Here is a 106527-nt window from a genome sequence, read left to right on the forward strand (position 1 = left end):
TGTAGGGCAACTTAGCTGCATTTTCTATGCTGCAGCAAACTTGCATTGTAAATAATCTCAAATTTCTTGGCTGTAGCCTTACTGCTCTGGATTATAAATTTGAATGGACAAAGTACCGGTTGACATTACAGCACCATTGTCTGACAGGTTCACAATTGTCTTTTTTTGCTCAAAAATAGACTTTTGTATTATGCATTAGCACGTAGTGTTTACCCCAGCCTCAAATGACTTACAGTACTACAACTGCACTCTACTGCTATGTAGTGTTGCTTGAGAGGAAAGGATGGAATTTCCTGCCTCATCTCAGACCATCATCATCAGTCTTTACCACTTCTGGCAGCTATGACCTTTGGAATTTAGATAATTGCAATGAAGTGGTGTCAAATTACTTCAATCAAAGGTGAGGTTGTTGTTTCAGCAAGTCTCTCTCCACTGATTCTCTCTTTCATCTATCATCACTCTCCTATGAGAGAGACGTCTGAGCCATATCACATTTTGGTATCCGATCAGCAGTCTACAGAATGCTGCAAGAGGTTTGTTTTGTTCTGCTGAAGTTCAGTCCAATGTGCAAAGTGACTCAGGAAGAATAGCTGGCAGGAGGACTGCAGTTTGTACTGACTTCTGCCATCTTTAGCAGGAGGCCAAGCAAAGGCTGAGTTGTTCTTTCTTTGTCTTCACCACCCATAGGAAAAGAATCTGTTTCCTCTTTGTAGAACTGAGTGACTCCAAGGAATGTTAAACCTTAAACTTTATTTAATAGAGAGGAAAGGCTTCCAGATATGGATAATTTGCTTTGGAAGCATGAAAGCTTAAGCTGATACTTCAAACTCATGTGAGAAAGTGCAGTATTTACAATATCTGCATCACATGATGTAATGTGTAAATCAATCTCTAATGTGGAAACAGCATAAAAGCAGTGCAGTTAGAGGAAGTAGCCATTATTTTATATTTTAAAAGAGAAGATACTACCTTCTCAAATTCAAAGTCTAGGATGAGAGAGCTTTAGTTCTGCAATGCCTGAATGTATTTGTACCTTGCCTGACAAACCCTGTGGTCAGGCACGGTGACGCGCTGTTTTCAAGGTAAAATGTGCATGTATAATATTGCTGCTTGGGGTTTTAGCAGTTCAAAAAACATTCTTGGAGGGTAACAAGATTTTCTGGAAGTGAGCCACTTTTGAATGCTATTGCCAGCACGTCTGCCTACTCTGGGTAGCATCAGAAACTCTGCTGAAAAATTAAACAAACATAGTTCTTGGCATCTAAACAGATGGGAAAGGACATGTTGACTCCCAAGTCTTTAGCTGAGGAGGTAGTCTGTTTCTCATTGTTACCACTGTGCAGTGAGGAATTGCAAAACACCCACACAGATTTTCAGACCTGCTAGCTGCACTTAACCTTTAATCCTGCAAGTACTCAGCCATAAGCATATAATTTTAAATGTCTGAGTAGTCCAACTAACTCCAATGGGAATACGTGCTGAATGAAGTTAAACATTTGCATAAATGTTTTCAGGATCAGGATCTTTCACTACAAACAGAATTCTAGCACTACAAACACATACTGGGTTTGGGCTGAGTCAAGCTTTCAAGATATTAGTAGACCTATTCTCTACAGATGTGCTTTAAATTTCATGTTAATGTGTGATTTCTGTGTTGTAAACCACCCTACATTAGGCTAATAAGTAATCTTCCTCACGAGAGAGGAGAAATTATTTACTTTGTGACATAACTTCATAGGTTTGAAAGAATATAATATGAACTGGATCACCTACATTTTAGCTTCCATGTGTCAAAGAGGTTGAGACATCTTGATTTTTTTGCCTTTTAAAGTCTTTTAAACCTATTTTCTGTGGATCTGGTCTGAAAAATCCCCTTCCTGTTTTTGCAAGGGCAAGATTGCTAGCATGAGTAACAGACTGACTCACTTATTCCTGAAGGTGAGGACTGCTTTCAATTCATACTGCAGAAGGATTTGTTCACCTTAGACTAGATTGTAAAACTCCAGAAAAGGATGAGCAACTTTTGTGTTGTCTAAATGAGTCTGGTCGTGGTTGGGACTGGTTTTGTACCCTCTCTCATATGAGTTCAGTGATGTCCCCTCTGGTTTACATCCTAGCTAACTAGATCAGAATTTTGTCCCTCACATCTAGGTGTCTGCGCTGCAGATCAAAGGCAAAGTTTTGATGATTCCTTCTTCAAATTTCACTCCCATTTGTACTCTCACATGCTTGATCTCTCTTTTGTTTAAAGGGCTGTGCTTGATACAGAAACATTTATATTCTGTGAATCATTCTAGCAATGCTGCTTTTAAAATATGCTAATATTGTCTTTTGAAATGCACTGGAAAAATAATTTTAAAATATCTTACATTTTTCTTTAATTCCTTCCTTTAATTGAAGTGCATTTTTTTCAGTTTTTCTTTGCTGACTAAACACGTTAGGACTTTTGAGGTAAAGAGATATCTGTATGCAAATGCATTGTAGTAGAGCAGGCGGCTTTTCCTAGAGTTAAATCAACGCAACATTTTCCATTCTAAACCTCTGTGTTTTCTGTGGTCTCTGAAATATAAATGATTCAGGATGAAATCTGCTGGATTGGGACTTTGTCCAAACGTGAATAATTTGGAAAGACTTGAACAAAACTGGTTCAGCCAGTTCAGAATATCAGGAGAGTGGGAAAAAAAAGATAAAAATTCTTGATCTGAATAGACTCTTACAACATTTTTTGAGCATTTTTGTAACTTTATCAGCAGAAGGCTGAAAAATGAACTCTGACATGGAAATTGCCTTCCTTGAAGTAGGCATGTATTTGCTTGTTTGAGAAGAAATTCGTTTTGATTTGACTGAGTTATAAACTTTTGAGAACTGTGATTGAGCCTGTGCACTGGATTACTTCGATAAGCTTGTGAGGTGTGCAGCTATGGAAGAATTTTCTGTACATGCATGGCTGGCTAATTTTGCCAGAAAGGGAAAAATCTATCTAAACACATTGCTAAAGTCAGTGAAAATACCTGAGGCTGCAGGGAGACCTTTGAAGGCCATTCCAAGATATTTAAGACTATGAAAAGGACAAGAAAAGTTCCTGTAGGATTTGAAAGCTGTTAAAAAACTAAGTGTCTGCAGATTTTGTAAAGTTAAATGGGATTATGTCTTCACTTAGCACACATAAGTGTATGATATTTTCTGTGGTCACATATGCCATGGAAAGCACCCTTTCCCTCAGCACGTCTACCCAGTGAAGGAATGTAGAGCTCAATAGGCAGGAGTTTATCAGGATGTTCCCAAGCTTGGGTGTCTGACTGCTCTGATTTATATAGAGAACCTTCCCAATGGAAATTCAGCTTTGGAGTGAGGTGTGTGTATGTGTGTATGTGTGTGCATGAGTCTTTTTAGATGCAGACACGATCTGTGATTTTGCAGGAACTGGTCTCACTTGCATCAAACACATTCTGGATAAATCAAAAACTCTCATCTAGAACATCTGTGTGTCTCCTGGCAGCCCATACTCTCCAGTGTACATCACTTCAAATAGATGCTAGCTATTTGATTCCAAACCTTGTACTTTGCCCAAACCGGGTGTCTGTCTTCAGCTCCCTCCAAAACTAGATTCATAATGCTCAGTTTATTCAAATAGCTTCATTTGCTCTGAAGAAATCTATCTCTTTGTTTTACACTCCATGAATGGATGCTTATTTGGGATTCCTTGCTTTGTCTTTTTACCCATGCTATCTCTCCAGCAGTGCTCTGGCAGGTGGGAAGGTATGCAGTTATCCTCTGGAATCCCTGCATGCCAGACTACTGCCCAGGCAGTGCCAACACTGATGCCATTCACTTTCCTTGATAACACTGTCAGTGGAGTGACTGTGCTGGTGAGCAGGTGAGTTTTTGATGCCATTTCTTCCAGCTGCTGGATCTTTTCCTGCTTATGCAACAGAATTTATGCCAGATCTCTGGCCACATCCTGGCCCAGCTTGGTGAACAGTCTGCTACAAAGGCTTTGTAGCCACTGATGTGGCTGGACTGGTAGAGGCCTGACATTGGTACAGAGACAAGGAGAAATGTGGGACACAGTCAGAACACATGGGAGTAGAACAGTCTATTGATAAAACAGTGAGATGACAGATAAGAAAGCAAAAAGCATTTCAAAACCAGGAATGTTCTCCTTTGTGCGGATATTATGCCTCTGAAATAGAGGTGCTCTTTAATTGTTAGAGAATGTATCTCTTGGTAGTTTTGTGTTCTCATTTCTTCATGTCTCACAGTAGGATGAGATAGTAGCAAATGCTGGACAACAGGAAACTCATCGGCATGGAATAACAGCAGCATGAGCTGTGCACATGAGAGTCAGTGAACTAGCAACACTGTAGTGTCTGTCCTGGGGTGTTCAGGGATGAACTGGATAAGTAGAAAGAAAGATAGTTTTACCAGGCAAGGACCACATACCCACAGAGCAGCCTCTAAGGCAGAATCTCCCAGACATCCCTTTAGGCCTGCATTAGTAGTGCCCATGTTTCCAGACTGCTGTAGTGGTGACTTCAGAAGTGCGAGCAGAGCAGGTACGTGACCTCAGTGGCAGGATGGGCTGTTAGGTCCTCGATGTGTCCCACAGGGCCATGGAAAAATCTCTTCAATAATGTCATGCAGAGGGCAGTGGGCATGCACTGACATGACTTTGCTTTCTGACCTTTGAGGCATAATGAAGACCTGCCTCACTACCTACCTCAAGTGACTTCAGGGACAACACCTTCATAAAACACATTTTCCGTTCTGAAAACAGACAGAGGCACAACTTGTGGTGTGGTCAGTCTGAAATTTCTGGGGGCCTGGGAGCCTCTGTGTGATCATCCAATATGAGTGGGGATCATGACAACTCCAGAGAGGTGAGACCCACACACCAACGCTGTATTAGGGCCCTCGGAGGATGCAGTGAACAAGGGTGCAGCCAGTCCGCCCGGAGCACCCACATGCCCGAGGTGCCGCTGCGGCACTGCCCATACCCCGCGCCGCAGGGACCCCTCGGGCCAAAGGAGCGCGGCACGGACACTTGGGCAGGGGGCGCGGACCGGGGCCACTCTGGAGTTTTTGTGGCACCAAGAGACTCTGAAACCGGCCAGGATGAGCGGAGAGGGACTGGGAGACTCCGAGGAGCTGCCCGAGGAGGTCCCGCGGTGCCGCGCCGCCTCAGGGCGGGAGCGGCCTGTCCCCCGCCGCCCGCCCGCTGTCCGCGAGGCGCGGCTCCCGCCCCTCGGGCCGGCTCCGGCAGCGCCCGCGGAGACCCGCGGCGGGCGGGGGGCCGGGGGTGCGCGGCGGCGGGAGGGTCGGGCGGTGCCGGTCCGGGCGGTGCCGGTCAGGGCAGTGCCGGTGCCCGCCCTGCGGGGGGCGCGCAGCCCCCGGGCCGCGGGCGCGGCGGAGGCGGCGGCCCGGCGTGCTGCAACCATGGCGACGGCGGCGGAGCCGGCCCGCCCCCCGCGGGGCCGGGCGGCGCGGGATTGGTCGGGGGGCGGGCGCTCGCCCTCTGCCCCCTGACCCTGCGCGGCGGCGGCGGCGGCGGCAGCCGGAGCAGGAGCGGAGGCGGCGGCTGCTGGCGGCCGTTTCCTGGTGGCCTGGCGGCGGCGCGGGAGGGAGGATGCGGCGCAGGTCTCGGCTGCTGCTCTGCTTCGCCTTCCTCTGGGTGCTGGGCATCGCCTACTACATGTACTCGGGCGGCAGCGCCGCGCTGGCCGGCGGAGGCGGCAGGAGGAAGGTGAGAGCCCAGCCCGGGGAAGGTGCTCCCGCTGCCTGCCCCCCGGGGACGGGCTGGGCGCAGCGCTGCGCGGCCCTCGGGCTGGGAGCAGGGCCGGCGGGCGGGCGGGGGGATCTCTTCACCGCCGCTCGCTTCCAGGCGGCGTGAAACTGACCCGGGCTGCTCCTTCCCCCTTCCCGCCCGCCCTTCTCCAGCCCGCTTCCCGGAGGCAGATGGCTTCTTTGTGGACTTCAGACCGATTTCAGCCCCGTCGCGTCGCTCCTTATCCAACTGCGGCCGGCCACGTCCCGGGCCGGGGGAAGCTGGTGTGGGAAGGGAGGGTGGGGAGGGCCAGGGCTGCGCTCCGGGCGGGGGCCCGGCCGGCTCCGCTCCGCTGCCGGCGCTGCGCTGCCCCTCCTGCCTTCCCCGCCCGCAGCGGAGTCCTGCGCGCTCGCCGTCCCCCAGGAACGCGCGGGGATCCCAGCTGCTGCTGCATTCTCCCTTCGGATGCACTGCACTTTCTGCTTAGCGCTGTGCCTGAAGGATACCGTTTTCCGACCGGTTTTGCAATATTCCAGGAAACTGCCCGATTTGTCATGTTTTGTGTCTGTGGCGTGGAAGGTCTGTCTCTTCCTTCTCATAACAGCTCGTGTTACAAGTGTTACTAATGTTCGAGAACTTCCCTGCGGACAATACATGAGTAATTTTTCAGTATTCTGGCCATCGAGTTACTAAATAGATTTTTCAAAGTGTTGTAGTAATTAATCGATCCGGAGCACAGCTGGAAGTTAAGCACATCACAGTTCACGTTTGTGTCAATCAGAACGGGTTTTTGTGGCGTGATGTGGGAAGTGGCAACTTTGCCCACTATCTCTGCATAGAAAAATTAAGTGGTTTTTCTTTTGTGGTGTTTTCCCCACAATAAACATTAGCAAAATCAAGAGCTTTTAGAAACTGTTGTTTAAGCTTTTTATTTTGAAATAGGAAAGGTGTAAAGCATCTCATAATTGCATAATTTTTTGCAAAAAAGCCCCAGAATAGAGCAGGAGGGCAATTGAATGAAGTACACTACGCTTGAACGGTGTTGTTTGCTCATAACTGCTGCTTCCTGTTGAATGAAAAGTAGTGTTTTGTTGGTCTATATATGTAAAAAGAGGAATATTTTTATGTTTCTTTGATGCAATTTGGTTCATTAGTGTATGTATTCCCTGTAAAAAAGTGCTGATGACTCGTTGCTGTGTCAGGTTGTGGAAGCAAGAACTTGGATGGCTACTTATATGAGCAAGGATCTAGAGAATGAGTCTCTGCTTGCTGATAGTTGCCTGTCTGTCCTGTTTTTTATTCTCCCTGTACCTTAGGAATGTGTTCAACAGAGCTTTTGATGTAACATATTAAAATAATTGTAACTATGTATTGCCATGCCAAGTGCAAGCTCCTGGTCCTTCAAAGTAGATACAGTAGCAGAAATAGATCAAGCATGTGATAGAAAATAAGGCAGTAGCCTAAAGCCTTTCTTCGAGAACCACCAGAGTGTATTTAGAAAGTCAGAGCAATCTTACACTGCTGCTGTATAATGGGATAAAGAAAAGCTATCAAGGCAAATGTATCTGCAGATAGGGAAATATATTTTTAACTCTTATGGTGTGTTACATTTGGAATTTCCAGACAGATTTGCAATTCTGTTCAATTAATTTTTACTTCTGGGGAAACTGCAGTGTGGGGATAGTGATTTGCCCAAGGTCACCTAGAAGACTTGGTGGGAATAAAGTAGGAAAAAAACCAGTATTTCTGAGTAAGAGTCTTTGATCTGCTAGAACCTGTTGCTGTTTATTATTGATATTAGTAGCAGTTTTTATTATGGTTTTAATAGATGCTACTTTCTTTGGTAGCATAATTTGGTATAATTCTGCAAAAAATTTAGTAGACTTTACTGGTCTGGGTAATTGGGAAAGTTTAGTAAGGAGAAGTTAGAGAAAATGAGACATTTCATAGACCTGAGCTGAAACCTATTGCTGTGTTTAAAGTAATGCCATGGTAAGAAAGAAAGTAGGTACTGTGACCACAAGAAACAAGTGAGGAAATTAACTATTATATGTGGATTGGTGATTTAGGATTCTATTTTCTGTCAGTGAAGCATAAAATTTAATCCCGGGCTTCAGCGTAGGTTAGCAAATGTAAGTAGAGGAAGATGTGTGTAGTGTAATAGCTTTTGAATCTCAATAAAAGGCTTATTAACTTAGTGTCAGACACTGGTGTAAAGCAAAAAACCACAAACTGTCTAAACTTATGGGCAAAAGCCCTGACGTAGTAAATTTCTTGACAGTATGACTTCATATAGTCGTTGTTACTTGTCCACTATTTCAATATAATGGAAACAGAGTTGCTTAGAGGAGAACACAGTTTATAATAAATAACAGTCTCTGCCATTTTCAGTCTATAAAATTACAAAAACCAGGAGGGGATAGTTCTTAATTTGTGTAAGTAATTTGCATGTTAATTACAGATCTGGTTGTGTAAACAGAATGTGTTTTTCCATAAGGATTATATTTTTCTTTTTTTTCCCCATATGCAGACCTAATGTGTTATTCAGACCTAGTGGACTTGTTTGATATGGCATCCAGTCCTGTGAGGTGTTGAACAGCACCAATTCTCTTTCTCTTCAGTAGAATTGAAGGTGTTTGCCCTCTGCCAGGATTGCACCTGAGTAAGAGAAAAGAGTGATTTTTTTTTTCTTTTTCTAATTTACTTTTCCTATTAGAGTAGTGTCAGAGTTAATCTAAGCTCCTGCTCATTTTGGTTCTTCATTTACAACCTTTCTAATAAGACCTGTGAAGCTGTTTGGATGTTGCAGTGTATGGCAGAGCCTTGATAAAGTTTTTGGCCTCTCTCAGCAGTGGTGCAATCCACAGCTCTGTGTGCAGTATATTGGCCTGCTAAGGTCTGAGCAGGCATGAAAGAGTCTAAAGCACACAAAGCACAAGATGTCTCACTGGTAAATGTGTAAATAATAATAATAAAAGGAGGGTGCAATGCTTCTCAGTCTGGACCTAGGCATAAAAACTGTAGTAGAAAGAAATGATCTATTTCACATCTGGAATTTAGTGTGGGACAACTTTTTTTTTTTAATATCTGCATGAAAAGAATCAAAGGGTAGAATCAAAGCCTTTCATTCAAGATGTGCTTGAAGGGGACAAATGTTTTGGAGTTTTTTTTCTCCTTCTTCCCTCCAGTGAATCCCCAATCAAAATTTTTGTGAACATGAGAGAACCATGTTCACTTCACTCCTTTTCCAGCTGGATCACTGAATTGTAGATTGGAAAGAGTGAGTCTGATTCAGGTGTCTAAAGGTTAGGGAAATGGTTCCCACACAGAGGCTGTGACAGTGAAGAGAGCAAGTTGCAAGCCTAACAACTGTGAGACTGAAATGAAAAATGTGGTCTAGTTTTATGTTCACTAAATGTGTTTTATATTAAAAAGCCTTTGGAGTGGAGACTGGAAGTTCCCTTCTTTTCATGGATAAATTTTTTAACCCAGAGCAAAAGCAGTTAATGCTCTCTGTCTCAGATTTGCATAAAAATGGAGCAGTTTCTGCACGATGGTTAGAAAGCCAAAGTCATCCTGATGTGATTCCTTCCTAAGACTGGTGTGAATTTGTATATTTGTCACACAGATTTTAAGTTCTTGAACCACTAAGCTCTTACACAATAGAGGGACTGGACTGAAGTCAAAAAGAAATTTAAAAACTCAATACAACAAAACCCCACGTCAAAACCAGCCAAAAACTCCAGCTGATTTCTAAAGAACTTGCTCTTCTAGGCATTAAGAAAGTAGCCCCATGTAATTGAGCCCTTCAGGCTGGACAGAAGAAGGTCTGTGTCTTGTTGAAAGTGCCAAATGCTTTGCTACTGCCAAGAGTGAAATCCTCAGAGGCATCCCCAGAAGGGGATCTGTGGGCAGAATGGTGACAGCTAAGGCATCCAGAGAAGCCTGCAAGGTTAAACCACAGCTGAAACAAGGCTTGGAGCCTTCTGGATTTAGGTGCCAGGGTGCTGACAAGCTTTTGGATTTGTAGCCATGTAAAGAATCTCAATTGTTTTTAAGTGAAACCTCTGTCATCTTTCACCTTATCTAGAAGAGAAGGCTAAAAGCAATATTTCAGCAAGGAGTGATGGATCACTTTCACAGGGAGTTCCTAAATTTAGAAATATTTTTCTTTTTCATCAACTCCACCCTCTCAAACCACAACCAAACTGCCTTGAACTAGAAGGCTGTTACTCTCTTGCCTTACCAGATTTACTGGCTGTAGTGGAATGAATTGGTGAAATCTAATTTAGGGCTAGTTGGGCCACAAGGAGGCAGGCTTTTCCTGTGGAATTGGTTATTTTGTACACAGTGCTAGTTTTCCCTTCCCTTTTGTTTGTTTTGATATTTTTCTTTATTATGGAGCAAACTTTAGATAGGTGACTGTACTGGAGCTAGCTGAGATGAAATAAAGCTCAAGGTAAAAGGTGATGCCTCATACAGAGTATGTGACTGATTAAAAATGTCTCAATCACTGGGTAAAGCAGGGGAAAAAGAAGCAAGCCTTGTAAGTTCTTGTTCTGCATGGATAAAGCTTTAAAATAACTCTCTTCATCATACACATAGCTTTCTTTTCCTGGTTTGTGTTGTATTTGCTTTTTTTTTTTAACCCCTCTACTATTTCAGTTACTGTTAAAGAAGGCTTTTATTGGCATTGTACATAATGACACATACAGCAGTCTTGCTCTCTTTCTGCATAAACTACAGATGTAGTGTACCTAAGTTTTTTTTTTTTTTTTTGATGACTTAAGTGAGGACAAAAGGAAATGTGTATTAAATTAAGTTCATTAATCTGTTTATGTGCAGCTTGAGTGTTTCTCTTTAGGTCTGTGAAACCAGGGAGTTAAAAGTACCCACTTCTACTCTTTTGGTTTCTTTCACAGGAAGGCATTGCCTGCTTTAATTTGTAAATGCTGTTTGCTTTGCTACATAATTTTTAATGTAACTTTAGTCCCTTATGTGTTGTGACAATGAATGTGATTTCTGATACTTTGATCTTGAGACAAGACACCAGAGGTTAAAAAAGTCAAATTGTCAGATGTCCTTTTCTGTATCATTCACTTCCTAGAAGGTCTAAGGAGCTAGAGAATGATGTTCCTTTCTGTAACAGGTAACAGTTTCTGCTTTCTTTTATATGATTCTGTAATAAATGGGCAAGAGATTGAATGCCCAGGCACTTCAATAATAAATCTGTCCTCTCACTAGAACGTAAATGTCATACATGTATATTTTCTTAATCTAGCATATGTCAATTGACAAAATTACTGTCTTGGCAATTCAGGTACTTATTTTTATGGATTACTTCATAAAACTTAACTTTGGGTGCAGTGAAAAGGTAGTCTATTGCAAATTCTGTGCAGTCTCTTTAGGTCTGTAGCTGTATTGGGCTATTATCTTTTCCTCTTCTTTTTTTAAATGCTTCAATTTTTTTGCTTGTTAACATTGAGAAATTAGTTATTTGCAAGAAGACTTGTGTTGTCCTCTGCAACCTGCTAGGTGAGAAACTGATGGCTGATACAGATGCTGTGGCTCTTGTATTACTGTTAGCTGCATGTTTCATAAATGCAGAAGTAGAGAAGGGGTTGGAGAAACAGTAATGACTTTGTTGGTAGTTTAATACCAAATGGGGTAGTCAACCACCTTTCCCCATTATTTTCCCCTTTCATGTGGGTATTGTAGTAATTTGCTGTGCTTGTGTGTTATTCCATTGCTGCTGTGGTTTGCTGCTTTCTGGGGTCTCTATGTACCAAGGTTGTAAGTTGTGATGATGCCCTTTGACAGATACAGTTTAAAAATCAGGTAGTCTACTAACTAATTGTGCGTGTGTCTTACCTGTTTTTGTCCCATCAGTCTTGTGATTTGAGGTGTATTGCAAATAAATGCCAGTCATTTCTTACTGTGTGTTCTAGACATTTCCAAAAACACAACATGAAAAGTGATATAATAGCACTTTTTTTCTAATTTAGAAAAGGCACAATCACTTTATGTGAAATTAAAAAAAATTATGAGATTCATCTCAATGATGCTACCTCACTTATTCATAAGACCAACCTAGAATAAAAAATATCACCCATGTAAATAAATCTTAGCAAACTTAATTCTCAGCCTTCAAAATTACATGAGCATTCTGCATTTTTTCCTTGGAAATACTATTGTTTTTTCCTCTTTTATCTTGCCTGTCCTTTTCAGTTTTTCAATGTGATGTGTTATCTAAGTGCTTGTGTAAAACTAATACTGTTTGGTTAAAACTATGATATGTCAGATGAGAGAAGTAGTATTGCCTACTAGAAAGCTGCTTTGCAATGATCCTCTACTAGAGAATAGAAGAGACATCTTTGTAATAGTACTGTGTGTCCCAACAGAGTCACCCTTGTTGCATGCCTAGGAGCTGTTTAAAAATAATTCCACCAAGCAGCCTAAAAAATGGGTTTGCTTGGCCTTCGGTAGCTACATATAATTTATAATTTAATATACAGTACTTTTGGTTAAGCTAAATCAGTTTGAAAACAAAACATTCTAATACAGTTGGTCCTGTGAAGCTCAGGTGATAAATGATAACTGCTCAAATTAAGTCAATGCAAATGATTGAAGTGGATTTGGTCCACTTTTCTTAAATAACCTACTTTTGACAGTAGTTAAGTTGTAGTGGTACAAAGCAATTTATAGCCAGGTGGTGTACAAACAGTTTTTACCTCCCTGCCCTACAGTAAAATTGTTACTAAATGTGATTTTTATTAGGACTTGAGAGAAGATGTGTATTGCTAATATGCTGGCAATGCCATGTGTTGGCAAATCATTTGAATTCTAAAAATGAACCTGCAGGAAGCAGTGAGGCATTTGCAATTTTTTCAGGAATATGGGACTGAATGTCATTGCCCGAATATATCAGGATATTGTGGAAATGGAATATCAGTGTGGGTGTTACAGAAGGAAACGCTAAGCAGGTTGTTAAAATTACATATTGCCATCATGTAATGCAAAGTGGTGTATATAAATTTTAAAACCTGGATGCTTTCTTTCACGCCATTTGTTTTGGAATAAATAAGGTGCCCCCTTCTCTTCTTCTTTTCCCTTTCATTTTAGCTTTCAAAGGCATAACGGATGGATTGAGGAGGGAAGATGGGGGGAAAAAGTGTCCACATCAAAATGTTTGGTTTTTGCATTTGGGATTTTGAAGACAAGGCATAAGAGAATCTAGCTAACACTACAATTTGAACCATTTTATGTTCCCTTTAAGTCCATAAAGTTCTTTCACATGAACCTTTGTATGGTAGACCTTTCCTGATAAGTGAGGGTGGAGATATTTTAATGTCTGATACTTTTTCCTTTTCCTCCATTCCTTGGAGAATGATTTTTTTTTTTTTTTTTAATTTTTTTTTTTTAAGCCTGTATCTTGCTGACAGACTCAGAGCGCGTGTTTACCTGTCATTCTCCTAAGAGTTCATTTGCCATGTACTCTTACCATGAATTAAGCAGGCCTGCTCTATTTATTGTGAAGTCAATATGAAGTCAATAATGATCAAGAAAGTGAAACAAATCTGCATCTATTTTCTTTTCTAGGAACTGAATTCCCTGTTGGAATGTAGCATATTTTAAGCTTATATTTGGCTTACAGATAGGATTTTTTTATTGTTTGTTTGAGTGTTTTTCTTGGATCTGTCACCTTGAATGTTAAAAGCTGTTTTTCTTCTGCCAAATCAAGGTAACTTGTTAATATGACTGGCTTCCAGTGTAGCCTGCTAAAATTACTGTCAAGACTTTTTTTTTCCTGGTTCACTTGTCACATGTTTAAACTGTTGTATTTTTTCCAGCTATCCCTTTTTTGTACACTGATTTTGTTAATTGACCAGGGTACCTGTATTATCATTTAAACAAGTTAAAATATGCTAGTTCAAATAGCTCCATCAACTGACAGGAGCACATTTGTGTAAAGGGACTGTGCAGACAGATGTGGGTTTTGAGCTTTGCTTATCAAATTCAAATGGGAAAAGAACAGGATAGTAAAAGAACAGCAAGTTTGAATTTTAGAGCATTCCATATATCTATGAAATTGCTATGTAGTGCTAAATCAAAGGCAATAATTTGGATTTCTCTTTTGTAACTGTGGTCTTGTATGGGAAAAAAAGAACCTATTGAAAAGGTTGCAAGTTCAGTTGTTAATAACTTTCCTGAAGTTGTAAAATTGTCATAAAACCTGGATGTTTTATTAGGGAAAGCAGAGAATAACTAGAGATTCTGCTGAGTTCAAGCGTTATCAAAGTGCAATAGACTGCCTGCACTGAGTCACAGATCTGCTCGAACAAAAGAACTTTGGCCAAGGAAAGACTATGCAAAGAATTGGCACCCAGCTAATGCTATTGTGCATGAATTATCAAAGGGCTATGACTTGATGAACAGAAAATGTTTTCTCCTTGTATTGAGTTCCAAATGTTTAGCCACCCTGGAGATACAAGCACAGCAGAAACTTGTTACTAAAATAAATTTTTTTCTATCTGGCCTGTTGATTTACAGATGGTCAATAAAAACAAGTGTGTGTATATAATGGATATATGCTTCAGTGAGATGAAGGTTTTTAAATTGCTTGGTTTTTCTTTTCTTGCCTCTCTTATGTGAAAAGTCTGTTCACTTAAGTACACTTTGACTCTCTTGGGACCTTGGTAAGGAAAAGGAAAGTTTTCTCCTCATGAAGTACTTCCTTTGGTAGCAAACTGCTCCCCACTAATGGTGGAGGAGCCTAGAGATGACATTTTCCCAGTATTGGGAAACATCCCTATGGCAAAACTGCTGCTATGATAGGTGTGCCTACCAAGGGTGTGGGGGCGATGGAATGGCAGTATCTCTCTGCTGGAACATGTCAGTGTGTCACCAAATTAGGTCTGCAGATGTTGTCCAGTCAGTGTAATAAGTTATTGTTATGGGTGGTGGTATGGCTCCTGCTACAGTGGAATACCAGAGTCTTTTGGTTACTGTGGCAGACCATCCATCAACTGCAGCCTTGGCATTATCTGAGTGGAGCAAACAGGCACTGGTCTTTAGTCCTCTGACGTGTTCTCACAATGCAGTGTGTTGCTTTGCCAGCAGCCACTGAAATCAAGATGTTCTGTGTCATTTAGCCTCAACAGACATCAAATTGGCTGTTCCACCACGTGGAATAGTTACAACACATATACACTGTGTTAGTGGCTACTTTTTGAAGTTTTAATTAAGGACGTGTTCTTTTTTGTCCCACTGACACAGTATATACCTTTCTTTTGGTGTACTCTGGATGTGCTGTGGGTGAACAGTAATTGTAGCAAGTGCTGTAAGGAGCTGGTGAGCAAGTTGGAGTTTGGTTCCTAAAAGAGCAGAGTCTCGTGCATAAAACCTCTTAAACAGATAGATGTCTATCAAAGACAATGCCCCAGCCACATATGCTAAGCTACATGTGTTCTGTTAAGAGGTACATCTTTAGAATTTACAGATCTTGACAGTTAAATTAAAAGGCATTTGGAGTCTGAAAGAGGTATTTAAATGAAAAGTAGTGGGCAGTGGGCTAGCAAATATAGTACTTCTTTATATTCTTAGTTTTCATGCTTATGTTCAAAATGTGATTGAGAGACTTGACTTATTTGTACAGCAAAAAGTGTGTCTGAAGGCACTTTTTTTGAGCAAACTTTTCTTCTCTGGAGAGATATAAGTGCCAAGTGTAAGTTTAGCCTGGTAGGTTCTTAAGGGAAAGATTGAACTGAGTGACAGATTGTTGATACCACCCTTGAGTTACCACAAGACTTAGGAATATGTTAAGGCACTGTGTACACTGATCAGAGAATAAAACAATTTTTTTGAAAGACTATTCTGCAGTCTTGTCTGTCAGGTTTGGTAGGTGAAAAGCTTGGAAAAAATGCAGTATTTCTTGTTGAGGTACAATTTCTCAGTTATTCCCAATACTTTCTGAATATTCTCTAGTTAAAAATAAGCAAGAGATTGATTTTGATGTTCACGTTAGCCTAGACTTAAAATATTGTCTTTATACAAAGGGAAAGCTACTTGCTTAAAAATCCATTTTGGTTACCTACTGAGATAACTAATGCCTCTTGCATCCTGGGAACAATAGTGAGAAAATCGAGGTGTTAAAATCAGCCTGCAATCATTTAATGTTCTATCTCATGTGCTTGCAATTCTAAGAGCCAGAAACCTGTTTTTTTTATATATATGGATTATGATGGTGTGTGACTTCTCAATTTTTTTTTGTTTGTTTTCATTATTCCCTAATGATTGCAAATGTTGGTCATTGTTTTTTTTGTTTTTTTTTTAGTTAAGCATGTAAAAATTATTTTTGACAGTTTCAGAGTACATTTGCTGGTTGTCTAAGTAGTCCTTTTCTTGATAAACTTGGGTGTTGTAAACATTGTTCAACCGAATTGGAAAACTGGTGAAAAGATACCACTGCTTGCTCAGGACACTTTTGAATGTTGTTTGTGTTGCAGCACTGTTTAGAGTCCTGGTTCTATTGTGCAGAAGATTGAATGTTCTTAACAAGTTATTTCTACACCATGAACTTAGAAAAGGCCTTTTTCCCAGCAGGGTTTAGATACCTGAGTGTGGATGTTAGCTGTGGTCATATGGTAGAAATTCTGATGTAGTTATCTTTTGCTGTCCTCTTTTGCTCAAAACCAGACTCTTTTGGTAGTCAGCAAACTATATTAGATAATTGGCTTTTATGGATTAAGTCTCAGTAAGTGAATGGGTTTAAAGAAATTATAATGTCCCAGATTACATGCTATGTGGAAAAGAGGGCTCAAGCTTTTCAGTCTCCAGCATTGAAGTACAAGGGACCTCATGCTTCTTGCTGAGGTTACTAGAGTGTGGATCTGGAGCTGGTATAGTAGTCAGGCTAAATAGGGAACCATATCTAGTGTCTCATCTTAGTGTGGTTGATGCTGACCACTTCTGAAACCCTTGGTTCACACATGCTCCGTTTGATTTAGAATTGTGATATTGTAATATTTATTTCCAAGTGCAGCTTATAGCTAAGAGGCAGGCAACAGTTTGGAAATGTCATGGCATTTGTTCAAATTAATTGTAAGTGATGTTGTTAGCCCAGTTTCTGAGATAAATTTCCAGTGCAGAAGTATGGAAGAAAATTGATGTAAAAACTGATTGCTTTCTCAGCTGTGCTTTGAAGTTTTTGGTTGTTTTTTTTTTTTTTTTCCCTTGTATTTTTTTTTTTTGGAAACTTTTACTTGAGTGATTTGGTAAAATCTTGTAGAGATTTTTAAAGCTATGTTAAGAAGCATTGATTTTAGTACACGAGTTTGTGATGAAAGGCAATTTGTAATGTTGAATAACCAAGGTGTTGGGTGCTGGTGGGTATGGGTACTTGATAGTTTTCTATGACATTGTCTTATTTTAAAATAAGATGTGACTAGTAGAGCTTAGAGAGAGTGCTACTGTACTTAAGATGACAATTTCTTATAAAATATTTCACAGAAACTGACATTACCTGAATTTAAGACTCTAAGCACTTGTTTACATATGCACTAAAAATGTCTGTAGTTGGCTTTGATTATTAATACTTTTTTTTTTTTGTGTCTGAGTCTTTTATACCATTTTACTTTGAATTTATCTCTAGCTATATATTTATATAGTTTATCCCCTTAGTGACTGTATCACTTTCCTCTTGTAGTGTCATAATGCTTTGTCAGAACTTTGTGGCACATAGTGTGTATTTTTTTAAAGCATAATTAGTTAAGATGGGTTTTTAGGTAGACAGTCTATTTTATTATACAAATAAAGATAGATGTAGAACTTTGGCAAAATGTGTGTGACTTTTGTTCTCGGTGTTTTGGGTTTTTTTTGTTTAAAACTAAAGATGGTGGCCTTCTTGTTGATACTGATAATTTGTTTGCTGCTGTTTCTCATACAATGCTAAGCATATTTCTCATGCAGTATTCTTGCTTGGATGTATGAAAATTGCAGTTGCACAGCTTGATATCTGCAGTTTCTAGTGAGTTGAAGATATTTGTCTGCATTTGTGTTCTGTAGGTTAAAGTAATGCTTCCCTATCCTGGAAGAAGGTCATGGGGGAGCATTAAATGATCAGTCTGGAAAACCTGGTTTCACATAAGCATCTTATCAGAATAATTAAAAAGCCTTTTGTGATCAGCTATGGCTTGTGGATATCAGATTTCTAGCACCAAATTCTTTTGTCAGCTGGAGGAAGAAGAGTCTCCGATGGGAGAGTTTTTTTGGAAGTTTGTCAGTTGCTGTTCTGGCAACTGCAGGATGTTTTCATTTAGACTGTTCTCATGCTCTTGCTGGCAGTAGGCTGTAGCAGCTGGGATGGCAGCATGTTTGCTTTCTTGTGACATGGTTTAGGGTTCTTTTTCAGGCTTATCAGTTTAGGACAATGCTAATGTAGGAATTTTCCCCCCGTTTTTGAATGGCTTTTTGCCATTATGCAAACAACCAAGAAAATGGCAGGGGAATGATGGGAAGTGCTAGTTCTGGCTTCCTTTCTGGTTTTGGAAGTCAGAGTTGTTGTTGCATGCCTGAATGCTATGATTTGCCCCAGTACAATGATCAAGCACTTGATTATTTTCTTCCACAGAATCACAGAATATCATGAATTGGAAGGGAGAAAACAAAGGTTTCTCAGGTCTGCCAATGAACAGCAGTACTTTCCAGTTACTGCAGTGATATTAGAATGGATAGAACTACTGGTGAGATGGGACTTGTTCCAAGTGCACTCTGAATAGAAGCAAAATATGGTATATGGCCTGCATTCCTCCTGTTTGTTCGAGTGCCAGCATGCAAAAATGTGTGGTTTTCATTTGTCCATGTTAACCTGAAGATTAATCCTCTCAATACTTTAGGCTAGTATAGTCTATCTCACATGCTGTATTGTGTAGTTTTCAACTGTTAACTTAATTCTGCCAGTTTTTCTGAAATTGCAGTTCTGCCTCTTATGCCCACTCAAATAAGAGAGGTGACTTTACCATACCCTGCCCTCTTACTCCCTTGAGGACTGAATATGTACAGCAGAAATTGTGTTGGTTCTATTTGCCCAGTTTCTGTGCTGTGCTCCTGGGTTTGTATTTGAATCTCTAGCATTCAAATCTTTGCCTTTCATATCACAGTTGAAAATTAAGTACTGTGCAAATAAATTGCTTGTTCCTTTTCTGTTCAAGAGTGGAAAGCTACTGATACTGGCATGGCATATTCCTGCCATGCAATAAAGAATATAGTGTAAGAAGTATTCTTGGGAAATCTACCATCTAACCAAGAGCTTAAAAAGACAAAGTTAGATGGACCCTTGATTATTTTCCACTATCTAGAACTCTTATGATCTTAGATTTAAGAATCAAGTGATTGCATACTGGGAGAATATAAAAAAAAATCTCAGTATTTCAGTAAGTAACTTAAATTAGTAACTGGATGCTTCTGTTTTTGATGCCCAAACCCAGTGTTTCTGTGAAGGAAAGGTTGCAGGACTCTAGTCATTTTAATGGTATCTGGCACACACTGACATTTTACTTGTGTTCTGCAACAGAAAAGGGAGAGATAATTATGCAGGCTGCTACTTTGTTTTAAAGGCTTAGTAGCTGCTGTACATAATTTTCATCAGTTGCCAACAATGCATCCGGTATAGTGAAGGAAGAAATGTGTTGAAGATAAGCTACAGGTCATAAAAAAAGAGAGACAAAATGGATCTAAAAGGCTACAAATCTTTAAAATACCTATCTCAGAAAATCATCACAAGCTCTAAGAGAACAAATGCGTTTTCACTAATCTTACTGTTAGTATAAAATCATGCCTGTATTTTCTGCACACTGCATGAAAGTCAAATCCAGTTGAACTGAAGAAAATCTGTGGAGAATGCCATGCTGCAGAGTTTTTGTTCCCCTTTGGTTGATGTTCATTTGTACTAATGACAGCAATATATATAGTTAATTATTCTATTAAGTTCTCTTAACTTTGGGTTTTACAAAATGATAAATACTCTCTGTGCTAAGAATAGCAAAACAGTTTCAGACTGAGCTGTTCAGCATACCTATTTACCAAGGTTGCTTGCAGACAAAAGCAATTATTTTCTATTCAGACCAAACATGGGTAGAAAGCTGTTCTCTTCACATTTGTTTGGTTGTTTGGGCTCTTGAACCCTCTGCTTGGCCATTCAGTCACTTTTTGACAACACAACTGATTTAGTTGTCTTTCGGTCACATTTGGATTTTAATGATGACAATTAGGCTTTCTCAGACTGTCAGCTGCCTTCAGATTTGCATTAGCAGAGAAGGAGGCTTCTAGAAATGGAAACCACTTCTGTCATGGTACTATGGTATCTTGTCAGATCTGAAGTATGGCATGTATCAAGAGAAATTCAGTATGTTGGGTATGGGTGTTCAGATCTAAGCCAAGATACAATAGTCATGGTTTATGATCTTAGGACACCAGGTCATTTTGATTGTACCTACTTTTGATGGATACATTTCCAAAAAAACTTTCAAATCACAGTATCTGTAAAAATGTGGATTTTGTGTAGCCAGAAATCATGTTACAAAGACTGTTGGAAATACTCATCTGAGTGGGAGAGCTCACAAATGAAGTTGCAGCTTAAGCTGGCAAAGCTAAGGTATTGAAAATGTCTTAAGGGTCAGTTTACTTTGTAACCATCACTATGGCTCCAGCTATTGAAATTCTGGGTTTAGGTTATCTTTAAAGCTAGAGAATGTGTCCCTTTTTGGCATTGCTGGCTCTTAGAGAACTCACAGTAACTTTTGGCTGTCAGTACATCAGATTCTGGAGCATGGATTGCCTGTGGCCTCCACTGCATCCAGTGTCTTTGTGGTACAAACCAGTTGGCACTGGACTTGTTTTTTGTCTTCCTTTCTGTTTGGGCCATCACTCCTGCTGGTAATAGGCACTGGCTCTAGGATTGTCAATGCCTATCTTAATGTTGCACTTCAGCTTATTTCCAAAGAGATCAGAAGGTGCTTTGAGGGATGATGTGCAATTATGAAAGGGAAGTTCAATTGACAATCTAGTTTTTTTGCTGGCATTGGATACCTACAAATTTTAACTTGTTTGCTATTTTTGCAATGTGGTTTTTCAAACTCTACTTCAGTGGTGTGCTTGGACTGTTCATTGAGAGAAGCAGTTTATTTCAGTGTTTATCTGCCAAGGCTCTATTTTGCAGCTGCCTTTTTAGAGATTCACTGATTTTGAATGTGTTGCATGTTCAGCATCCCTCTCTGTCCACCTTTGTTTCCTAAATCAAAACCTGTCCTGTCAGGTTACTGTAGAAGAAATTGGAATGGAGTTTTCTGCTATTGCAACAAGAAATAACAGACCCTATTTTTCCAAAATATTTTTGCCATTTGATGTAAGCATGCTATTTTACTTTATAAACTGTCTGCTTGAGTGAAAATGGAAAGTATTATATCTTATAAATAAAGGCTAATTTAATCTGCTTGTGATATCTTGCCATTGTACTGTTTACAATTTAAGACTTCCTAGATATGCTTGTTTCTTTCTGGGAATAGCAAAATATCTCATTGCTTTTTTAAAATCACCATTTACTCTGAGCTACAGTTTGAAGCAAAAGTACTGTTGGAGCCTTCAAATCTCTGCATAAGGCTGTAAACCAACACCTTGTTTTCTTCAGCTCTGATGATTAGGCAGTTGTAGTTGAACATGTGTTTCAAACCAGAGAAATGTTGATATGAAATGTCACAGGGATAAGACTTTGTAATAATTTCCTCTGTAAAGGACTGAGGAGATAGAATAAAATCTATATGTACAAGTCATTTGTGTTTTATTTTTGTCTGTTGGAGGAAATGCACTGTTGCTGAACTATCTCATGGCATAATACCATTACCATATGGTGATGATTAATGCATAAGTGGACTTAATTAAAAATGTGACAGTCCTTTCTTTTTTTGTTCCCCCTTTTTGCTCTCCTCGGTTTGCAGTGCTAACTAAGAAGAATGAAATCTTAATATACATAATTCTTTTCCTTGACAGCTAAAGAAAGTGATTACCTGTGGGAGATCAAGTGGCTCCTGGTAGCTCTTTATGGAGCATGTTGTTCTTTATAACAAATTCTATCCTCTGCAGAGCCTGAACAGCATCTTCCACATACAGCTGTCACTATAAACGAATTACAATGTGTAGCCAAATTCTTGAAATGCAAGTAGGGTTTAGTAGGCTTTCTTTGAATCACTATACAGAAGTTGTGTTTTTAAATTGTTGTAAATTTAAAATGAATGCTTATTTTCAACACAATACTGAAAAGCATTCAGTTCTGTGTTGAGATTATTAGTTTGTTCCTGTACCAAGCTGCATCATCAGCTCTGTTCCCGGAAGGGAGCTTTGATTAGGTTTAAAAAGATTGCCAAGTGGATTTTCCTCCTATGCTGATTGGCTTTCTTTGCATCAGGTAACTGTGTTGTTCCTTTGACTTCTGTTTTCTCCTTTCCTCCTCATATTAGACTGCTTCAACTAAGCAGTTGCTGTAGTTCCCTTTCTTGCCTTTTGATGTTTCTGGCCCCTAGTGCAGACTAGTATCCTTTGAGGATGGAGTTAAAAAAACATTGTAATAAAACAAGAATAATTTTGACCCCCTGTTGTTTCTAGTGTATCCTCAAATCAGTGTGAGAGGGGGAAGTTCAGGAACAAAAGGAAAATAACATGATTATTTTCCTGCTGGTGAGAAGGTGTAGCACAATGCTATGCTGATGGTAACCAGAACCCAAGGAACAAAATGGTCTTTAAACCCCCCAATTATTCTGTGTGAGAATGTGTGTGTTGGGTGGCAGAAGGGTGGATGACAGTGCTTCAGTTTGCATTCAGGTAATTTGATGTCTCCGGCTGATCCTGGGTATGAATTTTTTTCAAAGATTTGAATGAAGGTTAACTTAAAGATAGCTTCACAAAGGCATATTGAAAAGAGTTTCTGCCAGATCTGAATCTGTTTTCATTGTGGGTTTTCTTTTTCCAAAGAAATCTGCTGCAGCAGCAATCTTGGAGTCTGTGTGTTTGTGTGGCATGGCATATCTCCAAAGGCTTGGGGATTTGTTTTTGAAGAGTGGTGATGTAGCTATTTTTTATTTTAGTTGCATTCAAAATCAACCATCTTTGTTCAGTGCATTCTAAGATATTTGTTCCATGAAATAGATATAACTCTCAATATTTTTCTTTGAGAATTCTCTTTCCTTAGTGACACTGTTTGTTGCTTGGCTTGAAGGACTGACTTTCAAACCCATGAATTTGTATTTACTGAGAGGGATATGAAAATTAACATTTCTGTGTTTCACATCTGAGATTTGCCCATATTGATGGCTATTGATGACGAGGGTACAATATATGAGCTGCAGGGAAATAGGCTTTACTGGTGCAAATTATCAGCACATATGTGTGGGTAGAAATTGCAACAATACAGAAACCCCCTCAAACTCAGCTTTTGAAGTTTCATGCCAACAGCTAGATTCAGAAGTTGAAACATTGTCCAGAGTGGTTTCTGGAATTTAAAATCTGACTTTAACGTTTTTGAATGTAAGCTATACATTATTGTATTTTGGCAATGCCAATGTAAGTATTTTTCTGATATAAGAACAAAGCAATCCATTCAGTGGCTTTTTTTTTTATTATTTTTTTTTTTATTTTTTTAAACAGCAACACACAGGAATTCTTGCCTGCCATTGCTCCCTCTGACCACATGAACATGACTGCCCTTAAGGGTTTTTTGTTACTCTAACCATGTGACTGCTTGTAAGGGGTTCTTTTGTCAATTTAGTGTGGTTTTCCAGTGAAAAGGTTAAATTTTTCATGCAGTCTTTCTTTCCCATTGCCCTAATATTAGTATTGCCATATTCTTGAGTAGCTTGTTTTCTGATCAGAAAGCAAGTCTTATGAAGTACTGCATGGGCACTTTCCTGTTGAATGGGTGAATAAGTGGTCTCAATTTGTGCAGAAAGCAAGAAAACTGGCATTATTATTGTGTTAAGAGACATTTCAGTTATGCTTGATTCCCTGTAATTGCTGATTGGCTATTTCAGTAATTGACCACTTCTGTGCACATTGTGCATCTGGTAGCTTCAGAACAGTGGAATGATCCTTCCCTTTAAGTTTTGGGAAATGGAATACTGAATTGTCAAGCTGGCACCAACTCCAAAAGCAGTTTTCCTAGAACTTGTTTCAAGACCCAGAGCTTTCTAATTCTGCACAAACTTTCATGGAAGTTGTTTATAAAGGAGAAAAAGCAGATTTTCCTTTTCGTGTTTCAGGAATTTCATTTCTCAGGAAGAACATGTGTTGAGGGGAATGGAATTCTTGTGTTGAACACAGGTGTTCCTATGTTTAATAAATGAATGATTTTGCTAGTTTTAATTATTGTTTTTTTTTAAAGATTGTCCTTAGGAGAGCTGTTTTGATTGAATTTATTTTTAACAGATTTTTATCTATAAATCTTTTTGGCCCTTCTTGTGGAGAAGGGGGAACATAAAGATAAGAGTCTGAAGAGGGGTGTTACTGAGTTAAAAAGGAAGCCTGAGTTAAAAAGGAAGCTCTTAGGTACTAATATTCCTGGTATATTCCTAGTATTGCTCAGACAGCTGTGCATGACAGAGTGTGTTTATACAGCAGCTATGAATATCTCTAAGGGGTGAGAGAGGCTGCGTGGTTGTATGTACCTTTACTAGCACAATAGTATTTAAGGGTCTTTGTAAAATCCAAGTAGTAAATTTTGAAATTGAAAGGCTGAACCTGTCAGCTAATAGTGAAGGTATTTTGGTACTTCCTTGCTAGGCAATCTAGGCTTCCATCTCCTCCCTGCTTTTGGGGTACACAGTGTGATAGGTAGCCTCTCATAGTTAATCTGTGTAGTCAGACTCCAGAGAACAAGCCTATGGACAACTTGATAAACTTTGTGATTCTTTTTTAATTTGGAAGCTCCTTTGCATTGCATCTAAAAGGCAAGTGAAAAAGAAAGCCTCACAGCCAGGCATGCAAATACCCTTTCTTCTTTGGTTTTGCTGTATTCTACAGTAATAAGCATAGCCTATAAAAATCATTATTTTCTTAGGGCTTACTTTTTGTGAAGCTACTTTTTCTTGTAATGTGGCAGTTCTTGATTCTTGTATGTATGCTGGAATATTGATAGACTGTGAACTCATAGCTACAAACATCCTAGTGAGTGCCATTGAAAAAGACTGCTGTAGATGGAAGTAAGTCAAAATAATTGCTGTTTGCATGTTGGGCTATGCTGTCTGTGAGGTTTTTTTTTTTTTTTTTTTTTTTTGTTTTTTTTGTTTTTTTTGTTTTTTTTGTCAAAAGGACTGTGGGGTGGATTCATAACTGCAATAGAGTGCAAGCCCATGGAATTGCTGCAGCTGGAATAGCTAGCACCTTGGAAACACAGCAGTGTGTCTGTGTTGCAATGGAGATTAGACCTGCTCTTACTGCTTATGAATGACCATGTATTGTCAGCCTGGGCTCTTGAAGTGAGTAGGATATGCTTTTCACTTCTCCACCACGTTAGAACAGATTACAATATGGTTTTGTGCATGTGGCTTACACTGTCAGGAAGATTTTACTCTCTAGCCATGATAAGACTGCATTTGTATGACAGTATTTAGTATTTACATTTGTATGACTTTTAAACCACAGGTTAGAAGGGAGATTCTGGAAGCACCAAGAATGTTTGATGGCTATTTATTTTCAAGTCACGTGTATGACTGTAGCACCTCATTCGGCTGCTCTGTGTGGTGGGTTAACTTAATTGGCCACAAGGTGCCTACCAAGCTGCTCTATCACTCCCCATCTTCATCAGGATGTGAGAAAACAGAGTGTAAAGTTGGTGGGTTAAGATAAGGACAGGAAGATCACTGAACAATTGCTAACATTGGCAAAACAAACTCAACTTAAGGAAATTGATTTATTGCCTGATAACAGGTTAAGATAGTGAGAATTGAGAACAAAAACTAAAACCACCTTTCCCCACCCTTCCCTTCTTTTCAGGCTCAGCTCTTCTCTTGACTCTCCCTTTTATCATGTAACTACTGTAAAAGGCAGTTGTTTTTTAATTTTCTGCTTGTCCAGCTCTTTAAGTGAGTATAAATTAATGGCATTACTTAAAACTGGAAAGATAGTAAAGCAAGATAGTAGTCAACAAATCTAGTGTACAGTTCATAGGCACATTTACATTGTAGTAAAATGTGCCAGCTCGTCTTAAACATGGGAACTGTGACTGGGGAAAAAGGGATTCTGTATCATTAATAGCGTGACCAGGAGCTCTAACAGCCTGATACTATCTGCAGTTAAAATGTATGAGCAGTGTTAGAAACTGTAGGTTATCACTGTAGTTTCATTCAGCAATTATGGCACTGTGTGTGTGTAAAATCTAAACAGATGTGTTCACCCTCATGTTTTGAGGAAATAGAAGTGCACAATGTAGTACCATTGATATGAAACAGTTCCTAGTCTTGGTAGGGTCCAGTAAATGTGTGTCAGGCCTTTTGTGTAATAACTGGGTTATTAGACAACATGCTAGAGAAGTGGCCATGTCTTCTCTGACTCACTGTTTAAGTTTGGTTGCCTTTCAATATGTGTCACTAAGCCTTAGGTGGTTTTCTAAGAGTTTTAAGCCAGTGCCCTTTATTTTGGTCTGGTAAGACAGTGCATCATTTGGAAGCAAAGCAGTAATGATAAGGAAACAATTATATGTTACCTTGTGAATGTCAGTCTAACTTACAGCAGTATAGCTCAGGTGTGAGTCTGGGCTTTTGCAGTAACCCTCTTTTAAGCATTTTATTAACATTAATTGGTTTATGTGATCTCAATTACTGTGTATCAGTACTTAGCAGCAGATAATTTACTGGGAAGTACTGCTGAGTACTTTGCTAGAGAGTTTGCTCTAGACTTAGCTGTTCTGCAGCCCATAAAGCAAAGAGGTAGGAAAGCAGAATTGGCATAGGGAGAGGAAAGAAGCTAAAAGAACCCCAAAACAAAACAGTAAGGGTTAAAGAAGGACAGAAGAAAAAAATATGTAAGGATGTGTACCAAAGCCTACCAACACAGCGCAGTAGGAATAGTCGCTCTGCTTTAGGAGAAAAGAGTTGGCAGAGCACAGGGAGTGGGCACTGTAGAGCTGTAGGAGCAGATGGGTCTTAGCAAAAAGAGGGTAGATTGTAGACTGAATTTAAGCAGATTATTTTAGATCTTGTGCCTTTAAAGTGACAGTGGGTAGACCAAACACCTGTTCTTTATCATCACTTTTTAGGAAATGTAAATAAGCCAAAATGTTAATTTGCTTCTAAAACTTCACCTCAGCTTACTTCTAAACTATTTGCTGGTGTGTTTGTTCCCTTTGGTATGCTGAATTACTATTGTAAATGCAGCTGATGTGAGCCACATCTCTTACCTCATTGCTATTATTTTCAATGAGCTGTAATATGAATGCTAGATTTCACAGAATCACAGTATTACTTAGGTTGGAAAAGACCTTCAAGATTGAGTTGAACCCTTAACACCCCTGCCAAGTCTGCCACTAAACCATGCCCTAGGCACTACAACTCCGTATCTTTAAAATACCTCAGTGACTAACAAATTCCCTCAGTGTAACCCTTGTGTGTTGTCTGTGATGTTTTTTCATCAACCATCAGGGCATACAGGAGTGTGACCCTAACAAATTTACGTGGAGAAACAAGCATGGCCTACTGTATTTCATGTTTGTTTGTGTCTTCAGAAAGTCCTAGCACTAAATTGTAGTGCTAAATTGTATGAAATTGCAACCCTGAGATTTCTCCAAGGTAGTGCCAATATTAGCCTGCACAACTTGAAGTTGCAATTTCTCTAATCATTCTTGATTGCATCTTCATTTCTTGCGTCCCAGGGATAATTAAATGTTGACTAATTGTAGTGCTTTAGATTTTTGCTGACAAAAACCTGCTCTAGAAAGTGCAAATTTGTGTTCTAGTTAGAGTTGTCTTCTTCCAGCCTATATTTTAAGACACAAAGAGATCACTTGGAGGCTGCCTAAGCAAAAGTGACAACAATCTGAATCACAGTGTGATTGGCCTCCTTGAACTTCAGGAGCTGTAGAATTGGCTGACTTGGAATGGTGATACTTACTGGGCACATCTTCCTGTACAGTGGCTGTTATGCCTGCCAGCCACTTCCACACTTTTGCTGAAGTCCAGGATAGTCAAGAGTTGTGTTTTCTGCTGGGTCTTTACTAACTGAATTCAGGTAATAGAAAGTTCAGTTACACTTCACAAAGCACCATACAATACTCAGATGTAGAACATCTGCAAATGAGATCTCTAGTTGTCTAGCAAGATAATAATATTGTAGTTAGTTCTAGAAAGCAACTATCTATGGAAATTGCAGGAAACTGAAATACAGTTTCCTGAAACACTAACTATAAATCTAGAAAGGATGAAATTATGGTGATGGTCTTCAGCATTTTAGAGTGTAAGACTTGCTTTTTGGTGTGCCAGCTGGCATAACTGGTTTTATATCTGAAGTGAGTCCCTAGAGGTGTAGAGGGTAAAAATGGATACCACTCTTGTCAGTACACTTTTGTGATGCTCAATTTGTCAGCTTGGCATGGATTTTCAAGAATTAAGGTATAAATTGTTGAAGATGCCCCTCCCAGTTCTCCTGAACTCCAAGAATGTTTTATAGAGATTTAATCATCAGTATTTTATGCGCAGTATGGTGAGTTACCATACTAGAATATTTTTTACAAGAAGTACAAACTCAATATCCCATAGCATTTCTGTAACAATTTTTTTAAAAGTATCACATATAGCCTTGCAGATTTGAAATACTTCTTCACTTACTGTGAATATATAGGGTTATAATTTAGATAAGGCAAAATATTCTTGGCACTTCTTGTGATAATACTTCTTTAGTTGACTCAGAAAATGGAGAGATTAGAGTGACTTCATGGCAGAGTGACCACAGAAAAATTATTCTTAGTACTGAAGCAGACCTTAGTTCTGGCTTTTTGGTTTTGCTATAAAGCAAAATATTCACAGGCAATTGTGAAAAAAAACTTTAGTTATCTAACCTGCCTGGTGTGTTAGAGGAATATTGATTGTTCTTGAAATTGATTTAGAGATGCAGCTTGCTGTGTGCCTCTGTGATGACTAAATGAAATCGGTATGCGTGTTCTAAATGTGGGTTTTTTTAGTGTTTCATTATAAAGAGCCTCCTGACTGTGCAATTGGCACTGCGGTGTGTGCTGCCCAGGAAACAGGCACTGCCAGTGTGCCCTCTGAAGCTTGGCTACAACCCCCATACCCCTGTGCAACTTTTAATGGCCCTGTGTTAGACGTGGAAAACATCTTGCTGGAAGGATGAATATGTCTAATGTTCCTTAATGGCTTTCTTTTGAAATCATATCAATAACATTTTTTTGTTTAATGTACTAGGCAGGTTGGTTTTGCATGAGAGGTTGTATCTTGTTTCTGCAGTTTCAGAACTGCACTTCTTTGTCATCAGTGAACAATCACTGGAGCCAGTCATGTACAGATCTGCCACATTCTCAAAATGGTTTTGATGATTAAAATGTGATTTTTCAGTGAAGTCATATATGTGTTTTCCCCCCACACTAGTCTCACTTGAATGATGAATTTTGAAACTTGGCTGTCAATTAAAACAAGAGTTGGAGCCTGACAATCTGGGTGGAACATGCAGCTGAGGTATTTTGGATGGGACCTCTGAACTTGATGATTTCTGGTGGAAGGTTACAGTTGCTGCAGTGTATTGCAATTTCTTTACATTATTATTCCAACTATTTCCATTTGACTGTCTTGTCTTCCATATCTTAGCTTATCTCTTTAGCCACTTTATCTGCTCTGTTCTTTTGCAGCAGGCAAAAAGTCTGGTAAATAGATGTAGAGCGCTCTTCCCTTGATTGGTAGATTGTGTTGCATAGCACACTGAGTGTAGAGTAGAGTCATCTGTGTTCAATCAGTTTCCTGATCACTCCTTTCCCAACTCCAGTGAGTTCTTAATGTTTTTAAAAGTCTCTTAGTAATCACAGTACTAAACAAAGGTTTAGTGGTTCTGATCCTGAACTGTGGTTCTGGGAAAAAATGGGCTTTATTGTTGCCTTCTCCCTGCTGGGGCTACAAAAGGTTTCCCAGGCAGTCTAGTTTCCCTAGCCTTTGGTAGCAGGTGTAGCATTCATCTAAGCTTCAACTTGATCTGAACAGTGGAAGTAATTTTGGGGTGCTGCAAAAAGGACCCTAATCTAAAACTGTCACTTGTTTTTATGGCCAGACTTTCGTAGGTTGTAGAGTTTCTCAGGTAAGTATTAATGACATCCTTCAAATAATTAAGTTTGCATTTCTGTACTGTTTAGGAAGGTTTTGAACAAGAATATTGGGACTGCAACAGGGATGTTTCACTGTACATTTGCTTTCTATTAACTCCTGCAAAACTTTCTTTAAGGGAGGATTAATATAATGTCTGACAGTCATGAAGGAAGTTGAAAGACGTCACTGCTGTCATTTGATCTGATACTCCTGTTACTAGTGATTTGCTACTATTTTAGAAAGAAGTTGAGAGGAGATGCCATCTGATCTGGACAGTATCCCTAGCTGAAAATTACTCTAAAATAGAGATAGACTTACCTCTTTAAATGCATGTTGCTAAAGGCTTGTTCTGTACTTTCTAAATTTCTTTGAAGACTAAGGTCTGTAGGAAATAAATTTCTAGAGTAATTTGAAATTTTTTTATAATAATAGAGGGAGAAAAATGGGCAACAATGCAAATTAATATGAAAAATCAACAGAAATTGATTTTTTTTTTTATGTGTGATCATTGCTTTGGCTAAAATTCAAGTTTGTCATCTTTTGTGTGTCCTTAGTTTATCTGAGTACTTGAAAATTGTCACAAATTATATATCAAAAAAGATTAAATATCAAAATGTGTATTCTCATTATACTTGGTCTTCCTTGTGTTGGTTCCCTATGTTGTTGCCCTTTCATACTTTATTTCCCACATATTATATGAAGGTCTTTGTGATCACAGCTTGGTGTAAACATCCTTTTTTTGAACCAGCATGGATGCCAGTTCAGTGATGCTCCAAGGAAGTTAGAGCCATTTTTAAGATTGCTAACTGCAGAATTAGGGTTTTTAAAGTGGATTTGGATAGGGTGAACATGGAAGATGTGATTTCTCATGAACATCAAATTACCTGGATGGAAAAAAGCCTTTTGCAATTGAATGTGTGAGAAACTTGAGTGTATTCCTACTGTGTAAGTAGTGTTCAAGGCTAAGCAGACCCTGGATATTCAACACAGAGCTTGACAGTTCAAGTTATCAGAGATAGAGGCACACAGGCTATCAGTTCAGTGAGGGGGAAATTACATCTTGCTTTACAGTTGAGTGAAGAAAAATGTTTCCTGTCCTTAATGTGAAGGTGCTCTTTTTTTAATAGTTTGGTTTTTTTCTTTACTTCACCTATGCCTTCTACTAAAGTGTGGCAATTAAAAGTTGATGTCCTTTGATAAATCTGAGACTGAAAGAATTTGGTGTTGTACCCTTTGTTCTCTCATTTAAAAACAAAATTTAGGAATAACTTTGAGGGCACAGAGCAATCTTGAACCAGTCCTTTTCTTTTTGGGTTGACTTTTTAAGACTCAGTCAAGCAAGATTTCACTTGGAAAAAAACATTGTAAGGTGTTAGGTGAAGGACATCTTTTGGAGTTTGTATCTTCCAAAGCTGTGAAATCTGCAGTGATTTGGATTTCTGTTTATGAAAACATTTGTTCAGAGCATGACTGATCAATTAAGACAAGGCTTCCTTCCTTAGTTCAAACAGGAAAGGAGCATGGTTGCTTTTGAAGACTCAGGGGGATGAGTGTAGACTGTTTCTCTGGGAATTCTAGTTAGCTTCTTGCAAAGATGTTTCCTGAAATGCAGGTAGAAAGGAAATTGCCTTTCACTTGTAACTTTCTTCACTTGTGCCTGCAAGACAAAAAAAAAGTTGTATTTTTGAGCTTATTTTTGATCTATACTGAAACCTATGGCAAGGACTGTAATACTCCAGTGGCTCTTGAGAGTTTCTTTGTAGAAGCATGGTAATGATACATCTAAGATATTTTGTACCTTTTTAGAAGCTGGATGCTTTAAATGTCTTTCTGGAGTTAAAACATTCTATGACACTACTCAGCATTTCTGGGCTGGAGATCTGTCTCTCACATCAATATGCATGCTTATAAGTATTCATAGTTAATTTTCACAGTATTTTTACTGAGACTGCCTTCCAAGAATCTATGGCATTGTCTTATTTTTTTTTAAATTTTTTTTTTTTTTTATTTCTTCTGTTTTTCGTAGCCATGAGGATTTTGAATTACCCTGAAGGCACCACAGAGAAATCAGATTTTCCCCAAAGCATCTCTGTAGAACTGAAAGTTGTTAGAAATGTCATAGTGCTAATCTCCAGTATTGCTTTAGCAATTAGGTGGCTCTTAAGTTCTCAAAATCCCTTTACCAATTAATGATGACAGACTTCTAACTACATGCATCTTTGAAACAAGTTTTATGTGAAAGATCTGCTTTTACATGATAAATGTAAATCAAATCTGCTTGCAGAGTAGGGTTTGAAATGCCTTTATGTAAAAGTTTTAAGACAGAACTTAAACGAAATAGTCCTAATAAATGGTGTATTTGAGAGATTTTTCTGTTTTTTCCTTTCTCTAAATGTCAAGATATCTTTTTTTGGTATTGATGAAGACAATTTGCTGGTATTTGTGGTTTTGGTTTTGTTTGGTTTTTTTTTTTTGGTTTTTTTTGGTTTTTTTTGTTTTTTATTTTTTTTTATTTTTTTTTGATTCCCCCCCCTTCCAATTATTTTCAGTATCAGCTTATTGTTTTAAAGTGGAAGAATTGTTAGAGCTCTAACTTTATGGCTTCCTGCTTCCTGAATGACTTCTCTTCCTCAAGAGCCTGGATGTAGGACATTCCTTAAGCTTTATTATTTTCATAAAATTCCTCTCCCTTAATTTTTTTTTCTATGATAAAGCAAGGCAGATGAAGCCAGTTGATCTTTTCAGGCTTCACTGAAGCTTCTTCACTGAATCTCAAACAAAAAAGTTTGATTAAGGCTCAGTTTTGTCCAGATAAACTGTTGGTGGGGAGGGAAGGAAGGTAGAGGTTTGGGCAAGATTGCTTTTGTAAGATAAGGTGGAAATGTCTCAATTGAATTCTGGTTAACTTTTTTGTTTCCACATGTGTAATATTGAAGAGATTCTTAACTGACTTGGGAATTTTTTCTTTCTCTTATCTGAGGACCTGCCTACTATCTTGACTGGTATCTGGGTTCTCTTTTCTTGAAATTACTGTCTTTACAAGAAATGCTGTGGCTTTGAATCAAGTTACCTAAAAATGAGGCTAACCCTTTCCATGTCCTTAAATTATTAGTTATTGCAGAGAACTAATAATCACATGAAACAGTGACTTATGTTTTCTAAAAGTACTTTACAGCTGTTCAAGTAGTAAATGAATTATTGTAATGCAAATTTTATCTTTCCAGTACCTTTCTCTACATTTCCACAATCTTAATTCTGTGAACTTTTGGTCTAATAAAGGTAGGCTTCCAAAAGCTGGCCTTAGAGTAACTGGGTTGTCAGCATGATCTAATTATATCACATTGCTTGACTTTTAGCACTTGCTAAGTGAAATCAAATTAAATCACACATCTATTTGTTTCCAAAATAATAATTTTGGATGTTTGACAAATGGCCTTGCCTTTGTTATCACACATTCATTCTGGGATAGTTTCTCCATTTGAAATGAAAATAAGGCCATCTATGAATCTAACCAGAAGATTAATGAGGTAGCTTTGTATTTGAAGGAGATAGGGCCTAATTATGTCCTTAGGTGCTTAGACTCAAGTAATGCACAGTAAGAGAAATTGAATATTTCTTCTTTTGCTGTGACATGTTTTTTTTGAAGTAAGAAGCCATGCTGTACAGTGTGTGATGGATGGCAAAACTGGCTGTTAGTCTCTTCTGCTTTTTATGCCATTTAGTTAGATCCTCACTTGTGTGCCAAAAAGTGAGCCATTCCTCAGGCCATGTGATGCAGTGTAAGCCATCACCATGAAAGTGAAGAGTTGCCTGGTTTTCAGGCATATTTGTCAATTCCATTTATTGCAGTTAGGAAGTGTGTTTTATTACATGTTATTGATGTGGCTGAGCTGATCAGAGATGAGGCTCAAGCTGTGTTTGCCATGAGTGGCCTCACAACAAGGGGACTGGATGCACAGCAAGCATGTCCAGGCATTTAGGTTTTTTAACAGTTAAATGTCATCAAAACCACACATAATTGATTTGAGCCTGCTAAGTGTAGCAGTGAAGCAAAACCAATGCTCTTTGTGACCGCAGTAAATTAATGGTGGGAAATGTCTGGAGAAGAGTGATGAAGTCTAGTGTGCTTGGTGCTTTTAAAGTTGTTTTTAAGGAATAATTGATTATCAGTTGCTCCTTCCCCCAGACTTTCCTGAATCCACAGAATAATGGCTTTCTGGCAGAGAGCATGGCTCAGCTGGCAGCTCTGAGCAGGCAAGTGGTGCCAACTTGTGCATGGTGCAGGGGATGGCCCAGGGCCAAGCAGTGAGCCATGAACTCTGGGTGTAGTTCTGCAGGTCATTGTCAAGGCACTGAAGTGAATTCTGCCCTTAACACAGCCTTTTGAATTAAAAGGAGAACTTGCATTTACTCAGGTTCTTACTTGTGCTGGCAGATTGGCCAAACAATTTAATTCAGCTCTTTCTTCTGCTAATGCTTAAAAAAGGTATGAATCACATTGCAGCACGTGGCTGTTGTAGCTTCATTCTGGAAGGCTTAAAACTCTTACAAACAAATGATGGTAGGAATAGCTGTTGTTCATTTTAAAAAAGAATCAGGGAAAACTCTGAATATAATACTAAAGTGTGTGTGTAGACTTAGTGTTGGAAACATTTCATAAAGAAAAGCTTAAATTCTTGATTTAAGCAGGGCTGAGAAAGTGAATGGGCCATAATATGTTAACTGCATGGAAAAGCTAGCTTTAGATGCTCCTGAATATTTGACTCTTCTGTAATGTTCTATTAACTGTCTTTTAGATAGCTGGAGTAATGTCCAAATATATATTCGTCCAAGGGTTTAAAAACAGCAGTTGAAAATCCTTTTCTTTACAGTCACGTTCTCAAGATGGGAAGGGAATGTTACTAGGTAATATTTTAAAGCATTAAATTATAGAATTCTGACAGATTTGCCAGATTATTCTTCAGTCATTTGAAAGCAGAGTTTGTAGTAAACAATACTTTAATTGTAGACCAAGAGATATATCTTGATATATCTTAGTGTACTCTTAATAAATCTTTATTGTTCTTAATACTTAAGTATTACTCAGAACAGGACTCTATCAACCTACAGATAAGCATTCACACAGAAACTTTCAGGCTAGCATGTTTTTTTTGCATTTTCCCTATCTGATTTTGATAAAGTCCTTTTTCTTCTTGTTTGCTTCTATATAAATATTATCAGGGTAATTTCATTAAAAACTATTTAAAAGATGAAAATTTGTTTGCTTGTCTGTGAGTCATTGGAAGACTAATGCAAGAACTTGATAAGATCATGAGTAGGAGGAAGGAGAAAGCCAGACTTGGTTTTCTTGCACTGCAAAGAAATTGGCAGCCTGAGGATTCAAGAATTTAATTTCTTTATTAATACATTTTTCACGATGGATGACATGCAGTATGTTTTTCTAGGATAAGAGAAGTTTTGACTGCCAGAACAGCTGTTTAATTTTCTGTTCTCTTCCTTGTAGCTCTCCTCCCTATGAAAGGAATATGTTTTTGTATAGTTTGCTGGTCGTGCAACAAAAAAATCTATTCTTCCAATAAGATATTTATTGGGGATATTTTTGTGCTTCTGCTATGGTATTTGGTTGCACCAAAGTACCATGAGGGACCAGTTGAAAAGGAGAATTATCTTTTTTGTCATATTGGTCCATGTTGCTGTGTGAGGTGCTGTAAAACAATTAAGAACAACTTCTCATAGCCTGTATTAGCTTCTGAAAAGGTAGGCTTCTGAGATGAAATCTGTTTTTACTTTTACACAGAGATCATATGATGGAAATCTAGTTTGTTGCTAGCAGATTCTTGTTTTGTTACTGAAGTTTACACCTTACTTCTCTTGCAAGTAAGACCTGTTTGAAAGTTTGTAAGAATCATGGAGTCATAAAATAGTTTGGGTTGGAAGGGTGCTTAAAGATCATCTAGTTTCAGGTTCCCTGCTGTGAGCAGGGACACCTCCTACTAGACCAGGCTGCTCAAAGCCCCATCCAGCCTGGCCAGGAGCAATTCCAGAGATGGGACATCCACAGCTTTTCTGGGCAAGCTGAGCCAGTGCCTCTTCTGCTCAAAGGAAAGAATGTTGTCTTAGTATTGCTTTCCAGTTTAAAATCACTTCCATATCACTGCATGCCCTTAAGCATTAGGCACCTGGAAAATGAATAGAACAAGTGACATGTTTCAAAGGTTTCAAAGTTTTGTACCTTTTGTAAGTGTCAAATATGTGTTGTGGTTTGTTTGCTCATCCCTTCAGTTTCCCTTTTTCTTGTGTGTGTGAAAGGTTTCAGAGAAGGTGTGGGGTTTTTTTCCTTTTTGCTTTTGTTCGGGAGCTTTGTTTTTTTTTTAAATGAAATTATATAAATTATGTTCAGGGCAATTTTGGTGTAGAAGTTTACATTGTTGAGAAAATACATCCTTTCTTTGGGGTCAGCAGAGATCACAAAATTGCAAGTAAATTTACTACCAGAAAATTGAGTTTTATTTTATACTTTCTAACATGTCTTGCGCGTTTTTTTCAGGTCAGCCTGGTAGATCAGATTTAGTAGATCTTCCACTGTCTGGGAAGAAAAAGAGCAAAACCTTTCAGGGCACGGAGTCCTTTAGTTCTAAGGTTTCTGAGCAGTCAAGGTGGCTGTTCTCATGACCAGATTCTCCTTTTGATGGCTCAACTCTGCTTGCTGCTTTGGCTGGACCATGCCCTCCCAGTACATTATCTTGTTATTTTTCTGTTGTGTGTCCTCAGCTTTGCTAGCTCTACCACATGAAGAGGATTAGTGTAATTGGTCTAGCAGAGCACCTTTTGAGCATCTGGGTTCACATATCAGTGTTTGCATGCTCTTGAGCTTCACAATTTCTGCCTGGGTCATAGCTAACATAGCTGCATGCCTTGGATTCCAAACTCTAATGTAATGATTGCTTGGAAATCCTTTAAAGTGTCTTCAGTGGAAAATGAAACCAAAAGCTGAAAAGTGGTGCTCTTTTGGCACTCAGTAAGAGATTAATAGATATCTTGATAGAAGGATGAGAAGCTTATCTTCAAAGTATTCTCTAATTGTTTTGAGTCACAACTAGAAGAGCTCTGTCAAAGCAGAGCTCTCCTTTATCCTCTGTTCTGTAGATCCTTGATGAAGAGCATCTGGACAGACATGATCTGTGTCCACCAGCTCTGCTCCTTGGCCTTTTTCCTGTGTGTCTGTAGTTCTTGCTGGCTGAGTTAATTGCTATGGAAAAGGCTGATTTTTTGGTGGCATTGTGCATGCGAAAAAACTGGGTTTATTTTTCTGTGTATTCAGAATTAGATGTATAGAACTCATTAAGCTTTAGGGTTTAGAACTAAATAAGCTTTAGGGTTTTTGGAACAGTTCTTCAGCTGTAACTAAACATATTGCCAATGTGCACATGTAAGAATATCCTTCTGTGTGCTGAACTGGTGTAGAAAGTGGATTAAGAATGCAAACTGCAGAAAGTCTGATATGAGAGCAGGGAAAACTAATTTAAATCTAGTCCTTTATTGAGGAGCAGACATGTCTAGTTTATTGATAGCATGAAGGAGAAAGATGGTATTTTTCTTCCAGTAGATCTCTCAATTTTGTTTCCTGAGCCATATTACATACTTCTGTACTAATTGTATTTCATTTCCTGCTTCATACACTGTATTTTTTTTTACCTTAGCTACAGAAATTAGTGCTAGTGTTTAACTGGCAATGAAGCCACCTTATCAAAAGGGTACAAAATTTCAGTTTTTAAAAAGCTGGGAGGTCTTAGGGTCATACTGAACTTTGCCAAGAAAATGCTTTGTCATCAGGAATGCAGTCCTGCTTTTAAGGGGATGAAAATGTGAGAACTAAGCTAAGTAAAAATAACCAATCTTTTATTTCATCTCCAAAGGAATGATGTTAAGAGAACTAATATATACTTTCTCTTCTGGACTATGTATTATTCATACTGTTATATAGCTTGTAGATATTAATGATTCAAATTCATTTTGGACTTCAGAGCAGATTTATTTTTTTCTTGATCCTGCTGGTGCAAAGCTTCAGGTTTCTTTTCATTTGGACAACCATTCCTTATGATCTCTACTGCCTTCCAGGAAGTTGTGGTAGAAGTAGTCCCAAGATGCTTTTCTATTCCATCATTAAACCCAAGTACACAGCTTTTTTTTTTCTCTCTTAGATTCATGTGTTTAGGTTTTGTGAGTAAACAGTATATTGTATTCTCTTCTCCCATTTCCATGAGAGTTCCAGATGAGCTCCTTTCTTCTGAAAAGTCTCTTTACTCTGCTTTTGTTAGTTGTGCATGTTCTGCATATTTTCCCTCAAATTTATTGTTGTCCTGGCTACAAAGTTTTCTGTAATTTATTGATTAAAAAGGAGAAGCATTGTATTTTGCTCAGAAGAGAGTCCATTTAAAATGACACCTAAGGACTGATAGCTTATATTCTCCATATGACCTTTTGTATTGATTTCTTTGCTCCATATATTCCCCCTACTTGATATGGTTGAGATCCTACTGGTTGTGGAGGTAGGTGGTCCACAAAATTATTCCTAAGAATTGCAATCAAATATGTAAACTGCTTGAGAAATATTGTGATTTTTTTGTTGGGAAGGCAGGCAAGGAAGAAACAGCATATCTAGTGAAATAAGAACTACTGCGGGGACAGTCTTCCTCTTTTATCTTAAATAATTCTTTATAGAGAAGTGGATTTAAAAAAAATCAATAAACTGTTTTAATCCAGACACCCAGTGGAATGCAACATGATAAGAAAAATCTATTAATGTGTAGGAAAACTGGGCTAAGAAATATAAATTAAACAGGATAGGAAAAATGTACTAGTTAAACATTTTCAAGGTGAAAGTGAGAAGATGCATGCGTAGATTCATCCCTGTATAAAGGGACACTAAGAAATAAAAGATGCTGCTTGCAATCCACAAAGCTGAAAGTGTGGTTACCAGTGTACTGTTTCCAAATATTGTATTCAATCTTGAATAATTGTTGATAAAACTTTGTATCCTAGGCTTAAAAAGTCTGCTCTGCTTTTTGCTTGCAGTGGTGTCAAGGGTATCTCATTATTCCATTAATCCAATTTTATTATTAGTTAAAATACTTCTGAAAAGCAATGTGAAGTAATATTTGAAAATCTAAAAGTTGAATTGTGTTATTTCTCTTCAGTGAGGCTAGCAGCAGTGGTTTGTAGTCAGTGGAATGAACTGATGGTTAAGACAGAGTCAATATCTTCCTTTCAAGTGTGGTGTAAACTTCAGTGTATGAGTTTCGCTGTAAGTTTATCTTTGCCTCCAGCAGGTTGATTTCATAAATGCAAGATCTTCCTGTGTCCAAAAATAATCAATAAAACTGTCTGTGTGCACTGCTTCAGGCTTACTTTAACCAAGAATTGAACCAAGTTCATTCTCCAAGTTGTTGTTTGTAGCTGTGCATTTAATAAGATATTCCTATTACTGTATCTGAATAGAATTTAAACCAATAGCCTGATTAACAAGCAATTTACTTAAAATGGTTTTCATTAAGAGAAAAGCTATGGCTCCCATCTTGCGTTGTGGATTTTAACAAATGCTCTTTATTATTGGTTTTCACCCACTTAAAAATGATTCTAAAATAAGTTCCCGCTTATGGCTGACAATTCACCTCTTTCATCTTTAGCAATGGGCCAGTCATTTTCACTAACTCAACCAGAAAATAGAATTCTCTTGGTAGTAATGAAAGCAGGTGATACAAAAATAAACACAATAATTTTGTACTACAAGTCTTACAAACCAATTTATTACATTTGTTTACCTATGAAGGGAAACTCTTGGCCATTGACTTTAATCAGGGGCATTTTTCTGTGTGTAAGAAAGCTTAGATGCTGTCTCTACAAAATCTCAACATTATTTATAAATATGTCCCATTGCAATGAATGGTCAGCACTGGTTATATAGCTGATAATGGGCTTTTGAATGTTTTACCCTCAGTGCTGATGGTAAAGGGGTCACAAGTATGAGAGATTGTAAAATTGGTAATTTCTGTGTGTGGCTCTGAAACAATAGCAGAAAATAGGCAAACAGTGTTTAATAGTGTTTTAAAACCAAATACCACCACCTGGAATTATAATATAGATTTTTCAGCTCATGCTCATGGTAAGCAACTTTTCTTTTTTTTTTAATAATGCCAGCAGTTAAAAATGTTTCATGAGAGGGCAAGGGACAAGATTGGAACAGGTTGTGATGTTAGGTTGAGGAAATTGAGTTAGTGACTTTCCAAAGCAATATCAGAAACAATTGCTGTTACCTATTCCTGTTTGTATTACAGCTTGGTTTGGTGGCACCTGATCAGTTTGAGCAACAAGGAATTCTACTCTGGTTTTAAGGACTGATGAATCATTTTAGACAGAAGGACTGTGAGTGCATGAGTGGAAAGAAAGGAAGAAGTCTGGGGACATCAAGCAATATTGCTTGGGGCTGGTAAAAAGGTATCAGACACTTGGCTTTTGGAAAGCAGCATTCAGTGACTGGAGGAGTTAAGGTGTATCTTACCTTTCTTAAATTGTTTTAAAATGTTCCTATATGTGTTTGTGTAAATTTAGGGAATTTTCTCTTTCAGGATTTTCTTTAGCACTTCTTTTTTTCAACTTTAATCTCAAACATATGGATATTATCTATCAACAGAATAGCACACTCTATGAGAGCAAGTGATCTAATCTATGTCTCTGTCTTTATCTGTGCTGTTCTGTAAGTGAAAAATAAATGAGTTTTCCGGGGATCTCTGTGTTTAATAATAAAACCTTTTAAAGCTGCTGTTATCTGAAACATATGTATCTAGTAGCAAGAATTAAGTGTCAAAGAGACTTTGAAATTGTTACTTGGGGTTCTGAAGTTTTTCTTCATTTTCTCTAGGAAGTTTGGGGTTTTTTTTCTGGTTTTGCATGTATGTGTCAGGCTTTTTTTTTAGGCCTTCTTCCTGTCCCAGAAAACTCTTTTGATGGACTATCCTGTTCTTTTCTTTCTTATTAGTTCTGCTCCTCGTTCTGCTTTTGAATCTGTTGCTCAAAATTCAAAATAGACTTCAGTGTGTCATCTTTGACAAGCTGTTAAGGGCAGATCAGATTGTGACTTCCCTGAAGGAAAGGCTGTAACATGAATTTAAATACTGTATGTCTTTGTGGGTTAAGATTAGAAAGCCTCATTTCTCATGGCCTTAGTTTATAAATGCTTCTGCTTGCTTAAGACTACCTGTTGTAGTCTTAATTGAAATAATAATTTATGTTAAAGGTGTATCTAGGTTGTAATTCAACTATTAATCTGGATATGTGATTCAAAATACAAGGAATTTTGTCAGATCATATTTACTCATTAGTCTAGAAATAGCTTTTGAGTTAGTCTCTGTGAGAAATGTGCTACACACTGCTTCTCTAAAGCTCAGTTTGTGAAGCTCAACTTTTGTGTGATGGCTCACTATTTTGGTGCTTTTTTCCCAAAATAGAAGCAAAATGGGGTAAGGCATTTTTTTAGTGTGTAAGGCACATTAGAGTGATGTGTGGAGTTCTAAAACCTTGTGGCTCTAATTTTTTTGACAGTGTGACTGGTCTAAAAAGTCAAGCCAGTTGACTGTACTCGCTTTATTTATCCACACTATTCAAAGCAAGTAATTGAAAAGATAGGACATTCTGACTCATGTAGTTTGAATTCCTCCAAGTTTGATGAACAACTTTTTTCTTATTCTCTAAGTATTTTAGGATCTCTTTTATTTTTAAGGACTTTTCTATCCCTATGACTATTCTACCACCTAAAATCAAGACTCTACTGTGGCTTGGGTTCAAGATGGCTATTGCTGTTATTTTTCTTAAGTTTTGTGAATTCTTGTTGCTCCTTAGGTTTTGTTTCAGTTGTTGTTGTCTTTTCATCTTTGTGGTAGTGTATCTCTTCATTTTGTTATTTGCTCTTGTGCTGTGATTGTGATTTCAACTCTTCCCTCTTACCAGAGACCAATTAATTCTATTATCTAGTAGGAATTTAAATTACTTAATAGGATTTTGTTGTACTCTCAAAAGTGTACTTGGTCTCATACCCTGTGCCTTTTATTTTCTTGCCCACTTTGGGATGACTTAAATGTCAGTATATGGTCATATATAGTGAGAAGAGGCGGAGAGCTCTGTGTTAAAAATAGTGGGGTAGTATGTGTTGTGGAAACACTAGATGATGGGAGTGACATTTGCTCTTGTCTGTTATATACCATTCATGTCTTCCAAACTAGGTGATAGCTTTCACCTCATCTTTGGCATTTTTTATGACCTTAAGGTTGATATTCCATGTATTTGAAGGTATTCTAGAGAATGGTTGATTATAAAATTCTGCAGAATGGTTTAAATTTTGACTGGGAGGTTTTTAATTATTTGAGTTAGGCAGCCTGAAAGTGGAGTCTGGGTTGCAGTAATTTTTCCTTTTGGAGTCTTTTGAGTCGTTAAATGTCAAGATTTCCCCCTATTTTGGTAGGTTTGAGAGCAGCAGAAAAGCTTTCTGCACTGCCCTCGGCTTAGCCGTCATGCTTGGATCAGGCTTTAATTCTTCTTACGTCAGTTTCTATGATAAGGGCTCTTTGTGGAGGCTGTGAGACCATCACTAAGGGTGCACAGTTGGTGACCTCTCCTCTGAGACACTGCAGTTGAATGGGCCATAACTTCAGCAGACTTGAGCCCCCAGCCTTTTCTTATCAGGACTCAGCATCCGGGAGGAGGTTTTCCTTTCCATGTCTCTTTAGAAGGAGATTAACTCCAGTGTGCCTGCTGGAAATCACCTTGCTGCTTGCAAGGATGAAGAATTCCATGAGTGCCTCAGTAATTGCCCAATGTTTCTCAACTTGTTTTCCCTCTTTTTTTTTTTTTTTTTTTTCCATGAATGAGTTTGTGTATTGTTAACTTTATGTGCTCCCAGGTCCGATAGATGTGTTGGATACACAGTGGGAATATTGAATATTTTGCACACAGGAGCTAAGTTATATCTGAAGGGCTCAGTTTATACTTTTGGTATGAAATTTGCTTAAAATTACTGTTCCCCTCTGTGCCTTTACAATCTGCCTTTGCTCAGGGCTGAACTAGCAATATCCCAGCTTGAAGGACTACTTTTTCTGAGAGTACAGACTGACTAATGCAGCACAGATTGGAGGAAAGGCAGTGCTGTGTGTGAGAAGCAGCAAAGCAAAATGCCTGATTTTCTGCCTTGAAGCTCTGGGTCTGTGTGTGGTCAAAATTTTATTAATATAGTGCTCTAGCATTGGTCTCCTGTAATAGTATTAGTTTGAGTGTTACCCTCAGTAGACAAAAAACCCTCTAATCTTTTTCTTTTCCACTTGGTACCTTGTTGAAGAATGATATCTTGAAAGGAATAATGTTAAGCAGTTTTGTTGTGTTGAGCAGAGATACAAAGCAGAGATACATTGCCTGCTTCAGGTAGAAATCTTAGTACTAAAGTTTGGCAGAAAAAAATTGAGGTATAGATATCCATTATTTCAGTAGTGATTAGTATTTCTTCCTTCTAATGTAGGGGTCTGTCTTCCACAGTTCTTGTCTTGCTTATAGTAGGCATTTGTTTCATTATGGGATTGAGTTTTGATTTAGTAGTCCAGACTTTTGCAGATGAATGATGCTCTTTGGGTCTGGCAAAATCAAAGATGTTATTGGAAATCATCTGTGTGAATTTTGTAGTATGGAGCCTTTATTGTTTAATGCATTAATAGATATAATTGTCTGTCAGAATTTTTGAACTAGATTCAAACTTTACACTAACTGTGGACAATTTTTTTTAATTTTAATAAAAGTCTGCAGTTAAACACAGATGCTGGAAAGTGATACTATGTGTGCTGTGTCATGTGCCCAGAGCTGCAGAGATCTGATCATAAATCCTAGTGTTGGGACAGAGGGAAAATATGCAGACAGTTATTGAAGGCAGAAGTCATCTGTCAAGCACTAGCTTTCTCAAGGTTATTTAATTAGAGGAGTTACTAAGTATTTTTTCAGACTCCTGGGATTTATTCCATTTCTTTATGTTCAATGATGATCTCCTTGAAAGAAGTATAAGGAAATGGCTTCCTTGTTTTTCAGTGCCTTGATTTCTGAATCTGAAGATTAACGTTTTTCCATTAAAAAAGGTCAAGATTTTAAAATCAATCTTGCTTTTTTTTCCCTATTGTTTTCTTAAAGACCAGCACAATGCTCTTGTATTCTACAGAAAAATTCCAATACACAGTGATTTAAATTTCTTTGTCTGTCTATCTTCACTTTCCTTATGTCTGTGGTAACCTTCCATTATGGCTGAGAAAATGTGGTGTGATGTTGTGTTGTTTTATTGCTTTGTAGCCCTACAGATCTCATCTAACAAAACATTCAATCTGGTAACTGCATCTTCTTTTTTTTTCTCCTTTCTTTTTCCTTAATGCAAGATAGTTTTTTTGGTTTAACAATTTTTGTGTTGTTTTGGTATAATAGTCATCTTTCCCCTTTGCTAACAAACTGCAGACATGACTGCCACAGCAGTTTTGATTTTAGATGTAGTTGCATTTCTGATATCCTTTTGATCTCAGTTATACTTGCAGGTTTAAATATTTGTAAAATAAGCGAAAGAGGTTTTGTTCCAGTTGCTTTCCATTTCTGCTCTGTGCTTCAAGATGCGTGTAAAAGTTATGGGGGATTTTTTTCTTCCATTCTTCATTTCTGCTGCATCTGGTTCTTGTATTGCTGGTGAGCTATTTTCTTATTATTTCATTCAGATATATATAGGTGGAGATCTGCAAATGCCTGTGTTATTTGGAATACTTCAGTATACTTAAATTTTTGATGCATTGATGTTGAGTTCTGCTTATTTATTCAGTACTTCACTTTTATTTCAATTAGTTAAATTTCAATTAGTTAACTTCAGTTCCCTGGACTTCAAAATATATGACACTTTCTCATATAAGTAAATGTTAAATCAAAATTTTGCTTTCTATGCTTTCCCCTTTGTTCCTGTGCACGAGCTTTTTTTTTTTTTCTTTTTTTTTCTTTTTTTTTTTTTTTTTTTTTTTTTTTTCTTAGAGAGTCATTCTTTAGAGAGCTAAGAGCAAGCAGTGATGAGTTGTTTGAATTCTAAGAGGATTAGGGGGTAGGACTTTGAAATACAGACTAATTCATCAGACACTTCTGATATTGTAGAATTAACAAGAGGTGGCATTAAATCATGCCTGAGCATTTGCTGAGTAATTGCCTTCTTTCAAGAAGGAAAATTTGTAGTGGTTTTGAGTGATGGGTTGTTTAATGTCGTAACTAAACTTGTAATCCTTTACTTGTAATGGGAACACCCCTTTCAGCACTTTTTTTCCCTTCTACCCTAGCTGGGAATGCTTCTTTTGCTTCCAGTATCTCAGAAAATTTAGGAGTTGTTCTTGAGATTTAAAGAAATCCTACCCAGTAAAATGATAGATCCATACCCCTCCCCAGCTCACTGTCAAGTCAGCCAAATGAGTTGGATCAGCTGATGTGCCACACCAGTGTCTGTCTGTAAGGGGAGCAGTGGGGTCAGTCCAGCAGTTTGGGATGGAGATGTGGTGAGGTGTGAACAGTCCCTGTCAGCAGCTGCTGGTCTGTACAGCAGCTGCCTTGTCGGTGTAAGCAGCACCAGCTCCACCCTTGCTTTGCAAAGCATTGCAGCAGTTTAGGATGATGATGTCCTCCTGCTTTCCTCCTCTTGCTGGACTAGTTGTTCCATGGGATCTTTCTCTGCTCTAAGTAGAATCAACTGGGATTGTTAAACAGGAGTTTAGTCTAATCTCATTAATTTTTTTTAATGGCATGGCTTCTGTATCCCTTGGATCTGAATTGAGGCCTGTGTACTTGTATTAAGCTACTTGAATGTTCAGGTTTCAGATCTGGGAAAGCACTCGAGTGAGAAAATGAATGTGCACAGTAATTCTAAAACAAGAGCTATGGGTTTTGGAAGAAACACAGTGGGCAGGTATTGTTTGTGTATCCAGCCATGTCCTGTTTGGAAGCTCTTGTTATTGTTTCTTCCTTTCCCCATTCCAGAAACTGATCAATTGAAACAAAACAACAACAAAAGATAAATATTACTTGCAAACATTACAAGTTTTGGGATAGGCATGCTAAAATTATTCCTGCTGCCTACGTATGTGTTTCAAAACACCTTTTAACTCACATCAGACATGATGACAAAATATTAAAATGTTCCTTGGAGGTGAATATACCAGTAAGATGTTTTTAACAAGTTGCAAATATTAAAGTTTTGTTTCTAAACTCTTCTTTTGTGCTGTTGAAGTTTTAGGGTTCTTTTTGCTTTCATATCTCTAACAGATCAGATCAATCTGGTCCTTTTGATTGATGATTGATGATTAACATATTCTTGGGGTTTTTTTCCCAATCTAGCACAACTAAAAGAGCAACTTAGATACTATTGCTGCTGAGTGTGCACTTATTGTATAAATCTTATAATGCTGTCACCACTGACAAATAGAAGGCTGTTTTCAACATTATTTTAAAAACACCATGGATTAACTTTTCAAAGAAGTGTCTTTTCATCACATCAATCTTTTTCCTTTTAGAAACTAAAATTGAATGATGATACCCTTTGATGTTGTCCTTAATTTAAATAATCACTGCAAATGTTCTGTGATGTTTTATTTTCATAGCTTGTGACAGGTAGTACAGACAAGTGAGGTTTTTTGAGACATGATAAATTTAATGGGAAATCCTGTTTGAGACCTGCTGCTATTTTTAGAGGTGCTTATTCCTTGCTTTCAAAGCTACTGGTATGCTTGAGATTGTCCTTCTATCCATCCCAGGACACTTATATGGTTGTCCTACTCTTCTTCCCTCCCCTCTGTTCTTGCCATCTCTCCTTGTACATTTATGCAGCTTCATGAATCATGAGGATTGAGTGATCTTAGAAAAAACAGTGAAGCCTTTTCATGGTTGCTCTGTGGTGTTTTTGTCCATTTGTGTTCTGTCTTGTGTACAAGACCTTCCCCTCACTTCTGCTTCTGTGGAGAGGTGACAATCAGCCTGAGATCCATTTTGCCTTCTGCTGCTTGGGCACTTCACCAAGCAGGTGCTGGTTCTGCTTCTGTCTGTGGTGGCCTCTGTGGAGATCTTTGGTTGGCAGGGCTTATTTTTGCATGGAAGACTTAGAAGTAGTCTCTAGCAAGAAGATTGTTCTTACCCACACTTTACCTGTGTGGTGGTGTGTCATTGTGTGTGTCGTTGCATTGTCTTGACTGTCAGTCTGACAATCACTTCAGCTCTGTTTTTTTCACTGTGGAGCTGAAAGAAATGCAAGGGGTGTTGCAGTTTGTGAGGTTTTTGGGTTTTTTGTTTCTTCTTTCTGGTGCTGTATTAAATTGTCAGTTTTGTAAGGCAAAAAAAGAATGTTTAATTCTCTGCATTTCTGGTAGATAATAAGGTTGTCCCACTTAGTTTTTTGACATTTATCACTAGAGTGGATGAAGTCTCTAGGCAAAAGGGAACATGGTTTATTAGATGTCACCTGGAGCTGGGTACCTGAATTCTCACCAAGCTGTAAAAGTGTTGCAAGTGTGGGGATTTTTTAAAATTTATTGATGGGTACTTTTTTTTTTTTTTTTTTTTCCCCTTGTAAAATGCTGAAATGGAATCAAACTGTATAGCATTTGTGGGCTAATTGGTTAATCCAGTATGTGTTATACCAATGTGGGTATTTGGGAGATAAGTCATGCTATTATTTTTAGGGAACTAATGAAAATTTGAAGATAATGTAAAATGCATTTGTGTGCAAATCTTCGTGTTTAATAGCTTAGCTATATGTACTTCTGGAACAGCCTGACCTGCCCTACCTGGGGTTTTCTGTTGTTCTTGGCTTTTGTCAGTTGAGTGGGTCTGTTGTGCCCAGAAATGAAGTTGAACCAGAACTTCCAGTTGATCCCAGTTGCTGTGCAAATAAGTCTTCAACTGCAAAGTTGGATCTGACCTTCCTCAGAGAATATGTGTACTTGTTTTCCAGAAACTTCAGGTAAAGCACTATATTTGTTTAATCCATTCTAGGTTTAGAAAATGTCATGCTTTATAGTTGTTTTAGTACTTCAGGTAGTGCCTGTAAGCTACAAAATAAGTACTTTGCACTAAGTAAAGGTAACATTTACAGAGATGTTAGGACACTAAGGCATTTAATTTTGTCTAGAGAGTACAGCTTATAGCAATTGCCATTTTCAAAATGTTTTGACTTTTTTTACTGAGAGTATATCTAAACACATTTCCTATATATGAAGCCATCAAGGTATAATCTTGATGCTTTTCCCTGTTGTTTTTTTTTTATTTTCTTTTTTGAGGATATAAAATTGTCTTCTTATGAGGGCTGTGTGTGTTCCTCCTGCTGGAAGCTTCTATTTTTGTTCTGAGTACTCAAATATATGAATGTGCCTTTGACAGCAATTTATTTACACTGAGTAAAGGAGTAAGAATGAAAATTAAATCATCTTTGCTGTAATAATTTTAGACACTAACAGTGATAATCAGATATTGCAAAGTATATAGTTTTTCAGTGTGTTTTTTTTTCTATTTATTTATGCTTCACTTGGTGTGCTTGGAAATGTCTACTTTAGTATGCTAAGCAAGTTTGCAGTCAGAGGAAGTTAGCATTTGTTTATGGGATATTTCATGCTTGTCTTTTCTGTAAGAAGCAGCATTCCAGGCATTTTCAGAGGATACTTTATCTCTGTTTTGTGCAAAGCTCTTTTGCTAAGAAGGGAAGAAGTGTGTGCCCCACAATGTAATTAGATTAAATTGCTAGAGTGCTTGCCTGGCACACAGGAAATCTGGATTCATTTACTTACTGCAGCGAGAGAGACTGGGGTTATGTTTCTGGAGACTCTTTAGGGAGGCAGTGAGTGTGTGCTGGGGTAGAAAGCAAGCTGAGCTGGACAGTGGACTCTGCTGAAGGTTCTCCTGTGCTGGAAGGAGCTGGTGCTTCAGAGCTTGCTTAGCTGTGATGGGTGATTAAAGGATTGTAAACCGAATTGGGGTGGGGGGAAGGGGCACATATTGAATACAGAGGGAGATACTAGTAGCAAAGAAGCTTGGGCTTAGGCTTTGTCAGTCAGCTGTCTGTTTCTCCCTGGCTTTTCTTAGGAGGAGCCTTTATGCTTGGTTTAGGGATGTAAACTTCAGCAAGCATTACACTGTTGCAATGCCAAGTGCTGCTCCTCAGAAGGCTGAAGTGATTTTGTGTCTCTGGTCCCAAGTATATGGTCAGAACAGAGGTGTATGAAGTCCTGAGAGGAGTCATCTTGCAGTGAGAGCAACCCCTTCCAAAACCATTAATTGGTTTGACTGATCTGTACTGCTGGATGCAGCACAGCCTCGTACTAGGTCAGCTGGATCAAATGATTCTCTTTGAAGGTGCTGCCAGCATCACTTTTCTCTTAGAAAATCACCAGTAGAAGAAAATCTGTCTACAGTAGCACTCGCATAAAACCAAGTTCTGAAACAGATATTAAGCCTTAAAATGTATTTTGTCCAACAAAGATATGTTTCTCAAATATTTTCCGAGTCGCTACCTGTCCAGGTAGCACATAATTCCCAGCCATCTCTTGTGCCCAAATACTGCTCAGCATCATGTTGCCTGTCTGAGGAACGACTGATATTGGGAGCACAGTCAGCTCCCACTTGAGATATTTCCAACCTCAAGAGCTTTTCAGAGTTCTGTGTTGAGCTGCTACTTGTAAGTCTGTGTGATATCTTAATGCATCTACGGATGTTTCATGTTGTTAAGTTGTCCTCTTGATAGAAAGCCACTGTGGGGTTGAAATCTCTGCTATAATGAGATCTATTTTGTAGCAGTTAAATGTCAAATCCGTGATGCTTGAAACTATAATTAAAAGGGAAAAAGCAAGTATTGTGAGACAAAAATAAGAAAAACAGTAGTAGCGCAAAGTGTGGTTTTAATTTTTTTTTAATATGGAAGCAATACCTAGGGACTTAGGAAGTTTAAAATTGGTTTTGGTGCCAAATAAAATAACAATTGATGAAAAATTCTTTACAATGCTTGTAAGGAACATAATATTCAATGCATACAAGTATTCCAAAACTAAAGGGAAATGGTCTAGAAAGTTTAAATAATGGTAATGAAATTATCCACTAATGTACATCTGTGTATAATTGCAGCTTTCTAAATTCAAATGGAGCCCTCTTAAATTTCTCATGGAATACAATCATGTCTTGTGTATATGTGTAGAAATACTATAAAAAAAAGTTTGAATCCTGCTTTGAATTTCAACTACCTTTGAATTGCCTTTCCCTGCAGCAGAGCAGCTGCAAATGTGTAACTAATCATTTCCTGAAACAATTTTTTGAGTCTGGCTCTCAAAAGTAGAGCTTGATGTTGCATCTTCACCATATCTCAAATTCTGTCTTCCAGCTAGTCTTAATGGAGTGAGTGAGTTGAGCAGGAAAAGTCAGCTGTGACAGCAAGGTTTGTCAGTATATGTGGGCTTTCTGAGGCATGGAGAGCTTACAGTATCCTGAAAGAAAGTTGCTGCAACTCAGTGATTAATCAGCCTAAAAAAACATCCACCCCACCTTCAGTTCAGTCAATTTACCATAACGAATTGCACAAGGTTATTGCTGCAAGGAATGTTTTAATGAAATGTTAAGTAAATGTACATCCCTCCGTTTCAGAACATTGGGAATAGCGGAGGTATTTAGAAAATTGAATTTAAAAATTATGTTTAATGTGCACTTAAATTAAAAATATTACTGTGGTATCATTGTAATATTTCTCACCAAATGAAATAGAATGATTGCAGTTTACTTTCTTTGCATTTCTTCTAGTACTGAATCAGAAATTAGTGGGAGGCAGTGACATGATGTGTAAATTGAAATATACCAAATCCTTGGAACACTTGCATTATAGCTGGTGTCCACTTATTTTATTGTCGATGTGTCCTGGCCTAAGAAAATAACTGCATGAACAAGGACTAGAAAAGTTTTATTCTAGTGGTATTCTGTGTACATCAAATATGTGGTTAATGCCTCTGCTAGTTGACAGCTACCTTTTTACTTTTCAATAAATTCAAAATGGTTGTTCGTGTGCATTTACATACTAACATGCCAGCTTTTTTTTTTTTTTTTTAAGTGAAGGAAAATATTATTTTAAAGTATTAGTAGTACTCTAATGTAGAATAATATAATAGCCTTTTATTTTTAATTTTTATTAATTAAATCTCCCTCTTGTGCTGTCATGATTAAAGAGCTGTGTCTCCTCTTAAGCAGTTTAAGTTGCTTTCAATCTTCCCTTAGCTTAACTTTCTATATGAATGAGTTTTGTCAGTGCATTGTTGTCTTCTACCAAGAAGATTACTCTTCAAAAGCAAGTGGCTTTTTAAGATCACATTGAAAGTTGGGATTTTGTTTCACTCGAGGCAAGCTGAAAAAGCAACTGTCTGTGGAGATGGCAACATGATAATGCCATTCAACCATGTGATTGATTCCTGTATAGCACCAAATGACCATGCTGAAGCAATTTGCAATCAAAGATATAAAGAAACTGGTTGTGTTTGTGTATGCTTTCAGTAACTGCTTTTATCTCTGTTTGTGCTCTCAAGTTCTTGCTAAAGGATATAATGTATTATTTGCACCTATAAGGTAGTGGTTTCCCACACGTACTTCCAAATTCTTAATTGGATGGAAATTGGTGCTTACAACAGAGTATCAGTTTTAGCTAAGTTGCTGATTTTAGAGGCACAAAGTTCAAGATTAACATCCCTTAATGCCCCACACTCTCCCACCACAATACTATTTTATAAGGAATCCTAGGAGGCAAGCTGAACATCAAGCAATATGCAGTAGCAACTTCTATCCTGGCAGCTTGGCTCACCTTAAAATGTTTGAAGACTGTACCAAGTACTTTCCCGAAAGGGTCAAATTTATTATAAGAATTCAAAATGGCATTTAACCATAAGATTTCTGAATCTAACTGTCTTTGGTAGTTTGTCTGTTTTGTGAAAAAACAAAACAGCAACAAAATCCAAAGTGGAAGAACTTGATAGATAATTATTCTCAATGGCACATGTACCTCAGCTAGAAGGATTAATGGGAAGGGAAAGTTTTACCTCAAAGACTTAAAGGGAGAGGGACAATGAGGAAGCACTCAATAGTTTGTTTTGTTTAGTTACAGGATAAACCCTTGCATTATTGTTTTGATTGTTTAGTAGATGCTTTGTGTTCATTTTTCAACTTACACGTTTTTTAGACTCATTGCAGTCATCTAGAACAGTAAAGACCTTTGTTGAATTTTGTCACTACTTGATACAGCTTCATTGATATTTGGACTGCAGTGTTTCTGTAGTGTCTTTAAAATGCACAAAACCAAATAACGAGTGAAATACAACTTTATTAAAACACAGAAAGCATGTGTTTCACTGTGCTGGTGGGATTCAGTGCACAGTGACATATAATTTCTCTCCTCAGTGTGAGTCATAAACATTTTCTTGAAATGTGTTGTGTGGTTTTGAGAGCGTGTTTTTGTGTTGGTGTGGGTATTCATTGTTATTTTTATTGTTGCTGTCCTAAATCTTTCTTTAAGCAGAGGTATCAATTGTCCTCCACAAGGCCCAGTATCCCAAAGCATGTACAAACATGGTGATATGTAGTATAGTAATCTGTTAAAATTCCTTATTTCTGGGATCCTTGATGCATGATGCAATGAAAAACATGCATTAGTAGTGCTCAATGTTTAACTGATTTAGCTTTATTTCTTGAGGGAGGGGGGTAGTCTGTTTTAGTTTTTAATTTCAGTATTGGAACCCTGGAAATGGAGAATTATAGACTTTCTGAGACTTTTAGACAGGCACTGACACCCAAGAAAGCACTGCTTTAGACCTAAGGCCTTGGAGAAGGCTTCCAAAATTGAATGATAGAACTAGAATCAGAGGTGTGTAGTTTGAATAGAAGCATGTAATATCACATAGTGGAAAACTTGGAGTTTGAGGTTTTAGAATATAGTAATATATAGAAAGCAAGATGGAGGTTTTAGGGCTGAAGTCTCTTCTTCACCTTCTTCATGGGTTTGGGTGATTTTACGTAATTGGATAGAAAAATCTGCATTGCGGGTCACGGGTGATTGGTTATCAGACTAAAAGTGAAAATAATGTAGGTGTCCTTTCTTAATTGGACAGATTGGCCCTTAAAAGGCCTTGTAGAGAGAGAGAGATGTTGCATTTTTTAGCTTGTTAGCTCGAAGTGCTGTAGAATTCACTGTAATATAGTTAAGAATTAATAAACATCTGAGTCTGAACATGAAATACTGTCTCTCGAGCTTTTAATCCCAATTCTGGCAAGAAAAAGAAGATAAAGTGTGATGTTTCAGTATTTTAGAAATCTGTTGCCTTTTTTCAACATATTCCTGAATATTAGTGCCAACTTAGCACTTAGACACTTAAGCTGAATTTACATTGGAAAGTTCTGAGATGCCTGGGGACAAGCTGAAATGGTATCATTTGTGGTTGAAATGTTCCCCAGCATAATTTTGGCCTGTTCCAACTACTTACTGTTCCATCAAAGAATTCCCAGATGTGGTTTAGGAGCTGGGACAGCAGAGACATTTTCCAATATGTGCTTCATACACCATCACCCTGCTCTGGAGACTCTGGCAGATTCCTCTAAGAGATGGGAACTGTTCTGCACTGCTTGGCTTCAGTACACTCAGTGTTTATATAGGCATAGTGTTGTATCTTCTTGCATGCTCTAGTAAAGGTCTTGTCTTTAACAGGACAGTGCCAGTACAACTGGTTTTAAAGATGGGGCTCTGGCACAGATTTGTAAAAGGAAATAGAATTTCTTTTGGCAAGTGTGCAAGAGCAACAGAAACTGATGGCACTAAAATCAGTTGGCTAAATGTAGTGTGCAAATTGGCACACAATCCATGCAGTTGTTAGGGTTTTTTTTTCTTGTTTTAAAGTTAGCCTCTTCTCCACTTCTTCCAAATGCATAATGGGGTAATTCCAGCTTCATATTTTGTATTTTTGTGGTAATAAGAATGCAAAAGTGGTAGTTGGGGTTTTTTCTTTCCCTGATGAAATGAAAATGACATTTACAAGTTCAGAATAAATGCTGGAAAATTGGAGGAGGGCATTGGTGAAACTATTTGCCCCATCACCCCTATCTAAATCATCACTATCTCTGAAGTCACAAATCTGGCAGAGTTGCCTGTGAAGCCCAGAATAAGCCCCAATAAAATTAACACATGAAAATATTATGCAAGTATTTCTCCAATAATAAGGCTACCATTCTGGATTTAATTGCTAGATAACCTGATTTCTCTTTTCAAATAACTTTCTATTTAGGCTATTCCTTGTGAGAGCAGGGCTTTCTTCAGCTCTTGCTTAACCTTTTTGCCCATGTAACTCCTTGGAACATTACTGATTAAAAAAAATAATTCCATCTTTCCTAACAATTTTTTTTTTCCCAAAGAACAATTTTTGCATAAATTAACTGCAAAAGTCTAACTCAGTTTTTGTTCAGTTTTTCAAGTGATGGAGAAAATAATCATTGTTTCTCTTAAAATCCTTGTTTTCTTGGCCCATTCTAAATTTCAAATCTGGAAAACCTAGTTTGCTTTGAAGACATAAAACTAAATCAAGATTATTTTAAAGATTATGTACTTTTTTTTCAGGAGGACCCAAATGATATTGACCCCAAAAGGAAAGAAGTGCGTGGCAGTGATGGAGAGGACAAGGTACAAAGTGTGGAGACACTACCTCCAGGTATTGCAGTAAGATTTGTTATGCAAGATCCATAGCCATAAAATATTTATCACTGAAAGCCATAAAACACTGCAGTTGTTCTGATTCTAATAATTTTTGCAGTTTGTAAGTACTAGGATTATTGTAGCAACATGTGCTTCTCTGTTCTTGTAGCTTCAGCATCCTTGAATCTTAGCTGCTTCACTGCTACTTTGAGTTTAAAACAATACTGTGGTTCTTTGCTAGTATGTTTGTATTGTCCTTCAACAGATGTGAGATTCTGTAAAAGCCTCTGGTACAAAAGTAGTCCATTTCTCTTGCTGGATGATTCTGGCAGGCAACAGATAAGTCACTTGGGACTATTATTTTGACTGAAGATTCAGCCAAGGTTCATACTTTTATGAGTTTTTTTCCCTAGCTTTTGATTTGGCAGATTTTCCTGACTGTGCTGAGGGTGTACTTTATTTTTTCTCATGCTTGCTCAGTACTTGTCACATGCTGGAAAATAACAGAGCAATGTGATTTTTGTTTGAATGAAATCCTCATGCCTTGAGGATGAGTTAGGAAAATTAAGTGTTAAGGAATCTTCATTTCATGTGAATGCTTCCATAGACTTCTTTTGCTGCTAAACTGTTTCACATCAATGAGAGTGCATTATAGCATATATCGCTATAGTTGACATACTAAAGCATACAAAAAAAATGGAATTAAAATATTTTTACACAAATGAAAAAGTTTAACCTGTGACAAGGACAACTACTGATCAGATAGCATCACAGGTTTTGCTTCTCTTCTATTAATCCTCATGTTTTGCTTACGAATTTGTGTTGGCTAAACATTTGAAATACTGTGAGTTCTTGCAGAACTAAGCAAGGCAAGCTTTATTTTAAGCAGCTAGGGGCTTCCATCTCCAGGAACATGTGAGGTTTAATTTTTCTTTTCCAGTCTTAGGCTCTCCAGGTGAAGTACTAACTCTTTGCTACTGATGCCTTTTTTTTTTTTTTATCCATTGGCCTACCTTAGGTACTGTTTGGAGAAGGGAAATAAGACTGATTGTATATGTATACCTTTTTGGCAAAGCCTTTACTTTGTGTATGTATTGAGACATAAATCCCCAAAAGCTTAAGAGCAAGGCTTATTTTACTTGGTTTCTGGCAGACCTTTTCAGGTATTTGTTCTGCTTAACAGATCTGTCTACGAATTTTGCTTCTGGTGTTAGATTAGCCAATTTTGCACCTTCCAGCTGTTCTTATTTCATCTTTGCGAATGTTTATGTATTCTGGACCAAACTTCATACTTCCCTAGTGGCATTAAGTAGCCTGTTTGAGTATTAAAGGAAGTGGGAAATGTCACAGGTTGAAAGGGAGAGGTATCAGAAGCTGGAAGGGTTGAAACTGGAAGTAAGATTAAGTGTAAAGTAGAGCAGGTCATGGCTTTTTTCATTTCATATGTTGATTAGTGGTCTCTTATGGCCTGATGTAACAGACAGAATTATTACTGCAAAATGGTATCTGAGTCTGGAATCAAGCATCAAAGGTGTCACAGACAGAGCTATACACCCTTAAATCACTATTTTCTTTATTTTCAGTTAATATAGCAAACTTCTGAGTCCTTATGACAGTGACGCTTGGTATTCATGTTTCTGCAAATTCTTTCCATTGTTTTAAACATTTGATACTAATTTTCAGGATAGTCTAAACAAATTTAATGTGCAGAAGTAAATTTTGATGTTACACTGTTAACAGTACGCTTGAAGTTTAATTACTTAATTCCATATCTCATCAATTGTGTTTGGATTACTGAATGTGTTCCTTAAATCACTAGCATTAAACTGGATATTTCCTGTTTTCCTGCTGTAGGAAAAGTTAGGTGGCAAGACTTTGATCAAGACGCTTATGTTGGTGCTACCGTGGTGCGGTCCGGCCAGGATCCCTATGCAAGGAACAAGTTCAATCAGGTGGAAAGCGACAAACTGCGGATGGACCGAAGCATTCCTGACACTAGGCATGACCAGTAAGTGCCAAACAGTGGCTTGGATTAACCTTTCTGTGTTTATTGCTTTTGAGCTGCTTTTTCTGAAGGAGGAGTTCTCCAGTTTTAGAAAGGACAGTAACAGTAAACTCCCTGATCCTTGAACAGTGGGTTGAAGAACAATAAATCTTATTCAAGTTTTTCTGTTTCCATGACTTCTGTCAGTGTGTATTATATAACCAAACTGGTGCTGCATTTCAGTCTCTCTTTGTTCCTGTTTATCTGGTGTTTATTTCTTGGGTTTTGCATTTATAAGTCTCTTTCACAGTGAGGATGATGTAACAGTGGAGCAGGTTGCCCAGAGAGGGTGTGAAGTCTCCAGGCTTAGGGATATTCAAAGCTCAATGCAGAGCCTGCTGTAACAGGCGCTGATTTGAGGGAATTTGAACTCGGAGATCTCCAGGACCACTTTAGATTTCAGTCACTATGTGATTCTGTTTGCATGTGATTGCCAACTCTAAACCTAAAGCAATCAATTTATTCACAGCCTGATAAACATAGGATGGAATTATACTTCAGGCTGCTTTAGGTACAGTTTCAGGAAACAACACCCTTCACAATAAGGATAGATATGATTAACTACTGGTTAGACAAGACCTTAATTTTAAAAAGGATTTATTAACTGGCAGGAGTCTTGCTTAAAAAAAGTTTCTCGTTAGGACTTCATAAAACCAGGTTTGGTTTGAACAACTAGGCAAGTCAGTCTCAAAACATAAAATTAGCTAACCATATGTAGCTGATTTGCCTAACTTATTCTGTAGTTACATGTATGTATGAATGTACTTACAATTCACAGATTTGTAAGTAGAAGAAGCTGAGAAAGACAGCAATAGAGGAGAGAGGAAAGGAAGGTTCCTGTTTTTCTCCCATAAAGCTCTTTAATCAGAAATGGCCTGGAGAATAAAATTTGTGTAGAAACTCAGTAATTTTTGAAATCCTTTGTATAATTGCGTGGGTTTAGGTTTCTTTACGCTAAGTATTTGTAGCTGGAGTAAAGCAAGTAATTAGTTGTTAATTGAATGTCAAAGTAGGAAGAATCTGGTGTTTTGCTTGTTGCCAAGAAAAGCACGATGCCCGTGGTGTTGTACTGAGGAGTTTAAATTACTTTTGAGTTTTCTTCGTAGCATATGCGTTTTTTACACACAAGAAATGTGTTCTGACTTTTTAGATCAAGTATTATTTTCCATGAGATCAAACTCAACTACCAACTTTCAGACATTTCTGTCATTCAGATATGTTGAATTTGGAATTTTTGAGATGCCCCCCTCCCTCCCCAAGGTTATTAGGTGTGTGTCTAACAGACTAAGGCTGTCCTTTGAGAATAGCTTAAATATAGAGATGTCCAGAGGTAAATTATATTACAATGGCCATGTTTCTTTTAACTGTTAGTCTTGTGATTATATGCTGACTTGCTTAAGTGTTTCCATTAAACAGAACTGGAAAAAAACCCAGAGGGAGATGTTACTGAGGAAAGGCTGTATCTGAGCTGGGATTGTTACTTAGACTTTGCCATGAAGTAGATTTAAGTGCCCATCGATCTGTGAATAGTCATCTTTTAAAGAAAAAAACAACCAAACAGAAAAACAAAACTGAAGCAATCATTCTTACAAGCTGTCCCTAAGGAGTTCCCTGCCATGTTGCATTTAATTTTCCTTCTATTTTGGGAAGAACTTTCACTGCAAAAGCTGAAAAAGCTGCGTGAAATATTTGTTTGGGAACTCTGCAATGGAAAGAACAAGAGCAATAGCCATAGGAAGAAGAATATCTGACCATGTGACACTTTGAAGCATGATAGCTTCTAATAAAATTGAAGGCAGCTGGGTTGAGATTAAGATCTCTTGTGGAGCTGTTGCAATCTCCTTTAAGGAAGGAAACCTGGATGTGGAAATACTTTTTTTCTGCTTAAGTAACTTGCTATTAACTTTACTAGTGTGTTTGAGGCTCTTCAACTTAAAAAAAATGTATAGCAATATTTTTTAATTGCTGAAATTCTCTAGACTGTTTAGAAGCAGTTTATCAGGATTCTGTATTAGATATGTAGATGTGAGTCTAACTGTATCTCTTAATAACATATTAAATCTTTTTCTTTCTTTATTTTTTTTTTTAAACATCATGCCAACTTTTACTAGCAGGAATTCAAAAGATTTCCTCATACTTTTTGTGAAAGCTTGCCAGCTGTACCAGATGGCACTTTTGGTTCACTTGTTGTAGCTGCTTGCATTTGTTATAAGCAAAAAGAAGAAGGGAGAAACAGGCAGATATGAGGATATGAAACAGGAAGCAGAGAGAACTCTGAGCAGGAACATGATCCTCACTCCAGCTGATTGTCACAACTACTATTTCCAACAACTCTGAGAAAACTCTGGGCTTCCTTTTTTTCCATGGTAGATTTTGATGATGCAGGAAGTGACAAGAGGGTGTCACAGTTGTAATAGGAAACTCTTCCTGTCAGCATAAAACAGTGGGATGAAGGATGAAATACTCCATGGTTTTTTGTGGACCAATGTTTCCCATGTATACTTTGGACTAGTGATTTCTGATCACATCTTATGGTTTGTGTTGTGATGATTTTTAGGACTTAGTCAAGTACAATAGCTGCACTAAGCTGTGGTTTGTTGTTTTTTTTTTTGTCATTTGACACTTGTTAAAAACTTCTGACATCACACTCAAATTTTATTCTTAAGTAGAGACGAAACAAACTTTCCTGTGTCTTTAGTATCAGTTGAAGTGAATGTTCTCTTTGCACTAATTAAAATGTATATTTCTGTCAAAAAGTGCTTTCAAACAAATCACAGAGGTCTTGGAAAAAATTGTTAGTTAAATGAATTAGTCCAATCTCTGGGGGAAAGAATGTGCTTTTCATGTTTTAACTGATTTTACTGACCTATGCTAAACATTGAAGGTCTCAATTGAAGTTTTCAGTTCAAGTTCTATCTTAACTCAATGTATTTTTTATTCTGCATGTAAAATTGAAGTGCTGCAGCTTGAGGAGACAATGTATAATCTTTGTGCCAAATATAATGATATTGTTTCTTTGGTTTGAATTTTAACTGTGGCCCTGTTGACACAGCAGAATAGGAGGAAGACTGATACTGAGTCAGTTAAAGCAGGGATTTATGAAGAGCTAAAACAGTAATACTTTGTGAAATATTCCTCCAGGTTTTTTGAAGTCTAGAAATCTTATTTCTCACTCAGAAATGCACAGTAGTGCTCTTGTCTTGAGTTTTCTTAAAATTGAGAGGCTTCATTGCCTTGAGTAATTCCCCCTAATGTATGATCTGGCTCAAGTGCACTCTTCGGCAAAGAGATCAATATAAGTTTAATGTGACTTTTTAATTATTCTAATGCAAATACTTCATGTGATAACTGTGTGAACAGTAGCTCTGTCCTCTGTGGGTAATTTGAAAGCTAGCAGAATAAAGAATATCTTCTTTGGCACCCCAGACTTTGGAGTATAATAATTGCATGTCTTTTAGCTGTCGTGATGAATTGCCAGAAGCTCGCACTAGAGGAGCTGCTCTTTATTTGTCAGGAATGCATAGGCTTTTGAGATTTACTCACTCCACGCTGGGCACTAGTGACAAAGCCATCTTGTACGCCCACCACAAAGCCAGAGATGGGCCTGCTGATCTGACACAGCAGTTGTAGGCTTGGCATAGACTCTGTTTTTGTTCAGAGCCAAGTGAGGTCACTGCAGCATGATAATGTTTTGTTTCATGCAGGCACTAATGTGTGTGACACTATGCTTGTGTTGCATCAAAAATATCACAGGCTTTTTGGTGTTTGTAGGATGGACCAGGGCAAGAAGCACATTGCTGCTTGCTCTCTGATTACAAGAAGTTGGAGGTTGCATTGTTTATGGTGTGCTGTAGATGTTTAATCAGATGTGGAGTGGGTATTTATGCAGGCAGAGGCCTAGTTTTAGAAATGTGGGTGGCAAACTTCTCTTAAAAACTGGTCTGAATAATACTACACAGAGTACAGAAATTGAATTGCTGAAATAAGTGCTGAAATCAACTGCTGAATTTACTGCAGGTGTATGCTAGTTGGGTTTATTCTTTCTCAAGACAACTAGACCTGTTAACTCTACCCTTAATTAAAGGATATGGAAGAAATACATCACTGGCATGTGTCACTGCACAAATAGAAATTGGTAGCATGACTTGTCACATTGTAATGCTATTGGCATTAACTCAATATTCATTGTTTCCTAGTACTGTTGGTTTCTAATACTATGAGCATAGTATCTTTTTTAGGTTTATTTTGTTGGATTAAATAGCTTAATTGTATGTAATCTTGAAGGGATCATTTTGGTATTTGCTTCTTTTTACTTATTACATTAATTTCAGGTTTCTAGAGGTGAAGAAAAATGAGTTGACATAGATGGAATATTTAATTATCTTTATGGTTAGGAAGGATATGGTTCTGTGTTTAGTTGGCTCAGCATTGTCACAGCTTCTTTGGTTTTCAGATTCTGAATGTTATGAACCTTACAAGTTCTCATTAGAAAACTACTTTCATCTATGAGTGAGGTCAGGATGTTACAGGAGCTTTAAAAATAAAGGGAGAAGTGGACACATGGCATTCTAAAGAAGAAACCAGTGGTAGCCTGTGAACCTGTGTTGAAAATATGCTTATTTCCTTAGATGTAAAGAATGCTTTTAATGTAAAAGAAGGTCTCTGGTTTCATACCCAACTGCACTAAAGACTTTTGACATAGTGCAATGATGATGGTCTGGTGACTTTTCTGAACCTCTCCATATCTGCCACTGGCTTTTTAATTTTTTGTATACTAAAACAGCTACCAAAAGTGTTAAAAGACAGATTGATTATAATCTCACTTGAAAACAAGCTGTTTCATTCTTCTTAGGCAGTGTATCTATGAGTTCATTAGATAAATACTTTGCATTAAAGGCTGCCAAGCCTGGGAAGAATGACGTTGGAATGACAAGTTATTGTTTCTCTCAGGTGTCAGCGGAAACAGTGGCGGATAGACTTGCCAGCCACCAGCGTGGTGATCACCTTTCATAACGAGGCAAGGTCTGCTTTGCTTCGAACTGTTGTCAGGTATGCATAAGAGAGCCTAATTTTTCTTCAAGGCCATTCATTTCTATCAACTTATGACAAGAAAGGGAAGTAACAACCCATTATGTTCTTCTGAACTATTTGCAGAGGAAAACATGTCTTGATTTCATTGATGTCTTCAGTTCTTACATCCTGAAATAGTGATGTTAAACGTCCACAAAATAGTGATGCTCACCTTAACTAAAATGCATGAAAGCATGGGACTGATTACCAGATGATGTTTGGAAGCTGGCTAAGAAAAAGTCAGGGTAGATGCATTCCCAGGTGATATTTTACTCAGAGATATCTGCAAAAGTTCATGTAGGCTGTTGTGTAATGCACTCATTTCTGGAGGCTGGAATAGTGGGGGTTGGGGAGATAGGGAGTCAGGGAGGAGGAGCACACAGAATTATACATGTGCCTCTTTTCGTGCTTTCTGTAAGAACGGGCCAACAGCTGTTGTTAAAAGTAACATCCTGGATTAGGTTCTACTGCATCTTAACAAATTACTTGCTTTTATGACATTATTATGTAAAATTAATCCTGCTGGAATTTTTCTTTTTGTTGTTGTTTTGGTCTGTTACAGTGTCCTTAAAAAAAGTCCATCACATCTTATTAAGGAAATCATACTGGTGGATGACTACAGTAATGATCGTAAGTACTTTTACAGGGTCCTACCTTACTGTGCTTATTCTGGTAAGATTTCCTGTAGATGCTGATAGGTGACTCAATTGAGAATAGGACACATGAATAGGAGTTTGTGGAGACTTGGCCAAAACCAGGTCTTAACTCTTCCATGTCTGTCATTGTGGAAATGTGAAGTCTCTATAAAGATTTCTGGTATATCTTGTCCTTCAGCTAACATGAAATAATAATAGCTTATCTTAAAAAAAAACCTTTTCATAGTATGTTAAGTACAAATAAAACTTGTGGTGCTTGCAACAAATATTTTTGTAGTGCTGTTTTAAATGAGTGCCTGTCTCCATCAGTCTCTCAGAAAAAAATCTTACTGAATCTTCAGTGTCAGTGTCTTGTACGTACTAGGGTATCATGATAGCAGTTTCAGCAATTGAAATAGACCTCAGAGTAATATTTCTTAGAAGAAACTAATGTTTATATTTGCATTAATACTTTTACTAATTCTAGTTTAGGTCAGGTTTGTCTTAATGTTGGTTAGAAACTGAATTTTCTTATAGACAAAGAAAACAGTTTATTTAATCCTATGAAAGATTTTTCTCTCTGTGCAATGTAGAAACTGACTAAAGTAAACAAAGAAAATAGTTAAATTTATTTCAAGACTGTAAAATTAAGCTAGCTTTAAGTAACATGATGAAGGTAGTAATTTCTTTATTTCTTGTGCGATGAGTAACTAATTATGACCGCAAACATTTTCACCTACAAAGCTTTTGTTTTTCTTTGAAGATGGCCACTCTTCTGGTATACAATGTTGGTTCTCATCACTTGAGTTTTTTGTTTTTTGGTTTTTTTTTAAGCTGATGATGGGGCTCTCTTGGGAAAAATTGAAAAAGTACGGGTTCTTCGAAATGATCGTCGAGAAGGTAGGCTTAATTTTAAGGAAGTAAGATACAAATTCCACTGTGCTGCCTTACATGTTACTTTTCATCAAGTCTTTTAAAGGAGCATTCTGCTTTACATTCTTCATTGGAAGAGCGATCTTCAATTTATAAACTTATTAGTAGAAGGAACAAAGAAAATATTTGTGCAGGTGAAAACAGTAATTGTGATTGTTTCCATATTGTTCTGTGCACAATTGCCCATTGTTGGCTTTTACAGTGAGAGCTTCCTTCAGGAATTGCATTTAATCTTCAACCTTTCCTTTCTCTTACTGCACCGAATCCTTAGTTAATCTGCTTCCATTGTATGCAAGGTCTCACTGTAAAATGTATCTGTGTTTGAAATGATGCTACTTAAAAATAGCCCTCTTTTTGTTTGCTGGTTCCCTTATTAGATATCATTTTATGGATTTAGTTGATGGACAGCCAGACAATTTGCTTTTACTTAAGAGGGTTTGAGTAGCCAGGCTGGCTGGGACCAAGTATTCTGATTTTACCGAAGCCAGTGTAACAAATTTGTCTTATATTTGTGTTTTCTTCCATGTTGCTTTGTAAATTGTGGTTTCACATCACTGAGCCCTTCAGTCAGCAGTTCACTGACAGTGAGGTTGAAGGTATTAAATACAGGCAACTGTTATTCTACAGCTGTTTGAAATAACTGAGATTTGACAGTTCAAATAGCTGACTGAATTAGCAGATATGGGCATGCTAATTTTTATAAGCTGTATCTTCTAGACTGCCAGCCTGGCCTGGGCAAGAGCTGGAATCATTAGATTATCAGGAACTGGAAATGGCATGCACAAAACCTGTGTTGTCCCTTAATTAATGTTATTGCAATAACTGATGGGTTCTTAGTGTTTAAATATTCTGTTTGGAATATACTTGTGAACAAAGGCTTATTAGGAAAGGAGGTTTTTTATAACTTGCCATGGTTTCCAGGTTCTGAGTAAGTTGATGTCATTTTTCACTGTATCACTTGAACATGGAGAGGAAAGCAGTAGAGGAAAAAATAGAATGAAGTAACACATTTGTGATGTTTGTTTATTTTAGTAATTTTAAATATCAATTTACAATGCATATACAAATACATGATTGAGTGTTCATCAGTATATCTGAAAATTAAATATAATTTGACAAATCTATTATGTCAGAAAAGAACAACTGTTTGCAGATGGAAGAGTATTAGTTTACTTACTATCTTTGTGAGCTACAAATGAAAATTGAAGGGAATTGGTGAAATTAACCGATGTGTAGTATGCTAAGAATAGCTCAATAGTATGAGCAATAGAGGACAGCAGTGTGTTTTAAAACAAAAGTTGAAGTGAAAAGATAGTGGAAGGGATGACATTAATTGCCTTTCTTTCAGAAATAAATATTAGTAGCTTTTAATCTCATCTGTAGTACCAGAGAAAGTGTGTTTGAGGGTGTGGTAGTCTACAGAATAAATGTCCAATGGAGCATTTTTAGCTCTATTGTGTGATTGTGGAGGACTCAATGACCAAAGTGCTCACCTCCATTTTTTTGCCACTAACTCTGAAATTAGAAACACTATTGTGTGTTTTCTATAGAATTAGAATAAGAAATAGATTCTATAACAATGTTATCTAAAAATAATAAGCTCTGGGGTGAGGAATTGAGAAGTTAAAAAAAAAAAAATATAGCCATAGTACTTGAGGAATAGTTTGATGTGGAAAAACTGAACAGAACACATTCAAAGGCTGAAATTAAGGCAACAACACTAAGTCTGTGAGGTACAATTAGATGTCAGTGTACCACAGATAAAATATAAAATGTTGGAGAGCTATAGCACATTGCATATCTGGAGCTGTGCTCACACAAAACAAGAGATAGGAAAAGGATCTTGATGGGGCTGTTACTGAATGTTGGTTAGAACAAGCAAGCTTTTCCTCTTAAGCATCTTGTATTCTGCTGGCATAGTCATATTTTGTATATTTATTTTGTAAAGGGTGCAGTAAGTAACAGGCTCAACTCTTGCAGGTTTTCAGTTGTGGGGGGAATGCCCAAACAAACCAGAACAGATGTAGTGGGAAACAATGAAGAAGGAAAAAACGAAACAAACTGGACTTAACTTTGGTCTCATGTGACAAAAAAAGTAGAAAAAAGTAGATAGGAAATTTGCAAAGGAATGGGAGGAAGCTTGCTGCTATGTGTGTACAGCAAGGGACTTTAAGGAATGGTCAGGTCATCCAGTGAACAAATAGTAAAAGGGAAGGAAGGAAAGGAGCAGGGTAAATCTGTGAGGGTATCTGTGTGATTGAGACACAGAGAAGAACCTTCTGGTTTTGCCAGAAGTTTCTGCCTAAAGATGCCTATTCAAAACAGACAAAGCCCAAGCAGACTGCAAAACAAGAGAATTGCTCTGATCACAGAGGAAAGACAAATTGGTTGGAGTATATCTCTCAGATTGTAATTAATGAAGCAAGGTTATTTCTTGAAGAAGTTCATAGAAGAATGTACAGACTCTGGTAAGGACTAAGATGGGACTGGCAGAATGGGATGGGGAAGATGAGTTAATGCTGGTGCTTTCCTCAGTTGCATAGCAGAACTCAAGAGGCAATCTTGCTTTCAGGTCCAGTCTTAGTATTTATCAGTATAAATACCTCCTAGAGTAATGCAGACCCATCTGTACTCATGCATCACTTGTTTTGAAAAGGTACTTTGCTTCTTCTGCTAAATCAGATGGAAACCTGTAGAGTGCAGTACGTTGGGTACTTGCAGGCTGGTTGGTGTGAAGTCATTTCACTGAGTTTTTAACTAGCATCTGATTTTGATTTGCCCTGTCTGAGTAATCTAACTAATTACTAACTTGGAATGCAATAGTTTCTCACTGCTGTTTTCCCCAGGAAGTACTTAAAACTTTTTATCTTTACTTCTCAGGCCTGATGCGCTCCCGTGTCAGAGGGGCAGATGCAGCACAAGCCAAAGTGTTGACTTTCCTGGACAGCCACTGTGAGTGCAATGAACACTGGCTGGAACCACTTTTGGAAAGAGTAGCTGAGGTTAGTAAAGAGTTGTAAAGTAATTTCCTGAAGAAGCAGCTTTTAAATTTTAAAGCCATCTGGTTTATACTAGATTAATTTTATTCATTTTCCTAAGGAAGCTTTTTCGCTGATTTAAGGTGATGGAGATGATTAGAGTGTTCTGTGATTAAAACATACTTTTGTTCATTTAGTCTGTGAACACAGGAACATAAAATCTGAATATTTATTATTATCTTTGCAAGCAATTCAAATATATGCTTCCTTGGTTCTTTGGGGACTGCCTCAGCTGAAAATCTTTAGAGCAAAGTATGATTCTCCTGTACCGGTATCATCTTGGTGTGATTCAGTTTACCTGAATCTTTATGCCTCATTAAGATTCAGTGTGATAATAGGAGAGAGGATATCTTGTGAAACAAAATTCTCATGGAAACTAGCAGGAACTAGAGGCTCTCAGCATTTATGAAATTAATGCTTAGTCTGTGTCCTGGAAAAGCAATTGAGAAGATTGAGAGTGAAACTGTACTGTTTTCTCCAGGGGTTGGTTATATTTGTTAACTTGCTCTGGAAGAACTCAGTTGAAGTGGAAATTGAATGAAGTGTGATTCTATAAAAGCACTGAGGACCACTCAAGACAACAGGGTTTTTATTCTTTCTTAATTGCATTCCCTTTCTGGAAAACTAGTCTTCCAGAAAAGGTTTGGTTCCAAATGCTTCTGATCAAAGTGGTAAGCTACGCTGCTTGGTTAATGACCAGTTCTTCATTTATCCATATTATGCTTTCCTTTGCATTCCCCAAAAACAGAAAGAGGGAGAAAGAAGGAAGTGAAGCCTGAATACTCAGTATGCCAATGACAAAGCTATCAATTGATGACTGACTTTCTTTATTCTGTTTGGTTCCATGATGCTTTTAGAATCATAAAATCATATAGGTTAGAAATGACATTTAAGATCATTGAGTCCAACTGTTACCCAAGCACCTGCCAAGCCCAATATTAAACCATGTCCCTGAAGTGCCACATCTACACTTCTTTTAAATACCTCCAGGGATGGTGACCCCTCCGCTTCCCTGGGCAGTCTGTTCCAATGCTTGGCTACTCTTTCAGTGAAGAAATTTTTCCTAATACCCAATCTAAACTTCTGTGATGTAACTTGAGGCTGTTTCCTCTTTCCTGTGCTTGTTACTTGTAAGAAAAGGCTGATCCCCACCTTGCTACAACCTTGCTACAGATTCATAAGCTTTCCCCTGAGCCTCCTTCCTCCAGGCTAAACAGCCTCAGCCCCTTCTCAAAAGACTTGTGCTCCAGACCCTTCATAACTCATTGTTACTCTTCTCTGGACACACTCCAGCACCTCAATGTCTTTCTTGGAGTGAGGAGCCCAGAACTGCACATAGGTTTCAGGATGTGGCACCAGTGGTGCTGAATACAAAGGGATTCACTGCCCTGGTCCTGCTGGCCCCACTGTTGCTGATCCAGGCCAGGATGCCATTGACCTTCTTGGTCATCTGGGTGCATGCTGGGTCATGTTCAGCTGCTGTCAATCAGCAACCCCAAACCATCACATGAGATTGTGACCTGAGTGCAGAACTTACTGAATCTCATACAATTGGCCATAGTCTGTTATATTTATTGAGTGTTTGAGAAATCCTGCAAGTTGCCCGAGACAAATCAACAGTTGCAGTCATGTTTTGGAATAGAAATAACTAATCAGCTCAAACCTGAACACTGTTAAAGTACCTAGAACCTACAAAGCCCTTGAGCATGACTACCATAGCACTTCCTCCTATTTTTGTAGCTATCTAAAGTGTTACAGCCTCAGAAGAGTTGGAGGAATTTCTTTTTAATTATTAACTAGGAAAATAAACTTGAAGGCATTAAATATATCTCTAAAAGAAGTGGAGAATGCTTGCAGCCAAAGCACTATAGAATCTAGGATATGGGAATGTTTTCAGGCCTTTTGTGCAAACTGTTTGAAGCATGTATTCAGTCAAGAAATAAGAAGAGAAGTGGTGGTTTTGGTCAGCAAAACCTGCATTTGGTAAGACAGTTACTTAGTCATGTTTCTGTTTCTTTTCTGTATGACTTTTTGCAGGGCGTACTTATTTATCTTTCTGAAACTGATATGGAATCTGAAAAAGTGTTACCTTTTCATTGTAGCAGAATGCAAAACCTCTTATTAAATTGCTGGCAATTTTGTGACGATCCAGCACTGCACAGGGTGTATCAGGTTGGAGAAGCTGGTGCATACCTTGCTTTTTTTTGCAGCATGCATTTTATACATATTTATTAGAGCTTTCAAAACTTGCTCCTTCCAATTGTCACCATAATGCACACTAATTGTGTGCCACTGAATAGTTTCCTGCTGTATGAATATGTTTCTTTATTCTTAAAAGATTTATGTACTGTTAAATAAATAATGAATATAGAATTCCATTTAACTGCAATTGCAAATATTCCCAGCCAACAGGTATGGGGTTTGAAAAAGCAGCTTTTAAGCTTCCTGGTTGTTCAAATAATTAAGGCTGGGTTAGTGTTTATATATTGTACATGACAGCTCTTTGTTATTTTAAATGGATTAATTAAAATAGGGCAGACAGCATATGTTAGTTGATGTTAATTGGCAGCATTTTTTGATAGTCTCAATGACAAGAAACTGAATAGATGTCAACCCTTTTCTGCTCTGGCCTCGCTGGTAACTTTTTGCAGGTCAGGGCTCCTGTTCATTAATACTGTGTCTTCTGATATGTGTCTGCATCTATTATGTATCTAGTAGAAAGTGTGTTTTTGTTCTTCATTTTTTTCTTTCTGTTCCAGAATTACCTATTTGGCATTTATTTCTGTCGAGTTTTAGGAGATTAGTTGTGTGTGTTACAATATGAGAATTTACAGCTTCCAAGAGACAGTCTGAACCAAGTCAGTTCTGCAGTACTCTGATGTGCTATAACCACTTTAAAAAGCTGTGCCTCTGACACCTGAGATACCAAGCTGAATTGAAGCATGATCCATCCCACAGTTTTCTTCTATAAGCTGTTTCTTGGTTAGAATATCTTCCTTTTTTCAGCAGCCATGTTTGCTCAGCATTGTTGGAGGGGGTCTGACTCTGCTGGGGACTTTTCTACAGCAATTTGAGCTGAAACTTAATGCAGAAGCAACATACAAAGTGACACTAAAGAGTTCAGAATGTGTACAGATACTGGTGTAACCTGGAGTTGGTATATCTTCTTTGCTCCTTGGAGAGTAGTTTTCTGCTTGATTCTTAAGGCTATCTTTTATGCCCTCTAGGTTTTTTTGTGTGTGTGTATGTGATTAAATGAGGAGACAGTGGAAGCTAACCCCCAAAAATGTCAGCATAGTAACAAGTATACACAGTCCTGAAAATGTCTATAACTACTAGTCATTTCATGGACACTCATCTGCTTGGCTTCTTCAATTTAAAATTTCTAAATATTTTGACATTCTGTTCTTAGAATTCAGCAATTATATGAAAAAAATAAATTTAAAGATTCTGATGCAGAACTGAACTAATCTGTTTTCATAGCAAAGCAATAAATCCTCTATCACATTTAGGAAGGTGTGCTTAAACAAATAAGATCTTAAAAGGAAAAAATAACTAAGATTAAGAAGGGAGATGTGGTTTGCTTTTTCATGTTTGTCTCGGATATTTTTGACTTTGAGTGAGTCTACTTTTAACTGACGCTGCTAAAAGGAAAATATTTCTATTTTCTCTTAAGAGTGTTGCAAGTTTAATCTTTGAGGTGCCTTGAGACTTTTAGAAGGAAGAAGCAATGCATGCAGAATCTTGAAGATAATTTCTCATGGTTTATGATAATAATATATAAGGTCTGACTTTCTAGAGTATTCATAACTTCCTTATAAATTGTCAAGATGAAATAGTTTGCTACATATTTCCAGGTGCTAGAGACTTGCAGTGTTCACAGCCTATTTCTTTTCATTATCTTCACCAAGAAGTTCATGGCTTTCCAGTCGTGCCTTACATTAGAAGGCGAAAGATTTTCTATGTTAAATTATCCTAAAGCAAGGTACTTATTTATCCATGGTGTCATTAAAAAACAGCTCTCCCTTTAGTCTTTTAAATGAGCCAACTTTGTAATTTGGAGACCCACAAGCTCTTTTTCAGCAGTCTCTGCATTAACAACTTTCTAATGCTCTGCAAAGCATCACCTTAAGAATGTAAAAAGGTTATTATCTCCTTTGCTACTGAGCAAAGTCAACAATGTGGGGTTTATACATCAGACTGAATGCACGTGGCCTGGGTATTTGGCTGTCAGAGAAACAACTGGGTGCCGTTTAAATATGTTAGGTGTAGCAAGTGGCATTAGTGTAGTATTTCACTGATATTGATAGAAATAATTAGACTAGCAGTAAAAGCCTGAGGAAATCCTGGATCTATAGAGACAACATGCTACCTGCTTGTGCAGCTCAGTGGAGATAAGCTGAAGCCTAAATGAAGCTCTGCCTAATATGGCACCTGATAATTTGGGCAGCTTTTACCACCAGGTGCAACCTAGCTAAGTAGAACCATTTGAAAAAAACCAAATCATCTTAAAAATGCTTTTAGAGAGGGGCATAGATGTATAAGCTGTCTTAATTTCAGCTAAGGAATAAATAAGAAACAAAAGGAAGGCTGTTTTCATTTTTGTATTTTTTTGCTCATAGGTGTACTGTGAATAACTGGACAGGCTCAATACCTTCTGTCTCGTCAGCCTTTACTTAGGGAGTTTCCTAATTCTATCACTGCATATAGAATGCCTAAAATAAGGGCGTGGGTACATCTAAAGCATTTCAGTGATGTAGGAAGGTGTACACACACACTCTCACACAGGAAGTGCAGTGAAGGTGCAGTAAATTGCAATTGCCTCCCAAGTACAACACAGTTAGCAAAACTGTGCCTTGCTCGCCATTGCAAACATGGGCTTGAGGCTACCTCTAGCAGAAACAGGAGCTAAAGATGTGATGGATGAGAGAATATGACAGGTTGGACTTTTTTTGTATTTCTAGTTTGCTTTAGACCACGCTATTTATTTCTTAGTAGCAGACCAGATTAGATGTTACATTACATCTCTCATAAAAGCAGGTTTTTGGCCTGGGTGGCATAGTTGCAGTGATAGTAAAGGGAATGTAAAAAGCAATATGCCTCCAGCTTTGTGCTTAGTCTTCAGCTTGAATTCTATTGGGTTTACTTGAGTTCTTTTGGATGATACAGAAATTCATGACCTTTTGTTCACCTGGGCAGAATGACCTAGTAAATGCCATTTACGTAATTAGGGCTTATTAAAAATCAGCAGAGATTGAATAGTTGAGATACAATAAAAGAAAATGGATGTTAAAGGTTCTTATTGGACCATACAAAGCATTTGTCTGAATTGCTTTTAAGTCTCTTCCTATGGGCTCAAGTTATTCTCATACTGATTTGGTTCCAATTTGTTCTGTATCATACTGATTAGCAAGGCAGATACATTGCTTGAACCACTGTTTAGAATATATGTGTTGTTGTTTCAAGACATAAAATAAATTCCTAAAATGGAGATGTTTAGGTTGTATTTTTTTAACCGTGAGAACAGTTTGTCTATAATAGGAGTTACCAAAGTATCTCCTGTTTGTTCAAAACATTTTTTTATGTTCACAGATTTGATGATATGCTGTTCTGAAGTTATCTGTTCTCTGAATGATGTTAATTGTTCAGCTCAAAACTTTTATTTTGTATTCAAGCAAAGCATGGAGACAAACTGGCTTAACCATGATACTGCATTTCTAACATTAGATGAGTCTTATTTTAGAACACTGAGGTCTTGTGATACTACTGGATGATGCATGTGGAGTTGTTGGAAAGATTTTTGTTCTTAAACTGTTTTGGCAAAAACATCAGCTAAAATAATTAACATTGCTCAGAATAGTATACAAGACCATGGCTGGACAGAAGACTGTGGTTATCTGTACCACTGGAATCTTGGCTGCTGGAGATTAATAGCATTTGTGAGTTTGAGGTGCTTTTTAGGTTCTCTCTCCTATCTGAGTATCTGTTTTTAAAGTGTGATTCTTCAAGTGTGAAATGGATTGGCATTAAGCTAAGACTTTTCTGATTGCAGAAAGGCCTAAGTGTCCCATAAAGGTTGAAATAATAAGACTGTAGTCCACTGCACGGCTGGAGACTTGCTGTGGAAAATATGAATTGCATGGATGCTTTTCTTTGCATTGGGTTTAAAAGTAAGAATGGAAGGGCTGTTTGCTTGACTGCCTTTAGAACCACAAGTTTGCTGCCTTCTTCAAGAGCAAGTCAGAAGAGGGGGATTACTGACTAAAAGTACCCTAGAATAGGAAGAGGATTTCCAGACATATCCTATGGTTTCTGCTCTCTGAAGCAGTGCTGAGCAGTGCTATTCACAGCACAGGCTCTTCAGAGCTGTCAGTGGAAATAGGGGGAGAGCTGGGGAGACATGCTAATGAAATCCTGCTGAACTGTTCAACATCACATCCTGCCTGAATCTTTATCTATTGATTTCATTATTTCAATATTACTTTCTAACATTTATTTTAGGACAAGACCAGAGTTGTGTCTCCTATTATTGATGTAATTAATATGGACAACTTCCAGTACGTGGGGGCGTCAGCTGATTTAAAAGGCGGTATGTACCTGTACTGGAATACAGACTGTCAAAAAACCCATCGAGAATCAAAGCTCATAATCACTGCAGTTGTGGAATGGGCAATTAACATACTGTTCTTCCCTGTCATAGATCTAGTTTCAAGTTCTGTAGGTCACTTGCTTCTTGGCTTGGATTTTAATTGGCCTTATTCTCTGCTTTAAAAGTTCATCTTTATTATACTAATTCTTATGAGTTTATGCTGCCTTTTACCGATATGCAAGACTTGCTGCAAGGTTTGTAGGGTTGTGTAAATGTGTCAGAAAAAGCTAATAGCCAGAGCTTATGGTTCTCTTTTTAGATAACATAGACTTTAATTGCTCACTAGTTTAGAAGCCCATCAACAATGCAGTGTCTATGAGTTTTTTTTTCAAGATGCTGGTTTGCTTAAAAAATTAAACCCTTCTGAATAAGCAGAAGGCTTTGGAATGTGTTTAAAAAATAAATGTTTGTTAGCCATGATCTGTAATTGTGAAAACACTCACATGTGACCATGAAAATTTGTAATGTTTATATCTTTGCCATTGAGAAAATCCCCTGTTAAATTGAGAAGTACTGCAATATGTCTAGGTAATGTATAGTATTGATGGCAAATAGTAAAAAGACTTTTGAAGCCCTAAATAAGAATAAATAAAAAATTCTTCTCATTTTCTTTCTCAAAAAGGGAGAGGGCAACTAAATGTTAAACTCCTTACTTATTACAGATTTTTAAAACTTATTTCAGTCCTAACTAGAATCCAGTACTTAAAACGGCTGTTCTGTACCTACTTATCCCCTTTTTAAACTACTATTTGTAAATAATTGTTCACACAACCCTGGAAACCAAACTGTCTGCTTAAAAGGTGTAAGATGAGCCACAATATAAAATTTGCAGTGCTGTTCTCACAGTGTCCCATCTTTTATGAATGGACTTTCTTGAGTTAGGAAGGAAAAAAGCAGTTTCTAATCTATTCTTTCAGGTTCTAGTCTCTAACTGGTCACTCATCTTGTTGCAGTGAACTAAACTAAAAGCAATATTTACATAATGTTGCATATTATGCAAATAGAATGTCACAAGTTCACCAGTGATCTGGAGGTGAGAGGGCTCTATATCCTTTTAATTAATGTTTTGAAATGACACCTAGTATGCATATATTCATAGTGTGCTAATGTATAGTTTTGTGCTATTGTGTATGCCAGCATTATTAAACCTTAAGGCCTTTATCCAATCTATTCATTAAATAATAACTACATAAATCCCTATAAATCCCTATACCATTATGTGGCTTTTATTGTTGTCTGCAGGATGAAGAGGAATTCTTTCTTTTAAACCTTACACTGGTTGCTGCTGAGTTCATGCTAAATTCTTCTTAGTGGAGTGGGGAACAATGGAGAGATTTTCACTTGATACTGCCCTTCATGCTTTATCTTTGAATCTACATTTCCCAATTCATTCATTTATCTATTACTTTTTAGTGTTCACTTTTTCCCTTTGTACACAATCAGAGATTCATTTTTTAAGGTGCATGAAGCCTGTGTATTTCTGATTGAGAATTGAGAAACTGTCTTTTTTTTTTTTTAAGGTTAAAAGAATTTTGCACAGAGTAGTGCATACTTGCACATACTAGTGTGCCAAACTATTTGAGGGTCAGTTGAAATATAAATATAATATTTCTTGTCAGCTCCCAAAAGACAGATTGCCGTGTTAGAGGCACTACAGCATTGGCACCACAGGAGACTTTCTCTGGAAACCAAAATATGCTTTCAACTTTAGGTACAGTGTCTGTGTGGCTGAAGCATGGAGGGTTGAAACAAATGGGACAGCAATTGTGGCTGGTCTGTCTTGAAGGAACTTAATCACCCAAGATAAGCAACCTAGCAAGTGGCACACACTTGTTTTTTTCCTAAGTGGACGTGTTTGAAGTAATTCCCAAGTCTGGCCAAAATTAAATCCATGCACCTCATGTTACAGGTTTTTTGTGGGTTTTTTTATTTGGTTGGTTTTTTTGAGGGGAGGGCGTGGTGTCCAAAATATTTATGCCACCCTGAGAAACACACTAATTACTGGAACAAGCTGTGGTTAATTGAGATCTAATAATTTAGAGTATGCCTGGGATGCAGTTTACACTGGATGGTTTCATATTGGATATGCACTGTGTTTAAAAATACTCCTTTTATAGAGCTACTGATACTATCTCATTGAGTGCAGTTTTTTCCCAGAGTCTGTGAAAATGGAGACGGAAAACCGGTTTTGAATGGGTAGAGATTTTCTGCACTTGTTCAGTTTGTGAGAGTGCAAAAGAGACCCCTTGTGTTCACTGGAGTACACAGTAACTCTCACTGCTGCTGCTGGAGAACAGTAGGTTTTTCGACTTCTCCCAGATGCAAGTAATTTTTCTGGCTAACTGGGATGAAATGCAGCTTTTTAACTGCATGGAAATATTGGAACTCATTTTACTCTTCAGGCTGGAGGCTGGAGTACTGTGGGTTGTAGCCATTTTTCAGTTTTGCTGCTTGCAGTTTTGGAGTAGTGTGAGTGTCTTTCATTTTTACAGTGCAATGCTTCATGAAATACTCAGACATGGAGAGAAGGAGCTGCCATGCATGCTGTAAAGACTGTTAAGGGTAATTTCTGTATTGTGTGTGATAAGTGTCTCGTGAGTTAAAATGAAAACTGCTGAGTTTTTAACTTCCTACATCAGTCATTGCTGTGCACCTTTACAGATGCAGACAGGCACTTTGTAGGGCTGTAATTGGTTTCTGTTTACATTAGCTTGTTTTCTCCACTGAACTCTCCAAGTAATTGCTTTATCTTTATACTGGAGAATGAAAACTATTGACATCTGTGCACCAGAAATCTGGAAATCATTCATTACATTACCTCATAGGATCTAAATGTGTTTGGCAGCAGGCAGAGTGTACAAGGCTGATTTCCTAGGTGTACTGGGAGAGGGCTATGAGAATTGTGCAGTTTTTAAATAGATGTTCATGATTATGAGCATAACCCAACACAAAAACTTATGAAAGTGTTTCCTATAGGAAGTTTGTCCTATACCAGCTCTGCATCATTGCCTAAAAGAGGCAATTTAATGTTTCTAATGTAGGAAGCTGCTGTAGGTGACCTATTGATCTTGTCTATTCTAGTGATCTTTGTGCTTCTGTGCTTAACTCATGACAGGCCCAGACCAGTTGTTACTGTGTGTTCACACTTACATATATATGCATAAGGCAAGTAAGATTTTGGTGCTCTAGCACTTTCCTCAGGTTTAAACAATGGTGCACTTAAAAACACAATGGGAAAGTATGAAGTTAAATGAATGTTGAGAAGATAAGTGGAACCTACGTAACGTGTTGTGACCTTCATGACTGAGAGCTCTTGCTGTTAGAGTACTCAGAGAGTACTGCATAAAACCTGTGTCAATGGACATATGAGATCACTGCTAAAGAGTGGAAATGCAGTTATGCAGTAAAGGTTGTTGAGAACATTTGTAATGGCTGGAAGATCATCATATGATCTTTTCTATTTGGTGTAAGGATGCCACTTGGGTTTCCTACTTTGTGAAATAGATGAAGACAAGAGATCAGAAGTTATTTGGTGGTTGAGATTTACTCTTTTCTTTACCTTTGATCTGGACTCCTTGTTTTTTTTCTACCCAGATTTTGCTCAAGTTTAAATTTTTAATTTTAATTACAGTTCCTGGTGTTTTAGTGAGCATTATGTTATCACAAGTTGAATGATGACCACAGTAATTTTAACATCATACTTTTCTTCTTTAAGGCTTTGACTGGAACCTTGTATTCAAGTGGGATTACATGACACCAGAGCAAAGAAGAGCACGACAAGGAAATCCAGTTGCTCCCATAAAGTATGTCTGTATCACCACTTCTCAAATAGATTCTGATTTGCAACTAAGCAAAGTTAGAAATCATATTCTCTGAGCCTGAAAGAATCTCTTTACTATGTCTTACAGCAATATTGAAATTTCATTCATGTATACGGAGCATTATGAGACTCTCAGAAATAAATTGTATTCTAAAAATAGTTTAAAACACACTAGTAAATTATTTACCCTTAGAAAAAAGTAACATCTGTTTCAAGTTGGTGTGTTTTGAGGGCTAAAAATACAGCATCAGTTTTAATGTTTGATTGCTGGCACAAATTGCCACCCTTTAAATGAGTGGCTTGTGAGCCAAATGGAGTTTTGGAAACTGCCTCAGAAGGTGGCCACGGCCACAGAAAGGTGGCATAGGAATGTGTAGAAAAAACATTTGAAGTGATAGATGCAAACTAAGTTGCATTCAAAAACATTGCCAGTTTTTTTCATGGAGGTATTAATCTTGATGTACAAATAATAGTTGCCCCCATGTTCCTGGTTCTGTAAGTATTTTATTTAATTTTTCTTGTTTGTGTAGGACACCCATGATAGCTGGTGGATTATTTGTGATGGACAAATCCTATTTTGAAGAACTAGGGAAGTATGACATGATGATGGATGTTTGGGGTGGAGAAAACCTAGGTATGTGTATTATTTACCTTCTGATCAGCTTTGAAAGAAAGCAGGTTTCATCATTTCCTTTACTGTTAAGGAGTCATGGTTTTCCTCGTTTTGTGCAAAGAGGGTTAAAACCAGTGTTTAAATTTCATACACATTATTGGCAAAATCCAAAACGTTAATTTCAATGAAAGAATTATAGCAAATTTAAAATTATATCCTAAATATGAGGGAATAAAGGTAGTAGCTCATTGAGCATAGACTTCTTTTGAAATGGAAATTGGTAATTATGTATAATAATATTTAAATGCTGACAGTTGAAGGCATATTTTTAAGATGTTGCTTAATTTAATCATGAAAAGTAAAATACAGGAGAATGAATTTAATGTTAATATATACACTTTAAATCAATTAACTTAGCTGACTAAAGAATTATCTGTTTCTGAACTTTCCCAGTATATGCTGCTTAGCATCTAAACTTAGCCCTATGGGATATATTGATGGTTGAGAAGGCATTTTTTTCTGCAAGTCCTTATTTTCAGATGTTGAAGTGAGATTTAGGCAAGAGAGATAAGGGGCTGATAGAACTTGTGCTTTAGCCATTTTCATTTGACCTGCTGGTTAAATCTGAATTAGTAAGTTTTTTTTGCTGTTTGTGTTAGGGTGTTGTACAAAGGTTTTCTCCAGTTAAGACCAGTATACTTGTGTTAAAAGGAAAAAAAAAAAAAATATTTGAAAGGGACAGAATTCTACAGCTCCAGTTTGTCATGAGTTTAGTTTTTGGGGGTAGAGATGCATCTCAGACATTCCAAGTAGTGTGTTTTAGGAGCACTTCTAAGGATAGAAGCTTCTCTACTGCACATGCTAGCTGCAAAATCCTGAAATACCTTGAACTTGTAAATGAGTATTTTGAGTTACTGAAATCTGCATATGCATTAAGCATATGCTTGGCCTACAAGGAAATGTCTGCTGCATGGAGACATGGCAACCAAATGTTTAATGCTGCTGTAACACACTGAAAAGCTGGAAGTGGTGTCCATACAGTCCTGTCTCTGACCATGCAGTACTCCCAGAAACCCTGTGGGTATTTTGAGCAGTTATATTCCATGTTTGTTGTTTCACTATTTGGCTGTATATTGCTAAACTGTACTAATGTAAACATAGTAATTTTTCATTTTTTAGATGTCCTGGAAAATTATTGGATACATTTAATGCAGCAATACTCTTATTCACTCTGAAAACCACTTGAGAACTTGAATATTTGATTAGTTACAAGCGTGCTCTTAAGCAACTGAGTTTTTTCTGAACACTTAGCAACTACTTTTATGCTTTGACAATTGAGGCCTTGATAGCAGCAAAGAGCACAAGCAACAGCTCTTCTCTCAAGGATGCCAAGAGATGTTTGTATTACTTCTGCTGCATTCAGTTCTTCCCTCTCCTTGGGAAGAAGATGGAGATTTAGGGGTGCCTGAAAAGCAGGCAGAAGGCAGCTAATGGTTTCTTCCTAGCTGTCAGACTAATTGAAAAATGAGTAAAAATCACATGGCATATGATTTAATTGGTAATAAATGACACATGCACCAGATAACTGGAAATCTGTGATGTGCAGTTTAAAATTCAGTGTGCATGCTTGTCAGGCCTTTTTACTCTCAAGCATAGCTCTACATCAGGGGCTTGGTGTTACATGCAAATAACCTGCTAAATGGACTACAAAATAATTCTGCACATCATATTCATTTATAAAAGCTAGCATTTTTCCTTCAAGCATATACAGAACAGCTGTTATATGAGGTTTTGTTCACATTTCAGTATCAATTTGACAAATTTTAAGATGAGCCTGCAGTATTTTCTCTAAAATACCCAAATTACCATGAAGATAGGTACATTCTCATACTGTTGCTAAATGTAACTGGTAATGTGTGTGTGCTGTAGAAAAAGTAGATCAAGGTTAGTTCAGTCTCTTCTCCAACTCAGAAACTCCAATTCTCAGTATGTTTATGATGCTTTTGGATAAGCTTAGAAGATTCGGAGTATACCAAAGAACTGGCTGGACCATGAGAAGGTTTGGGTCTAATTTGAAAACCTAGGCTTTTCTTAGTTTTCCTAAAATCAAGGAATTAGTAAGACATTCTTTGTCTTCTGTATTGATGACATGCTCTAATAAAAATAACAAATCTGTTACAGAGATGTAACTTGATCTCACATAAAGAATTTTTGACATGCTGCTTATACATTTTCATTTAAAAACAATGTCCATTGAACTTGCTCTGGCAGTAACATTTCCTACTGTTAGAGTATAACAAAAGAGATGTCTTAAGGGAGTTTGTGGGGCTGTTTTGAGTTTTAGATGCTGTATATTCTTTTTTCTTTTCCAATACAGGCTTTAGAAACCATACTGGTGGAAACAAGAATTAGTTTGCTTCTTCTTGTATTCTAGTCCTTTGCTCTCTTTTACATTGAGCTATTTTACATAATGTTAACTGTTTCTTCAGAGGTTCTTCACAATATAAAGTGTGAGGAAGGTGTGTGAGAATTGAAAATCAGTTTTGCCTGTCATCCCATGTGAATTCAACTGGATAAGTTACTGTTAAAGACGATGTTGTCATTCATGCTTTTGGAGTATGGTCTGTCTATAGCTTGAACTATGTTGACTATCTAGGATTCATGAATATGGCCATTAAGAAGAAAGACAGTTAATTTGCACTGTCAACAGCTGAAATCACAGCATCTCTATTTACTCAGAAAATTTTAAAAATTTTCCCTGGACATGCAATCAAGATGACATATTCTTTAATTTGTGGTTGTAGGGGTTATGTTTGTTCTGTTTTTTCTAAATTTAGTTTTTGAAGTAATTCTGCTATTATTACTTTTTTGTATGAGGAGGAGGAGGAGGAATTCTGAGGGAAGAGGACATGCCACTTAGTTTGTCATAAAAGATAGACTGACTTTAATTTAGAGCTGCTTTTTTTTTTTGTTTGTTTGTTTTTTAAAACCTATGGAAAGACACTCAGTGGTTATGAAGAGGCTTGAAACTAAGGCCATCTAGTAGCAACTGTTGGACTAAAGGGGCAATCATCAAAATTGAAACAGTGCTGTTGGAAGCATCCTTCTTACTGCACTGACTTGGAATTGATGTAGAAAAGTTCTCTCTCAGAATTAGGTGACTTCTGCTATCAGATGTCCAAGTGGAGAAATGTGTCTAAATATTTCTAGACCTTCTTGTCATCACTAGCTGACTCAGATCGTTAGTTTGGCTTAGAGGTGTATTGTCCATAACCTTCATTTTTTAGGAGTTATGTTTTTATTTGGTCTATGCTTAAGTCAACATTGACTTGATATAACTTTGGGAGTGTTTGTTTATCTGCTGTAATAACTTTGCAGCTCAAATCTATGAGTTATTTTAGTTTGCCTTAATTTCACTTATCTTCAGTTATTCCATATTCAGCTGAAAAATTTTATTACAAACTAGATCATTAATTTATTTAATGTATCTACTATTGTTTACCCTTCAGATAAAGCACAACTCACTGGCAAATTGCAGCAGGGTTTATGGATTTGGGCAATGCTGGTAACTTCAGATAAGAGAAGATACACATTTTGCTTGCAAGATATTATGTTTATTTCTGCTGAGCTTGCAGAATCACAAATGCTTAGATATGTGCCTTTGTTTATCCTAGAATTTATTAGAAAGCCTGTCTTGCTTGATCTTCCCAGAACAATCACTAAAAGCCTTCTCTCTAAATATAACACAAAATAGTGGAATTTTATGACGTTGGTCTTTCATTCCTGTTTTTATTTCAGAGATCTCATTCAGAGTTTGGCAATGCGGTGGGAGCCTGGAAATCATCCCTTGCAGCAGAGTGGGCCATGTGTTCCGCAAACAGCATCCTTACACGTTTCCCGGTGGGAGTGGTACTGTGTTTGCAAGGTAAGTGCTAGGCAGCAATGGTTTGGATTTCCTCAGATGATCAGCAGGTGGCAGTCATTTCATTTCAGAGATCTTGTCTCTAGAAATATTTACAGTATCATTTATTGTGGTAAAATATTAATTAAAAAGAAATTAATGACTTTGAGTCAGCTATGTAGGTTGAGAGAAGAACCTGAGAACTGGAAGAGGGAAACTTCTGGTAGGCATAGACTGAGAATCTGGAAAATAAGGAAATGCTTAGCTTGGTGTTTCATCAATATTGTGTTTATTTGACTTTGAAGAAGGCTTTTTCAAAATTGTCATAAAACTTCATTTTGTAGAAACAGTTTCATTGTTCGCTAAGAGCCAAAATACACTAAGCTGTAAATATGCTTTGCTTGCTTTTCATTAATACATTATCAGCATGTGAGATGCAAATTGTTACAGAGACTGATTTCAGTATTTGTGACAGTCTGTTAGCAACTTGGTTCTCTATATTTGCCTTGTGTGCTAGATTTAAAAATGCATTTTCTTATAGACCTAAGAATTTACAGTTTTAAAGACTTAGATTAATATGCCTGCTAATTTTGCTGTTGTATAGCAGTAGCTGAAATTCTGAGCTGTGCAGTCAGTTTCTCTTCTATAAAGTGAGAACAGCAGCCCTGATTCATGTTCATAGTGGTTTTGACTTTATATGTATGAAAATATTGGATGAATGTACTTAGGGTATTTTGATCAAGGCTGGATCAGTTGTAGCTGAAGAATCACTGTAGATTTTGATTTAGAGATTAGGACTTGATGCTCAGGGGGCTGAAGAAGAACAAGTCTCAGCTAAAGGTTCAGTGGGCTAAGAGCTGGAAATAAAATTGTTTATTTACCCTTGAAGGGATGTGGAACCCAAGCTCTGTTTAACATGAAGCAACACAGTTCAGATGTACTTAAATTCATAAGAATGTTCTAAGCTGCTGATATTCTTGGACTTGTGATTCACTTTAGACTGAGGAATCTCCTTAGGCTGTAGTTTTTCCCTTCCATGCTGGCTGTGCCACCAACATGACTTTAAGGAATTTAATATCTGCTAAAATAGTCACTGACCTGTTTCTTTCAGTAGTTATAGCATGTACTGTAGGTTTTTTTTCTTATTTTTCCCATTCTTTGAGATGTATTTTTTATGCCATGAAAAATGAATAATTAATTATTTGAAAACAAAAGCTAGCAATGAAATATCCTCAGTACATTACATCTCTCTTCCAAGATTTATAGTGTGCATCAGGAGGGTAGAAAGCTTTACCTTTTAAACTGCATTATGTAAGCTTAGGATGCAACTGGTTTAGTTTGATGAAATTTTGAAATGACCCTGTCATAACGAGGAGCATAGTTAATAAAAGTGAATAAATGTATGAATATACTGTGCAGTTTTTCCACTCCTGCAGCTTTTCCATCTTTGGGATGTTGCCAAGATACTGCTTTTCTTGTGCTGTAAATAGGTTTCTTGGATGTCAAACCAATATAATGGGATGCTTTAGAATCAGTTTTACCAATGAAAGAATGAGAAACCTTAGGTAGTAGGATGTCCTTGTAACAGATGTGTGTGGGACCATGGTGCCAAGGAAACTTGGTGCATGTAATCTGTGCTGGTGGCGCAGTTGGGATGTGTTGGCTTGTTCCATCATCTGTCTCTTGGCTGTAGGCAGCTTGTTCTCTGCTTTTAGCTGGCTAGTCAGTATGCACTGTCTTTTGGCAGCCCAAACAGGTTGGTAATTTTGGATGAGAACCTGGGATTCCTGTTTCATGAGAGGGGAGACACATCACCACATCCTGGCTGTGTGATGTGTGTTAGGGATAGTTTGTGTCCAGCAGGAATTTGTGTGGCTGCCTTAACACAACACTCCAGATGAGCCAGCGAGTCTTGGTCGCAGTCTGCTCCAAGCAAAGCTGCCTCTGATCTCAGTGCTCTCTTTTATTAACTGGCTCAGCATTAAGTGCATCCCATGCTGTGTTCCTCAGCACCCTGAGTTATTTGGAGCCTTGGAGTTGAGGCAGTTCTCAGCATCTACACAGTGCTCATGTTCGTGTCACATGAAGCCTGAGCTGTTCTTCATCCCTGTGTATGGGGCAGTGAGATGCAGGCAGGCATTCTGATCTTGAAAGTACCTTTGGAATCATTAAACCCTGGCAAACCAAGCAGTTCCTCTCTCTCCACCAAAATCTATTTGGCCTGTGGGCAGGCAAGCTTGTTGCAGGGCAGACAGGAGGGGCTGAATGACTAACACAGGCCTGAGAGACTACAGGGGAAGATACACTCACATAGCTTCTAATCTGAATGTAGTAGAATTTTGCTTACAAAAAATTAAAGGAGTCTTTGCAAAAAAAGTCAGTCCTCAAACAAAAAAATTATTCAGGTTCAGTCCTGTGAGAATTTTATTCCCCACGTCCTTTTTGCTCAGCAATCTGCAAGCCTCCTCACTTATTCCTGACTATGTTTTGTCTTTTGAATTGGAAAATCATATTAAAGAGGTTATTGGCAGACTGAGTTCACTCCAGTTGCTTTAGAGGAACTTTTGCCAAATGTAAAATAAGCTCCAGAGCATGGCAGTTGCAACTGAAGTAAGACTTACTTTTCAAAGCAGAAAATTATGAACAAAAGAAGTAAATGAGTTTTACATGGAAGCCAGGGGACAGAAAAAGTTGTTGGACCCTGTTGCAGTCCAAAAAGAAATTTAAAGGTATGAGTTACATAAATACAGGAATTTTAGGTAGAGATGTTTGATTAGAAATGAAACATTTGAGTTAGGATTTTTCACATTTATTGCAATAATCAGTCTCTCTCAAATTTTAAAACATTTCCTCTTACCTCAGCTACAGAAGAATTTTTTGTTTCATAGCCTTAAGTATTGTAACAGCTTTTGTCTTTTTGGAACTTTAAATGCTGTACTGGTAGGAATAGGATGAAGAGTGAAAATATCTTGTGTTTGTTAACATATTTGTTTTCAAAAATGTAGAAGACATTTTTAAATATTTCCAGTTGTTGAGATTGTTTCAAATTAGCTTGCTTTATCCAGGTGAACACTCACTGAATTTGTCTTCTGTCAAGTTACTCTTATAAAAAGATCAACCAAATATCAACCTATTAAATTCTATGAAGTTTGTAGAAAGAACTCAAAGATGTGTGCTAAATTCTGGATGAAAACCTGAAGCAGTGATGTGTGGAAAAGACATAAATTTCATTATAAATGCATTGATTTCAGTTATGTTACTCTAATAGTTTCCTATTACTTGGGTCTGTTATAGGGAGTCTTCTGCCTGACTTGAGGCAGCTCACTATGTAGTACTGGGAAGGTTAAAACCACCCTGAGGGAAAATTGCATGGTTTAGTTGCACTTAGAGAAAATATAACCTGTGTGTTTCATGTGATTGTCCCTAGAAATACACGCAGGGCAGCAGAAGTCTGGATGGATGAGTATAAAAATTTCTACTACGCAGCAGTGCCTTCAGCCAGGAATGTACCTTATGGCAAGTAAGTCACACTTGTCTATTTGTCTATTCTTCATGACATAACACCTTCTGAGGTGAAAGCAGTGCTAAATCTGATATTGTCTCTCTAAGGTTTATTTCTACAGTTCTACTGTTCTTGAGTTTTCAGTGTATTCCATAAAATATATGAAGACAACAGCCTGACTTTGAAAACTCCTTTTTTTTTTCTTCCAGTATTCAAAGCCGAATGGAGCTCAGAAAGAGACTTAGCTGCAAACCCTTTAAGTGGTATCTTGAAAATGTTTATCCTGAGTTACGGTGAGTTTTGGCTGAAACAGAGTTCATACAGAGTTTTCTTTTTTGCTCCTCCAGAAATCACTGTTTTTTCTCCATCCTTGGATGTAAAGGATGTGGGTTTTTTTCTCTTTATCTGTGAATGCAGTGCCTCATACAGGTTTATTTGCTTATTTTATTAGTTCTGTTCCTAAAGAGTAATTTTTCCCTAGTTAGCTGCTTTTTCTATTTACAGCAACTTCTGCTGCAGTATTTTAGAAAACAATGTCCAAAGGAATGAACTTACCTGAGCCTGAAGTTAGTCTCCTACACAAGCCACTTGCTCAAAAGCACAGATTCTGTATCCTGCTGTCATCCCTTTAAAGCTTTTGCCATGCCTAAGCAGATGCCTAGTTAAGTGAGGAGACTGAATCTAATTGTGGTGCAAATGATGACAGTCAGCAGACAAGAGGGCCTGGTGTGTTTGGCTGGCAAGGTAGATGCCCAAGACTCTGAGAAGCTGAGTCTCCTGCTCCTTCTTGTCTCCTTTTCTCTTGTCACTGAATAATCACTGACTTTTGGGAAGGGCTGACAAGGGGGAAGTGAGGGATGATACTGCAGTTTTTGTGACATGAATGCATCTTAAGTAATGAGAAATCCTCAAAGAGAAATACTTTTTGAAGGGGTTGAAAAATTTTGATTAAATAACCCATTAAGAACTGTGTTGGTCATATCTGATCCCACTAACTAGTCTGACTGGTCTGTCAACCTAATATTGGTAGTGAAGTACTGTTAAGATATTGTGTGTATCCTGTAAGAATACTTGTTTTTTTTCCTGGGCCCACTTCATGTCAGTGGTGCCAGGTAACTGCTAGTGACATGCAGGCTGGAGATGCAAAAGCAGCACCAGCTATTACAGCCCCAGTGCAACATGTGCAGAACCATACATGCTAACGAGTCTCATAAACCAGGATGATACTGAGGAAGTAAGTTTTCCTTTATTTTCTCGTAAAAATGCCAGAGGATACTTTGTTTTTATTTAATCCGTGAGAAAAAATGTCTCTCCTGGAAAATGTTCTACCATAAGTATTGTTTACATGTAATGTTCTCTTGTTCTGTCATCCCTCCTGCTCATTCTGCTGGCTTGAATTATTATATACATATTATAGTCTGAAGTTTTAAAGGCTCTGATATGCCCTAGTTTTACTGTTCAACATGAACTTATGGGCTCTACCCACAACTGTACTTGCCTAGGTGTTTCCATGCTAGGAGTGTGCTTTATGTGCAACCATTAGAAAATAGATATAAAAAAAACTTTTTTTTTTTTTTTTCCAAATTCCTAACCTCCTTTTCAACATTTCAGTAAAAACAGCTTGAGAAACATGTAGAGTGTCCTATTTCTGCCACAAGCTATGTTACCTGAAAAGACAAAAACACTTGCTGAGCTAACTGACAACATTAAACTTTAAATGATAAGTCATCTTTAATTTGATTTTTGTACTGAGTTTTATGTTCATCCTCCTCCTCTAGTACAAGTCTTCTGGTAGTGTGGGTGTGGTAAGCTTGCAAGTTTACTCAAGCTTGATCAATTCATGATTACCTAATTGCTTCCATTCAAGAGATGGTTGAGATTTCCAGATGACAGTCATCTCTCATCCTTATCCTCTCATCTTAAAATTACTCTGAGTATTTTTAGAAAGAATGAGTTTAAAAAGAAACTAAGAAAAAACCTCCCAGATAAACCCTGAACTGAATCAAGCAGATATTTCTGGTTTTGTTCTAGGGTACCTGATCATCAAGATATAGCCTTTGGGGCTTTGCAGCAGGGTACCAATTGCCTTGACACTTTGGGCCATTTTGCAGATGGTGTTGTTGGAGTTTATGAATGTCACAATGCCGGGGGAAACCAGGTCTGTATGCCATTAATTTTCTTTTCTACAAGGTGTTAAAAGAAAGAAAGTGAATCTAAACTTTTTAACTCGAGCAGTTACTGTGTACTGGTGAGGCAAAAATGAATCCAAACAAGTACATCAGCTGTTCTAACATATTGGCTAAAAAGTTCTCCCTCAAATATAATTTTGCGTTTTCAGGATTAGAATTTGAGCCCAGAGATTCATTCTGTGAGCATCACATTATCCCCTTCCTTTGTCACTATTAATGTTTGTTTTTGCACTAGAGGCCATAGCTTCCTTCCCAGGGGTTTTGTACTTGCATAGAAAGCTTTTATTTTTTCAATTAAATGGTGTGTTTGATTTTTTGGGGGATAATTTTTACTTAAGAAAATATTTGGGTTGTGTTAAGCATATGGCCTAAGGTCAGTAAAATAAAAGAATGCTTTGCTGTGCTGCACTATTAGTCATTTACAGTTTGCAATAGTGGAGTAAAAAAAAAAAATCTGTCATAAATCCCCATTTGGCTTTTCTAGAAAACAGAGGTGCCTGAATGTTCACTCACAGTAAGGGGAGTGTTTTAACAAATCCTTTCTAATCCTACTCTTAAACTAATTGCAAATGTGTCAGATCTGTAAATGAGAATGTTAATTATTTCAAAGGATCTATTTATGCAGTTGTGACTTAGTTATAATTCATGAAATGCACACAGAGGTTCTCACTGCTTTGTGTGCTGCTTTGTCACCAAATCATTGTCAGATTAAACCTGACTTTAAATCCAATGTAATATTAATGTGTCAAGTACAGCTGTTAAAATAGAAGGGTGACCAATTAAAAACTACTCTGGAACAAGTGTCAAAAGCTTGCTCTAATTTAATTTAGAAGGGGGAAAACATAAAATAAGATTAAGACTAAAATGAAGTAATTTCCTGGAAGATATATGATGACAGTTCATTCAAATCAAGATGTGAGAAATGCCTCCTTTCCCTGTCATTAAGGAGAATTTATCTGTAGAGGCTTTTTCAATTACCTTTATGAAAGTACCCTCATCTTTTCAGAAACCACAGTGGGTTTTTTGGGAGAAAGGGTAGATGGGCCACAAGTGCCTTGTAGCAGAAATCATAGAGCTTTCTGCTGATATTGTGTGTTCTTTGTAGATACACAAAGTTATCTTCCTCTTTCAAACTCCCCCTCCCCTGAATCTCACCCTCTTCTTTCTGTGTTGGTTTTTTTCTGTGGCACTCACCTTGACAAACCACTGTGCACTTGCTCTGAACAAATACCTTTGAGAGGACATTCAGATGGGTTAAGAGGCAGAATGGGTCAAAACCAGGTTTTGTGTCCAAGCAGAACTCATATTGGGTTGAAAAGAAGTAACAGCATGGGAGGAAAAGGCTGGGAACAAACTACAATCTTCAGAAATGTATTTTGTGTTATTCCTATCGAGGGTTTTTTTTTGGGGAGTTAAGGGCACTCGGATATTACAGGTTGTGGCAATCTTCTCCTATAACTTGAAGAGTGTACTCTGTCTTATGTTCAACATAAATTGAAAAATCTAAGTAAAAATGGGATTTCTGCCCCCCTTTCCCCCTACTCTCGCCTCCCCCAGGTTGGTAGAACTCAGTGATAGTTGTGTACCTCCAGCAGACTAAATGGCTTGTGGTGTGCCTGACAATGTGCAAATATGCAGGGTTGTGATAAGGAGCTAAAGGTACAACCAAATGCACTTAGGTTCAAGGGGAAGGTTTCAGGTTAGTTGTCCCTACTAATTTTTTATTTCTGATTTGACACAGGTTTTCTCAGATATTCTGATTTTTGCATAAAGCTATCAATTTTCCAGCCCATGCCCTGAGCATATCGATACACTGCTTGCAATTTTTCTTCTCCTCTGGTGTAGTGGAACTTGTTTCATCTTATCTCCATTATAGTTAGTGATCAGTGGAGGAAAGTACCTATCCACTGTATCTCATAACACCAAGGCCATCATGTAAATGTTTTCAGCAACAAAGCTTGGAGCTTTTATGAAGCAGCTGTACTTTGGCTTTTAAATGTGTTAACTTCTTGCATAATTCCTGTTGTGGTTGAGGCTTGTACAGCCTTTTGATGGAAGGGTTAAGATGTATAAAGGCAATAATTTCCAGGCTCTAACTCTGTCTGCAGGGGTTTCAGACACAAGTTTTACTACATCCCTGGTAATATTTTCAACTGTTGTTTTTCGCTATAGATCTTACCAGGGAAGAGTTTGGGGTCATTTGTAATTCCTGATAAGCTCTGAAAATAACTTGCTTAATTCCTTTAGTTGTGGCTAAAGAAGTGGCTATTAATAGTTCTTTATATATTAATGATTCTTGTTGACATCTTATAAACTGGACAGGACTGAGAAAGTGAGTAATTTTGCTGTCATCTGAGTTTAAGATACTGAGAGTAAAAGGAGAAATTACCAGCTTAAGAGTTTGGAAGACAAATGAAGGGATACACAGATTTGTCCTGGCTTTGCTTTGTTTTCCATAGTTATCATCATTCTGGTACTTGCAGAATATGGTTTCCATCCAGTGACTTGGGACCTGTATGATTGTGATTACTTGTAATCTCCTGGATTGCAAGTTCTGACAGTGTTCTGAGCATCACTTTCCTAAGAGATTTAGTAATTGTAAAATCTGCTGAGTTTCCAAGTAATTAAAAATTTTATTTCTGAAATGCTGATAATGTGCAAAATAACATTTAGATGTTATTTAACATACAGGCTTGGCCCTTTATGTGTAAGGTTTTGTATTATACAACTCTAAATCCTCTTTAGTTGCTTGAGAGAAGCTAATCATGCCATTTTAAGTAGTTTATAAGCATGATTTGGAACATTAGCCTGGCTTTAATCAAGTGGCTTCTTTCCTCAAAGGATAGTTAGACAAATGGAGACCACTGTGGACCCTGGAGACCAAACTTGAAAGGAAAGAGGCATATGGAGGGAGTCTGAACATCAGTGCAAGATCAGGCTCTGTGTGAAAAGATGCTGAGATCTAACAAGCTGGGCAGCAGTACATTCAGAACAGCTTTTCTTTGTTCTCTATTTAAGAGTTGCATATTTGAATACATTTAATGGAGATTGTTGTTCATCATGCCTTGGATGGGAGGGAACATTGTCTCTAGCCCTTTTATATATTGCTTTCTGGTGGTCTTTATTGTATTAAGAACTGCTGTTTCCTCACTATGGTCCATGTGCTTTGTTCAGTGTGTGGGCAGGGTGGCCAGTGGTGCTGCAGACCAAGCCTTTGGGTTTTTTATGTATTTAATTTTATATATATATATATATATATATATATATATGCAATTTTTAATACATATTTATACATGTTTGCAAATGTAGAAATCCTTCCATGTAGAAGACAGGGGAAAAGTGTAATACACACACACACACACGACAACAGAGATCTAACTAGATAAGCATTGGAGGAACATCTTCCACAAGGCCGTGTTGTGACTGCCTGCAGCAGCTGTGTGAAGCCAGCAGAGGGAGCAAACAGCAAACTCAGCCCTGAGCTGAAGCAATTGAAATTACTGTGTTTGAAAAAGACTTTTTCTCATCTCCTGCCCTGTGGGAAGCAATCAACTGTCTTAATGCTCATGCTCTTTGCAGGATTTTAACCTGTGCTGTATATGCAGGGGTAGCATGTGTTAACATAGACAATTTTGTACATTTTTTATTTTTTCGTTTTTGTAGGAATGGGCCTTAACAAAGGACAAGTCAGTGAAACACATGGATTTGTGCCTTACTGTTGTGGACAGAGCTCCTGGTTCACTAATAAAACTTCAGGGCTGTAGAGAAAATGACAGCAGACAGGTTAGTATGTAATGATTTTACTCTGCAAACAGTGGAGAAAACAAGGGTGGTGAATAAACAATGCACTGGTGATCATATGTTCTATAGGCTCTACTTTTACTGTTGTTTGTCTGTGTGAAGCTAGGATTCATGATATCATAAAGGCAGAATAAGCTTTATCCCAGCAGGGGCCTTATGTCAAGGGTTCACCCAATGATATGTAACAGTGTTTAACTGCCATGTGTGTCTTCTGAAAGAGTTTATATGTTCCACAATGTCCTTTTGAAAGGTCTCACTGAGTGGAGTTTGAATATTATGTATTTTGGGTCTCAGAAGAATGTGATTTGGCTTTCCTTCTTTTCAGTTGTGGCCTGTTTATAGCAGCACTAGACTCCTTAAATTCATTTTTATCAATGCAGCATTGTAACTTCATCTATTTCCCATGCCTGAGGAAAATCACATTTGCAGAGTCATACCTCCTTTTTGACCTAGTCATAACACAACTCATCTCTTTCTGCTCAGTCATCAGTTCTGATCATCTGCCAGCTTCCTTGCTTCTATGTCTGTGTTTTTGCAGACAGGTACCTGAAACACTGTTTATTGATGAAGGAAGGAATATTCTTGGCACACTTCAGAGAAGGAAACTAGGAAGCAAGATTTTCTTGATAAGGTTTACAGGCATAATATGGTAGATATACAAGAGAAACAGCACAGACCCCCCCCCCTCCTTTTTTTTTTCCCCCAATTCTGCATTTTGTATTTGTTCTGTCCTTGACATCAGTTTGGACAAATAACTTTTGACAGCACAGATTGCTTGTCTTCTGTAGAATTGAAAGGTGTCTGACAAGTTTCTGGATTTCTGTGAAGTTGTCTATAGTGAATGTGCTTCTGCTTCTCTGTGCTCAGTATTGTAGTGGTGTCACACAGGTAATAGGGTGAGACAGTGTATTTGAGAAGTTCTGAATTAGAGGGAAATGTGTTGGTGTATTGTGTGTCTTGCAGAGTGTTAACAAAAAGAAGAGTTGTTTTGGCAAAGCTTGCCAGAACTCACATACTTATACTCAAGAATCATCTAAACTGCTCCTATTATTGCAGTTTGTACAGCTTTCCAGGCACAAACCAGGGAAGCCTATGATGGCTTCAAAGGACAGGATGTAGAATTCTTCCTTTTCCTGCTTTTCCAGGTCAATAACTGTATTTTCTCTTTCAGAAATGGGAACAAATTGAAAGCAATTCTAAACTGAGGCACGTTGGAAGCAACCTCTGTCTAGACAGCCGAAATGCCAAAAATGGTGGTCTCACCGTTGAGATCTGCAATCCTTCTTTGTCACAGCAGTGGAAATTCACACTTAATCTGCAGCAGTAGAAGGACTTACAGGCAAAATGCTGTTTCAACTGAAAAACATTGGGCAAAGTTTTGATTGAATTACTGATGTATTTCTTAAAACTTTCCACGGAACTTATATACCTCAGTATTCCACCTTTATCTGAAAGTAGAGTGCTGAAGCAGACACCAGGGATCCAGGGGACTCGGAGCACTGCAAAGATGTCGCTGAGCATTACTTCACAGGAAGAAGGAATGTGCTGCAGACTTCAACTGTTCCTTTCTGTCTTCAGCTACTACTTGCACAGCAGATAATTAACTCTAGGAACAACTGACGTATTATAAACAAAAGGATCTGAAGAAACATCTGTGGCGAACAGTGTGGGAGGGAGGGTGGGAAAAATTACTAGGAGAAGGTCATTTGAAAACTCCATTGGAATAGAAGTCATGGTTTGTCATTTCCAGAACCAGAAGTTGTTTTATTTTTTTTTTTCTCTCCTGTGTGTACTTGGTAATTTGAATATGAACTTTTCTATGATGGACTCTAAATATAAATATATGAAAGTATATATATTGTCAGCTCCCAATGATTTGTATCAATTTTCATCATCCTATAATTATCAACAAAGTGATTGACATATGTATAACCAGAAATTGGATTGGAGTGCTAGGAGAGAGAAACTGAGGGTGCGGATTTTGTGCTGCTGGGTATGATGTCCGTGCTAACACTGGATGCTTTTGCTTTGCAAACTGGATCTACTTCCTAACACTTCACCCTAGAGATCATGAAACTCAGGAGGAGAAAGAAAATAGCAGAGCAAGTCAATGCATCTGCCCAGATGATTACTTGGATTGTTCATTCCAGCTGGGGAATTCATCACCAGTGCTCTGGATAACACTAAACCTGTACTTGATATTTGTGTTGATCATTTCTGTAGTACTTTGTCTTTAAAATATTTTTTCCTTTGTTACAAAATTACATAAACTGCACGGAGCTTTTGTGCAGCCATGTTGGTTCAGCAGAGTTTTATTCTGGGCCCTAATGAGGAAAAAAGTGTTTCAAACTCCCCTTTTGAGTTGTAGAATTAAGTTAGAATTGTAACACCACTGACAACAGCACAAGATCTGAGTTTTAATTTGCAAGGATGAGCAGCTGTGTAATATCTCTGAATTGCACTTGCCTAATTTATAGACCTACTACTGGGGAATTTTCTTCCATTTTGTTTCTTTAAATGTAGCTTTTGAATGCATTCAGGCTTGACTCTGGGAATCAGCCTGGATACCTGCATAGCCTATGTGTTTTTAACCATAGAGCTTCTGCATTTTACAGCTTCAGTCCAGCTGATGTCATTTTTATAAAACAATACTGTCAAAGGTAACCCCAACTTTGACTTGTCCTTTCTTATGTTTGCATAGACTATATACTTTTTTATTAAAAGCAAATGCTTCAATGAGCTTTTAAAATGAGAAGGAAAGTAAATAAGTATTAATAAGTGAGACAGCATTGACAAAAATTAGTGCAGACATGGAGTGCCAGGAAGTGATTTTGGAAAGATGGATCTTGGAAAAATAAGAGTTGATCATAAGGAGAGGAAAAACATCTGCTGTACTGTAGTATGCTGGTACAGTCCCCTTCATTCTTTGTCCTGGGAGTAGAGTAGTTTCTGATTTTTCATTTTCCCTTGGCTGTACCTATGCACCAGGTGTAGAGAGGCAGGGTGGCTTCACTGTGCCAGTCAGTGTGCCCATAGATACCTTGTGTGTCTGAAGTTATGACCTGCAGGTACCTGCTTACCTTTTGGATGGGCCCTTAAATCCAGTTTTACCCATCCATCATCATCTGACGGTTTTAAATGAATAATTAATACTTTTTCTCTGCTTATCCACCATCCACTTTCTCCAAAACTTGCCTGTTTTAAAGGCCAGACAGTGGATAAACTATTTTCAGCTTTTAGTCTCTCCCTGTAGCCTTTTAACCTAGCTGAGAACTTGAAGAACGTGTTTCATAAACATAGCAATAGATGCCTTCGTGTTTTGGAAAACAAATGCTGAAATATGAGCTCAGCAGCAAACCAGTTGTTTGAGGCTTTGAAAAACAGAATTGAAAAGGCAGTTAAAAAACCCAACCACTCAGCTTCAACTGTGGAGGTATTTCCATTCACAGGTTTGATCTGATTGAGGGTGGTACTAACTGAAATCAGCAGCTGCAACTGAATATTGATCTGCCTCTTATCTCTGAATCAGAATTGCTAGTAAAAAGAAATTCTAAAAATCCATATTCCATTGCTTAAGTCTTTAATGACTACAACATTCATAAAGTAGGAATATTTTTTCAGTAATTCCCCATGGATGTTGTGCATAGGGGTTTTATATAGGAGCCGTATGCTTTTCTTTGAGAGAACAGACAAGAAGTGGTATCCTTTTGTTATGTTTACATGACAGTGTGCCAAAGTTACTTACTGTGATTTTAGGGGTTTTTAATGCTGAAGAAATTCACCCATTTGAAAGATAAATTAAGAGCCCTTGAAGCAAATTGTGATGGAGTCTCCTGAGAACTTTTCTTACCGTCTTCAGAACAAGAATGGTGATACTGTTTATTTCGCAGATTTTCAAAACATAGTTTGGAAACTGTTTTTTTCAGTTGGTTTGAAAAGTCTGCTGTACAGAGCTTGTACTTGTTCATTTTATAGATGGAAACCATCCTTGAAAATTTGTTTAACTTAAATAAAGAAGAACGCTTTATAGATAAGAGTGTGCTGATTAATAGAACTGAGTGAAGCCAGTGAAAGTCTGCCTGGAGCTTGCAGGTTGAAATAGTTTTCAAACTACTTCATTTCACTTGGTTGCTTCATAAAGTTCATGTTCTATAAGTGTGTGTATATATTGGTGTGTATTTGTATTTATGAAAGGAGATTTTGTTTGTGTTTAATACTATAATTTTGAAGAAATTGTCTTATTTTAGAAGTTGTGTTACACTGAGGGGTAAGGCTGGCTCTGTATAGTCACCTGAAAATATATTGTCAAGGCATTCCCCCTCCTGCCCCATGGGCCTGAGCTGCTGGAGATTCCTGCTGTGCCTCTCTTTGCTTCCAGTAATCCCAGTGCCAGGGTCTGATGAAGATGCAGCTCCTAGCCCCTTGGGATGCCTGTGCTCATTGTGCTCAGGGGCTCCTGTGGTCTCCCTGCTCTCTTGTGCAGAGTGGGCATTCAGCTGCCTGTGCTGCACGAGATGATCCATTGCAAATATTGAAACCAAAAAATACTTTTATATCTTTTTAATAAAGGTTTCTTAGGGAGCAAACACTCCACTGGTCTAGTTCAGGGAGTTGCAGTCAGCCCTAAAGGCGGGATCAGCCAGCAGAACCTGCAGAAGCATCTATAGGAAAGAATGAAGCTATTCCCACTCTTTTAATTGTACTGATAGGAAGAGTTTTGCCTAGCAGCTTGTGGGAAAGGAAAAGTCATGGGTACAAAATTTCTCTGTGTAGCAGAAGTCAATGAATTTCAAAATCTAAATTTAATCAAGGAAATAGGTCCTTAATATTAATGGCTGGCAAAATTAAAAAGGTCTTGTCAAGCTACAGTAAACAAAAGGACAGTTTTTCATCTGCAGGTTGTATTTGAGAATTCAAATGAGTATTCTCTATTTTAAATGCCCTTTAACTTGTGGGAGCTGGCAGGTGATACCTAAAGATAATTACAACAGGCTTCTGGCAATGGGAGCTTTTAATCTAACCCAGTATTAAATGTAGGAGTATGTTATGTCTCTGCCTAGAGTCTTCCATGGTTCCTGTGTGTGCTGTTCTTAGTTCACTACTTAGTGTAAGTAGCAGGACTGAATGAGCCATCCACCAAATTTTGCGTTGCTGCTGACCAGAACTCCCTTGTTGCCACGTTACCTGAGTCCATAGATCTGATTAAAAGTTTCCCATTCATTTTCTGCAATTTCAGGTCATGCTTTTTGGCAGTATTTTATGCATGGGTTTACTGTGCTAGCTTGTCACTGTGCATAAAAGCAAAAAATGTCTTTATACTGCTTTTATAAGGGAATATTTAAGCTTTATTCCTTGTGGATTAACAAAAGCATTTAAAATCCATAATTTTCAAAAAGATGCCTGTCTGGAAAGAAAGCTGAATTTTGGGAGAGATAAAAAGGTTGCAACCTGCTTGAGGTAAGGACTGTTGTCTTGTTTGAAGTGGATCCCATAGAGCATTGCCCAGTTCTGTTCTGAGGTGCTACTGCCATAGCCTTAATTGTTTTAAAATGTTTAATTTTTGTACACAAATACCAATATTTATTTTGCCTAAGGTTTATTTTAAATGTAGCTGCTGTATGAATTTACATGGCCATGAGTGGCATGCAGGCATCACTTGTGTCCTCCTTCAAGCCTGAAACAGTGAATAATTTTGCATCAATAACTTCTTACAGAATGTCTAGCAAGAGGCTTGTTCCTTTACAGAATAATTTCAAGTGAAGGAAGCCACTGAAAAAAAACCACAACTCTGGGATAATAAGCCATGATTACAGTATGAGTACAAATATCAGGGTTGCAGTTTTTGTTAATCTGCACATTTTATTTACAGCCTAGCATCCAGTAGCTATTTTAAGATCTGCTAGTAATCAAGCTTAAAAACTGGAAATAAAGTCAGTTCACAGATGTTCTCTCTATAACCCTCCAAGAGGTCTGAATTGGTGCAAAATACCCTTTTGATTTGACTTGATTTCTTGCAGCACAGCAGCCAGTTGCTGCTCTGTATGCAGAAAGAAGGATCTGTTTGATTTCAAGTTCCTATTTCTACCCAGCAGATGTTTTTAATCCAAGGATTTTTTGAAGCATTTTTAATTTAAAAGGATCTGGAAGTAGCAAATAGCTTTCTGTCAAACCTGTATTAATTAGAGGTCACCTTTGGTAGTCTGGAAAAAACAAGGTTAGAAAATTCCTACCGAGGGTCTGTTGTGCTCTGGTGGTGTGATCAGCACCACTTCTGTAAAATACTTTTCTCCACTTTTGTGCCACCTCAGTCCCTGTCCAGCAGGTTGGTTTTGAAGAGAACAGGGGTGCATTCCTGGTGGCAGCTCTGTGCTTAGCTGAGCCAGCCTGTTTGTTGTTGCTAACAGGGAAAGGAATGCTGATCCTGCCTCTCCTCCTTTTGGGATAGTGTTTCTGCTCATTCTATAAGACAATATAGGGAAGGCTGGCAAAAAAAAACCAAACAAACAAAGAAAAGAGCCAACAACCCAAATGCAAAGTGTTGTCACTTTTGGTAGCTGAAAGCACTTCGAGCTTGGCTTAACTAGAACATAAAATCAAGTGTTATGTTTTTATAAGAGAGACTGAGGTGAGGGTTGCTCTGATTTGCCTTCCAGTTGAGATGCCTATTGTAATAATAATAATAATAATAAACTTATGCCAAAACAGCCTTATTGCTATATCTAAAGCCAGCAGCACCTGTAGTATCAAGAGAAGAGGAACAGGGGTGAGAGAGACAAGAAGATTTTAAGTTTTGCATCAAGGTCTTGGTTTCAGCATAAAGCCAGTGTTTGACAGTGTTTGTTTCCTGCTAGAAAAGGATATAACACTTTGGTCTAGGCAGTCTGGACAAAGAAAATGCTGCACCCTGCATGCAGTTTGTGCTTTGTGTGGCATGGAGCACACCATACTGGTATTAGGCCCTCTGCCAGCTGGTTTCAGAATTGTATGAAGATGTTGCTCTTACTTTTCTTGTTGAACAAGGTGCTTGAGAGAGGGGGACATCTTTAGGTCACTGTTGAGGATCAGGGCTTCTGTCATGGGGGAGCTTTATAAGAAAATGGCACACGCATTCTCTTCTAGGTGTCTCAGTAGAAAAGATAAAGAAGTGAAACAGAAAAAGGTGCAAAGTGAGAGGGTGTGGAGAAGGAGATGCAGAGCTGCAGCTTAGAATGTATTTCAAAGTCAGTAATTGACAGTTTAAGGAAAAATGAGCTCAGGCTATCCTGTTCTCTACAGCATCAGCTGTGACATCTTCAACAGTGATATCTGTGCCAAGTGCTCAGCTTCTGTTTGGATGCAACCTCTGGCAAGAGCTCAGATGTAAAAGACCAGCTACATTTTCAGTTTTTGGGATGGTTTTTAAAAATAAAATTCAGGAAGTTTAAACATCTTGAGAAACAGATGAATTTGAGAATCAGGAAATCTTCAGCCGATCTAATTCTCCTTTTGTTGGCTCTTCCAATATAAGTTTGTTTTAATGAATAATTGCTTCCAGGCTGAATGTCTAGCTTCAACTGCCAGCCATTTCTCTGCTGATTATGTTTAACTCCTTAAAATACTTTTTCATAGAATCAGAGCTTCTGGAATATGATTCTGTCATTTCTTTACTTTTGCCTTTACAGACTGAGCCCTTAAACTAGGTGAGAAGCAGGTTTTTCAGGTCACACATTGCTACAGCTCTTCCCTGAGCAGTCCCCAAGGCAAATAGGGGGATAATGTGGGGTTGAAGGTCCTTCTTTCAACTCCAGAAAAATAGGATGAGATCCCTATGGTTGTTACTTGTGTAAGATTCCCACTGATGCTTTTCACTCACTTTGTTCTTGGAGCTTTGTAAAAAAAGACAGCCAGGCAGTGCTCTGAATGATCCTGAGGGATGCTACATCTTTCTTGGCTTCTAGCAAATCCAGCATGGCAAGGCAAATCAGTGTTGGGCCTATAGCTGTTTATTTTTCTGGGTGAAATCAGTGAAGAGAGCACTGTTGGATGTCCACGAGCAGTGCTTGCAGGCAGCAGGTGGGAACTGATGCTCTGGAGGGCCTGTCGGTTTGCTCAGGGAGCATCCCAAAAATTCCCACCTGGGAATCTCTGGTTCCCATTTTACAGAGCAGGATTAGGTGCTGGAATGAATCAAAGTATTGCACATCATGCTTGTGTATCTTAAGAGGGGAAAATGGAGACAGACATAGCTCAATTACAAGCCAAGTGGCACAGAGTGGGTGCCAGGGACCAGTCCTTTCCCTGCTGAATCTGAAGTCCTTTATCAGCAAGGAGCAAGAATTGTCCCATTTTGAGCTAAAAAGGCAGGGTAGCTGCACAAGAAGAGGTTAGAACCTGAACAGTAAGAAGTGTATAGATTGGGAGTTAACTAGTGGCTGTTCTTTGCAAGTTGTGAGTGAGAAGACAAAAAAAAAAAAAAAAAAAAAAAAAAAAAAAGTGTTTCTAGGTACCAGGTTTGGGGCAGAAGCTCTTCATATTGTTGAAAATTACTCCATAGATGTGACAACGCTTTCAGTGGCAACCAGGGCTGTAAAACATGCATATGTATAAATGTGCCCTGGGGAGTCTCTAAGATTGATGGGAGCTTGAAGGGCAGGTGAGGTAATACTATTTGGTTTTAATTCCATTCCTTTGGTCTTTCCTTAGGCAATTGGTTACTGGTTATTAAATCCTTTGGTCCATGCTGGCTCACATTTTCCACCTGAAGTGTCCTGAGGCTGGACAATGGATGCACTGAGCACCTTTGGAGCACAGCAGGCAAGAGACGAGAGTGCAGCACCAGGAACGTGCCAAGGGATGGTGCCAGGTGAGCACAGCCAGGAGGAGTGACTGAGTAGCTGGTATTTAATGTGCTGGGTGGAGAATCCCATCTCCAGCTCTCATTTCAAATTACTTTTCTTGCTAGTTACAAAATGGTATCCTCAACCCCTCATATAAAATGTGAAGGTGTTTCTGACTGATTTTTATATTATAATGGAAAATGGCTGCAAACGGTTTTTAAATTTCAGACCTTCACATTGAGAAAATATGGGGAAGAAATAAGTCTGGAAAGGATTAGTAAATTAATTTTGTATTTTATTATGAATAGCAGTTTAGTGCCTTTGGGGACCAAATTCTACATGATCTTAAGAATTTTATTCCTATCCAAAACTGCCACAGACATAAACCCATAGAATCTGCATTTTCAATAGTCTCTTAGGTAGAAGATGTCATCTTTGACATTCTGGTGTCTTTTCATTGCATAAGTCCCTAAGGACAGTCTTTGAGAGCTTCTGAAGAAAACAAGTTATATGGAGTTGTGAAAGCATGCCATGGGGTTCACAATTAGCCTGGATGCAGAGATTTTTGTGATGCATTTGAATTTTGACCTTCCTTAGCAGTGCCTGGGTAAAGGCTTGTATGAGCTTCTGGAGATCCTCACCTGGCACAAAGGGAGTCCTGGTTCAAGGTGGGGCACCCTGGGCTCCATTGCTAGAGAAATTATGACAAAAAGGGCAGGTGGCTTTTGTCTCTGGGAGCCCCTGCACTGTGGGATTACTGAGACCAACCCTGCAGTTTTGGCTTGTGCCAGTACTACAGTACTTCTGAGATCCCCTTTGTGCTGATTAAACACTCCCTGGTGATGGAGCTGAAGATGTGGCCAGCCTGTGTGGAGCCTGAGTGAGCAATGCCCTTGTAGCAATGACCATCAGATGACTTTCCTGGAGGATTTTAAAAAGAAAAAGAAAAAAAGGGAAAGCATTCATTTATATAGATTTGGCTAATAAAAAGTTATTTCACAGAGGACACAAAGGGTGAGCCCAAATCTATGTGAGTGGAAGGTGAACCTTTAGCCTGCTTGCTTCAGTTTTGGCTTTGCCTGAGTGCTTGGAGTGGAGGAGGCACAGGCTGGAGCAGGAGTGGAACACACAGTGTGCTGGTGTTGTTGTGTGAAGAGCTCTGTTATTGTGCTGGTGCTCCCTGCTGGGGCAGGGGAGGTTTTTGCCCCTCACAGGGAAGATTTGTGGGGGGAGTTGTATGTATAAAACAGGCAGTCTGAGCCCAAGGTATTCCCTGAGAAAATGCTTGTCTGTGCAGGATGGTTATTTCTGTGTTCCCCCATGCATTCCACCCCACAGCTGTTTTATCTGTGGGAAATGTCCTTCCCTTTCCCAGCAGATGGACTTGGCTACCCTTGTGGGTAAGATCAGAGTCGTGCATCCTGTTGGCAGCTCTGCTCTCTGTGGCTGGGTGCCCTGGAGCATGAATTTCCTTAAGAAAGCCAGAGATGGCAGAAAGACAAGTTTTCTGCTGGTTCCCTCGTTCCAGTTTCCTTCTTTTGGCAGAAGAGAATTTGATTTTCTTTCTTGCTATTATTATGGGCTGCGAAGAACAGCTCTTAAATTAGCCCTGAGGAGGTGGAAAGGTAAAGGAATCGCTGTGGGGAGTTTGGTCTGACGCATGTAATAAGCACAAGCTCTACCTGATTCCACTGATGAACCCTGTCATATGCACAGCCCTTTCCCCTGTTTGTTTTTGTTGTTTTAATTAACTTTTGGCAGCTGTGCCAAATGCAACTCCTGCTCCTTTTCCCAACCACAGCTGCAATGTTACAGTGAAGTTCTTTGTCCTCAGCTTCGCTTGGGAGGCTTGGATCCATCCAAGGAGCCTCCTGTAAAACTCAAGGCTGGTGTGAAGGTGCCTAATTATTCCCCAATAGTGACCTTTTATCCCCCTTTCCTAAAATACTCCTGGCTCCATCTTTTCCCCACTGCTTTGAGCAGCTCAGAGTCCAACAGCTCTGCTGTTCTTACCATTTGTTTGGGACACTCGTGCCCTGTTTGGCCAGAGATGCTCCTGCTGGAAGGGCAGAATTGGGCACTTCAGCCATCCAATGTGGATGTGCACCCATGGGATACAGATCTGCTGTGTGTGACACTGGCCCTGTTACCAGAGCCTCTGAAGGTTGTCCCTCTCTAGGGGAGACTTCATCAGCCCCAGGGGCTGTGGAGCAGTGGCACTGCTCCAGCTTGAAGGGATGGACACCCTGGAGCACCGAGCTGATGGGGTGGGAAGGAAGGCAGCACACAAACCCCATCAGTGCCCTGCAGCATCCTTGGGAAAAGCAGGATTTAGGTCACCTGCCTAGGGAGCAGTTTGTGCTCTGCTGACTGCCTCTATCACACAGACCTGAGGTGCTGACAGGAGAGAAGGACAACGTTTGAACTCCGAGTATAACTTCCTTTGACTTCAGATGAGGTTATGGTTTGCTTTCAGAGAGGGAAGGGAGCTTTGCAACCTCACATTTTTACAGAAATCTGCCCTAATCTGATGGAGCTGCTCATACATTCCTGGGTGCTGCAGCCTTTGCGTAGAGCCCCGGAGAGCAGCAGCCAGATCAAATCTCATCCACTGCTGATTTACATTATCCACATGAAAAACTGGGTTAAGCTACCTCAGGCAAAAAGAAATCCTGCAGGCTGCTGCAAGGCTGTCATTGCTAGAGAGACTCTGTCAGCTGGGAAAGGGCACTGCTTTTGTGCAACCATGAACCTCACCATGTTATAAATAGCTCCTCCTTGTTCAAAAAGAAACAGAGGAAATTCTTTCTCACTTTCTGTTTCTCCTTTCAGGTAGCATAAAAGCTATTTGGTTATTTGCAGCACAGAAGCAGAGCTGATTGGGACCAGGGGCCATAAATCAATGAGACAGAGGAGTAGGGTCTGGTGGTTAAACCTGATGCACAGGCATGAGGCTGGGTCCCACCCACAGGGCTGCAGGACAGCACTTCCAGCTCCCTGGGGTTTGGTCTGTGGCAGGGCAGCTCCCTTGCAGCCCAGTTGTGTTTGGCATCTGCTCTCCCTTGCTCAGAGGGAGAATGGTCATCACCCCTGCAGGCTGCTCTTTGGGGTGGCAATCAGGGAAGGGTCCCTCCCAGGCCTGCAAGCTGTTCATGATCTGTGATTTGCCACTGGCCTGCTGAACCACCACTCTATAGTGAAATATGGTGGTGATGCTACTGGGAAAATCACGAGAAACAGATCATATGGCCTGTGGGAAAAAGCTTCTGAATTTGTGTTTCTTATCACATGAGCAATAGAAAGCTGTTGCTGGCAGCCACTAAGTCCACTTGAATGTTTGTGTTTGGTGTGTGTTTCTATGTACTTGCCCCAGGCCAGGAGGGTTTTTTTTTTTATTTGTTCAAAAAGTAGTTTCTAAAATCACTGTAGTGCACCATGCCTTGAAATTGGCTGCTGCCATCTCAGGCAAGAGAATGCTGCTGTGTATGGATGATTGTTTTGAGTTATCTATGGCCAGTTTGTTGCACTGGCCAAGAAAGGGCCACAGATGTTTAACAGCTGGTCTGAGTCCTACTGAAGCACCTTTCAGATCCTCCAGGGTCACACATCTCAAACTCCTGGCTGCAGTAATAGGTTTTCTTCATTAAATGTGCAAGCATTTCTTCTATTTTAGTAAGTTTATTAAACCTGACTTGCAGTATTTAATGGCACTACTTTGCTCAGCCTGGCTGCAAAGTGTGGGTGATCATCTGTGACCAATTTAGTAAATACCTGACATTATCTGGTGTCTGGAAAGACAAACTGTGGAACTCTGCAGTGGTACTTTGTAAATTGCTTTAATGAAGAGCAATGCTCTACCTGCTCAATATTAATTACAGGACAGGAGTGAAAAAACTGTGATTATCTGAACACAGAAACACTCTGCTGATGTTATGCCAAGCTACTTGTTGGGATGTCTCTCTTCCCTCCAGTATCAGAAGTAGCTGAGGGTTTTAGGTGGTGGTGAGTTGTTGGGCACAGTAATGGAGAAGACTGAAAAAAGATGCATTGGAATGTCAAGGAGAACAGTACACATATCTGGAGGAACATCAGCAGGCAGAATTGCATTTTTCTTTGCAGGTGTTGGACGGGTTCTTTCCTCTGTGGCTGGGTGCAAATACAATTGCTTATGCTTGGAGACAACTTTTCCAGTCCATATGTCCAAGATAAAACTATGCCCATTAATTCATGTGTTTGTCTTTATCTCCAACAGTTTCAATCTAAAAAGTCTGGGATACTGGTAGACTTGTGGACAATGAACTTTTCCAGTTCTTGAAAGAGATTTGCAATTTATTCTGGCATGGCTGCCTGCAGATGCTAGTCTTATTCACAGCAAATAAATGTCTTTCCCCTCCCTGCTTTCCCTCAAATCTTTCCATTTTTTCCATTTGGGGGATTATTTTTTTGCATCACTGTAGCTGACTGTTCCTAAATTTTGTGTGTGTCCAGGAAAAATGAAAGACATTTGCTTTGCTGGTTCCTCAAAGGGTCCAAGACAATGCTGCCGTCTTAAATCCTGCCTTGTTGCTCTTGGGGAGTCTGAATCTGGCAGGAGGAGCAGCTAACATTTCTTTCAAGGTTGCAGTGGAGCCCTGAGTCACAGCAGTAGAAAAGGGAACATGTTTTGGGCTGTTGCACCTCGGTGGGTTCACACTGCAGCTGGTACCAGCTGCCCCCAGGCCAGTGCAGGGCAGTGGCTGCGCTGCAGCAGGTGAGTCCCTCAGCTCAGGGGAGCTGATTCTCATCCAGGCTTGTGGATTGCCAATTCCCTGTGAATCTGAGAACCTCCCTTGCTGCTGCTCTTGCTTCTTGGATGAATGACAGACTGCAGATTCCCAGGCAAAACCTGTGACAGGAAATACAATCTGCAAAAAAAGCCCTGATAAAATACAGGAATCCCATGCCAGTATCGCTGGTGCAGGTGTTCCTGAAGAATTCTGTCCAAGTCTTCATCTTGGAATATCAGAGAAGCAAGAGAGGTTTCTGGCTTCTCAATTCACATCACCTTTTGTGTATTGATTTCTTAAACTCTCATTCCCAAAGACAAAACTGTGACTGTGCTGTAATCTAAGGAAACTGCTCCATGGAGACTGTCTCTGAAGAGAGAGAGGAGATGGCTTTGCTTTGCATGGATCTGATGAGATGCCATTCATTGCTGCCTGTAAAGTGATTTTTCAAATCTCAGATGAGGGTGCTTTAGGAGAGTCTGTGCTTTGGCTTGGTGATAGCTGGGGGTGTCCTCTGCATTGTCTGTGAGGTGGCATTTTTACTCTCTCTATTCCTCTCTGGAGACAGAGGGACAAGTGGAACAGGATATCAGAAAACACTGCAAAAGGGAATGTTAAGTTTGGCTCAATTAATAAAGACTATGTTGTTGGAATTAATTGCAAATTCTCCTGAGAATAACTTCATGGGAGATTGAGTTACTGCAGGCCCTGGCCTGGTCTGAATGGATGGCAATGTTGTAAATGACAGCGCCAAGGTAACGTGTGTGTCTGTGTCAATCAGATCCTGGGCTTCATAATTTCATAAATTAAATTCCTTCTTTCATTCAATTAGTGTGTTAGAGATGATTTGCATTGTTTATTGTACCTCTGTTGGTGTGACCTGATCAGACACAGCATTAGCTCTGGCCAGGGCACATCCAGGGAGCAAAGTGCTGTGCTGCTGGGGATGACTCTCTAGCCATGACAGGGAGCAAGGAGAAATTCCCAACTGGTTTATGGCACAGCCGCACATCTCATCTGCTGTGTAGCTGGTCTCACTGCAGGGCCCTGTAATCCCCTCCTTAGGTCCCTCCTGCTGTGTGTGCCTGTGGAGTGATGTGGGGAGCCACCTGTGTGTGTTTGTTCCTGTCTCAGGGAGCCCCTGCCCTGGGCATGGTCATGCTGATCCACCCCCTGATGATGCACCTGCACGTTCCCAGCCTCTGCTCTCTTTGGTTTGAGCCAGCCTCCACTCTGAGCTGTGGGCACACACTGTGGTTTGATCTCTTCTTGAGCGTGATGTGAAGCCTCAGCAGAAACCCGTGAGTTCCCCCCTGCTGCTCAGCAGTGACTGTCGTGGTGCAAAAAACACACAGCAGAGTCTGTTTCTTGTGTGAAGGGGACAGACTGTCTTTCAGACCAGCATTATGGGCTGCCAATGCATCTACTTATTTGTTGAAAAGGTTTCTGAGACTTGGCTGTGTTGAACAGCCAGAATCTCTCATCCCCCCCTTTTGTGATATTAAGCAACTTCAGGAAAATAATCCCCTCCTAGAGACTGGGTCCATAAAGACACCAAATAGGTCAAGGGGCTTGTTGCTGGTTGCTTCTGTTAATGTCTTGTTTTCCCTGGAGTTCTGGCTTTTTCTTAGCACAGTTTAGGTGCAAATTAATTTCTTCACATGGAAAACAGAAGGTGCTATGAAGAAAGACCTTTGCAAACCAGACATGGCAGCCCAAGAGATCCTGGCCAGAGGTCAGTGTTGAGCCACACTCACACCTGGAGATACTGGGCAGCCCAGTCCCAGTGGAGCCTTCGCAGCCACGGGGAAAGGAGTGGCACAGCCCAAGGCATGGGGGCATCTTTATTGATGTGACTGTAGCC

General features: G+C 38.4%; 1 protein-coding gene across 1 annotated transcript; it reads left to right on the plus strand.

Moving 5' to 3' along the window:
- The first annotated feature begins 5512 nt into the window (after positions 1 to 5512).
- On the plus strand, positions 5513 to 92550 carry GALNT2 (polypeptide N-acetylgalactosaminyltransferase 2). The gene is made up of 16 exons (XM_079298165.1): positions 5513 to 5743; positions 54812 to 54902; positions 56741 to 56894; positions 61881 to 61979; positions 62563 to 62630; positions 63470 to 63535; positions 66449 to 66570; positions 73108 to 73195; positions 76971 to 77058; positions 77606 to 77709; positions 81487 to 81613; positions 85017 to 85109; positions 85301 to 85384; positions 87123 to 87249; positions 90944 to 91063; positions 92253 to 92550. Exons 1-16 carry the CDS (start codon positions 5627 to 5629, stop codon positions 92406 to 92408), a joined length of 1704 nt encoding a protein of 567 aa, XP_079154291.1. The 5' UTR covers positions 5513 to 5626; the 3' UTR covers positions 92409 to 92550.
- Positions 92551 to 106527: the final 13977 nt, after the last annotated feature.

The sequence above is a fragment of the Erithacus rubecula genome (assembly GCF_903797595.1).
Source record: "Erithacus rubecula genome assembly, chromosome: 2".
Taxonomy (NCBI): domain Eukaryota; kingdom Metazoa; phylum Chordata; class Aves; order Passeriformes; family Muscicapidae; genus Erithacus; species Erithacus rubecula.

Coding starts and splice junctions, on each gene's coding strand:
- GALNT2 (XM_079298165.1), top strand. CDS start 5,627: ATGCGGCGCAGGTCTCGGCTGCTGCTCTGCTTCGCCTTCCTCTGGGTG. Junction 63,536..66,448: donor TCGAAATGATCGTCGAGAAG/GTAGGCTTAATT, acceptor TTTACTTCTCAG/GCCTGATGCGCTCCCGTGTC. Junction 73,196..76,970: donor GTCAGCTGATTTAAAAGGCG/GTATGTACCTGT, acceptor TTCTTCTTTAAG/GCTTTGACTGGAACCTTGTA.